The 142,964-nt window shown below is 48.9% G+C and overlaps 2 protein-coding genes across 3 annotated transcripts in view; one reads left to right on the top strand and one right to left on the bottom strand.

The window, feature by feature from the left end:
- Positions 1–6,579, bottom strand: part of LOC119950702 (ankyrin repeat domain-containing protein 65-like) — a 10,826-nt gene extending 4,247 nt beyond the window's left edge. The window contains exons 1-3 of one of the 2 annotated variants that reach the window (XM_038773361.1): positions 6,149–6,579; positions 4,168–4,387; positions 1,350–1,899 (exon numbers count right to left, since the gene is read on the bottom strand). In XM_038773361.1, the coding sequence (XP_038629289.1) occupies positions 1,350–1,899; positions 4,168–4,387; positions 6,149–6,182 (804 nt within the window). In that variant the 5' untranslated portion in view covers positions 6,183–6,579. Of the gene's footprint in view, positions 1–1,349; positions 1,900–4,167; positions 5,054–6,148 lie in introns of those variants that run through there. The other variant, XM_038773360.1, reaches the window with a different exon arrangement.
- Positions 6,580–32,276: 25,697 nt separating this feature from the next.
- Positions 32,277–88,750, top strand: LOC119950703 (transmembrane protein 88). The gene is made up of 2 exons (XM_038773362.1): positions 32,277–32,844; positions 88,365–88,750. The coding sequence occupies exons 1-2, from the start codon at positions 32,569–32,571 to the stop codon at positions 88,635–88,637; spliced, it is 549 nt and encodes a 182-aa protein (XP_038629290.1). The 5' UTR covers positions 32,277–32,568; the 3' UTR covers positions 88,638–88,750.
- The last annotated feature ends 54,214 nt before the right edge of the window (positions 88,751–142,964 follow it).

Below are 142,964 nucleotides of genomic sequence, written 5' to 3'. Positions count from 1 at the left end.
CACTCTCATCTCTCACTCACTGCCCCTTTTGCGGGCCCTGCTCTCTCCCCAACTGCAGACCCCACTCTCCACACCTTTCACAGGCCCCGCACTTCCCAACTTACACTGGCCCTGCACCCTCTTCCCCATGCAGACCACGCTCTCCACTCCCCTTCCTCTCACTGCAGGGCAGCATGGCGGCGGAGTGGTTAGCACTGCTGGCTCACAGCGCCGAGGACCCGGGTTCGATCCCAGCCCCAGGTCACTCTGTGTGGAGTTTGCATATTTTCCCTTTGTGTCTCATCTCCAGAAACAGGGTAGGTGAATTGGCCACACTAACTTGCTCCGTAATTGGGAAAAAATAATTGGACTCTAAATTTATATTTTAAAAAAATCTCACACACTCCCTCTCATCTCTCATTCACTCACTCACACATTTACATCACTCATTCTCATCTCTCACACATACTCACCTCTCTCTCCAAGGCATGACCTCTCTGCCCCTGGCCTGGGACCCAACTGCTCTGCCCTTCCCCACTCTTCCCGCCAGGCTTTCACAGGCCCAGCTTTCCCTTCCTCTCACAGGCCCCACTCTCCCCAACTTTCACAGGGTTCACTCTCACTACCCTGCAGGCCCAGCTCTCCCCTGCCCCCTTTTGCGGGCCCCTGCTCTCTCCCCAATTGCAGATCCCACTCTCCACACCTCTCATAGGCCCCGCACTTCTCAACTTCCACTGGCCCTGCACCCTCTTCCCCATGCAGGCCACGCTCTCCACTCCCCTTCCTCTCACAGGCCTCACTCCCCCCCCCCCCCCCCCCATCACAGGCCCCACTGCCCCCCCCCCCCCCGAAGGCCCTGCACTGCCTCCCACACGCAGACCTTGCTCTCCCCCCTCACAGGCCTCACTCACCCCCGCCCCATCACAGGCCCCACTGCCCCCCCCCCCCCCCCTGAAGGCCCTGCACTGCCTCCCGCGCGCAGACCTTGCTCTCCCCCCTCACAGGCCTCACTCACCCCCATATCTCGCAGGCCCCGCTTTCCCCCCTCTCACATGCCCCACTCCCTTTCACAGGCCCCGCTCTCCCCTGCCCGTCGTGGGCCCTGCTTCCTTCCCCCACTTGCATGTCCCTCTCACAGGCTCTGCTCTCCCCCCCCCCCCCCCCCCCCCATCCACCCCCTGCAGGTCCCTCTCTCTCACACAGATCCCACACTCTCCTCTCCCCCACACTCTGCGCTAATCCTGTATTCTGGAGAAGCCAGCAACTGATCTGATGAGCTGGAAATAGCACAATACCCATGTTGTCTCAATCAATCTGGTGTGGGGCAGAAAAGGAGGAACCCAGTTTGGGAACCCTTCATCTCGACATACCTCTTGATGGCCATTAGCAGCAGCTATTGATAATGCAGTCCTTCCCATATCATCTTCTGCATTGATCCAGGCTCCATTTTCCAAAAGCAATTGAATCACCTCTCTGTTTCCAACTTCCACTGCCAAGTGCAAGGGTGTCATGTTGCCACATGTCGTACAGTTCACTGATGCTCCTTTTGATAGTAAGAATTCTATTATATGTGGTTGGCCACTCACGACTGCCCAATGCAATGGAGTCCAGCATCTTGCATCGGACACATCTGTGCTCGCACCATAGCTGAGGATCTGCTGCGTAGTCAGCGTGTGCCCACATGCAGCTGCACAGTGCAACGGCGTCATCCCACACCTGGTGCACGCAGTAGTCAAAGCTCCGCGATGCAGCAAGAACTCAGCAACCTGAGTGTGCCCATTCCACGTGGCCCGGTGAAGAGCAGTCCAGCCATGTTGGTCTGCGGCATCGATTGGTGCCCCGCGGTGAACAAGGAGTTTAACGAGCATGAGGCAACCATTAAATGCGGCATGATGCAGTGGGGTCCAACCATATTCATCCCTGCAAATAATGGGATAACAGTGTAAGAATTACTAAAATGCCATGGACTATCTCCCTTTAGCTAGAATTCAATCGTCTCTATCAGTCTGTACCTTCACAATTCCCAGTCTCCATTCTAACCCTGATTCTGTTGGTCATTGTCTTTCTGTGCAACCAGGAATTACAAAAGTTTAACTGGTCAACTCCTGAAGTGGAGTGGGTAGCGTCCCTATCTCTGGGCCAGAAGCACTGGGTTTAAGTCGCACTCCAGGACTTAATGGCCAGGGAAGGTGTGTTCATAACGTGGCCAAACAGGTTGATTATCAATCCGTCCAACATGCCTGATGGAAGGCGATAAGAGCGGGAGAGTTTCCTGTTCAAATACACTGCAAAAGGCAAACTGCTGCAGCACTTTGCCGAGCATAATCATGGGCCAATCCAATGGTCCATAATCATGGGCCAACCCCATGGAAGACCATGGTTGCCAATGGCCTCTTAGGGTATGGGGACCAGGAGGAGGAGCAGGTCAACAAACTTTAGCATGATGTCTGTTCAGGTGATTTGATTTCTGAAATTGGCTCATATCACTCGCCCAATGTCATGACTTGTAAGTCAAGCTTGTGATACCAACAGTGGAATGTGCTGGTGCAGGACATTCCTGGGCACAGCCAGAAGAGGTAACCTGACACTTGGCCCCATAACAAACCAGAGTAGCTGATATAGCACCCTCTACTGCCCAGGCGTGAGACTTTCCACCTCCCACATTGACAATCCTCTTGCACCTTTTCCTAATAATTACCTGTTCAGGAATAAGATGTGCACGGTGTACAATTTTGCATCACACACCTCTGCCAGGTTCTGGGACCACAGAAGTAGAATCTGTCAGATACCACACAGAAGTAGAACCCTTAGGTTCAAACTAGTGCAAGAGTAAGTGGTTTTCTCCTCTGGGCCCACATCCAATACTAAATGGGTTGACACTGCCCAAACATGTTAATGTCAGATTGATTATAGCTAAGAGTTGGCACTCATCCCGTTAGATTGCCCTTGAATGGGACTCAAAGCTCAACATATTGGAATATCACATCACAGTAACCCCGCCCATTGTTTCTTAAATGGTTTAACTGAATATTTTTTGCTTATGTGATGGAACCACTTGAGGTGAGAAGATGAGGCAGTCAAATAGACAGTCTAAATTTTAGAGATGAGGAAATTCTCAAACGCCTCACATCTGCTATCAGCGAAGAAGACTGATGAAGGCAGTTAGTTGTTCCGAGCAGTGGCTTGGGGCTATGCTTGTGGCGTGAACTTGCCCGGAGACAAATTAGACAGCATTCAAAAGGGGCCTCTATTGGTATATTTCTCCCTGTAATGAGTTTAGAACAGCAGTTTAGATAATAATCAAGTATGAATAGCGTATGGAGGAAAAACATATTATAGACGATTGGGTAGGTCCCTGATTTATACATATATTAGTGTATAGTCAAGAGCATTGATAGGGATAGACAGCCGAATACACAGAAGGCATAATCAAAGAACAACAAAGGTATAATTGCCCAGACCTAAAAGTCAGGAGAGGCAGTTACCATCTAGTGGTCTCAGAAAGTGGACAAGCCAGTTTCCAGCCACTAAACCTGAAGGCCAAGTTTACAGCAAACAAGCTTCTAAGTCTTAGAGCCAAGGCAGTGCAGAAAACCTTTGTAACATCAGTTTTTAAATATCTTTGCTGGACCAGGCTCCCAGATTTGAGTATCATCCCTGTATTGCGTGGTAATTATAGCTGGTTATTTAATTTGGGTGTTGTTTGGGGGAACAGGGGAAGTCTCACAGAGTTCAGGTATTGTTTTGTAACAAGGGGCACGTTCTATAGAAATTGTGGGTGTTTAGAAATTCATAAAGTAGAGTAGTCCTCTTTATGTGTATTTGTCTTTTCTTTAATAAATAGTCATTAATAATTGTTACCCGGCGACTGGGCTATTTAGTCTCCCTGGGGTTTCACTTGACCCCTCACAGCAAAACTAAATAAAACAATAAACCCCCCACAAACCGGTGTTCCTCTTTGGGACAGCCTCACAAACATTAGTGTGCTTCGTGACACTTGCCATTCAGGAGGATCTTAAAGAAATGAGAGGATTTGAAGGAGAAATGGTGTTAGTTGCTGTGTTATCCTTGTGATCAAACAGCAGGCTGCAAATTCTTCTGTGCATAATCCGATTCCACTGGTTCCTATGGTTTGTTATTTCAGCCTTTCCAGCTGAATGCTTTTCATTGCCCATAACAGCTTCTTACCTGGTATCGATTGGAGCACCGTGCTGTAACAGAGTCTTTACGAGGTGTCCATTGCTGCTATAAGCAGCTTGATGGAGGTCAGTCCATTTGCCCTGTTTTATGCCTCCAGCTGAATCATGTTCCACCTCACTGACCTCGTCACCGTTATCCACCAACCTTCGAAACAATCCCGCTGACATCCCGAGGACTTCCTCAAGCGTCGAGTCTTTTCCATAAAATACTGGAACGTTCAAAAGACAATTTTTAAGTGTTTCATGGGCTAATGTTTCCATGTTTATGATTTTTTTAAATGTAAGACTGTCTGGGTGAGATCTTGTGGCTGTTCACGCCGGTGGGATGTTCCGGTGGGGTGGGTTCAATGGCAAATCCCATTGACAGCAGCGACACCAGAAGATCCCGTCGCCGGCCAACAGGGGTCGCCTCCCGCTACCGTGAAACACACCGCGGTGAGGCCGGAGAATCTCGCCCAGTGACACCACATTTCCACAGGGCTCGGACTATTAAAGGATCGGCATTTGGACGGGCAGAGATAGAAATTGGGGTGGGATCTGGTGTTTGCGCGTCGTCGCCCCTATCTTGCACCTCTTAAAATATTTGGCGGAATCTGGGACAGGTGCAGAATACGAAATGATTGCAGCTATTGGTACCCCAGAACACTGGGCTCAACGATGTCTGTAAGTCCCTGACCTCCAGTATTACGAAAGCTGTCAAGGGGATTTGCAAATGAAAAGGCCAAGAGTAAGAAATGTAGCAAATCTTTAAAAGTTTCACAAATCTTTTGGCTGCCCACCAGTGATGAGGCCAAATAGATGAACCTACAAATGGGATTCATCCCCTTCGCCTCGGGGACCTCGGGCGAGCACCATTCAGCAGTGGTCCCCCACAAATGGGCACCAGACGGAACGCCACTTGTGGGAGGTCTCCCAGGGGATTGGAGGCCCCTGGCTGCATGCCCTTTGGGCAGGCTGGTGCCCTGGAACTGCTGGTCACTGCCAGGTTGCCAGGTTGGAGCTGCCAAGATGCTCAGGTGGCACCGCCAGCTGGCATGGACACTGCCAGGTTGGCACTGCCAAGGTGCCAAGCTGGCATTGTTTGCCTGTGCGCGATCGGGCCTGCGTGGGTGTTGGGGAGTGGGGCAGGGACACCCCCATATTGTGTTCGGGCTGAGGTGTAGATCCTTATGAGTTTAAAAATACCTTCCTGATCTTCTTGTAGAAAACGGGGCTGTGTATGGCCTCGGCCGCACTGCGAGTGCTGGGAAACACGCGGCCAAATGCGCTCGCTAGGGGACTTTGTTCCCTTTTGGGACAATCGCGGCCAGAGAGAGAGAGCAGCACACACTAATTTGCGTCACGTTTACTCCATTAATGAACTAGACACAACCCAACCTGCTCACCTGCGAGTGAAAAATCACCCCCATATCTATAACTTGTGATGAAATGAAATGAAAATTGCTTATTGTCACGAGTAGGCTTCAAATGAAGTTACTGTGAAAAGCCCCTAGTCGCCACATTCCGGCGGCTGTTCGGGGAGGCTGTTACGGGAATCGAACCGTGCTGCTGGCCTGCTTGGTCTGCTTCCAAAGCCAGCGATTTAGCCCAGTGTGCTAAACAGCCCCTCCTGCCCCCTGCCACTGATTAGTGTTGATGTTTGCATTATCTCAGATATATTACCCTGTCCGGAACATTGGTCTGGACAATCTTTCTTTTAAAAGAGTGAAAGATGCAATAAATAATGAATGAGCTATTGAAATGTGCACCTTACTATCCATTGTTATCTCCACTGCAATGTGGGTGCAGTGAAGCCGAATTCTTTTGACAAATTACTTCCATTCTGGCCAATGCAAGGAAGCAAATTAAAAAAACAAACAAATCCTTTTTGTCAAATTATGAAGCAGTTTTTAAAAAATGAATGTTGTTTCAATTAAAAACACCGTTTTGGAATAAAATGTTGCAGTGCATTTAAAATGTGGGAACAGTACCTGGAGTAGATTTTTTAAAATGGCAGCAATTCATTCGGGTTCCATCAGCGTGAATCCTGAGGTGTGAGGATCAGCAGTCACTGGTGTGCACGCTGTACTCTTCTATCAGCCTGTGAGTAGTTCACTGCTGGTTTGGAGTGAGGTGTTTGGGGAACATTACCACTCATGCACAAAGAGCTATTGTGTCGTTCCTTAGCCGCATAATCCCAACAAGTGGAAACTTGTTAGGGGCATGTGTTAGACGATACCCTTCAATTAGTATGTGGGTCTCTGGTGGCTCATTATGAGTTTATTGGACTTTGCTAATCCCTTCAGCAGCTATTTGACTTTCGAATTGTGCACCTCAACTCATTCTCATGATACCTGTAAAACCACCGAAGAGGGAATTATAACCGAGAGCAATAAAGAAAATGTAATTTATAATTAGTCGACCTCCCGTGATGTTGCACACAGAGGGCGGAATTCTCCGCAATGGCCGATGCCGTCGTGAAACCCGGAGTGTTTCACGACGGCATCGGAGGCCACTCCTCGCCCCCTATTCTCCACCCCCTGGGGGGCTAGGAGCGGCGTTTCATGAAGCTCGGCCGCCGGGCCTTGAAGCTGGCGTCAAGGAGGCGCGTCAATAATGACGCGGCGGCGCCTTAGTGACGTCAGCCGCGCATGCGCAGGTTGGCCGGCTCCAACCCGCACATGCGCGGTTGCCGTCTTCCCCTCCGCTGCCCCGCACGACGTGGCGGCTTGATCTTGGGGGGCGGCGGAGGGGAAAGAGTGCGTCTCTTGGAAACGCCGGCTCGACGATCGGAGGGCACCGATCACGGGCCAGTCCCCTCGCGAGCACGGCCGTGGTGCTCAATCGCCTCTCCGCCCCCCACAGGCTCCAAACTCACCTTTCGCGTGATGTTCATGCCGGCAGCGACCAGGTGTGGTTGCCGCTGGCGTGAACCCGTCGGGGTCGTCAGGCCGCTCGGCCCATACGGGCCGAGCATCGATTCTCCGGACGGGGGTGGGAGAATCACGGGGGGGGGGGGGGGGGGGGGGGGGGGTGCCAGAGCGGCTCTCCCACCCGGCGTGGGGAGCGGAGAATCATTCCCAGAGAGTGAAGGCTCCGCCATGTCGTCTTTAGTTAAAGTGGGGTTTGACAGCACTGGACAATTCTGCACGGGCATAAGTCAGACCTTAATTTAAAACTAGGGGAGTGATGCTGGCCCCCAATTTTCTGGCTAAATGAAAAAGGGCAGCTGCAGCAACAAGTTTCAGGAAGTCGCACATGACCCCAGGAATCCAGGACAGAGGAGGGCTACAGGCATAAAAACATGCCAGCATATGTATTAGGAGCAGGAGATGACCATTCAGCCCCATGGGTCTACTCCGCTGTTTGATAAGATCATGGCAGATCTGATTGTGGCCTCAAATCTACTGTCCTGTCAACCCCTTGTACCCTCTGCCTTGTTAATCAAGAATTTATCTAATTCAATCTTAAAAATATTCATATAAACGAGGAGCAAGTGATAGGCTATTCAGCCCCCCGAATTGCACCGCCATTTAATAAGATCATGGCCGATCTGGTAGTAACCTCAAACCTACGTCTAGACCACCCCCAATACCTTATCAGACCCTTGCTGACCAAGATTCTGCTTGTACTACCTTTCCAGGAAGAGAATACTAAAGACTCATGGCCTTCTGAGCGAAATTTTTTTGACTTATCTCAGAAACCCCAGCACCACCCAGCCAGTGCAGCAACCCATCACGATGTTTAATGCTGCAAAACACATCAGCCCAAAAATGTCCCCGGTGTGCCCTGATCCCTGGGCCAGCATGTTTAAAGGTAAATGAAAAGCACAATACTGCGGATGCTGGAAATCTGAAACAAAAACAGAAAATGCTGGAAAGCCCCAGCAGCTCTCTCAGCGTCTGTGGAGAGAGAAACAGAATTAACGTCATTGATACCTATGTGGACCATGAAAACTAGATCCTCCCCCTTGAATTGCAAGTTCCTCTCCAGTGCCTGGCTGTTTACCCTATCCGGGGGATCTAAATGTCCTGACGGTGCTGTTTAAATCAAGGTGAGGAGCATTGTATTTTTTCTTCCTTTTTCAAAATAAAATTCCAGTTAGGGGGCAATTTAGCATGGCACATCTTTGGGTTGTGGGGGTGAGACCCATGCAGACACGGGGAGAATGTGCAAACTCCACACGGACAGTGACCCAGAGCCGGGATCAAATTCGGGTCCCGGCGCCGTGAGGAGGTGAAGAAAAATGCAGACAGAAGTTGGTCTTCATACAGTGAGCCACTGGAGGAGTGGGCAACCCCCCCAAACCCCACCCCTATGGCGTGTGTTCTGGAGATGGTGGTGGCTCGCCATCTGGTTCCGTCGATGTTTACGGCGTTTTGTGTGACTCGCCCGTCTTGCCACTGAGGAGTCCACCATGGGCGGGACTGGAAGCTCTCAGCAGCGAGAAGGGCCAGAAATCCCACCTGAGATGTGTGATGAGTGCTGCAGCCCACTACCATAGCTAACATGGCATTGCCTTTATCAATTGAAGTTTCCACAGCCTGAATTTCCATTGATTGGGGTCACTTTGGGCTGCACCTGGAGAAGGAGCTAACCTTGGCCTCTGTGAAGGAGAATACGGATTTGATGTATGTCGGGGCTAACCAATCGTATTCCTTCCTCCAGACAGCTATAGTGACGTCTACATCCCGCCGCAGCCCCAAATTGCTCCTCCCTTGGAAAAGGAGCAGCACATTCCCGGCTGGCTGCTAGGAGACAAGGCAGGGCTGCTTGTTAAAACTCACTTCAAAAGCACAAGGATGCCAACGGAGGGCAGGCAAAATCAACAGATGCAGCTGAAGAGGACATGTCATCGAGCAGTCCGTGAGGGAGCTAAACAAAACGGTTCCATTGCCAGGACTGCTCCGGGGGTTTCCAACTGCAATTAAAAAAAAGCCCTTGACCAACAACCTGAAGGGTCAAAGGAGTTATATAAATAAAACTGCTAATGTCCTAGAGCTTTGTTCCTAAAGGACTTTCAGAATCATGAGACACAGATCTCACACTGCTACAATGAGATAGATTAAGGAGAGTGGTGGGTGGGTGGGTGGGCAGGGGTGGTGGTGTGGAGGAGGATCAGTTGGAGCATAATCGCTGGCACAGGCCTGTTGGGCAGAATGGCCTGTGATCATACTGTTGTGGGGCATTAAATAGAGAGCTGAGCCATCCCAGCAGTAAGACAGTTCTGGCCCCCTGCCAGAAACTGCAGCTTTTCCCAGGAGTGATTGATTCAATCTTATCCCGGAAGGGACCTCTTGCTTTCAAATCTGTAACTACTTCAATAATAAGCCTTTGTAAAAAAAAATAGCATTTCCCACCGGGGCTTAACCTTGAACATCCTGTTTTTATTAAGATTTAAACAAACAAATAGAATAGGATAAGTGGTTACCTCTGAGTTGGATTAAGATCCCTGTCATTGTCTTTCTGACAGAGTTATAAATGGCCTCCTGTTCATCTCTCTATGCAAGACGTTATGCAGGAAACCTTTCCCCAATCTGGGGCCGCACCACCCAGGGGCATATTTCTGCGTCCAATAGTAAACTAACTGGCCACACTCTCCTCTGCCCAAAGTTCACATCTTTGTACACCATATTTTACAGAGCCATGAGCCACTGCCTGAACTCAATCATCCCTTTCTTGCACTGAGGCATCTATAGGTAAACACCGTAACTACCTGTAGACCCAAACAATAGCAAATGCAGATTCAGTAAATGTGAGGGGTGGCATTGTCAGCGATTCCAGAGGATACTCTGAGCACCGCTTCTTGTTTTAGCCAGAGGTCATGCCTGGGGAGATCTTGGGAGAATGAAACCCTTTTTTTGCAGTCTTCATTTCGTAGGCCAGGATTAAAGGCGTCAGTATGTAGTACAGCTGGCGCAGTTCTGCCGTGACCCCGCTCTCACCCTGATTAAAGTGAGCTCCTCATAACTGAGGACGCTTTTCCGCCAAAGTCTAACTTTCAATGTGAATACAATTGTTGAAGAATGTGGGCTGGAGGGGCGGGGCAACCACATTTTCCTGCAGTATGGCTAACTGGCAGCAGATGGCAGTACTGATTGTTTAGTGGTCTGTACTCAGCTGTGTAAATGGTGAAACATTGCTGTGCTGCTCTACGCGGATATAGGGTGGAGTTTTCCAGCCCCTCTTGCCGGTGGGATTTTCTGATCCCGTCAAAGTCAATGAACGTTTGACTGGCTCGCCGCATTTTCTGGCCCCACTCCCACCGAGACAGTGCCGTAACATTCCTCCCGATGTTCGTACGATGGATCTGCTAGTGTTATTTTTGCTGCAGAGGTAGTGAATTCTTCAGCGTTACTTTCCAAAGTCCCAGTCGCCATCTGTGTCCACCTTTCCCAGAGATCCATGGGCCAGCCTAGGATTGGGGGGCAAACCCCAAGGATGTGCTGGGGAATAACTCTCAGGGGTTTCCACATAAGGGTTTACCCGGTAATTGTCCAGAAGGGCTAACTTCCCCTGGACAATTAGGCTGGGCTGGGAACGATCCAACAAACCGATTTAAATCACTAACTTTGGATGGTTCTGCCAGTTTTTACCCTCATCATTACTCTGGAGAGTTGGAAGGAAAACAATCATTCTAAATTCAGCGTAACTATTATAAATACCCAGACCGAGCCCAACATGGAGCACCCCCCCCCCCCCCCCCCCCCACCTCTCAGGGGATCTCCCAGATGCCATGCCCCCCAACTAAACATCATGGTATTGCCCACCCGCACAGGATTCCCCACCTCCGACCTATTCCCCTGATCCAAATCCCCCACCTGAATGACAACCCCGATCACCCAATACCTCCCCGATCTTAGCCCCCCGACTTGAACTCCAAACCCCAACACCCTCAATCAGCACCCACATGCACCCCCCCCCCCCCCCCCCCCCCCCTCCGACCGACGTTCCCCCGACCTGGCCCCACGCCTCTGCCTCCACAACTCTAAAGTCCGGGGCCTCTGCTCCACCTGATGTCCAGACCCCCCATTCACCGCTGTGCTCGGACCCTCCCCAACGATGTCTGGACTCCCTATCCTGCCCTCCAAGATGTCCAGAACCCCCAATGTCAGGACCCTCAACCCCACTATGCCTGGATCCCAACCCCATGCCTGGATGTCCCCTTGCTGCCGAAGTCCGAACCCCCCACACTTACCTTAGAAACTTACCTCCTCCCTTTCAATGCGGCCTTTAAACTCACCTGCTTTATGGCAGCTAATGGCGTAAAAAGGGGGCGTGTCCTCCTTCGCTCCACGCTTTTTTACACTTCGTTGCCGGAGCCGGCGATGGGCTTTGCTTCTTCAGTCTTGCCCGGCCTGAGTTTGGAAGGCCAGGCAAGACAGGTGCTTTGGAATTCAAACACAGCTAATCTGCTGCTGACTTTCACTCTGGGGAAGTTACAGACCTGTTTTTGAACATCTCCAATTGGTTTCCTGCCCAATTTATCGTCTATTTTCCCGACATTCCGTACTCGATGATGAACAATTTCCTCCACCTAAATTTTGGGAAGACCAAAGCCATTGGGCACGATTTAACGGAAATGAAACTGAATCCCATGACGGGCACGTTTAGCCAGGTGTTTCCCGGCACTCCAGCGGCGAGAACGACCCCACTATTAAACAGACTCTGCTTCATTTTCGGGTCTCGGCGAGGAACGCCAATCCTGCTAAGGCAGCGCTTAATCCCAATTTTACAGAGTGTCCCGATCTCTCGACCCCCTCCCCCACCATTGCGGCTTCCAGACCTCCCCAAGCCTCAACTCACCAATTACGGGGTCATCGAAACCCCCCCTGCACACCACTTCATAATGGCAGTGCAACCATGGGCCCGATCCCCGGCATAGGCAAGATTTCACCTGGGCATCGCCAGCCTGGCACCTTTCAGTGCCCCTGACAGCATGGCAGTGCCCCCTGGCCACCCAGCACTGGGGTGCCAGGGTACCACCCTGCCATGAGCCCATCCACCCAGAGGCCCCCGACTGCCTGGATTGCCCCCCCCCACCCCAGTGCCGGTATGTCCGGTCGATGCTAAACGACACCTGCTCAGGGTCTCCGAGGCCGTTCGCAGGATTTATCAACCTCATCGAGTCCCCATTCAGGCACAGCGAGGCCGTTAGATCACGCCCATTGTCTTTGGTACCTGTCACAAACTCCATTCCCTCACCAGCGACGCCATCCCGCACGCTGGCAAGTGTCTGAGGCTGACTGAGCCAGACTGTTCGCAAACTGAGTGGTGCACTTGACTCCAAGCTGAGTTTCTGACTGCACCATCTGTAAGATCGTTTATCATCAACTCCGTAACGTCACCCAAATCCATCCCTGCTTCAATTCATCTGCTGCTAAAACCCTCATCCATAACTTGTGTTACCGCTAAACCTGACTGGTGTCGGTTTGCGTGTCAATGATAGCACTGTCATGTCTGAGCCAGGAGGGCGAGGGTTAATGTCCCAATCCAGGATTTGAGCACAAAAATCGAGGCTGACACTCCAAGGCCACACTGAGGGAGTGCTGCACTATCAGAGGTTAAATCAAGGCCCTGTCTGCCTGCTCGGGTGAGTATAAAAGATTCCATGGCACTATTTTAAAAAAGACCAAGGAGGTTATCCCTCGTGTCCTGGTTAATAATTACCACTCAAATAATCACAAAAACAGATTATCTGCTCATCGCCACATTACTATTTGTGGGGGCTTGCTCTGTGCAAATTGGTTGCCGTGTTTCCTACATTACAACAGTGACCACACTTCAAAAGGGGGCGTAGATTTAAGGTAAGGGGCAGGAGGTTTAGAGGGGATGTGAGGAAAAACCTATTCCAGCCAGAGAGTGGTGGCAATCTAGGGCTCAGATGCTATATAAATGCAAGTTATTGATAATTTCATGGCCACAGTTATCTCAGTAATCTGCCCCTCATCCGGAGTTGACCTTTTATCTGATGGAGCGAGCCTATGAAATGAAGACTGCAAAAAAAAACTGCATTCTCCCAACCCTAAATAATTTGGGAACTGTTGTTTACTCAAGGAACAGAAAGGTTCATATTGCCTGGGTTCTGTGCCTCTGAGCAACACCGCTGGTTGAAATGTGGTCTTGGGAAAGGGTACTGTTTTGCCCTGCCTCTGGGTTGCGCCAATTATTATCTTATCAACACATGGGCCTGTGCGTCAAAGTCTGACATCCAGCTGTAACAATATTCCTGCTGGGTGCTGTTCTTGTACTTTAACTGCTGTAGCTCCATCTCTCCCCTGCAGGGGGTGCTAGTTGTTCAACGGGTAGCTTGTAAAGAAGCCAACTTGCTGGGCTCAAGTGTTTGATTGTTTGATGCAATCCTCGATTCTTTAAAGGTGCACAGAAGCAAGAAACTGGTTCAGTTGCCCTGATGATTAGAATAATCTTTGCTTCATGAGGACTGAATGATAAGAACGACTCAGGCGAGCCCAAAGCCAGACTTAACCCCATGCAGCAGGAAGCTGCACCTCTGCTAGTTTCTCCTGTATGATCAGTGGCTCAACCTGTGTGCTTGAATCACTGCTGTTACATACTGATCAGTGGATTCTTTTTCACCTTGAGCCCTAATGTTGAACGTATCCCATTCATAGAAGTTACACTAACTTGGCATTCAACGCATTCTTTAAAGGCTTTCAAAATATCTGCAGTCTGTTGTTTCCATTCTTCGGCGAGCTTTCGGGTGGAATACAATTTGTAATCGAATCTGTCCCCAGCAATGTTTAAAGTGTTGCTACTTGTGCCGGCTCTGGCTCGTTAATTAAATCGATTGTAACCCTGTAGTTTTGCAACTGCAGGTAGAAAAATTGCCAGTTCCAATAATAATCTTTATTGTCACAAGTAGGCTTACATTAACACTGCAATGAAGTTACTGTGAAAAGCCCCTAGTCGCCACATTCAGCCTGTTTGGGTACACAGGGAGAATTCAGAATGTCCAATTCACCTAACAAGCACGTTGTTCGGGACTTGTGGGAGGAAATCGGAGCACACGGAGGAAACCCACGCAGACACAGGGCGAACGTGCAGACTTGCACAGACAGTGACCCAAGCTAGGAATCGAACCTGGGACCCTGGCACTGTGATGCAACAGTACTAACCACTGTGCTACCGTGCCTCTTTATATCTCCTCTCATTTCAACAGGAACCAAGAATTAGCTGCATTAGTGAGGAATGCAAATCAGCATCGACTTCGGTGTTATCGGATGATCCCATCTGCAGCCAATGGTGAGCTGTCTCCACTGTAGGGAAACCTGCTACGATGGAGCTGGAGAAGTCCAACCAATGTGACGAGCTCAAAGACTAACCTTTCCAGTGTTGTGTCTTTACTGAAATGCATGCAATGTGGCTGCCCATCAGGAGTCCCACATTAAATAAGGCAACGGTAAAGTCACCATAGTCCCTGATGACCATAGGCTACTGAGGGAGAGAGCTGACTGGTGGTGATTTAACCAGAGGATCTCCACAACTCAGGCGAGGGGCAAGGTTGAGAAGGCGGGGCCTTCATGAATAACCTCAGCCGGTACAGAAATTGAACCGTTGGCCTTGCCCTGCATCACGAACCAGCTGTCTAGCCCACTGAGCTAAACCAGCCCCCGTAGCACATGGCAGAGGTCACCTCTTGATTACATCTCATGACTACGATAAGCCAGATAGGACATGTTGTAATGATTGCATTTCAAAATCCAAATTCAAAATTGAAACAATAACACTATAGGCAATGCCTAACATCATACCTGATCTAACAGCACAGCACGAGAGAGAATGCACACAACAGTAGTTTATCTGTCTTCAGCTACCAGCTAACACCCAGTAAGATTTTGTACAAGAATGCGCTCTGCCTATTGTAACCTATTTAGACAATCCAAATGATAGGGGCAGCACGGTAGCATGGTGGTTAGCATAAATGCTTCACAGCTCAGGGTCCAGGTTCGATTCCCGGCTGGGTCACTGTCTGTGCGGAGTCTGCACGTCCTCCCCGTGTGTGCGTGGGTTTCCTCCGGGCGCTCCGGTTTCCTCCCACAGTCCAAAGATGTGCGGGTTAGGTGGTTTGGCCATGCTAAATTGCCCGTAGTGTCCTTAAAAGTAAGGTTAAGGGGGGTTGTTGGGTTACGGGAATAGGGTGGATACGTGGGTTTGAGTAGGGTGATCATTGCTCGGCACAACATCGAGGGCCGAAGGGCCTGTTCTGTGCTGTACTGTTCTATGTTCTATGTTCTATTACAGCTAGCTGCTCCCCCATCGACATCACACTCGCCACCCCCCAACACCATGCACCCTCCCAAATCAACGCCACAACCAGCTCCGCAGCCCTGATCTTGACATCAAACCAGACCTGTGATGAACCTACAGGCTTCACCTGCACTGTCCATCCAAGAAAACATTCCAAGTGGTGACTGTTCTTAGCCTGAAGAGGTTTGTCCCACTGTCACTCCTCGATTGTTTTCTCCATCCAGTGTCATGTTAACACTGTGTTTACCTTACGTTTCCATGTAAACACTTGTACTTCTCTCTTTGTGGGGTATTGGTGAGCTTTTCACTGCTTGGCTGGATGGGATCACCCCATGTGGTTACCATCAGTAAGCCAATCAGGCTAATTGATCGGCAACAAACCTGGCAAATTGTGACCTACCTGATTCAGATGCCGGATTGTTCAGTATACCCCAGATAAGTCACCTCCAGCAATAAAAGGTGTGATGAAAAGTGAGCTGGAAGTGACTCATTTCCTTTCTAAGATTGCCGAACCTTTTCTCTTGTATCGAAAGGTATCTGGGGTATACTGACGATACCATCCTTAATCTCACACCCACCTCTCCTTCCAGAATTCAGTATCTTGCTCTTGTCTGTAATCACTTTTATCTGATGTAGTTCTGCCTATTTCTGTTTCTTTCTCGTTGCCTGGTTGCCTTCTCAGACCAAACTGCTCCCAATTCATCATCATCTGAAAATGTAATTAATTTACATTGCGTTTCTGCATCCACGTTTTCCAAAATAGGAGGCAAAGATCCTTTCATTATTTGCTTTGCACCTTAACATTGCGCCCTCCCCCGCTTGCCCGCCCGCACCCTGCCCTCTCAGATGAACATTGATTTTTTCTCCTTCAACTAAATCTTTATGCTAATTTGAAGCTCTGGTAGTCTAATCATATTGCTTTCCAGTGTTAGGAATGAGTCAAGTGAGAATGTTATCACAATTGATAGAAGTAATTAACATATAAAACGGGATTACCCCCTCCCCCCCCACCCTGGCAAGTTTTCCAGCAGCAGAGGCGGCCATACACCAGGGATGTACTTCTGAGGCTGTATAAGGCTCTGGTCAGACCCCATTTGGAGTACTGTGAGCAATTTTGGGCTCCATATCTAAGGAAGGATGTGCTGGCCTTGGAAAGGATCCAGAGGAGGTTCACAAGAGTGATCCCTGGAATGAAGAACTTGTCGTATGAGGAACGGTTGAGGACTCTGAGTCTGTACTCGTTGGAGTTTAGAAGGATGAGGGGGGATCTTATTGAAACATACAAGATACTGCGAGGCCTGGATAGAGTGGACGTGGAGAGGATGTTTCCACTTGTAGGAAAAACTAGAACCAGGGGACACCATCTCAGACTAAAGGGACAATCCTTTAAAACAGAGATAAGGAGGAATTTCTTCAGCCAGAGGGTGGTGAATCTGTGGAACTCTTTGCCGCAGAAGGCTGTGGTGGCCAATTCACTGAGTGTCTTTAAGACAGAGATAGATAGGTTCTTGATTAATAAGGGGATCAGGGGTTATGGGGAGAAGGCAGGAGAATGGGGATGAGAAAATATCAGCCATGATTGAATGGCGGAGCAGACTCGATGGGCCGAGTGGCCTAATTCTGCTCCTATGTCTTATGGTCTTATGATTATTGGCAGCCGGCAGGTCCTGTCGGTGTTTAGGGTGCTTTGCGTGGCTGTCGACTGGGAACCCGCCGCAAGGAGGCCGTCTTCGAAGGGACCAGAAGGGTGGGAAGGGCCGCAAATCCCAAGCATAGAGAAAGCACCGAGTGTTAGTGTCTGCTCAAACCCAGGCCGTCGACCTGTCGCCTAATTACCTAGATTGTGACATCCACATTAAACGCTGAGGAGTATCACATTTCATAAACCCCCAGCAGCTGGTGCTTTCAACGCCACCTTTTCTTGTATGGAAGCAGAAATGGGGGAGAGAGACAAGTCATGGCCATCCAATCGTATATACAGCTGGGAGCAGCAATTTATGCAGTAATGGCTACACCATTGTGTATATACAAGTGGAATAAACAGTGTCAGCCACCCCACATTGCAAATACATTTTTACAGCGGACTAAATTACATTGCCCTCTGTATTTGTAGTTACCTGTGAATTACACAGTGAAATATTTTGCCAGTTATAAATTAATTCCTTGCAGATAATGATCAGCTCCTACTCCAAGTATTTCTGCTTTGGAACATGTGAAGACTTTATCATTTTCCTTGCTTTATTTATTAACGCTGCTCACTGCTTTGACTGGATGTCTGAGATGTGCACATAGAGAGGCACAGCCTCTCTCTCTTTCATAGGGACATAGTCTACTAAGAAGACTAAAGTGTGCGCAGTATCTTCAATACCTGCCTCTCGTGCTGAATCATGTTAGAGGATAAAGAGTGAAGTATCTTGTCAATACTGAACCTAATCATCAAGTCACAGATGACACCTTGAATTGCCACCAATCTCAGTTCAATTCCAATATGTGCAATATCTGTATATAGCTATCTAACATTGCAGATCAGCTGAGTATAAAATTATTGTCAGTCATCCTTCTTACATACTTTACAATTTTTCTTTAAATCAGACTGCATCCTTGTATCTTGCCAGTTCCTGCGGCTGCTCTTTGCTGATCTGCAATGTGCCCTCATTCTATCTTCCGCCCTCCATAAACTGCAGCTCATCCCAAAATGTCTGCCCACAACATTGTTAAAATTCATTTACAGGATGTGAATGCCACTGGCTCGGCCAATATTTGTTGTCCATCCCTAGTTGCCCTTCAGAAGGTGGTGGTGAGCTGCCTTCTTGAATCGCTGCAGTCCCTGAGGTGTAGGTACACCCACAGTGCTGCTAGGGAGGGAGTGCCAGGGTGTTGCCCCAGCAACAGTGAAGGTACAGCGATATATTTCCAAGTCAGGGTGGTGAGTGACTTGGAGGGAAACTTCCAGGTGGTGGGGTTCCCAGGTATCTGCTGTTCTTGTCCTTCTAGATGGCAGTGGCCATGGGCTTGGAAGATGCTGCCCAAGGAAACTTGGTGCGTTCCTGCATTGCATCTAGTAGCGGGTACACACGGCTGCCACTGTACATCGGCGGTGGAGGGAGTGAATGTTTATGGAAGTGGTAGTAATCAAGCAGATTGGATGGTGTTCAGCTTCTTCTTGAGTGTTATTGGAGCTACACTCATCCAGGCAAGTGGGAAGTATTCCATCATACTGCTGACTTGTGCCTTGTAGATGGTGTTCAGGCCTTGGGGATTCAGGAGGTGAATTACTCTCCACAGGATTCCTAGCCTCTGACGTGCTCTCGTAATCACAGTAGTTATATGGTTTGTCCAGTTCAGTGTCTGGTCAATAGTAACCCCCAGGAATATGGATAGTGGCCGATTCAGCGATGGTAATGCAAGTTAATGTCAAGGGGCGATGGTTAGATCTGTCCTGCACCAAATCCTGCCTGTCTATCATCCCTGTCCTCACTGACCCTCATTGGCGTCCCATCAACCTGTGCTACTTGAGTGTTTATTTCAAACAGCCGGGCACCACAATTTAAGTAGCTTCATGATAAACTAGTACAAAAATAAAGATCAGACCATGGTGTGAGTGTGCATGTCACAACCCCCGGGAGGACCACAGAGAAACCATTGTCAATCACCCCATGGAACCCATGGAGTACGAGCTTCTCAGGTAGTGGGTGGAGGTCACCTTGCTGGAGTTCGTTAAAGACTACACATAAAAGCTGGCCCAAGCAGAGGTTGTTGGTGTTCCTAACAAGGACTGGATTGGAAGAGAGTTACTGCCGTGGGAAGAGTATTGCACATAGTTCAATAAATCCTTGTTCCACGACCACTGGCTTCCTCAAATTACTAAAGTGCACCATATAGAAAACATGCTAAAGCCATGGAGAACTATAGTGTTGGGGTTTATTCACCAGAACGATGCCATGACTGAGAGGTACTGGGACTATAGCCACTTAATGGAGGAGATTTAATAGAGTTTCTGTTTTAATTCTAAAGAGTTTTGAAAGAAGGAGATGATTTCCTTTGGTTGGGAGGAGCAGTCAGTCACAAGCCAAATCAGAGTGGGAGGGCATTGGTTAAGAAACACTTCTTTACACAGCAGGTTGTATGTGGGAGGCTTTGCCTCAGGGAGTGGTTGAGGCCTAATAAAGTTGTTCTTGGGATGTGGGTGCTGCTGCCAATCGTGGGTATGGTGGCATACTCGTTACGAAACTGGGCTAGTATTGCAGAGGCTCGATCTGGAAATGAGTTCAAATAATATCATGGCAGCTGGGGAGTTTAGAATAAATCTGGAATAAGATGTTTATTTCAGTAGTGGTGATCATGAAACTGCTGAGTTGTCATAAAAGCCCCATCTGGTTCTGTAGTTGCCCTTTAGGGAAGGCAATCTGCCATCTTACTCAGTCTGGCTTTATATGTGACTCCGGTCCCACAGCAATATGGATGTTTAACTGCCTCCTGAAATGGTCTCGTAAGCCATCACTCAGATGTATATGGTTGGGCAATGTAGACAAATACGGCAATGTAGACAAAAGCATTCACACCCTGCAGGTGAATTGAAAATGCATTAATTGTCCATTTCTAATTGTGTTGAGAAGGTGGTGTTGTGATTTTAGGGTGCCCACATCAGGGTGTTTGGGATAGAATTCCAGGGTGCCCACATCAGGGTGTTTGGTACAGAATTCCAGGGTGCCCACATCAGGGTGTTTGGTACAGAATTCCAGGGTGCCCACATCAGGGTGTTTGGTACAGAATTCCAGGGTGCCCACATCAGGAGGTTTGGTACAGAATTCCATGGTGCCCACATCAGGATGTTTGGTACAGAATTCCAGGGTGCCCACATCAGGGTGTTTGGTACAGAATTCCAGGGTGCCCACATCAGGGTGTTTGGTACAGAATTCCAGGGTGCCCACATCAGGGTGTTTGGTACAGAATTCCAGGGTGCCCACATCAGGGTGTTTGGTATAGAATTCCAGGGTGCCCACATCAGGGTGTTTGGTATAGAATTCCAGGGTGCCCACATCAGGGTGTTTGGTACAGAATTCCAGGGTGCCCACATCAGGGTGTTTGGTACAGAATTCCAGGGTGCCCACATCAGGGTGTTTGGTATAGAATTCCAGGGTGCCCACATCAGGGTGTTTGGGATAGAATTCCGGGGTGCCCACATCAGGGTGTTTGGTATAGAATTCCAGGGTGCCCACATCAGGGTGTTTGGGATAGAATTCCAGGGTGCCCACATCAGGGTGTTTGGTACAGAATTCCAGGGTGCCCACATCAGGGTGTTTGGTACAGAATTCCAGGGTGCCCACATCAGGGTGTTTGGTACAGAATTCCAGGGTGCCCACATCAGGGTGTTTGGTATAGAATTCCAGGGTGCCCACATCAGGAGGTTTGGTATAGAATTCCAGGGTGCCCACATCAGGAGGTTTGGTATAGAATTCCAGAATAATGGCCCAGCAACGATGTGGGAATGGCAATCTACTTTGTGTGTGACTTTGAGGGGAACTTGGAAGTGAACATTGGAGGTGTTTTGTGCAGATTGTGCTTCTCTTATTATTCTTGGTGATAGACCTTGCAAGGTAGGGAGATGTCAAAGTGTCCTCGGTGCATTGTTACAGTGCATCCTGCAGATTGTACGTACTGCAACCGCCGTGCACTGGTGAAGGTAGGTGGGGTGGTTTTGAAATCAGTGGTGAAGCAACAAACAAATGAACTCCTCTATCCTGGGATGGTGTTTCGCTTCTTCAGGGTTTTAGCTTCAACCAGGTGAATATTTGAAGCAAAGGAAAATACGGGGCAAAATAATTCATATTGGGTTGCTCTTTTTTCAAATTAAGGAGCAATTTACCGCGTGTAGTTCACCTAACCTGCACATCTTGGGATTGTGGGGGTGAAACCCACGCAGCCAGAAAACTCCACAAGACGGTGACCTGGGGCCGGGATCGAACCCAGGTCCTCAGCGTCGTAGGCAGCCGTGCTAACCACTGCCGCCGCCGAGCCGCCCAAAATTAACTTCTTAAATGCAGAGTGAGCTGTCCAGTAACCGTGTCAGATCTATCTTAGTTGTATCTGCTATTTAATGTGTTTATATAGTTGATATTGACTGATACTTGCCTGTTAATTCTAATTTATGCTGATTTTGGTTTGATTGTTGAAGTAAAAGTTATAAGATGTGAAATCTCATCCATTGATTATTCCCGTAGGGGTCGTTCGGTAAATTTGTTTTTTTCGGCTGGTTGCTCTCCTCGGGAATCATAACTAATATTTATGGGTCTCAGCAGGTTTCGGCTACTTTCAACATACTTACATCATAACTCTACTTCAATTGGCGTTGCTGAGAAACTGTGTCAGAATGGTCATAAATGTTTCAGGTCAAGAAGTGCTTAAAAGAGCCAGAAGCTTCCAAAGTTAGGTCAAAAGGCTCAGGGATTATCCCTGAATTTGGAGATAGTAACCATAGGAACAGCTGGACAAGAGTGGTTTTTAATGGCACCCAACAACATGATAGATAAGAGCAAAAATAGAATGTAAAATTTCCAACCACTTTTATTGAGCACTGTGAAATTTATAGTAGTTAAACCTTATAAAAGGTTTATGAGCACTCTTCATAACTTCAGTTCATTACCTCAAGTGTCAACAAAAATGAAAAATGTGAATTGATATTTTACCAATTTAATGCAAAATCCCACAGAAAGAAGGTAAAAAACAAAAACAGTGTGGTGCCCAGAGCTGAGCGGTGCAGCTGGCTGGTTTCCCTCATGTTTGAGGCACTGTTCTTGCAGCCCACAGACTCCTGGGTCTAACTGCAATAAAATCACTTCTGATGGGATTTTCTGCCTTATCTTCTTGGATAATTTAGAACAGGCTGAAGTAATCATCTTATTGCAAGCTATGATACCACAGGGCAGAGAGTTGACTGGATACGGAAAGCAGAGAGTATTAGTAACAGGATGATTTTTGGATTGGCAGCGTCTGCGTGGGCAAGGTGCACCCCAGAGATGGTGGGTTGGTTCCTTTCTCATTTCCATGCATACTAGGGAGTGATCGCAAGGTTAGTTGATGGTACCAAATTAGGTGATGTGCACAGATGCCAGTCAAAAAAGAAAAGACTTGCATTTATATAGCTTTTCACAACCACTGGACCCCTGTGCGGCCAATTATGCACTTTTGCACTGTTGTAATACAGGAAAGGCAGCAGTTGGTTTTATGCACAGCAACCCCATAGAATCATAGAATTTACAGTGCAGAAGGAGGCCATTTGGCCCATTGGGTCTGCACCGGCCCTTGGAAAGAGCGCCTCCCACAAGCAGTGACAAGATGATGAGCAGGTCATTTGCTTGTCTGATTTTGATTGAAGGATAAACATTGGCCAGTACACCTGGAATAACGTCCCTGCTTGTCTTCAAAATGGTGTCATGGGATCTTTTATATTCACTAGAGCAGGCATAGTGTGCGATTTAATGGAAAAAACGAGTCCCGTTTTGGGCACGTCTAGAATCATAGAATCCCTACAGTGCAGAAGGAGGCCATTTGGCCCATCAGAAAAGCACTTTACCCATGTCCATTCCCCATCCACCACGCCCTATTCCCTCAACCTAACCCGCATTTCCCTGGATACTAAGGGGAAATTGATCGTGGCATAACCTGCACATCTTTGGACTTGATGTGGAGATGCCGGCGTTGGACTGGGGTGGGCACAGTAAGAATTCTTACAACACCAGGTTAAAGTCAATAGGTTTGTTTCGAATCACTAGCTTTTAGAGTACAGCTCCTCCCTCAGGTGAATTCACCTCAGGAAGGAGCTGCGCTCCAAAAGCTAGTGATTTCTAAACAGACCTGTTGAACTTTAATTTGGTGTTGTAAGACTTCTTGCTGTGCCCATCTTTGGACTATGGGGGGAAACCAGAGCACCCGGAGGAAGCACACGCTGACATGGGGAGGAAGTGCAAACTCCACACAGATTGTGACCCAAGGTCAGAATTGAACCCGGGTCCCTGGCTCTGTGAGGCAGCAGTGCTAACCAATGTGCCATCATGCCTGCAGCGGCGAGAACGACCCTGCGACTAAACGGGATCTCAGCTCGCCAGTGCAGAAAGAGATTGGAGTACCATTTAAAATGGCACCCCAATCCCTCGACCCCCCATCCACTGCAGATCTGGACCCCCCTAAGCCCCAAACTACCAATTAGAGGGTCCCAGGGTGGCACTGCCAGGGTGCCAGAGTGGCATCGGGAGTGCCGGGGTACCACTTTGCCCAGAATCCGACCACCCAGGGGCCTCCGATCTTCTGGGAGACCCCCACCAAGTGCTGTTACACCTGGTTCACATTTATGGAAACCAGTTCTAAAGGCGCCACAGCAATGTTTCCGAAGCGAGGCGTTTCGATCCCTCACCTTGGGTAACTCTGGCATAGACAGATTCAAGTGACGCTAACTGCCCACTTGAATATATCAATCTGGATCCCGTGCTCAATCAGAGTAAACGTATGGACCCCACCTCTTGAAGTTTTTTTCTTCTATGGAACTAAGGAGGTTGAGGGGCGACCTGATAGAGATCTACAGAATTATGAGGGGCATAGACAGAGTGGATAGTCAGAGGCTTTTTCCCAGGGTAGAGGGGTCAATTACTAGGGGGCATAGGTTTAAGGTGCGAGGGGCAAGGTTTAGAAGAGATGTACGAGGCAAGTTTTTTATACAGAGGGTAGTGGGTGCCTGGAACCCACTGCCTGAGGAGGTGGTGGAAGCAGGGACGATAGTGACGTTTGAGGGGCATCTTGACAAATACATGAATAGGATGGGAATAGAGGGATATGGACCCCGGTAGTGTAGAAGATTTTAGTTTAGACGGGCAGCAGGGTCAGCGCAAGCTTGGAGGGCCAAAGGGCCTGTTCCTGTGCTGTACGTTTCTTTGTTCTTTGTTCTTATGTTCCCAACGATATGGCGGAGAATGCAACCATTGGTGCTGGCACGCAAAGAGAACGTATGGGGCAAAGCCGCAGGGGACGGCTCCGAAGGCAAGCCAAAACCAAACCAAACTGTAAATAGACATCTGTAAATACGTGCCCTGGCCATATTGGGGACCGTAAAAGATGTCTGCCGACTGAAGGGGGGGTCACGGCCACAGTTATAGGGAAGTCACTTGCTTGTAAATGTATGTGTTGGTTTCTGTTTCTCTTTGTTTTCCTTTTTGGCAGGGTTTTGTAACTTGTAACTTTTGAATTGTGAAATATAAAATATGAAATTCCAATAAAAACATTTAAAAAAAAGAAACTGTGAGGCAGGAGGAAGGAACTAAATGTTAGGAGCAGTGGTGGGCAAAATGCATAGCTGTGGGGAATGGATGGGGAGCGGAGAGAAAGGGGAAAGGATGATAATGAAGGAAAGCAGGAAAATGAAGGGATGAAGGCAAGGGGAAGTCACTGGCAATGAACAGAAGGTAAATGGATGGCAAAAGAGGTAAGGTGGACATGAATGGTAATCAAGGGGAGAGGAAAAGCAACAATTTGTATTAATATAGCACCTTTCACATTCTCAGTATGTTCAAAAGCATGTAACACGAAGAAGGTACTACTGAAGTGTGTTCACTATCCTAATATAGGAAAATACATCAGTCAGTTTGCACACAGCAAAATTCCGCAAATAACAATGAGATAATTGTCAACCAAGATTATAATCAAAATAATGTCAAACCTTTCTTTCCATTATATTCACCTCAATGCCAGGGTTTGATGGTGTGCTGCGCTATAAGTGTTACTTGAGTAACAGGAATATGAGTGATAATTGGCTGCTGTGTTCCCCTGGCAATACTTTGAGATAGCCCTGGTCTCACAGCAGCTCAGGTCACAAATTGAGCTGCGAGAAGATGCGTCTCTTGTACCGACTGATGTGAAGGCGACCTGGCCCTGCCTTCTGCCATGAGTTCAGGCATCCCGAATGGTCTGGTTGCTCTGCTATCCTTGGAGACAGCAGGATCACATGAATGCATTCCTGCCATGCAGCTTATGCCAGGCTCTTGCTCTGTCTGGCCACTGATTTGTGGATGTATGGAGCGAAAGGTGCCAATCAGACCATTGGGGCTTAGAAAGACGGTTTCTGTAACTTGTCAAACCCTGTCCACTTTGGGAGTCAATCGGCCTCCATGCCAGTCTGAGCATCCACAACAGAAGCCATAATTATGCCTTGGGCCTGTGTGGTAGGTGGCTCCACACCCTGCAGTACACGTGAGAGAATGTTGCAAAGCCAGCCTTCATGTTGATAGAGATTCAGGTTGTGGCCTAGACAGCTGGTTCTTGATCCAGAGCGAGGCCATCAACGTGGGTCCAACTCCCGCACTGGCTGAGGTTATTCATGAAGGCCCCGACTTCTCAATCTTTCCCCCAGGCCTGAGGTGTGGTGATCCTCAGGTTAAATCACCACCAGTCAGCTTTCCCTCTTGATGCACTATCAATTACAACGAGATGAGAGTAGAGAGTAATCGAGGCTTTATTACGCTGAGATGTGAGGCCTCCTGAAGCTGCTGCCGAAATGGCTGCAGCTCAGTGAGCACACACATTTATACTCCTCCTACTGGGTGGTGAATACCACATTCACGCCCTGTCAAAAAAGAGTCGAGCAGGGGTGGTGGAAAACTATTTACATGCATTTTAAGGTAAACATTTTGGGGAAAGTTCACAAATTCAGGCAATCGGGTGCCTTGATCCTCTGTTGTGAGCGCCGCAGTCCCGGTGGCGATGCAGGCGTTGGCTCGGTCGCTGTGACTCCAGGAGCGTGTAGACCTCATCTTCATCCCCGGGTGGGACCAAGGGGAGGACAGATCGTCCTGGAGTGGGGGTTGTGGTGGGGTGCGCTGGGGGAGGATGGGTGGCGTCGGGGCGGAGGGGGGTTGGGGACCCAGCTGGTGCCAGGTCCCTGAAGGAGACTGCGCCTTGGCGGCTGTCGGGATACGCCACGTAGGTGTAATGCGGGTTTGCATGGAGTAAATGTACCCTCTCGACCAATGGGTCAGCCTTGTGGAACCACACATGCTTGCGGAGGAGGACGGGTCCTGGGGAAGGCAAGGAGACGTTCATGGGGGGTTGCATTAGTCGCAGTGCAAAGTAGCAACCGGATGGAGTGAAGGGCTTCGGGGAGGACCTCCTGCCAGCGGGAGACGGGGAGATGTTTGGACCGTAGGGCCAACTGGACAGCCTTCCTGACCGTCCTGTTCACCCTCTCTACCTGCCCGTTTCCCCGGGGGTCGTAGCTGGTCGTCCTGCTCGAGGCGATGCCCTTGCTGAGCAGGTACGACGCGGCTCATCGCTAATATATGAGGATCCCCAGTCGCTGTGGATGTAGGCGGGGAAACGGAACAGGGCGAAGATGGTGTTGAGGGCTTTGATGACGGTGGCAGACGTCATATCGGGGCATGGGACGGCGGAGGGGAATCTGGAGTATTCGTCGACCACGTTAAGGAAGTACGTGTTTCGGTCGGTGAATGGGAGGGGCCCTTTGAAATCCACGCTGAGGCGTTCAAAGGGGCGGGAGGCCTTCACTAGACGCGCGCGGTCTAGTCGGACCAAGTCGGTCGCTGCTGTTCCGCGCAGCGACCGTGGATCGCCCCTCCCCCCCACCCCGGGCCCCCCAGGGCCCCACGCCGCGCACCAACTTCTCCGGCCCGCCTCCCGGCTCCCGCAACGGCCCCACGGTCCTCCCGACCCGCGCCCCCAGCTGCCCCGACCGGCTCGCGGACGCCGCTGACTCTGCACCCAGCCGCCACGAGGCTCCCACGGGCGCCGCCATCTTGGGCCCCGGACGCCACGTGCGGGTCCTGGGCGCCGCCATCTTGGGACCCCGGGCATCGTTTCAGGGCCTTGGGGGAGGGGGAGCTCCATGGGGGGGCGCATGCGATCGGGGTCGGGCCCTAGAACTCCATTTTGCACCACATAGCCGAGGATGGCTAAGCGGTTGGTGCTGAACACGCACTTCTCCTTGTTTTTAAAAAAAATGTTTTTATTCTCCATTTTCACATTTTCCTCCAAAATTCCCACCCCACCCCCAAACAGGAAACGGTAACAAATACAAAGTCAATCCCCTTAACAATAACAACGATGCCATCCTCCCACCACACCAAACAACGGCCCACCTGCCAATATATGCACCCCTCCCACGGTGGAAACAAAAAACAAAGGAGAAAAAGAGAAAGGAGTCTGGGACCGCCCATGGTCACCCTGGAGTCCACCCCCCCCCCCCCCCACCCCCACCCCCACACACTCAACGCCATCCAACCTCTGAAAGAGTACCGTATGTGATACCCAAGAGTTGTAACCCCCCCCCACCAACTCCTCCTGCCCACTGCCTCTTATAAAACTCCTCCCCCCAACCTCAGTTCCTTCCCCCCAACTTTCCACTCCGGCTAGACCACCCGGACCCTGTTCTGCCAGGCTCCGATGGCCGCAGCCCCTCCCCCCACCTCACTCCCGTTCACTGGCCGATTTAAACCGGCCAGCGCGGAGGCCCCTGCCCGGGTCCCTTTCCCCCTTGCCCTGCCCCAGGAAAGCCCAGAAATCCCCTTTTAGCACACACACCCCGCATATCCACCTACACCCCAAAGAGCCGATTTCGAGTGCAAATCCCATCACTTCCCTTGTCCAAATATATACACCATTGGCTCCTCTAGCTCATACACCCGGACGCAGTGAAACAAAAAAGAGACAATAAAGAAGAAAATACAGTCCTGAGGTTACATCGGCACATGGCCATTTCTCAATTTCTCAGTTCTGCCACAGTCCTTCTGCCTTCGCAAACTCCTCTATTGCTTCCGCCGTTCCAAAATAAAAGTCCTTGAGCTTAAAAGTCACCCTCAGCTTCGCTGGATATACAATGCCGCACTGCACCTTGCTGATGTACAGTGCCCTCTTCACCCGGTTGAAAGCAGCCCGGCTCCTCGCCAGCTCCACCGTAAAGTCCTGGTATACACGTATACCAGCTCCAGCCCACTGCACCACCCGCTTCAGCTTGGCCCAGCACAGGGCCTTCTCCTTCACACAGTACCTACGGAAGCACAAAGTCACTACTCTTGGTGGCTCACCCGCCTTTGGTACAGGCCTCCCCGACCGATGAGCCCGATCCAGTTCATATCGGGAGGGATCCTCCCCCTGCCCCAATAGCTTCGCCACCTTAGCGGCAAAATACTCCGTCAATACTCCTTCAACTCTTTCGGGCAGCCCCACAATCCTCAAATTCTGTCGCCTGGACCTGTTTTCCAGGTCTTCCAATTTTCCTCGCAGATCCTTGTTCACCTCCATCGCCTTCCGCATCTCCTTCCCCATCGAGGTAAGTTGATCACTGTGCTGCGCCACCGACTCCTCCACTACCTTCAGCACCTCCCCTTGTACCCGCACCTCCGCCACTGCACTCGCCACCGCCGCCATCACCGAGGAAATCGCCTCCTCCACCAGCACACTCAAAACCTCCCTCATCTCCTTCCTCATCGCCTCCAGGTGTTTTGTAAACTACCTTTCGAATTCTGCAGCCATTACCTTAGTTATTTCTTCAGCCTTCAGCAGTGAGGCCTCTCCTGATGCTCTAGCCTCCTTTTTCCCTGGTGACCCCGTGGTGACCTCTCCTCTCCCCAAGGGGCCCTCAGCTGCTTTTTTAACGGCCGTTTTCTTACCGACCCTGGACATCTTCTTGTGCTGTGCCTCCTCTGCGCCTACTCTGTGCCTTTGACACTTCCGTGGACCCTGGGACCGGGCTTAACGCCCAGAAAATGCCGTCCCCGATCGGGAGCCCTCCATTGCGCAGCCGCCTCCCGCCCGCCATCACCGGAAGTCACGCACTTCTCCTTGTTGGACATTAGGTTGAGGAGTTTGGCAGTGTGGAGGAATTTGCAAAGGTTAGCGTCGTGGTCCTGCTGGTCGTGGCCGCAGATGGTGACGTTATCCAGGTACGGGAAGGTGACCCACAGTCCGTACCGGTCAACCATTCGGTCCATCTCCTGTTGGAAAACCGAGACCCCATTAGTGACGCCGAAGGGAACCCTAAGGAAGTGGTAAAGGCAGCCATCTGCTTCAAACGCGGTGTACAGGCAGTCCGCCTTGTGAATGGGGAGCTGTTGGTAGGCAGATTTCAGGTCCATGGTCGAGAAGACCCGGTACTGTGCAATCTGATTGACCATATCAGATGTGCATGGGAGGGGGTACGCGTCGAGCTGCGTGTACCGGTTGATGGTCTGACTGTAGTCAATGACCATCCTGTTTTTCTCCCCAGTTTGTCTCTCCAGGGGCTGTTGCTTGCCTCGATGATGCCTTCCCACAGCAGCCGTTGGACCTCAGACCTGATGAAGGTCCTATCCTGAGCGCTGTACCGTCTGCTCCTGGTCACGATGGGTTTTCAATCCGGGGTGAGGTTAGCAAACAGAGAAGGTAGGTCGACCTTAAGGGTTGTGAGACCGCATACAGTAAGGGGTGGTAGGGGCCCGCCAAATTTCAGGGTCAGACTTTGGAGGTTGCACTGGAAGTCTAGGCCGAGTAGCAAGGCAGCGCAGAGGTTGGGGAGGACGTAAAGCTGGAAGTCACTGAACTCTACGCCCTGGATGGTGAGGGTGGCGATGCAGTACCCCTGGATCTCCACTGAGTGGGATCCGGAGGCCAGGGAGATTCTCTGGTTAATGGGGTGTACTGCGAGGGAGCAGCGCCTTACCGTATCGGGGTGAATAAAGTTCTCTGTGCTCCCGGAGTCAAGAAGGCCTGATGTCTTGTGCCCATCGACTTTTACCTTTGTCGATGCGGTTGCGAGGTTGTGCGGCCGGGACTTGTCGATCGTGATGGTGGCGAGCTGTAGCTGGCGTTGGTGGGCCCCGGGCTGGTCAGCGGCGGTTGCAGGCGATGAGCGACCCGATGAGGTGCCCGACGAGCAGGGGTCCTGAGGCGGGGAAGATGGCGGCGCCCACGGGCTGCACATGGGGGGTGCAGGAACAATGGGCCTCGTTACAGCGGTGATCGAGCGGGCCTGGCACACAGCAGCGCAATGTCCTTTCTTCCTGCAGGCTTTGCAGAGTGCGCTCCGCGCCGGGCAGCGCTGCCAGGGGTGCTTTGTCTGGCCGCAGAAGTAGCACTTGGGTCCCCCGGGGTTGGCTGGCTGCCGCGCGGCGCAGGCTGGGGTTGGCTGGGGGCGGTCGCTGGTGGGGTCCAGGAGGGGTTGTTCACTGGTGGGGTCCACGATGTCCAGGAAGTGGGGGGGGGGGGGTACGCTTGTACATTACGAGAGGCGACCGTTAGTGAGATCGGGGGTTTCTTGGTCGCAGCGAGGTCGAGGGTCTAAGAGGCGCTGGAGGATATTTGCCAACCCTATACCCGTAACAAAGCGTCCCTAATTAAGAGTTGGGAATGTTCAACGTCCGAAACGGCCTGGCAATTGCAGTCCCTCGCCAGGGCGTGCAAGGCACACCAGAAATCTTCCACAGACTCACTGGGGAGTTGCTGCCGTGTGGACAGGAGGTGCCTGGCGTAGAGTTTGTTGGTCTGCTGGGTGTAGTTCTCCTTCAGTAGCGCCACGGCCTCAGCATAGGTAGGCACGTCCCGGATGAGGGGAAAGATGTCGGAGCTCAGCCGCGTGTACAGGATCTGGATCTTCTGTGCCTCTGAGGGTGGTTCAGTCGCAGATCTGATGTAGGCCTCAAAGCAAGCTAGCCAATGTGCGAAGGCCGACTTGGCGTTGTCTGCTTGAGGGTGCAGCTGCAGGCGATCTGGCTTGATGTGGAGGTCCATTGTTGTAAAATCTCAGCTTAATAAATTGATGCACTACCAATTACGACGAGATGAGAGTAGAGAGTAATCGAGGCTTTATTAAGCAGAGATGTGTAGCCTCCTGCAGCTGCTGCCAAAATGGCTGCAGCTCGGTGAGCACACACATTTATACTCCGCCTACTGGGCGGAGCCAGCAGGCAGGGATTTCACCCTGTACCTGTAGTACAGGAGCCTTACCGTATTGCATCTCGTATGTGATATATACAACAGTGGTGACTACCACACCCCTCACAGCCTATCGTCTTCCGGAACTATGGTGACTTTACCTTCACCTCTTAACACCAGCTGAGGGAAATTTTCTGTTGTGCTGAGTAGGAATTAGACTGTTACTGTTCAAACCCATTTATCAGAGGGTTAATGGTAGAATATGTGAAAGAGAATGAGAGCAGATTTAAGAATACATAAATCCTTTGTACGAATAATGAAAGGACTGATACAGCCCTTCAATAATGAAAATACTAAATGTGCTTTATTTTAAGTTCTGCAATTACCAAAGTGATTGCAAAGTTAGTTGTCTGAAAATAAATTGTTAATAATGGGATAGAGTTGCCAGAGTTCTGTTTAAATGTTGTTCCGGTTACCCACGGTTGATGCATTTTCAGCCGTGGTGAGCTTCAAAATATTGCAAAATAAAAGCATCGCCCTATTCTTAGAATCATGATTTATGGATCTTTAGATAATGCAGTACGAGAATAAATGAGAAATTTAAAACAATATGCTCCAGTATTGCAAAATGTCATTACAGTAACATTGTTCAGAATTACTACTAGTGTTAGATGCAAAAATGATTTATTTGATAATTTACTGAACACCACAATTTATCTGCTGCTAGTTCATTAGCACAGAATGCATTGGCTGTTTTAAGGTTTTGTATCGTGTGTGTATTTGTGTGCGAGTGTGTTGTTACCTGGTGATTGCTGCTTCGGTCTATGCTGATTGTTTGATACCCAGGTGATGAACTGGGTGGTGCTTGCTCGGTGGCTGGGGATACAGCACAAGGGGATTGGTTCGTGGCGGGAAGGACTGCATCCTCGGGCAGCTTGTTAATCGCGACTAACTGGCTTAGTGTCAAAGGCTGATAGAATCAGCTGCAGTTTGTGGATGCTGCTTATGCAAGGCTCAGACTCCTTCACCAGTCCTCTCAACGCTGAAAGTGATTCATATCTGTCGCAGGACAGGGCAACGTTAATGTGGGAATAGCAGGGTAACTGACAAGGAAACTATCTGCGGGGATCGGAACCGCAGCACAGTTACTCGTCGGATCGGAACCACAGCAAAAATCTAAAAAAAAATCAATCAACTGTGGAAGACAAATCAAAAAAGAAATATCTGCAGCGGTGAGATGGCAGAGCAAGAAATTGAGGACTTTGAGACGGACAGTGTGTCCGACACTGCGTGCATGCTCAATCATGTCCACCCCCCACCGTACAGCATCGACGACCAGCCATGGCCACTGGAGGCACGCAGCATGTGCGAGTTCTGGGGATGGGCTTTCCTGGTTACTGTCTTTAACTTTGTGCTGTTCCTCCTGAACTTTGTCCTCATGGCCACTGTGTTTTGCATTGTGCTGCTGCCCACTATTGTGGTGGTGTACTTTGGGTTTCAGTGTCACTCCAGGGTAAGTAAACTGCGGCGGGGAATGCTAATTCTCTACTTGCCTTGTCGTAGCTGTGAAATTATGAAAGTGGACTGCCCGACCAAAGATAACTACTGACTAAAGTTAAAAAGGTTGTAAAGAGTGCCTGAGTCTTTTGATAATTGATTGCGTTTTCTGTTAAAATAATTGCAGATTGAGTGCTCTGTTTGTCTGACCAATGCTATAGGGCAGAAATGCAGCAATCCCTGGTTAAATGCAGAGGGGCTGGTTTGGATCGATCCACATTTATAGCTCATCTGATTGGGAGAGTATTCCCGTTGATGGTGAGCTGCCCGGTGAGGAAGCAGCATTTTTATTTTAAACGCTTGCCTGATATAACTGTCAAAGGTTTCGAATGCAACTGAATGGTGCAACTCGAAAAATATTAAAATGGTCACGTTCTGCTTGTCAGCTATAGCCACGGCTCTTGCAGCTGTCGCCAGTGTGAATCATGCTGTAACAATATTGCCAGAAACCTTAATAAACGACAGCGTAGAGTTCTCTGCACCCTTCCAATGCTAAAACTAACTTCTGCTGTAAGGTACATTTTCAAGGCGGGGAAACAAAGGTTTAAATCTTTCACCCCCAGAAGGTCTATTCCTTAAGAAAATTCCCAGAGTTAGTGTGAATTTTCCTAACAGTACTTTAAAAAATATATATTCCATGTCTGAACATAAGGGAGGCCTGGCCCACCTTTATAAACCACAAACTCAGGCTCTTGTTCTAGATAGAAGAAAATGGGTCACGGGGATTATGCAGGCACATGTTTGGTACCTTTCATGCCTGAACCTTTAGTTGTGACACTGCCAAAATCCCAAAGTTAAACACTTTAGGGGCATCTAGTGACGGGTGGGCACACATGCCCGTTTATGAAGGGATGGGAAAGGGTCTGGCAAATCATTTGCTAAGCCATGCCCTTGTGTGTAACTTGAAGGAGACCTGGGAACACTTGCTCCGTGTCTGCATTCTCAGACGTTGATGTATCAGGACTTAAAACACGGAGGGCATAAACTGAAGCCATGAGCAATCTTTAAACTGTTTCATAGTCAAGGGACTTAAAAAGAGCAGCAGGTCAGTCAGCGTCTCTGCATTTTCCATGAACTGGCCTTTGGAAAATTTCCCTTTTTAAAAAAAAAGTCACCCTCCATTTCTGAAAATTCAATACAGTTCACAGTTTGAAAATATATTTTCAGGGTTGATCAGACCATGACTAGAAGGTCAAATGTGAAACTAGCGAGGAGGTTAACTCAGATTGAAAGGCACAAATGGAAATGAACAAGCTGTCGTGCGTTGCTGAGCCTAAAAGAAGCTCAGCTCAAATTCTATCAGCCCAGGAGAAGGAGGACATGACATGGAACTGAGATGATACCTCGCTACAGCAACAAATAAATGGACCAGTCTGAGGACCCCGGTTTTGTTTCACTTCTCTGGTTCCATAAAATCCCTACAGTATAGAAGGAGGCGTTTCGGACAACCGAGTCTGCACCCACCCTCCAAAAGAGCATCCGATCTAGGCCCAATCCCCCGCCCTATCCCTATAACCCCTCCCTAACCTACACAGCTTTGGACACTAAGGGTCAATTGATCATGGCCACTCCACCTTCAGCCGCACACCTTTGGACAGTGGGGCAGCATAGTAGCACAGTGGATAGCACAGTTGTTTCACAGCTCTGGGTCCCAGGTTCGATTCCCGGCTTGGGTTACTGTCTGCGCGGAGTCTGCACGTCCTCCCAGTGTTTGTGTGGGTTTCCTCCGTGTGCTCTGGTTTCCTCCCACAGTCCAAAGATCTGCGGGTTAGGCGGATTGGCCATGCTAAATTGCCCTTAGTGCCCAAAAAGGTCAAGTGGGGTCACTGGGTTACAGCGATAGGGTGGCGGTGTGGGCATGTGTAGGGTGCCCTTTCCAAGGGCTGGAGCACCTGGAGGAAACCCACGCAGACACAGTGAGAACGTGCAAACTCCACACAGTCGCCCAGGGCCGGAATTGAACCCAGGCTCCTGGCGCTGTGAGGCAGCAGTGCTAGCTACTGTGCTACCGTGCTGCCCAGATTATCAAAGAGTAACCCTAATTTGGGTGATCCGGCACGATTGGGGCATTTGGAGGAGACAGACACATTATCATGTTACCCCGTTGTGTGGAGGTGGAGACTTGGTCTGGTTTAAATATTACAGGATACACGTACTGTTGCGCCCCAGGCAGTTCCCATCATGTGGTAGCCGCTTACGGCACTTGTGTATTAAAGAATAATGTGAAGCAGGGTGGGAGTGGGATGGAGTGGGGGGTGGGTGGGGGCGGGGGGAGGCGAAGTGGATGGGATAGGAAAGAAGGAAATCCCACCTACTGAGCAAACTTGGGCTGAAAGAAGGGAAATCTGGCAGAAATTAATTCTGCCGCAAACACAAACATACAAAGAGCAGGTGGAGGCCATTTAACCCTTCGAACCTGCTCTGCCGTTCAATAACATCATGAATGATCAGGTAGTAACCTCAAAACTGCATCCCGCGTGCCCTGGATAACCTTTAACCCCCTTGCTTACCAAGAATCTACTCACCTCTACCTTCAAAATATTCAAAGACTCGTATCACCTTTGTACCACCTGTCCAGGAAGAGAATACTAAAGGCTCACAATCTTCTGAGTGAAAACATTTAGGCTTATCTTTGTTTGAAATGGGCTGGGTCCCGCTTTCCCCCTTTCTGAAGGTGCCTTGAATCTATTTCATGAAGACGAGCTGGGGGCAGCAGAGCTGGGACTGGCACGCCTTCCTGTAAGTGCCAATTCCATCTCCTTCCAATTATCAAAACCCCCCTCCCACTTAGAAACCCCAGCACCACCCAGCCAGTTGCAGCAACACATCACAACGTTTAATGCTGCGAAAAACATCAGCCCAAAAATGTCCCCCGATTGCCTTGATGCCCTGGGCCAGCATGTTTAAAGGTAAATGAAAAGCACAATACTGCGGATGCTGGAAATCTGAAACAAAACAGAAAATGCTGGAAAGGCTCAGCAGCTCTGGCAGCGTCTGTGGAGAGAGAAACAGAACTAACGTCATTGATACCTATGTTTCGAGTCCGCATGACTCTTCTTCAGAGTTAAAGAGAGGGCAGAAATGTGAAGGATTGCTTGCTGTAAAAGAGGGGGTGGAGCAAAATAGATCAGCGACAGCTGTGAGCCAGGAAAGATTGCACAATAATGTTTAGGACACAAGCGAAAAGAAGAGTTAACGGCAGTGTTAAGGACTAAAGAAGGTGCTAATCGTGGCATAAAGTTAAAATGGCAGATTATGTTAATCAGTGAATGAAGGTCAGCGATCAGTGAAAGCAAAACTTAAGAAGTGGCAGATGGCCCAGTGGAGGGTGCCGGGGGGGGGCATTGGTGGGATGCATTGAGACAATTGATTTTACATTCCACAATGTATTTAGTGGAATTACTTTGTTTTCAATGCTTAGGGCAGAATTCTCCGCTTCCGCGATAAATCGGGAAGGGCATCGTGAACTCGGCCGAATTTCACAACGGCCTTGGAGGCCGCTCCTCTCACCTTATTCACCCCCACCCAGGGGCTAGGAGCGGCGCTCCGTAACTCTCGGCCGCTGGGCCTTGACGCTTGCGTCAAGGCGGCGCGCCGAGAATGACGCGACGGCGGTGCCTAAGTGGCGTCAGTCGCGCATGCGCAGGTTGGCAGGCTCCAACCCGCGCATGCGCGGCTGACGTCACGACGGCTGACGGCTCAAACCCGCGCATGCGCGCTTGCCGTCTTCCCCTCCGTTGCCCCGCAAGATGTGGCGGCTTGATCTTGCGGGGCGGCGGAGGGGAATGAGTGCGTTGCTTTGAGATGCCGGCCCGACAATTGGTGGGCACCGATCGCGGGCCAGTCCCCTCCCGAGCACGGCCGTGGTGCTCACTCCCCTCCCCGCCCCCCACAAGCTTCAAACGGCACTTTGGCGCCCATGTTCACGACGGCAGCGACCAGGTGTGGTTGCTGCCATCGTGAACTGGTCGGGAACGGCAGACCGCTCGGCCCATCTGGGCCGGAGAATCGCCAGTCACCGTGAAAAACGGCGAGCGGCGATTCTTCCGAGCAGGGGGTGGGAGAATCGCGGGGGGCACCAGGGGGGCGTGTCGTTAGTCGCCCGGCCCTCACGCGATTCTCCCACCCAGCGTGGGGAGCGGAGAATCGCCCTTAGTGTTCACAAACAAAAATGTTGTTTGACTGAAACAGCCCAATTTGTTTCATTCCTGGGAATCTCGCCACCGTTGCAATTTCACTGATTCCTATTATCACTGCTGAGTTTAAAAACTGAGGTGGGGGCAGCACGGTGGTAGAACATAGAACATAGAACACTACAGCGCAGTACGGGCCCTTTGGCCCTCGATGTTGCGCCGACCTGTGAAACCATCTGAAGCCTATCTGACCTACACTATTCCATTTTCATCCATATGTCTATCCAGTGACCATTTAAATGCCCTTAAAGTTGGCAAGTCTACTACTGTTGCAGGCAGGGCGTTCCACACCCCTACTACTCTCTGAGTAAAGAAACTGCCTCTGACATCTGTCCTATATCTATCACCCCTCAATTTAAAGCTATGTCCCCTCGTGTTGGTCATCACCATCCGAGGAAAAAGACTCTCACTGTCCACCCTATCTAACCCTCTGACTATCTGTGCAGTGGGTTAGCCCTGTTGCCTCACGGCGCCGAGGTCCCAGGTTCGATCCCGGCTCTGGGTCACTGTCCGTGTGGAGTTTGCACATTCTCCCCATGTTTGCGTGGGTTTCGTCCCCACAACCCAAAGATGTGCAGGATAGGTGGATTGGCCATGCTAAATTGCCCTGTAATTGGAAAAAATGAATTGGACACTCTAAATTTATTTTTAAAAACTGAGGTGTAGGGATTAAAAAGAAGGTTACTTGGTATTCAGACATTGACCCTCTCTGGTCTGGTCAGAAGCCATGGAATCCACCTATTAATATTTCTGTATCAATCCTCCCTGAGCATCCATGATATTACGGCTCCAGCCATTTCGTCCATCTTCCCATCCCCAGTAATTGGTCCTGGCTGATTGGCCTGGAGAGATTCTGCACTTCTGGATGAGAACTGGGTTTTTATTGTTGTTGCATGATTCTGCTCCACATATTCAGAACTTGCAAGTCTTCACACGACATGGAGAATTTATTGATCGCATCTGCTCTTTCCCTATACTACCTACAGCCTTATCCTACCAGGAGCCATAAGATCTTGAATAATCTAGTCCCTTTGCTCGATCACGTTCTGCTGCACCATTTACCCGAACACTATCCTCTTATCCCCAGCTGCCAATTGTGCGACTCCTGTTCCTGTGCTTTTTATTTTTTGATCTTCCTGTTGCTGCCACTGTGCCCATGCCCCGGCTGATCCTCTTTCGGTACCTTTTGCACAGCCTTTAAACTTTATGAACTGCAAATGCAATAAATTGAAATCTTTACGTGAGACATCCTCCCAGCTGTTCCGTATGCTGCTGGAATGACAGCCTGGCCTTTGCAGTCAGCACCACAATATAAATGAGGCAGTAATTTCCTTCCAGAGGCTAGAAATACCACCTCGTTACAAGGTCGTAAATAAGAATGGTCGGTGCTGCTGCCACTTACCCGCAGGGTTTGCTATTTTCTGCTAGGTTGTCGGCAGAGGGGGGAGAATTGTGAAATGATCAGAAAGGCTAATGGAAAGCTGACCTTTAGATGGCGAGGACTAGCAGACTAGCAGACAAAAGGGTAGGAGTCATGCTTCAGCTATGTCAAGCCCCCACTCCGGATCACACCTGGAATAGGCAGATCTGGGCATTATACCTTGGGCAGCGCACTGGCTCAGTGGTTAGCACTGCTGCCTCACAATGCCAGGGTCCCGGGTTCCATTCCGGTTTTGGGTGACTGTCTGGGTTGACAGTTTACACATTCTCCACGTGTGTGCGTGGGTTTCCTCCGGGTGCTCCAGTTTCCTCCCGCAGTCCAAAAATGTGCAGGTTAGGTGGGTTGGCCATGCTAAATTGGCCCTTAAGTGTCCAAAAAGGTGAGGTGGGGTTACGGGGATGGAGTGGGCCTGGGTGGGATGCTCCTCATGGGGGCCAGTGCCAACTCAATGGGCCGAATGGCCTCCTTTTGCCCTGTAGACTATACCAGCTATACTGGCCTCAGAGGGAGTTGCAGCATAGGTTTACCAGGATGATACCTGAACTCCAAAGGCTGGGGTTTCTGCCCCCCCCCCCCTCCCCCCTCCAACTGGAGGCTGCTCGCTATTGACTGCCGGCAGGATCTTCTGGGCCCGGCGATGTGAATGGCGTCTCGTGCAAGGATCTCTCGTCCCACCGCTGGGGAACCCGCTGGTTACAATCATCATTGTAGCATCTGAATGGTTTTGCAAGACATGGTCCACAGCATGGAGCAAGCCAGCAGCGTTGAACATCCCAAATTTATCCGCAGCATTCTTAATAGACGGAAAGCCTCACCACAAGTGGTTATTGAGTCAAAGGCTTTAAAATCAATCAAACTGAGATTATTTAAAATCAAAAAAAGAAAAATATAAAAGATAATATGGGGAGAGTGTGGAGAAATGGAATTAATCGAGGCTGCTTCAGTTCAAGATCTAGCCCTGGCCAGTCTAAAGAGCCAAATAGCTTTCTGGTCTATGAATGCTATGATGCATCAGGAAATTTAACTCTGCAAAATAATTAGATTTGAAATTTTCTCGCTGAAAATAATTGAGGCATGATTTCGAAATGATGGCTTCCGTAATCTCGGTTCTGTCGCACTTTTGACAATTGCTTCCTAGTCACATTAATAACGTCCCTTTTTTAATTGTCCCACAAAAGAGCCGGAGCACGATTTTCTGCTCGACTGCCTGCAGATAGAATTAACTTTAGAAAATGTACGAAGAGGCTAGCGGAGGCCATTCGGCCCATCAGAGCTCAATTTTCCCACCAGGATCCATGAATACCTCACTGTCTCTTCTTTTCTGCGACTTCAAAATGATGAAACTTTTCCCAGCCGCTGTTCTATTTGTGGAGGAGGTGGGGAGGACTCCCGAAATGGAAGCCACTTTGACCTGTAATATTGAAGGACTCAAAGAGAACATTATAAATTACCTGCCTCACTGTCAGTCAGTCTTTAGTCAGTTCTGAGTGGATTTTTCAAAGAACGAACTTCTCTTACCAGCAGGATGAAGCACTTACTAGCTGAGTGAGTGACACTGAATGCTTCTAAATGATGGGCAGCTGAATAGTTCCCAGTGATCGGCAGCATCAATCAGCCCATAAGATAACACCCATCACAACCAATTTTCACAGAAACACTTTTGTTCCTGGAATGAACATCGATGACTGTTGATTTATTTCAACTGGAAGCAGCTGTTTCCCTTCATCCAGGGCTTGGAAAATCAGCGTTAAGCGTTCCCCTGGCAACCTCTTTCCCACCAAGCAACCCATGAAAGGTGGGGGTCTCAAGATAGTGAAAGCAGAATGTTTTGCGTAGTCACAATAAGGACAGCGCAGGCCAACCATGTCACTCTGCACCTGCAGTCAATCCAGTCCCTGACCACCACTACCCTCTTTGCTCTTCCAACAGCTACAGACATCCAGTCTGTTAGCAATGAGTGCTCTGGGATATACTGGATGGACTATCCAACCAAGGGCTGTCCTCACTGCTGATTAACATGCTTTGTCCTTGATGCACTATCAATTATCACAAAGACGAGAGTTGTTGAATAATCGAGGCTTTATTGAGCAAAGATGTTGTGCCTCCTGTAGCTGGAACCAGAATGGCTGCAACACCGGCGAGCAGACACATTTATACACCGCCTACTGGGCGGAGCCAGCAGGCAGGGATTTACCCATGTACCTCTAGTATATGTGTCTCACCGTAATACATATAATACAGCTAGTGGTGACTACCACATTCACCCCCTGTTAAAAAAAGAGTCCAGTAAGAAGTCTTACAACACCAGGTTAAAGTCCAACATGTTTGTTTCAAACACTAGCTTTCGGAGCACTGCTCCTTCCTCAGGTGAATCATTTAACCTGGTGTTGTAAGACTTCTTACTGTGCTCACCCCAGTCCAACGCCGGCATCTCCACATCAAAAAAAAAGAGTCCGGCGGGGGTGGTGGAAAAAAATTTACAAGTTCAGTCTGTTGGGGGTCTTGATCCTCCTCTGCGATCGCCTCAGTCCTGGTGGTGATGTGGGCGCCGCCTTGGTCACCTGTGACTCCGGGAGCGTGTTGTCCTCATCTTCGTCACCCCGAGTGGAAACAGTGGGAGGAAGGATCCTCCTGGGGTGGGGGCTGCGGTGAGGTTCGCTGGGTGGAGGGTGAGTGGCGTAGGGGTGAATGAGGCAACCGGAGGGGGGAGTGGTGGGGTTGTCAGGTCGGGGGCCGTGGGTAGGGATCCAGCGGGTGCCAGGTCCTGGAGGGAGACTGTGTATTGGCACCCGTCGGGGTGTGCCACGTAGGCGTACTGCGGGTTAGCATGTAAGAGGTGGAACCTTTCGACCAAAGGGTCCGACTTATGGGTCCGCACATGCTTGCGAAGGAGGACGGGTCCAGGAACTGTCAGCCATGTTAGGAGTGAAACCCCGGAGGTGGACTTCCTGGGGAAGGCAAAGAGACATTCATGGGGGGTTTCGTTAGTCGCGGTGCAGAGGAGCAATCGGATGGAATGGAGTGCGGCGGGGAGGACCTCCTGCCAGCGGGAGACCGGGAGATTTTTAGACCACAGGGCCAGCAGGACGGCCTTCCAGACCGTCCTGTTCTCCCTCTCCACCTGCCCGTTTCCCCGGGATTTGTAGCTGGTCGTCCTGCTCGAGGCAATGCCCTTGCTGAGCAGGAACTGATGCAGCTCATCACTCGTAAAGGAGGATCCCCGATCGCTGTGGACGTAGGTGGGGAAAATCAACAGAGTGAAGATACTGTGGAGGGCTTTAATGACCGTGCTGAGGCGCTCAAAGGGGCGGGAGGCCTTCACCAGGTGCACTCGCTCGATCTGGCCGGTAGAAGTGCGGCTTGCACTCTGCGCAGACCTGGCAGTCTCTGGTGACAGTCCTGACCTCCTCAATGGAGTAGGGCACGTTGCGGGCCTTGATGAAATGGAAGAACCGGGTGACCCCCGGGTGGCAGTAGCCATCGTGGAGAGCCCAGAGTTGGTCCACTTGTGCGCTGGCACATGTACCACGGGATAGGGCATCAGGGGGCTCGTTGAGCTTCCCGGGGCGACACAATATCTCGAAATTATAGGTGGAGACCTCGATCCTCCACCTCAAGAGCTTATCGTTTTTGATCTTGCCTCGCTGTGTATTATTGAACATGAAGGCAACCAACCGTTGGTCAGTGAGGAGAGTGAATCTCCTGCCGGCAAGGTAATGCCTCCAATGCCGCACAGCTTCCACAATGTCTTGGGCCTCCTTTTCGACAGAGGAATACCGAATTTCGGAGGCATGGAGGTTGCGGGAAAAGAAGGCCACGGGCCTGCCCGCCTGGTTGAGGGTGGCGGCCAGAGCTACGTCCGATGCATCGCTCTCGACCTGGAAGGGGAAGGACTCGTCGACCGCGTGCATCATGGCCTTGGCGATGTCTGCCTTGATGCGGTTGAAGGCCTGGTGGGCCTGAGCTGTCAGGGGAAAAACACTGTGGACTGAATGAGGGGGCGGGCCTTGGCCGCATAGTTAGGGACCCACTGGGCATAATAGAAGAAAAATCCCAGGCATTGTTTCAGGGCCTTGGGGCAGTGGGGGAGGGGGAGTTCCATGAGGGGGTGCATGCGGGCCCTAGAATTCCATTTTCCACAACATAGCCAAGGATGGCTAAGCAGTTCGTGCGGAACACGCATTTCTCTTTATTGTACGTGAGATTAAGGAGCTTGGCGGTTTGGAGAAATTTTAGGAGGTTAGCGTTGTGGTCCTGCTGATCATGGCCGCAGATGGTGACGTTGTCTAGGTACGGGAAGGTGGCCCGCAGTCCGTACCGGCCAACCATTCGGCCCATCTCACGTTGCAAGACCGAGACCCCATTAGTGACGCCAAAGGAACCCTAAGGAAGTGATAGAGGTGGCCATCTGCTTCGCACGCAGTGTATTGGCGGTCCTCAGGGCGGATGGGGAGCTGGTGGTAGGCGGACTTCAGATCCACTGTGGAAAAGACCCGATACTGTGCAATCTGATTGACCATGTCAGATATGCGTGGGAGGGGGTACATGTCAAGCTGCGTGTACCGATTGATGGTCTGACTGTAGTCAATGACCATCCTGTGTTTCTCCCCAGTCTTTACTACTACCACTTGGGCTCTCCAGGGGATGTTGCTGGCCTCAATGATGCCTTCTCGCAAAAGCCGTTGGACGTCCGACCTGATGAAAGTCCTGTCCTGGGCACTGTACCGTCTGCTCCTGGTTGAGACCGGTTTGCAATCCGGAGTGAGGTTCGCAAACAAGAAGGTAGATCGACCTTAAGGGTCATGAGGCTGCATATGGTGAGGGGAGTAGGGGCCCACTGAATTTTAAGGTTAAGCTTTGGAGGTGGCACGAAGTCCAGGCCGAGTAACAGGGCAGCGCAGAGGTGGGGGAGGACGTAGAGCCGGAAGTTGCTAAACACTACGCCTTGGACGGTGAGGGTCGCGACGCAGTACCCCCGGATTTACACGGAATGGGATCCGGAGGCCAGGTAGATTTTCTGGGTAACGGGGCGTACCGCGAGGGAGCAGCCTTACCGTCGTGGGGTGGATGAAGCTCTCTGTGCTCCCGGAGTCAAAAAGGCAGGACGTCTTGTGCCCATCGATTTTCACCGTTGTCGTTGCAGTCGCGAGGTTGCAGGGCCGGGATTGGTCCAGGGTGACCGAGGCGATCTGCGGCAGATGCTGGGAGGCCCCAGGCTCGTCAGCGGTGGTGGAGGTAGCGGCGGGCGATGAACGGCCAGACGAGCAGGGGTCCTGAGGTGCCGTCTAAAATGGCGCCGAAGATGGTGGCGTCCACAGGGCGCACATGGTGGGTGGCATTAAAGATGGCAGTGCCCACAGGCCACACGTGGCTTGCAAGGAGGAAAATGGCGGCGCCCCTGGGTCGCACTTGGTTGGGGGGGGGGGAAAGACCCCCCCCCCCGTAGGAATGCTGGGCCTGGAAACAGCAGCGACCGACCGGGCCTGGCAAACAGAAACAAAGTGTCCCTTCTTTCCACATCCATTGCAGGTTGCGCTCCGCGCCGGGCAGCGCTGCCGGAGGTGTTTGTTCTGCCCACAAAAATAGCATTTGGGCCCCCTGGGGTTGGCTGGCTGCCACGTGGCGCAGGCTTGCGGTGAGCTCGAGTCGGTAGCTGGTGGGGCCCACGATGAGGGTGCCGTGCGGTCGGGGGCGTACGACTGAACGTTACGGGAGGCCGCTGTTAACGAAGTCGCGAGCTGCCTGGTTCCCGCAAGATCAAGCGTACCCACGCAGACATCATGCCCGTAACGAAGGCGTCTCGGATTAAAAGTTCTGTGTGCTGGACTGCTGAAACTGCCTGGCAGTCACAGTTCCTCCCCAGGATGTGCAAGGCACGCCAGAAATCGTCTGGGGACACACTGGGGAGTTGCTGTCTCGTGGACAGAAGGTGCCTGGCGTATAGTTGGTTGACTGGCCGAATGTAATGTCCCTTCAGGAGCTCCATTGCTTCGGAGTAATCCCGGATGATAGGAAAAATGTCAGGGCTCACCCGTAAATAAAGGACTTGGAGCTTCTGCGCGTCTGAGTGTTCCTCAGCTGATGTTCGGAGGTAGCTTCCGAAGCAGACTAGCCAGTGGTCAAAAGCGGACGTAGCGTTGGCTGCTTGAGGGCTCAGCTGTAGGTGATCAGGCTTGATGCGAAGATCCATCGTTTAAAAAATCTTTGCTCAATAAATTGATGCACTATCAAATACCACAAAGACGAGAGTAGTGGAATAATCGAGGTTTTATTGAGCAAAGGTGTTGTGCCTCCTGCAGCTGGAACCAGAATGGCTGCAGCACCGGCGAGCACACACATTTATACGCCGCCTACTGGGTGGAACAGCAGGCAGGGATTTACCCATGTACCTCTAGTATATGTGTCTTACCGTAATACATATAATACAGCTAGTGGTGACTACCACAGTCCTTACCAGCTCCTGTGATGTATCCGCTGTTGAAATTCATATTCAGTCAAGGCCTCATGTTCAGGTTGCAAGTCATTGGAAATCCTTTCCCACTGAAATCAAACAGTCGGGAGAATATCCCGATTAAATTGGAATTTCAAGACTTCAGGGTGAAGGGGAGATGTACAGGGCCGTCCCCTCCCCTCAAAGTAATCAATCCCTTGCTAAAGCGAATCATCCCTCATGCCCAAATGATTAACCTGCTCCCCACACAGTTCAACAGGACCACACAAGATGGTAATAATATTAATAATCTTTATTATTGTCACAAGTAGCCTTACATTAACACTGCGATAAAGTTACTGTGAAAATTCCCTAGTCACCACATTCCGTTCGGGTACGCTGAAGGAGAATTCAGAATGTCCAATTCACCTAACAGCACATCTTTCGGGACTTCGGGGAGGAAACCGGAGCACCCGGAGGAAACCCACGCAGACACGGGGAGAACGTACAGACTCCACACAGGCAGTGACCCAGCAGGGAATCAAACCTGGGACCCTGGCACTGTGAAGCAACAGTGCTAACCACTGTGGTACCGTGCCGCGCTGGTGATTACATGGTCATAAATGATCAATGTTACCATTCCTGGATAGATTTTGCAACTCTGGAGAGATAACAGCCACTTCTCTCTTTCTCCACCTTTTTGAAATAAAATTCTTCCTAGAATGTGGGCATTGCCAACGGGTCTGGCATTTATTGTCCATCCCTAGTTGCCTTTGCAAAGGTAGTGGCGTTGAGGGCGCCCTTCCTAAACCACTGCAGTCCACTTGGTATAGGTACATCCAAATGCTTTTCCCTGTTGTGGATTTGAAACAAATGTCTTGCTCAAACAATTCAGGGAGCGGCTTAAGAGTCAACGACTGTGGGCCTGAAGTCACATGTGGGCAAGGCTGGCTAAGGATTGCAGATTTTCTCCCTTGAAGGAAACTGGTGAACCAGATGACTTCTTGCAGAAATCTTTATCAACGTGACGAGTATTTTATACCAGATTAAGTAATTGAATTTAAATGGTTGGATACTAGCCAACCAAATTTCCATGTTCAGGGATATGATGGAATAATTCTGCCGGGTGGGGGGCGAGTTTAATTGCGTCTGTTCCTGTTTCACACCCTGTCTGTGGAAGTCATTGCAGAGTAAGATTAGGTGGCAAGTAAAATCAGATCAGGACTGAAACAGGCAGTGGACCCACTCGTATGATTTCTTGGTGTAACTTTTATTTAACTGCCGCCTTTAGTTATAACTCTGAGTGTGCTATTTTTGTGCCGGTACAACATAAAGAATTCTGAGTTATTATTTTGCTGACATTTTCGATTGTGTTTTCGCTCTATGAGAGGTGAGAAAGAATTGTAGCTATTAATGGTTTCGGAGATGGAAAAGTTTATTGCCACTTTTATTAGTGTGAGCAGCATTGATAACTTTAGCCTAGCACTGGCTGAGTGAGGGTTTGGGAGCACATTCATGTTTAATCCCACTGAAATCATTTTTTATTTTAATAATCTTTATTTGTGCCACAAGCAGGCTCACATTAAAACTGCAATGAAGTTACTGTGAAAAGCCCCCGAGTCACCACATTCCGGCGCCTGTTCGGATACACGGAGGGAGAATTCAGAATGTCCGAATTACCTAACAGCACATCTTTTGGGACTTGTGGGAGGAAACCGGAGAACCCGGAGGAAACCCACGCAGACACGGGGAGAACGTGCAGACACCGCACAGACAGTGACCCAAGCCAGGAATCAAACCTGGGAGCCCGGCACTGTGAAGCAACAGTGCTAACCACCGTGCTACCATGCTGTCCACTGATAGATCAATCTCAGCTGGAAACCTGCACTATTAAACACAGTATGAAATCTGGGGTGGGATTTCCCCATCCCGTTACACCCAGCGCCAATCCCCTTGTGCCAGCTGCATGATGAGAAGGGCCCAGAACATTTTTTGTGCCAGGCGGTGAGCTGATCACGATGTACCTGACCCACTACACCCAGTGTGATCCACATAATCATATTTAATCGTTTAAATCCGCATCCTATTTGTGGCCGCAATCTCCCAGCTCCTGGTACACTAGTCACTGATCTCACCAGCAAGGCTTCGCTGAGACGCGGATTAGTACTGGTCGCCACAGAGACTAGGTGCGAAGGCCATGCCAGGGGACTCAGAGTCCATTTTTGGCCCCCGGGTGGTCAGGGACTGGGCAGGGCAGTGCCTTGGCAGTGCCTTGGAACCTGGCAGTGCCAACCTGCCATAATGGCACTGCCAGTTCCCGGGTGTTAGGTTGGCACTGCCAGAGTGCCAGGTGCACTGCAAAGGTGCGGAGCCTGAGGGGGACATGCCCATGAAAGGAGGGGTGAAAGAGGGGTATGAAGGGATGGGAGAATTCCGGCCCAGCAGTTTTGCATTATTTCAAATTTGAGGTTGAGGTGACTGAAGTCGACTTCCATGAAATGGGAACTGGGATGTCGAGAGGATCATCGAGGAACACATCAAAACTTTGGTAAAACCCAAGGTTATTTGGGTTCTCCACGAAGGTTCTTGCATCCCCTTCATAGACGGGGCAAATTCCGGACTGAGATCAAGGTTGAGATTTGACATTTAACTATTTGCCTCCAAATCTTATAAACAACGCGTTTCCTGGCAGCGGAAGGTGCGGTGCACACAGAAATCTCTCAGGCATCGACGGGGCCAAAGGCGGACCACCTCTGCCACTGTAAAACATATTGTGTGTGGGGGGGGGGGTGAAAAATCCTGCCCAAGACGGATCTGACAGAATAAAACCACAAGCATATTGGAGGCGATGACTGATGTGGTTTAGATTCAATACAAGTGAAGAGATTGCATGGAATTAATCTGTTGGATTGTTTGTCAAGGTACGATGGCAGGCTCGGCCAGATTCATTATTCGCTCTGTGCCTATAACCCACAATATAACCGTGAGGGGATTATTGACAGACACTTCCATGATCAGCCGAAGCTCAGGCAGCTCTGGCTGGATAACACAATTTGGTAGAGAGTTATAATTTGACTGTCATTTATTGTTAGTCTATTTCATGTTTCATAGACTCTAATTCAGTCTTTGAGGCACATCAATAAATTCAGATGCACAATGCAGAGTTTCATAAAACAACGCAAACTGAAAATCTGGCCCCGTGACAATAATGGAAAGGACAGTAATTGATAGGAAATGAAACGAGTGAAAGGGGAGGTGAGAAGCTGCAGGGCTTGGAGTGATGGATCAGTTTAATTTTGTGCCATTTCTTTGCAGCATATTAGCTATAAAATCTATTAGATCTTATATGTAGCAAATCACAATACAACGATCAGTGTGAAGGCATATACAGTGGGTTTAATCAGCAAGGCACATTGCGTGCCAAATGAGTTTGGGGATTTATCCGGATATTGCCGTTAAGTAGTCATTTGGTAGTACAGAACTTGAGAATATTGCTGGGAAAAGACACATGCTGCTGAAGCTTTTCACCTTGCACTCATCAGGCCAGGTGCAAGAATGCCAAATTTCATAGGGACCAACGATTTATACTGCATGAGAAACAAGGTGCTGATTGGTTGACAAGTCAGGACCAACTTGCTGATCAATGAGCACTCCTTTTCAGGTGCAGTATGAATTGTTGCTCCCTATGAAATTTGGCATTCTTCCATCTGTCCTGATGAATGCAAGGTGAAAAGCTTCGGCAGCATGTCTCGTTTTCCAGTAATTGGGGTTAAAGTGGGAGGTGAGGAATTGATTCCTGGAGCAGTTCATGCTTGGTTCACTGTGTGCTCTCTCGTATGGCGTCTTCATCTTCTCATTAAGTATCCAAATGCACTTCATGTTCTGTTTGACCTTACATCTTATAAGCATGTTCCAGACTTTGTACACGTCCTTTAGTCCTGGCTCTTCTACATCTGAATGACAGACAAATGCTCCCAGCTGAGTACTCTGCTACTGCCCCACAAACTCAGCCCAATGATACCCTCATACTGGCTCCATGCTCCCATCCCTGTGGATCCCTTTTAATCCCCCCAAATTTGCAAGCATATAATTCCTTATTAATGCCTGACACATCCAGAACAATAACTTCTTGTTGCGACCCCACGCTTCCATATCACTGATTCCCTATTGACGCTTCGTGCTCCTGATCAGTAAATCCCCACGAGCAAGGCCATAAAGCAGGTCAGCAATGCCAGGAAAATGCAAAGAAAACATTGGTATTAATTTCCTACGGGCCAGATATTAAAAAACCAGTTATGTTAAACTTGTATAGCACCTTGGGTACATCACGCTTAGAATATGGTGCACAGTTTTGCTCCTCATAGTAGAGAAAAGGATACAGATGGTGGGATTTTCCTGCCCTCTGTGGCATGTTTCCGGCAGCGCAGGCAGCTCGTCATTGGTCCTGGCAGGATCTTTTGGCCCCGCTGACATTTACGGTGCATTTAGAGTGGGGGGGGGGGGGGGGGGGGGGGGGGTGGTGGAATGACCTTTGATAGACCAAAAGGTCCCGCTGGCGAGAAGAGCTGGAAAATCCCACCCAGAGGGAGGAAGTGCAAACATAATATACAGGAATGATGCCAGAACTGAGAGATTCTAACTTACAGGAAGGAACGGACTGTGGCCCTTTTCGCTGGGGCGTGAACTAACAGAGGTCTTTAATGTTATGAAGGGGTTTGATAGTTTAGGAGCAGAGAAGATGTTAAACGTGGAGGTCTAAGTCTGGGACCATGGTTACAAATTATTCACTAATAAAACCCAATAAATAATTTATAACTAAGTTCCTTACAGAAAGTGGTCAAAGTGTGGAGTATTTGAGGTGAATAGCATTTGATGGGAAACTCGCTCAACACATAAGGAAGAAATAAATGGTAGGGTCTGCTGATAGGATTAGGTGATGTAGCACAGGAGGAAGCTCCTGGAAAGCATAAATACCACCACTCATCCATTGGGCCAAATGGCTTATTTATATAGATGTTCCAGGGATGAGAAACTTCAGTTATGAGGATACATTGCAGAGGTTGGGACTGTCCTCCTTGGAGTGAAGAAGACTAAGAGGAGATTTGATGGAGGTGTTCAAAATCATGAGGGGCCTGGACTAAGAAGTAGAAAGAAACAGGTCCCCTTAATAAAAAGATCAAGAATGAGAGGGCACAGATTTAAAGTAAGAAGTCTTACAACACCAGGTTAAAGTCCAACAGGTTTGATTCAAACACGAGCTTTCGGAGCGCAGCTCCTTCCTCAGGTGAATGGCGAGATTTAAAGTGATTTGCCAAGGAAGCAAATGCAATGTGAGAAAAAAATATTTTCACACGACTGGTTGGGGTCTGGAACGCACAGCCTGGACGTGTGATGGAGGCAGGTTCAATCAAGGCATTCAAGAGGGCATTGGATGAGTATTTGAATAGAAATAATGTGCAGGGGTACGGGGAAAAGGCAGGGGGATGACAATAAGTCACGATGCTCGTTTGGAGAATCTGTGCAGACAGAATGGGCCGAATGGCCTGCTTCTGCACTGGAACAATTCTGCGATTCTGTGATTAAAAGACGCGCTTTTGCATAATGCATTTCATGACCTAAGGACATTCTAAGGCACTTTAAAATCATGAAGTACTTTTGAAGTGTAGTCGCGGTTGTCATGTAGGAGGTGTGGTGGCCACTTTGCACTCAGGGAGCTTCCCAAAACAGCAAAACGATAGTGACCAGATATTCCTTCTTAGTGATGTTGATTGAAGGATAAATATTGACCAGGACAAGTGTTCAACTCCCAGGCCAACAATTTATTCAGTTAATGCAAGGACGTTTATCACTTTAGGTTTTTGTTTTTTTTTGCTCTGGCCTGCCCTATTGACATTGCGGTCAATAATATTAATGCACAGCCGGCCATGCTGTCTATCCTGCCAGTCTTGCTGTCACTCCTGCCAAGCAGCTGTCTCTTCTGCTAGGCTTTCTGTCATAGTTCCGCTGCTATCTCTTTCCACAGCAGCTTGGCCTCTGCAGGCACCGATTGCCTCCCTGTTGAGATAGCTGTCGTGTTGCTGATTATTGCTCTGTTAGATCCATCACAGAGTTGTTGATTCCATTTGGGCCATCCATAACAGAGCTGAAACCCTCCCTGTCATGTTGTCCATCTGCCTGATGCTTCCCCTCTCCCCGTTACAATCCCAGTGGTGAAAGCATAAACCAAATTTACTGAATGACCTCCCAAAAGAGAGATCGGCCATGATCTGATTAAATGGCGGAGCAGGCACGAAGGGCTGAATTGCCCACTTCTGCTCCTAATTCTTACGTTCCTACAACAAGATTCCACCTGTTAAGCTTTTATTTTAATGCGAATCAGAACCAGTGCAAATTAAACATGAATTAACAGGCAAATGATACTTCAAATAAAAAGGCAAATTTCACTTTAAGTAGCCAATATAACAAAGATGCCTCTGACACAATCACAAGCTTCAGTCCTCACAGACATGAGATGCTACGTGCAATCTCAAGTCTTTCCAACGTGGCATCCGGCACTCCGGTAGTTTCCCACTCAGTTGATTCAGCCCTCGGGTTCTGTTCACCAGAGATCCCTGTCCATCTGAGATCCCTGGGTATGGCTAACACTGACAAGGCGCCCACACACTCTCTCTCACGGACTCCTGATGGTGTGTCTTTCCAGAGTTCCTTTTCAACTGACCAGCCAACTATGCCTGGCTCACGATCTGGTTCTTGGGATTCAAGCTCTCGGCTCTTGCGCGTTCCTGAGCTAGTCCCACCGCTTTAGGAATTGATTCCCTTTTGGGTTGGTCAAACATCCTTCCCCCAAAAGCTTCTGCAATCACGGTAGCATGGTGGTTAGCATCAATGCTTCACAGCTCCAGGGTCCCAGGTTCGATTCCCGGCTGGGTCACTGTCTGTGTGGAGTCTGCACGTCCTCCCCGTGTGTGCGTGGGTTTCCTCCGGGTACTCCGGTTTCCTCCCACAGTCCAAAGATGTGCGGGTTAGGTGGATTGGCCATGCTAAATTGCCCGTAGTGTAAGGTTAATGGGGGGATTGTCGGGTATACGGGTTACGTGGGTTTAAGTAGGGTGATCATTGCTCGGCACAACATCGAGGGCCGAAGGGCCTGTTCTGTGCTGTACTGTTCTATGTTCTATGTCTATGTCTAATTAGGGTTAACTTTTCTTCACTTGGTGGCACCCAACTTGAATGTTGCTGAAAAGAGAGACATATTGTCGAAGCTTTTCATCTTGCACTCATCAGGGCAGATGCAAGAATGCCAAATTTCAAAGGGAGAAACCGTTTATACTGCATGAGAAAAGAGTGCTGATTGGTTGGCAGGTCAACTCTGATTGTGCAAGGCCTTGTCATGGGGAATGTACCAGAGAACTACTGCCCTTCCCCTCCCTTGGAGAAAGTTAATTTGGAAAAAGTTCCTTTAGATTCCAGAGGACAGGCCCTTGTATATGATTATACGCAGCTTCTAGCAAGTTTAAGTGAGCTACATTGGGAGGCTGACAGGTAATCCTAAATTGGTTGTTAGTGTAATCCTTAGCACACTCGGGATTGTTCACATGCTTCACATCTAACATCGGGCATTATATCCTGATTTTTGCAGGATAGCTTTGCTTTGCCCTAATTTTGGCATCAAACTTGCAATGAGCAAATAGATCGGCTCCTATTTACGAGATCCTTGATGCGACCTGTCTTACAACAAATCACAATGCATACATTCACCTGTAAAGTTAGGCTTGCGCGAGACAGTAGTAGATGGAGTGTGCGATGGAGCATGTGCCAAGAAATGTTAATATGTAATTGCATTTAGCAAATCTATCATCTACATATCAGAAATAGGCAAGGGGGAGATTAGGGATGATTCCATTGAAAATGTGTTTCACAAACCTCTTAGCAACACCACAACCAATTAGAGTTGACTTGCCAACCAATCAGTATCCTTTTCTCATGCAGTATACAATTTTTTGCTCCCTTTGATATTTGGTATTCTTGTACCTGTTCTGATAGGTGAAGGATGAAAACCTTTGACAGTATATCTCCTTTTCAGCAATATTTTATATTTCTCCTTACTGCCAAACAGAAAACGAAGCCTTTTGTCGAGAGCTCGGCTTACTCCTAAACACACCAGGAATTTAATAATCATGTCCTGCTATGTGTCTGTTTTGTGTGCTGATTACCTTAATTCACAGTGCCTTCCAGACTTTAGATCTTTTTAGCCTGCTCACACAGTGCCTCCAAGAGCTTTAGAATTGCTCACCTTCTCCCTCCAGCTCTCCGTTGTGCCTGCCAGCCACACAGCTTTTATCTGCTAACGCCCTTCCTGTTGGAATTGCTTCCAGGTTAAGGGTTGCCAGATCACTTAGACCAGTATTTATTATCCAAGAAAAGTTCAATTGATCCCTTAACAAAACCCTTAAAACTCCTTTGATGCGACCATCAATTCACGCAAAACAAGGAGTAGAAGTAAACTGTGGCTTTAATCGATTAGAACAGTGCCTGCCTGCGACTGCTCTGCTACTGAGAGCCGCCTACAGGGCTACTGCTCTTTATACCTCCCCTCAAGGGGTGGAGCCAGGGGCGGAGCATGTGCCAAGAAATGTTAATATGTAATTGTTTTTGGAATGATGTGAGGAGTCAAGTGAAACCCTAGTGAGGATAAGCAGCCCAGTGGCCATGTAACAATTAGTAAAGATTATTTATTAAATTAAAGAAAATACAAATATGCTAAAACCATATCATGCCCCAATTTGCAACATTTCAAGGAAGTATGCAGTATATACAGCCTAGTATTAAACTCTGCCACTGATTCCAAATACGTAGCTATCAATGAAACAGGCCCCAATTTTTAAGATGCTTATTCTCATCCTTTAAGTAGATGGGCCAGTGTTGTCAGCGTGTGAGGTCAATGTCTCTACTTGAATCGCATTTTGGTTTGGAGGCTGGAGAAATCTTCACAAGAAGTGAACATTGAGCTCAGTGAAAATGAACACATTCTAATTAAATGAACTGACCTGTTTTTAATGATTTGTTCACCTTCTCTTCCTCAAATATTGTCGCGGGATTTTTTTCTTACAGCCCCCTGAGCAGGCTGTTTTGTAAGCAAGTGCACAAACATCACAAGGCAATGGCTATTAACCGGTCCAGGCAGCGGGCGGTTGTTGGGGTTCATTTGGCCCCGTTCTGTGACTATGATCGTGCCTGGTGTCCCTGCAGAAGGGAGCACGGGGTGTTGACTGGCGTGTTTGAGGCTGGATGCTTCGTCAGTGCCAGAAACAACATTATAATTTGATTTATTAAGTTTCCTTTAAAGTTTGGTCTTTTGTAACACTGCCACTTTAATGGGCTGTCAATTTGTTAATTTGATCATTTGTTTGCTAAAAATTGATGTAGCACAAGAGGAAGGATTATTATCCCAGGTAAACTGTGCTGAATTCTGCACCAATTATGGATCAGGCTCCGGCGGGCTGCTGATCAGAATCCTCACAGTGACAGACAATTAGAAAGCCGCCTCCTGGAGCCCTGTCCAATTGAGGCAGAGCAGGGAACTTGCAGACCCGCCAGGAGGGCCTGGCAGCGATGACCATCCAGCCGCCCCAGCAGGAGAGACGACGGGCACTGCTGAGGCGGGTAGCAGACCCTAGGGGTGCCTCAAGATGGAGACACTCTGAAGCATCGTGAAAATAGGCGTGTCCATGCCATGGTTGCCATGACCACCACTGTGGAGGGGAGGGGGGAGAGCCTTTCCCAGGATGGCCTGCAGCTGTGGCCCACCCATCTCTACAAATCAGGGAGGAGAGATTTTAAAGGAGGCGTGGCCATCTGCAATCAATGGCCAGGTTTCAGCCTGAGCTGCAGGGCCTGTCGACATTGCGAAGATCCCAGCAGCATCATCACCTTAGCACCAAATGGAGTCTTGATTATACATAACTAGCTATTCAAAGCTGGTTGGGAGGCTGATGCCAGTCAGGTGCTGCCTCCAACAAGTGTACTTGAAGGAGACAACATCAAAGGGCACTGTCCACCTACAACCCACCCACCAGAATAGCCATCCCAGTCCCACCTCCAAACCCCTCACTGCAGGACCAGTGAAATCCAGCCCACTGAGTCACCTCTTGCGGGTTAATCATTCTTCCAGAATATCAAACTTACTTCATGCAATGACTTTTTAAATGCACTATGTTCCTGTCACAATCTTCAAAGGTCTTTTTAGATCTGCAGGTCTGGACGTGTTTTGTAGACCGGCTGCATGCTGAATTATAATGTGTTGGTGAGCACTCTTTTGAAAAGAAGACAAAATCAATGCTATTAGATGATGAACAATTGACAAGAGCCTCTTGAGGAGGAACAACTGTCAGCAATTTGCTCTTATTCTTTGCCAATTTTCCATAATAACTCAGGCTTTCAGGGGCTCATGGCCTATGCGACTGGCTCTCTATCCATTAATTGGGCTAATCGATCCCCCAGTTTCATCTCCATCAAGTTGCTGAACAGGCCCAGTCAAAAGGAGGCAGGTGTAAGTAAAAAGGTGATATGACAAATACTACCATGGCCTTAATTTTGTGGCTAGCAGTGACGGAGCAGCACTTGGTGCTGCCCAAAGACTTTCATCGACTTTTGAACGGCAACTTGCAGCTCCCAGAGATCATTTCCAATGTGGAGCTCTCAACAGGATATCTGTGACACCGGTAGGCAACAATATAGCTCCTCCGACAATTACATTGAAGAATCTTCACTGAGACTTGCAGAGGGTTAATCAGAAAATATGAATTAGGATAATTAATTCGCTGGAAAAAAACATGTACAGAAAGCAAAAGAAAGAGAGTGGAAGATGGAAGAGAAAGAGATAAAATATATCGCAAGGGTTTAAAAAAATGATTTTGTTCTGTAGGAATGAGACTGCACACTTTTAAAATGCAATTTTTAGTGCGGAGAGGCTGGTTGGCAGTGAGTAAGACTTGGCACATGGTTAAACATTTACTTACACGTGAATACACCAGCTCTAACTTTGGCTGATGTATTTGGCGGGTAAGTACAGCAGCTTCACGCACTCCCATGGATTTCAATGCCACGCTAGCAAAGTGTCTGGTGGAGCTGTACTTGTGGACCAGCAGGGTAAATAGGACAGTACTCCGGATGTGTGGTAGCAGGACGCTGCTGTCTATTTACTCTGTGGCACATTGGTTAGTACTGCTGCCTCACAGTGCTAGTGGCCCAGGTTCGATTCCGACCTTGGGTAACTGTGTGGAGTTTACACGTTCTCCCCTTGTCTGCGTGGGTTTCCTCCGGGTGCTCTGGTTTCCTCCCACAGTCCAAAGATGTGCAGGTTAGGTGGATTGGCCATGCTAAATTGCCCTTTAGTGTCCAAAAGGTTAGGTGGGGTTACGGGGAAATTGGGCGTATGTGGGGTGGTCTTTCGCAGGGTCGGTGCAGATTTGATGGGCCGAATGACCTTCTTATGCACTCTAGGAATCCTATAATAACTCTGAGCATGGTTAGTCTCATGTTGCATTTCCTTGCATTGCCCATTTGGCAATCCTGGAAATATGACTCAAACCTGGATACTGGAACGGGGATCTATGAGAGAGGGCTGGAAACCTATCCCTGATTTCAAAGTGAGCAGCCTATTGAAGTTGTTCCGGGCAACAAAGCCTCAGATTACAAAACAACCCTCCCCCCATCCTTCCCCACAACCCATGCTCCGAGGCAGAGGCATAAATTCTGCCAGGAGCTCAACAAAGCAGTTCAAATCAGGTTGAAAGATAAATCTATCAGGCCTCTATACACTCCTAGCCACATAATCAGCTCAGAGGAAAGTTGAGGCCCCTGTCAGAATATAATCAGAAAGCAGTAAAGTATAATGATTAGAAAAGAGAGCATAGCAGGCAAGGCAAACCAGAAACAACAACAGCAACACATTCAGTTCTCGACGGGGTGATGGGCGCAGGGGCACACTGTCAAAAAAGATCCCTCTGCCCACTTCTGATGGTGTTAATGATTCTGGATTTAATGGGAACACTGTTTTTCATTTTGTGTTTTCTCACCTTCTAGCCGATGTTCATTAGCACTATTGCAATAGGTCAAGTGACAATGCCCCATGGGGAGTTTGCAACATGAAAGCTCTTGAACAGCTAGTTGCAACCAGAGCCATCATGCAGAGTGTTTTAGGTGATCATCTGAGGAGTTTATCAAACCTCTGAACTTCTACAGTGATGGGGAAAATAGAGAAATATAGCCACTAAATCAAATGTCATGAAGTGTGCAGTAACCATCCATCACGTGTTCAATTTGAATTTCTGTTCACTTGGTGGCAACAGCGAACAAGTTTGATTTATATACCATGATTATTCATTATTATCTCTGCTCTTTTGTACATTGTTAACTCCGCAACACAATCAACAATTGACACAACCATAAATTCACAAACAGAAATGTTACAGAGTGTTATTATTATGCATCTTCTTATTTAAATCCATTGCTGATGTCATCAGTATGTGCTGTGACATCATTCGTTCTTGTTACCTGTGTATATTTGTACTTAACTGTCATTAGTACTGATTCTATCCTGTTACTGTTATTTCGCTATCATGCCAAGAGGAAGGTTTCTCTGACAACAAAGTGAACACGTGGGGGGGGGGGGGGGGGGGGGGGTGTATTATCTGCCCATCCCCCCCGTGTGGTGGCAGCAGAGATTGTTCACCATTAACCAGTGGCAGGATTGTCCGGTCCCACCGCTGTCAATAGGGTTTTCCATTCTTGGCACCTTCCGCTGCTGGGGAACCAGGATCGCCAGCGGAGGTACCAGAAGATCCCGACCGGTGGGAACAGCTGGAAAATCCCGTCGGAGCATTGACGTCACATCTACACCTGATCCCATTCCCATAAACACATCTTTGCACTGTTCAACTTGAATCTTTGGGTCACAAACCCAATTGATTTTCTCCTCTCCAGTCCAGGGTCCAAGGGCAAGGTTTGGGGTTTTGAGATGGGACCCTGATGTCAGGATCAAGTGGGAATCATCACCCCTCACTGTGTCAGGAGCAGTAACCCGGCAGTGATTTACCCTGAATTGGTCAATGAGTGGCCGCAGCTAACGGGCCACCATTGTGGACGGGGGTGGGGGCCTTCCGCTAGGCGGCCTGTGGCTGTAGCTGTGGATAGGTAGGTGAGGTGGAGGCCAATGTGGAGGCCAATCCTCAAGCCTGCCTTGAGTAGCTGTCCTCCAATCTGCTGCCAGGAGGCCGTCTCCATGCGGCTGACGTCTTTGTAACGCTGTGAGGGGCCTACAGGCTGGCTGGGAGACTCTGGGTAGCCTCTGATTATTGGCCTTTTACTGACCTTAATTTGCTACCTGCCCTTGCACCCCTACTGCAGGGAAAATGGCACTGGATGCAATGGTTAAATCAGCATGGCGACTAGCATCATGAAATTATGTCTGCCTCCATTCTTGCCCCCATAATTGAAAAAAATATTCTTCCCCAATTGTCACATCTCTAATGCTACACCAATGAGATCAAAACACAACTGCCCCTGGGAGCAGCTTCTGACTGCTCTAAAACACAGTGAATGTACGTTCCTGGATAGACTAAACAGCATAGCTTCTGCTGCCGAGTTGTTCCACTACAGCTACAGCACTGGCATCACCCGACAACGTGGAAAGTTGCCAAGGTTCATCCTGTCCACAAAACGCAGGACAAAATCCAAGCCAGCCGACAACTAACCTATCAGTCTACTCTTGAGCATCAGCAAACTGATGGAAGGTGTCATTGACAGTGCTATCAAGTGGCACTTACTCAGCAATAACCTGTTCACTGACACGCAGTTTCTATTCCACCAGGGTCACTCAGCTCCTGACCTCATTACAGCCTCAGTCCAAACATGGACAAAACAGCTGAACTCCAGAGGTGAGATGGGAGTGACTGCTCTTGATATCAAGGCAGCATTTGACCGAGTGTGACATCAAGCCTGAACAAAACTGGAGTCAATGGGAATCAGAGGGACAACTCTCCACTGGTTGAGGTCATACCCAGCACAAGGGGAGATTGTTGTAATTGTTAGAGGTTATTCTTCACAGTCCCAGGCCATCACTGCAGGATGCAGTGTATGGGGCAACACGGTAGCATGGTGGTTAGCATAAATGCTTCACAGCTCCAGGGTCCCAGGTTCGATTCCCGGCTGGGTCACTGTCTGTGCGGAGTCTGCACGTCCTCCCCGTGTGTGCGTGGGTTTCCTCCGGGTGCTCCGGTTTCCTCCCACAGTCCAAAGATGTGCGGGTTAGGTGGATTGGCCATGCTAAATTGCCCGTAGTGTCCTAAAAAGGTAAGGTTAAGGGGGGAGGGGGTTGTTGGGTTACGGGTATAGGGTGGATACGTGGGTTTGAGTAGGGTGATCATGGCTCGGCACAACATCGAGGGCCGAAGGGCCTGTTCTGTGCTGTACTGTTCTATGTTCTATGTTCTATGTTCTATGCAGGAGTTCCTCGAAGAGTGTCCAAGGCCCAAATACCTTCAGCTCCTTCATCAATGACCTTCCTTCCATCATAAGATCAGAAGTGGAGATGTTCACTGATGATTGCACAATATTCAGCACTATTTGCAACTGATACTGAAGCAGTCTGTGCCATATGCAGCAAGAAGTGGACAATGACCAGATTCAAGCTTAGCATTCAAAAGGGAATTGGACTGTTACATGGGGCGGCACGGTGGCACAGTGGTTAGCACTGCTGCCTCACAGCTCCTGGGGCCCGGGTTCAATTCCGACCTCGGGTGACTGTGTGGAGTTTGCACTTTCGCCCCGTGTCTTCATGGGTTTTCTCCGAGTGTTCCGGTTTCCTCCCACAGACCAAAGTTGGATTAGCCATGCTCATTTGCCCCTTAGTGTCCAAAAGGTTAGGTGGGGTTACTGGGTTACGGGGACATGGTGGAGGCTAAAGTAGGGTGCTCTGACCAAGGGCTGGTGCAAATTCGATGGGCCAAATGGTCTCCTTCAGCACTGTAGGGATTCTATGAGAGAAGGTGAGAGAGTGGCATTAAGTAAATTGCTCATTTGGAGAGCCAGTGAAGACATGATGGACAAATGGCCTCATGCACCATAAAAATTCTGTGCTTTTGTGATTCACACTTGGGCTGATAATTGGCAAGTAACATTCATTCCACACAAGTGCCAGGCATTGACCATCTCCAACAAGAGAATCAAACCATCTCTCCTTTACATTCGATGGCATTACCTTCGCTGAATCCCCACCTATCAATATCCTGGGGATTACCCTTGACCAGAAACTGAACTGAGCCATATAACTACTGTGGCAGGTCAGAGGTTGGAAATTCTGCAGAGAGTAACTCACCTACTGACTCCCCAAAGCCTGTGACCCGACGTGGTGCCTCATATTGCAATGGCCTAGAACTGGCAGGTGCTGCCTGACAGACCCCGCTTACCTACCCCCCCGCCCCCATTGTCGAATACCAATAATGCCCGGCCTTCAAAATTGAGCTTCTCCCTCAGGCCTCCAAGGACAATTGAGCAGTTAGATGGAGGTGCAGGTGTTGGGGTGAGGGTTGTGTGTTGGGGGGATGGCGAATCTACAATATTGGGCGGAATTTACCGGCTGTTCACGCCGGCGGGATATTCTGGTCCCACCGACGACGCACGGGTTTTCTGGCAACGAGGGGTGCAGTCAACGAGAAATCCCGTTGACAATGGCGGAACCAGAAGATCCTGCTGGTGGGCGGCCTCCACTGCCAAAAACCACGCGATGGGTTGGTCAGTAAATCCCGTCCATTGTGTCCAATTTTGGATGCCTTGCATTAGGAATGATGTGGAGGGTATTGAAGAGATTTGTGAGGATGATAACAGGATTGAGAGGCTTTAGTTATAAGGGGAAAATTGAACTGTTTCCAGTGATATAATGAAAAAAAAAATTTTTTAGAGTACCCAATTATTTTTTTTCCAATTAAAGGGCAATTTACCATGGCCAATCCACCTATATCATCTTTGGGTTGTGGGGGTGAAACCCACACAAACACGGGGAGAGTATGCAAACTCCGCAGAGACAGTGATCCAGGTCCGTGATCAAACCCGGGTCCTCAACACCGTGAGGCAGCAGTGCTAACCACTGCGTCATCATGCCGCCCTCCAGTGAAATAATTAAGGATAAAAGAAGTGATGCTAAACATGATAGTGGGTTTTGTTAAAGTCAATTAGGAAAAGTTATTTCCACTGGTTAATAGTCAGGAATTAGTGGGCATAAATGTAAAATTATTGGCTATAATAACAAAGGGAGCGGTTAGGAGATTACTTTTTAATGCAGAATTCTGACAGATCAGAACCCATTATGATTGCCTTTAAAAAAGTGGAGAAAATATTGAAACATAAACATTTCAAGAGGTACAAAGGAATGGAATGGAATGGATAACTCTCTTCGAGAACTAGCACTGGGGTAGTTGGGCCGAATGGCCTTCTCCAGCACGGTAGAATTCTGTAAGTCTTGACTGTACAAGTGTATTTTTTAATGACTACTCTTCCTCAAAAGGTCGGGCAGAATATTTACACTTTGATCGTTACCGAAACGTACTTTTGGACTTTTCAAGGGCCGGTGCAGACTCGATGGGCCGAATGACTGCCTTCTGCACTGTAAATCCTGTGATTCTGTGAACATCTCTTCAGCCAAATCATTCGTGACAGACTATAATTGGACACATGAGAGGCTAATCCACTAACTAACAAGGACAGAGAGAGTGCGTTACGTTACATGCATGGGAGCAGCTGGCAAACTGCTCTGCTGCACTAATATCGTGATCAGGTTTTGGGGCGGCGTGGGAGGCGCTGGAAAATGGATTGCAAAGAAAATAACCTGAAGAAGAAATTGGATGTCAGAACCTGAATGGTTTCTAATTTGTTGCCTGAATGGTTCCAGGAAACAGGGTGCTTTGGGCAGCTTTTCGAAGCTGGCTGCTGAGAAACTGACAGCGACAATCAACTAACACTGACATCCTCCTTATCAGTAATTACAATAAAAATAACTTTGTGCGGCCAGTCCACAGGAGATCAAATTAACATCCAATCATCACCATTCATTCGGCAATGAATAATTGGCGAAATTAACAGGATGTTCTCAGAAATCGGACTCTACATAACTCAATCTTGAAGTTTGTTCTCCATCCTCCATTGGCAAGAACTCAATTATATAAAATCTGCAGTCTATAACGTTATCAATCTATACAAAAGTATCAGATTAGTTGTAGAGAACATCCCTTCCATACGATTATAATGAATCCTGACCCAAACAGCGATGAAGGAACCGCGATATATGTTAAAATCGGGACAGTGTGTGATTTGGAGGTGATGCTGTTGAAATTGTCATGAATCCGCATAGAGACAGCAGTAGACAGTATTCAAAGGGTATCAGATAGTATGCGTCTCTCCCGGTAACGGGTTTAGAGCGGCAGTATGGATAATAATCAAGTGTGAATAGCTTATGGAAGAGGAGCAGATTATAGAGATTGGGAAGATCCATACGGTGTACATATGTTGATATAGCCAAGGAGGTTGATAGGGACAGATAGGGCAGCACGGTGGCCTAGTGGTTAGCACAACCGCCTCACGGCGCTGAGGTCCCAGGTTCGATCCCGGCTCTGGGTCACTGTCCGTGTGGAGTTTGCATATTCTCCCCGTGTCTGCGTGGGTTTCGCCCCCACAACCCAAAAATGTGCAGAGTAGGTGGATTGGCCACGCTAAATTGCCCCTTAATTAGAAAAAAAATAATTGGGTAATCTAAATTTATAGAAAAAAAAAATAAATAAAAAATAAAGATAGGGACAGATAACTGAATACACAGAAGGCATAATCAAAGAACAACAAAGGTATAATTGCCCAGAACCTGAGAAGGAAGAGCAGTTAACATCTAGCAGTCTCAAAAAGCAGACATGCCAGTTTCCAGCCACACAACCAGAAGCCCAAGTTTACAGTAAACAGGCCTCTAAGTCTTAGAACAGAGGCAGTGCAGAAAACCTTTGTAACACCTGTTTTAAAATATTTTGCTGGACCAGGAAACAGACAGTTCCCAGATTTGAGTATCGCACCTGCATTGTGTGGTAACTATAGCTGGTTATTCAATTTGGATGTTGTTTGGGGGACATGGGAAATCTTACCAAGTTCAGGTATTGCAGATATATTTTATAACAAGGGGTACACTCTATAGAAGTTGTGTGTGTTTAATAATTCATACAGTAGAGTGGTCCTGTTCATGTGTATTTGCCATTTCTTTGTTGTAAATAGTCTTTAATAATTGTGACATGACAATTGGGCTGTTTATTCTCACTCGGGTTTCACTTGTCTCCTCACAACAAAACTGAACAAAACTCGACACCCCCACGAACCAGTTTTCCAAGTTGGGATATTATCGCAGATAACATCAGCGGGCTTTGTGACAAAATACACTTCCTGACCGTCTCCGTCCAGGCGATGGGAGGTCACGGATTTGGGAGGTGCTGCCAGAAAAGCCTTGCCGGTTGCTGCTGAGCATCTCATGCATGATGCAGCCACATTGCACTGCCGGTGGAGCGAGTTGTTGCTTTAGTTGGTGGACCAGTTGCCAGTCAAGTGACTGCTTTGTCCTGGGTAATACTGAACTTCTTTAGCGTTGCTGCAGTTGCATCCATCTGGGTAAGTGCTCCACCACACTCCGGACTTATGCCTTGTAGGAGAGGCTTTGGGAAGTCAGGAGCTAAGCCACTCGCTGCAGCCCACTGAGCCTCAGGCCTACTTTGAGCTACAGTATGATGTGTTAGGCAGGTTGGTTTGACGTTGACTGCAACTGGATGCAGGGAAGCTAGAAACAAACGTCTGACACAGGAGATGATCCAACACTGTTTTATTTAACTAGTGGACTGCTGTACATGTTCAGCTGTGGGTTGACACTCTACTAATCCAACTGATGACCTCTTACTGGCTCAACCAGACTTACTAGCCACTGCATGGTAATAGTGCTCACTAACTTGTGCACTCTGCCTGTCTCAGTAGCTGGGTCCTGAGAGAGAGAGGGAGAGTCTGAATGCCCTGTGGCTTTATAGTGGTGGTGTCCTGTCTGGTGATTGGTTGTTCTGTGTTGTGTGTTCATTGGTCATCCTGTGTGTCAATCACTGCCTGTCTGCATCTCATTATATACATGAGTGGATATTATGACAGCTCCCCTTTCTTTTAAAAATACGTTTTGGAACGTGGAGGTATATACATGCCTGACTATGTACAAGTGGTGAGTTAACGAACATATGTACATGGGAAGGTGTCTATCGTGCAGATACAGAGCAAACTGAACAAAATTTACAAGAATGAAGTCTATAGATTCAGTCTTTGAGGCGGGCGACGAATTCTTGTCGATCGCCGCAGAGGTGGAGCAGGAGACGCCGGCACTTGGACAGGCGGGATTGCTGGCATTGCGGTGCTGTCGTGGACAGGCGGGATCGCTGGCAGATCGGTGGCCTCGTGGCAGGCGACGTCCGGAGGGGGCATGATAACCAGCGGAGCAATGCGGTTAGGTGGTGGGCGGGGAACTCTCTGCAGCGCCCTCCTGTTGCGCCGGAGAATGGAGCCGTCAGCCATTTGAACAATCAAAGACCTTGGGGCGACCTTCCTGACAACAACAGCTGGGGCTGATCAACCTCCCTCAGGCAACTGGACACGAACAACATCTGCTGGGGCCAGCGCAGGCAGATCCGTGGCATGAGCATCATACGTGATCTTCTGCTGGTCCCTGGATCGCTGCACTTTTTGCAGCACCGTGAGGTGGTCAAGGTCTGGAATATGGATGGCTGGAACAGTCGTCCTCAGGTTGCAGTTCATGAGCATCTGAGCCGGAGACAAACCAGTCGACAGTGGGGCTGCCCTGTAGTCCAGCAGCACCAAGTTGAAATCGGAGGCTGAGCCTGCAGCCTTGCACAACAACCGCTTGACGATATGGACCCCTTTCTCGGCCTTCCCGTTTGATTGTGGGTAATGGGGACTGGAGGTGATGAGTCTGAAGTTGTAGGATCGTGCAAAACCGGACCACTCCTGGCTGTAGAAACATGGACCGTTGTCACTCATTACTGTGAGTGGTATCCCGTGCCTGGCAAACGTCTCTTTGCAGGCTTTGATGACTGACCCGGATGTGAGGTCCGACAATTTCATCACTTCCGGGTAACTGGTGAAGTAATGGACCAAGAGCGCGTAGTCACGCCCATTGGCGTGAAAGAGGTTTACCCCCACTTCAGACCATGGAGAGGTCATAATCTCGTGCTGTTGCAGTGTTTCTTTGGGCTGAGCCGGTTGAAACTTCTGGCAGGTTGGGCAGTTGAGGACCGTGTCGGCAATGTCCTGGTTGATGCCCGGCCAATAAACCACCTCCCGAGCTCTGCATCGACATTTTTCGACCCCAAGGTGACCCTTATGGATCTGGCTGAGAACCATAGCTCACATGCTTTGAGGAATGACAATCCTATCCAGTTTAAGAAGGATTCCCTCAATGACCGTTAACTCGTCCTTAACGTTAAGGAACTGGGGACATTGCCCCTTTTGCCAGCCATGGGCGAGGTGTTGCATCACGCGCTGCAGTAGGGGATCCTTGGCAGTTTCTTCACGTATTTGGACCACTCGTTCATCAGTGGCTGGTAGGTTGCTGGCACACAACTGCACCTGTGCCTCTATGTGGCAGATGAAATCGCCCTGTTCACACGGCATGGTGATGGATCGGGATAGGGCATCTGCAATGATCAGCTCCTTACCCGGTGTGTAGACGAGCTCAAAGTCATATCGGCGGAGATGAAGAAGAATTCGCTGTAGCCGAGGTGTCATATCATTTAAATCCTTCTGGATTATGTGGACTAAAGGCCTGTGGTCTGTTTCCACCGTGTACTTTGGCAGGCCGTATACGTAGTCATGAAACTTGACTATTCCTGTCAGGAGACCCAAGCACTCCTTTTCGATCTGGGCATACCTTTGCTTGGTCGGTGGCATGGCCCTGGAGGCATATGCCGCTGGAGCCCAGGACGAGGAGTCATCTCGCTGGAGGAGCATCGCCCCAATGCCGTCCTGGCTAGCGCCAGTAGATATTTTGATGTCCCTGGTTGGGTCAAAGAACGCCAGTACTGGAGCTGTGGTGAGTTTCGCCTTTAGCTCGAGCCACTCCTTTTCATGTGTGGGCAGCCACTGGAACACTGTTGACTTCTTTACGAGATGCCGGAGGGCTGTGGTGTGGGCTGCCAAATTGGGAATGAATTTCCTGAGAAATTTTACCATCCCGAGGAAGTGGAGGACTGCCTTCTTGTCCTCCGGGGTCTTCATGGCGTTGATCACTAGCACCTTGTCGGCGTCAGGTTGCACACCCTGCTGTGAAATGTGGTCACCCAGAAACTTGATCGCGGATTGACCAAATGAGCATTTGGTCCTGTTGAGCTGGGGCCATTTTCATGAATCCGCTGGAAGACCTGGTTGAGGCGGGCAACGTGATCCTTGGGCGTCGTGGACCAGATGATCACGTCGTCCACATAGACTCGCACCCCCTCGATGGCCTCCATCATTTGCTCCATAATGCGATGAAATACTTCAGAAGCTGATATGATACCGAAGGTCATGCGGTTGTAGCAATAGCGGCCGAACGGAGTGTTAAACGTGCACAGCTTCCGACTGGACGCATCCAGCTGTATTTGCCAGAAGCCACAGGAGGCATCCAGATTGGTGAAGAATTTGGCATTAGCCATCTCACTGGTTAACTCTTCACGCTTCGGGATCGGGTAGTGCTCTCGCATGATGTTGCGGTTCAAGTCTTTGGGATCAATGCAAATGCGGAGTTCACCAGAGGATTTTTTTACGCAGACCATGGACCTGACCCAGTCTGTTGGTTCCGTGACCTTTGAGATGATGCCCTGGTCTTGGAGGTCCTGTAGCTGCTTTTTCAGACGATCCTTGAGAGGAACCGGCACCCGGCGTGGTGTATGGATCACTGGGGTGGCGTTAGGCTTGAGCAATATTTTGTAGCGATATGGGAGCGTGCCCATTCCATCAAACATGTTGTGGTATTGTGTGAGAATGTCGTCTATCTCGGCCTGGAGATTCACATTGGGCGAGGCAGTCGGCGGTGTCGAGGACATGGTATGGACTCGCTGGACCAGATTCAGGAGCTTACAGGCACGAGCATCGAGCAGGGACGCCCTGTCAGGCCGGATGATCTCGAATCGTAATGTTGCCTTGATTGCCTTGTGAGATATCCCTAGCTGACACGATCCACTGGCAGCTATGGCATTGCCATTGAAGTCAAGGAGTTGGCATGCTGGTGGAAGAATGCTTGGTTGGTCTTGGATGCTGTTGAGATCTGACTGTGATATGAGGTTCGCAGACGCGCCGGTGTCCAGTTTAAATCTGATGCGAGCCTGGTTGACTGTGAGAATAGCACACCACTCGTCGTCGGGATCCACACTGAGGATCGAAAGGCGGGTTGCAGGTGCAGTGGAGACCAGCCCGCGTGTGGTTATGATGCCCACCCGATATGGAGACTCGAGGCAGTCAGCATCGGGGTCCTTTGGGCTGTCGGGATCAGCATCCTGCATGTCTTGTTGTACTGAGCGGACACTTCTGCGCCGTATCTGGGATCGCTGGCTGATAATCGGTGGAGCAGACCTGCAGAAGGCTGCGTAATGGCCAGGCTTCCCACACTGTTGACATCGCCGTCCTTTGGCTGGACATTGCCACTTTAAATGGGCGGTGCCACAATTCGGACATGCCATGACGCTGACTTCAGCGCGTTCCGTGCGCCATTGCGCATGCGCAGTGCGGTTGGCCGACATACGCACCTGCACATTAGGTTTTTCGGCCCTGTCGTCCACCCGGTCGTGGCGCGCATGCATAGGGACCCGGGGAAAGCACGCGAAACGGCCACTCTCCTCGATGCTCAGGCCTTGCATTTGTGCAATGGCCTGTACCCGTTCTGCCTCGTGGGAGGCCAGTTTTGCAGTTTCTGTCGCCCTGATGTGGGAGTAACGATTCTTAGCATGCTCATGGACTACGCACGTCTCGATAGCGACGGAGAAGGTTAGCTGTTAGATTTTGAGGAGCTGCTGCCACAGGGAGTCGGAGTGGACCCCGAAAACGATCTGATCCCGGATCATGGAATCAGACGTTGAGCCATAATTACATGACTGCGCCAGGATGCGGAGATGGGTCAGGAAGGACTGAAAAGGTTCATCCTTACCCTGAAGTCTCTGTTGGAAGATGTACCATTCAAAGCTCTCATTCACCTCAATGTCGCAGTGGCTGTCGAATTTCGTCTTGTCTTGGCAAACGTAAGCAAGTTGTAGATATGGATGGCGTGATCTCCCGCAGTCGAGAAGAATAGTGCAATCTTCCTGGCATCCGATGCTGCCTCGTTGTCGGAAGCCTCAATATACAGGAGGAACTTTTGTTTGAAGATTTTCCAATTGGTGGCGAGGTTGCCGGAGATGCGGAGCTGCGGAGGAGGCTGGATATTTCCATTTCGCTGGATGGCCGCTTGCTGGTCATTGCAGATTCACTCAAGGTAGGTTCGGCAGGATTAATAGCACTCTGGTACCATGATGTGTTAGGCAGGTTGGTTCGACATTGACTGCAATTGGATGCAGGGAAGCTAGAAACAAACGTCTGACACAGGAGATGATCCAACACTGTTTTATTTAACTAGTGGACTGCTGTACATGTTCAGCTGTGGGTTGACACTCTACTAATCCAACTGATGACCTCTTACTGGCTTGATCAGACTTACTAGCTACCGCGTGGTGATAGTGCTCACTAGCTTGTGCACTCTGACTGTCTCAGTAGCTGGGTCCTGAGAGAGAAAGAGTCTTAATGCCCTGTGGGCTTTATAGTGGTGGTGTCCTGTCTGGTGATTGGTTGTTCTGTGTTGTGTGTTCATTGGTCATCCTGTGTGTCAATCACTGCCTGTCTGCATCTCATTATATACAAGAGTGGATATTATGACACAGTATTTACGTCACTAATCCAGTCTGGGTTTCTGGTGACTAATGACTCCCACAATGGGGATTGGATGGTGGTATTAGATTGTCTCATGTTGGCGATGGTCATTGCCTGGCAATTATATGGCATGAAGGTTACTTGTCACTTACCATCCCAATGCTGAATGTTTCCTAGGTCTTATTGCATATCGATATGGATTGCTTCAATGTTATTGAAAATGGAGCTGAAAATTGAGATCATCAATGAACAGTCTCCTTCTGACCTTATGTTGCAGAGAAGGTCATTAGTGAAGCCGTTGAAGATGATTGGGCCCAGGGCACTGCCCTGAGTAGCTTCTGCAGGCAATGCCCACAGACTGTGATGAATGGCTTACAAACCCTCAGCCTTATTGGTATTAGATCAGACTCCAGCCAATTTGTTTCTGCTCGCTCCCTCCCATCATAATCCCCTCTGACTTCATATTATTCGGGCTCCTTGATGCCACATTCAGTCGAATTCTGTTTTGAATGCAATGGCAGCCACTCTCACCTCACCCCTCTTTTATCCAGTTGCATGAAGGTAAGTGCTGACGACTGGAGCTGAGTGGTCCATGAGGAACTCAAGCTGAACATCAGTGAGCTGGTTATTGGTAAGTGTGGTTCATAACATCGAGTTACTGAATCAATAATTCACCAAGCTACGCATTCAGAGAGTTGCTTGTTCTGGTTTACTTTCAGCATCACTTTTCTGGTCGCATGCAATTTTAATGTAAGACTCTTGGAAGCAATGGAAAAAATATATAAAACTTCAGTAACCAAAGCCCTTTGCCTTTGGCAGTCTGGCTCTGATTTCGGAGTAAGGGCAGAGTTTCCACCTGAATTTGAGGGAGGGGACGATTCTATGTGCTGCTGCCTGGTGTTCTGGTTTGATGTAACATCCTGTCCCCAAGTGCTTTTACTAAAGGCTGGAATAGGGCACCAGCGGTGGGTAACTTATTAAACCACTTAATAGGCCAATTAAGGCCATGGATTAGAATCATAGAATTCCTACAGTGCAGAAGGAGACCATCAAGTCTGCACCCACTCTCTGAAAGAGCACCCTACCTAGGCCCACTCCCTCGCCCTGTCCCCGTGACCCCACCAAATCTTTGAACACTAAGGGGTAATTTAGCATGGGGACTCCCGTAATCTGGCAAATCATAATTAAAGGTTCTTTAATTTCTGCCTCTGTATATAGTTCACGCAGTGCCCCATTGGCCCTCCCCTCCATCAACACCCTGACTCCCTCCCTCCCCACCACCCTCCTTTCCCCTCTCTCCCCACCACCCCCCTTCCTTTCCCTTCCGTTGGTACAGAGGCGAGGGTATGGGGTCTCCCCAGCGCAAAGTTTAGTGCTTGTACCATTTGTTTTTTGTAGAAACGTGTTGTGAACTGTTTTAATAATCAGAGTATATCCCCCCCCCCCCCCACCTCCCCGTATGTTGGTATTGAGGGGAGGATATCCTGTTTCTCCAACACAAAATGAGTGTTTGTACCGTTTGGCCTTGTCTATATTTTTTACTGTTTTAATAAAACATTATGGCCAATCCATCTAACCTGCACATCTTTGGACTGCAGGAGGAAACTGGAGCATTCAGGGGAAACCCACACGGACACAGGAAAAACACACAAACTGCACACAGCCACCCAAGGCCAGAATTGAACCTGGGTGCCTGCTGCTGTCCACAGAGCTATCCACTGTGCCACCGTGCCACCCTCCCTCGGGGGCTGAGAGGCTGACTGGAGGAGACAATTGCTCCAGGCAGATTGTGAGGGTCTCCTATTGGTCCTCCAGCTTCAAGAGCCCACCTGCCGTCCTTAATGGGGCAGTGAATGCGGCCTCTGGTCACTAATTGACCAATTAAGGCAAAGTCACTGTTGGGTCACAGTGCAAATCCCAGCCCAAAAAACAAAATCCTGCTCACTTATATCAATGAGGACGAAGGCTTCATGGTTTTTTCTTTGTTACTGATTAACTTGAGTTGCAGTGTAACAATCAGAATTCACATTTGAATTATTTATTTAAGAGATCATTGTCCGCTAAAGAACGTTTAATTTCAACAAAAACATTATTAATTAGGGCATTGGTTGGAAAATGTCCTTGCTGCCCAGGGATAGAGAGAAGTTGTGCCCTTGGCAGCAGAACATGGTAGGAGCAAAGAAACTCCTACAGATACAAAGCAACAGAGGGGTGGGCTTTAAAACTGCCTGAGATGCCATTTTACTGAGATTCGTCCAGTGCCGGGAATTTCCTTCGAGTTTCACTAGCTTCTCCACTGTAGCCAGAAGGGGGGCAATGAGAATATGAGAATAGAATAGTCGTTACCGTAAAAGGGAACACAACAGTGGAAAGGCAGTCAAAGAAAGGGTGAAGCTGTATCGGGAGCAAAGCAGAGATGTTCTTCTGGAGGGACAGGGACATGGATGAGGTGCTAAGTGAGTATTTTGCATCTGTCTTCGCTCTAGAGAAGGATGATGCTTGTGTAGCATTAATGGAGGAGGCGATAACAATTTTGGACAGGATAAAGACTACTTGAAAGCTTGGCAGTGTTCAAAGTGGAAGGGTCATCAGTCCAGATGCGATGCATCCTAGGTTATTCAGGGAAGAAAGGATGAAAATTGCAGAGGCGCTGACCACAATCTTACAATCCTCTTTGGATATGGGGATAGTGCCAGAGAAGTGGAGAATTGCAAATATTACACAATGGTTTAAAAAAGGGAAGACAGATATATCCTGCAAACACCGACCAGACAGTCCTAACATCAGTGATGTGGAAACTTTAATGATCCAAGTCAAAATGAAGTGGCATTTGGAAAAATATGAGCTGACAAATGAAAGTCAGCATGGGTTTATTAAAGCAAATTGTGTTTGACTAACTTAATCAAGTACTTTAATGAAGTAACGGAGAGCGTTGGTGAGGGTACTGTGGTTGATGTTTTGTACAGAAACTTCTAAAAAGTGGTTGGACAAAGTTCAATATTACAGACTTTGTAGAGAAATTTAAGTCCATGGGATCAAAGAGACAGTGGCAGTATAGATTTTAAAAAACTGACCAAGGTCTGGAAAACAGAGAAGCCCGTATGGAAAGTGGAAGATAATGCCCTTGACATTAAGTCAGCATTTGGCTCAGCGTGGCATGAAAGAGCGCCAGCAAAATTTGAAGTCCATGGGAATCAGGGGAAATTCCTCCACTGCTAAAGTCATACTGATGGAACCATCAATTCACCAGACATGTGTTTCCGATGTGAATCTAGGCTTTAATCGACTTACTTCAGAGCCAGCCTGTTACCTGTCGATGAACTCGTAGTGAACTCAGGCTGACTCTGGACACGGGTATTTATACAGCTGCACTCGTGGACGGAGACAAGGGTGGAGCCCAGTACAAGTTCCTGAGTGCTCCCAGCTCTACGCCCCCTAGTGGTAGGATAGCGCTACTGCACTTACAAAGACAGTGTGAATTAACATATATACATCTATATTATATTCACCACATTCACCCCCTGCAAAAAAAATCAAGTCCGGCGGGGGTGGTAGTCTATAAAGTCAGTCTGTCCGGCGGTCGAATTGTCCGCTGAGATCTGCGGAGCACCAGGGATTCAGCCTCTTGCGTGGCTGGATGGGTGTAGTGTGCTGGGGTACGATGGGGGACTTCAGGGAGGGTTGTATCCGAGCTTCATACTCTCCTGGTTCGATTGGGGGCGCTGGGGGCTGGCCAGTGCAGGGGCACGGAACTGGTGGAGCGGGCTCGTGGGCTCGGGAGCGCCAGGGGGCGGCAGCATGGGCTGTAGGGTGAGAGGTCCTTCTGTGGGGGTAGAGGGGGCGCTGGATCCGGCGGGTGCCAGATCCTGGAGGGATACTGTGTAATGGCGGCTGTCAGGGAACTCGACGAAGGCGTACTGGGGGTTGGAGTGGAGCAGGCGCACCTTCTCAACAAGGGGGTCGGTTTTGTGCGCCCTGACGTGTTTCCTCAGAAGTACGGGGCCCGGCATCCTCAGCCATGCCGGAATTGAGTCCCCCGTGGTAGTGCCCCTGGAAAAAATGAAGAGCCTCTCGTGAGGGGTCTGATTGGTCGCCGTACACAAGAGGGACCTAATAGCGTGGAGCGCGTCTGGGAGGACTTCCTGCCACTGGGAGACTTGGAGCTTTCTATACCGGAGAGTCAGTAGGACGGTCTTCTAGACCGTCGCGTTCTCCCTTTCCACCTGCCCGTTCCCCCTGGGGTTGTAGCTGGTAGTCCTGCTCGAGGCGATGCCCTTTTCGAGCAGGTACTGATGCAGCGCGTCGCTCATGAAGGACGAACCCCGGTCGCTGTGTACGTAGCTGGGGAAACCAAACGGGGTGAAGATGCTATGCAGGGCCCTAATGACTGTGTGGGAGGTCATGTCGGGGCACGGGATAGCGAATCGGAAACGGGAGAACCCGTCTACGACGTTTAAGAAGTAAACGTTCTTGTTAGTTGAGGGAAGTGGCCCTTTGAAATCAATCGTGAGGCGTTCAAAGGGCCTAGAAGCCTTGACCAGGTGGGTCCTGTCTGGTCTATAGAAGTGCGGTTTGCACTCCGCACAGATCGGGCAGTCCCTGGTGACGGCTTTTACCTCCTCGTTGGAGAAAGGCAGGTTTCGGGCCCTGATGTAGTGGGCGAGCTGGGTGACCCCCGGGTGGCAGAGGTCATTGTGGATGACTTTTAATCGATCGATCTGCGCGCTGGCGCATGTCCCGCGGGATAGGGCATCCGGAGGCTCTTTGAGCTTCCCGGGTTGATATTTGATATCGTAATTGTAGGTGGAGAGTTCGATCCTCCACCTCAGGATTTTATCGTTTTTTTATTTTGCCCCTTTGCGAGTTGTCGAACATGAAGGCAATCGATCTTTGGTCGGTGATTAGGGTGAACCTACTACCTGCGAGGTAGTGCCTCCAGTGACGGATAGCCTCCACAATGGCTTGTGCTTCTTTCTCGACTGAAGAGTGTCGGAGTTCTGAAGCGGAGAGGGTACGGGAGAAAAATGCAACTGGTCTCCCCTGCCTGATTTAACGTGGCTGCAAGAGCTACCTCGGAGGCGTCGCTCTCTACCTGGAATGGGGTGGATTCATCCACCGCCCGCATGGCCGCTTTGGCGATGTCCTCCTTGATGCCGTCGAAGGCCTGGCGAGCCTCAGCTGACAGGGGTAATCGTGTGGTCCTAAAGAGTGGGCAGGCTTTGTCCGCATATTGAGGGACCCACTGGGCGTAGTAGGAAAAAAATCCTAAGCACCATTTGAGGGCCTTGGGACAATGAAGGGGAGGGAGTTCTAAGAGGGGGCACATACGGTCCGGGTCGGGGCCCAGGACTCCGTTTTCCATGACATAGCCGAGGATGGCTAGTCTGGATGTGCGGAAAACGCATTTCTCCTTGTTGTACGTGAGGTTCAGTTTCTGTGCCGTCTGGAGAAAACGGTGGAGGTTGGCGTTGTGGTCCTGCTGGTCATAGCCGCAGATGGTGACATTGTCCAAGTACGGAAACGTGGCCCGTACTGGTCCACCATTCGGTCTATTGCTCGTTGGAACACCCCATTAGTGACGCCGAAAGGGACCCGGAGGAAATGGAAGAGGCGGCCATCGACCTCAAATTCCGTGTAGTGGCGGTCCTCCGTGCGGATTGGGAGCTGGTGGTATGCAGACTGCAGATCCACCGTGGAAAAGAGCCGGTACTGGGCGATCTGGTTTACCATGTCTGCAATCCTGGGGAGGGGATACACATCAAGGAGCGTAAATCGACTTTTAGTCTGACTGTAGTCGACAACCATGCGGAATTTTTCCCGGTCTTAACGACCACCACCTGAGCTCTCCAGGGACTATTGCTGGCCTCTATAACCCCCTCACTGAGTAGCCTTCGGACCTCTGCTCTGACAAATACCCTATCCTGCAGGCTATACCGCCTGCTACGAGTGGCTACGGGTTTACAGTCCTTAGTGAGACTGGCAAAGAGAGGAGGGGGGGGGGGGGAATTTGCAGCGTAGCGAGGCTGCAGATAGTGAGTGGGGGCAGGGGCCCTCCGAAGCTGAGGGTGAGGTTCTTGAGGTTGCATTGGAAGTCTAGGCCTAATAAGAGTGGCGCGCAGAGTTCGGGCAAAACGTAGAGTTTGAATTTCGAGTAACTAGCGCCTTGGATTGTGAGTGTCGTGGCGGTGCGCCCTGGATCTGGACCGAATGGGAGCCTGAAGCGAGCGCGATATTTTGCTGCGCGGGGAAAAACGGGGAGCGAACAGCGTCTTACCAGGTCTGGATGTATGAAGCTCTCCGTGCTCCCGGAGTCGAAGAGGCATGGCGTTTTGTACCCGTTGATATGGACCTCTGCCATCGGGTTTCGTAGATTCTTTGGTCGTGATTGGTCCAGGGTGACCGCGCTGAGTTGCGGGTAGTCGGCGGCTCGATCTGCTGTGCTGGATGGGCCCCGTGATGACTGTCCTCTGAGTTCATAGTCTAATTTGAATTCCTCCGCTGAGTTGTCCGAGTGCGGAGATGCCGATCGGGCCCGTGGATCGCACGTGGCGGGCGGCGAGGAAGATGGCATCCAAGATGGCGACCCCCAAGAGTCGCACGTGGCGGGCGGCGAGGAAGATAGCATCCAAGATGGCAGCCCCCATGAGTCGCACGTGGCCGGCCACGTGGTGGAGGTTTTCCAAGATGGCCACCCCCATGGATCGCATGTGGTGGAGGGGGCGGAGTTGGGGCATAGGCCGCAGCATTTCGGGACCCGCGGGGCTGCGAGTGAGGGGAGCGGTTACTGCGAGTCACTGGGGAGTTGGAAGCTGGGGCCCTTTTTGCGAGGCACACTCTTGCGTAATGCCCTTTTCGCCCGCAGCTGCTGCAGGTCGCGCTGCGGGCCGGGCAGTGCTGCCGCGGGTGCTGATTCTGGCCGCAGAAATGGCTGGCTGGAGCAGCATAGTGGCTGGGCGGCCGCGTAGCACAGGCCTGGGGGAGTCGCTGGTCGGGGGCCCATGATTGGGTCGTGGGGTCCGCGGGGAATGAGTTAAGGCTGCGGAAGGAGATCTCCATCGTGGTAGCAGTTTCCACAGTGGTTTCTAAGTCCTGGGCCCCCTTTTCCAGCAGTCGTTGGCGCACATAGTTAGACCTGAGGCCCGCTACAAAAACATCGCGTACCGTCAATTCCCTGTGTACAGCCGCGGTAACCGCTTGGTAATTCCAGTCATTGGACAAATTATTAAGTTCTCTTAGGAATTCGGCGAGTGATTCCGTAGGCCGCTGACGGCGAGTCGTGAACACATGGCGAGCGTAAACTTCATTAATGGGCCTTACATACATTTTTTCGAGAACTGCTAGCGCCGCAGTATATGAACTGGCCGAGTTTAGTTGCGTAGAGATTCTGTGGCTCACCCTCGCGTGCAGTAGACTTAGCTTCTGATCCTCTGTAGTTTCGGCTGTGCTCGCTTCGGCCAGGTAGGCCTTGAAGCACCGGATCCAGTGGGAGAAGATTTTTTTAGCCTCTGTATCCTGCGGGTTGCATTCCAGGCGTCCAGGCTTGAGGGCCGATACCATAATCGATCTTTACTGTTCTTAAGTCGATTAAATTGATGGAACCATCAATTCACCAGACACGTGTTTCCGATGTGAATCTAGGCTTTAATCGACTTACTTCAGAGCCAGCCTGTTACCTGTCGATGAACTCGTAGTGAACTCAGGCTGACTCTGGACACGGGTATTTATACAGCTGCACTAGGGGGAGGAGTTGTGGGCGGAGCCAAGGGTGGAGCCCAGTACAAGTTCCTGAGTGCTCCCAGCGCTACTCCCCCTAGTGATAGGATAGTGCTACTGCGCTTACAAAGACAGTGTGAATTAACATATATACATCTATATTACATTCACCACACATACCTAGTGCAAATGAAGATGGCTGGTGCTGTTAGAGGCCAATCATTACTAGCCCAGGCATTATTGCTGCAGGGGTTGCTCAGGGTAAGGCTTAACCATCTTCAGCTGCTTTATCAGTTGGGTCAGACGTGGGGAATGTTTGCTGGTGATTACACAGTGTTGAGTATAATTTGTAACTCCCAGATTCTGAAGCACTCTGTGCCCATATGCAGTAAGATCTGGACAATTCAGGCTTGGGCTGATCACCACATAATGATTATCTCCAACAAGCGTGAATCTAGCAATCACCCCTTGACATTCAATGGCATTACAATTGCTGAATCTCCCACTATCAACATCCTGTGGGGTCAGCATTGACCGGAAACTGAACTGGCCTGGCCATATAAAAACTGTCATTGACGAGGCACAAGACAGGAGTGTGTGGAATACACTCTACTTACCTGGATGAGTCCAGCTCTAACAACAACACTCAAGAAGCTCAATACCATCCAGGACAAAGCAGCCGCTTGATCAGCATCCCATCCACCACCCTTAAGTATTCACTCCCTCCATCACTGATGCACAGTTGCAGCAGTGTCTATTATCTACAAGATGCAATGAAGCTTAGGCTCCTTCAACAGAACCATGGGTGGGATTCTCTGATCCTGAGGCTAAGTGTTGACGCCGGCGTAAACGGCGCCGGGTTTTACGACGGCGTCAACAGGCCCCCAGGACAGCGATCGTGCGCCCTATAGGGGGCAGCACGGCACTGGAGCTACTCACGCAACTCCAGCTGTCGATACTAGCATCAAGCGGGTACTGTGGGTCTGCGCATGCACGCTGCAGCCAGTGCGAATTCGTGCATGCATGTTACAACCTGCGTGAACTTGCGCACGCGCGCTAATTGCCTTCTACACGCCGGCCCCGACGCAACAGTTGTCCGGCGCAGAGAAGCCACTCCCACCATGAGAAGCTGGCCCGCCGATCGACCTGATCGTGGGCCAGGCCGCGGTGGAGGCTCCCCCCCCGGGGTCGGACCCCCCCCCCCCCCACCAGACCGCCCTCCTCAAGATGCATGCCGAGGTCCCGCCGGGTAGGACCATATGTGAACAGCGCCAGCCCAATGGCCCAATGCGCGCAGTGAATTGGCAGACCGGCGTCGGAGCGGCGTCGGGTGAATTGCGCCTCCCCCCCCACGCCGGCGATTCTCCCCCGCCCCATGACTTCCACAACCTTGAAAGACAAGGGCAGTAAATGCATGAGAACACCACCACCTGCAAGTCGCCCTCCAAGCCACTCACCAGCCTGATTTGGAAATATATCGCCATTCCTTCACTGTCTCTGGATCAAAAACCTAGAACTCTCTTCCTAACATCACTATGGGTGCACCAACACTTTATGGACTACAGTTGTAGAAGAAGCTCACTACCACCTTCTCAAGGGCAATTAAGGATGGGCAATCAATGAATGCTGGCCTTGCCAGTGATGCTCACATCCCCTCAAAGAATAATAATGTCTAGTCAGGGTTTGTGAACGAGATACCCACTTAACCCCATTACACCAATCATATGCTTTTCCCTCTTTCAAAGATGATGTGAAGATGCCAGCATTGGATTGGGGTGAGCACAGTAAGAAGTCTCACAACACCAGGTTAAAGTCCAACAGGTTTATTTTGAATCACAAGCTTTCGGAGGGCAGCTCCTTCATCAGGTGACGCTCCGAAAGCTCACGATTCCAAGTAAACCTGTTGGACTTTAACCTCCTGTAAGACTTTCTACTCTTTCAAATATTTATCCACTTCTCTTTCAAGTGATCATCAACTGTGCTTCTATCATTGTTTCTGGTCAAATATTGTGGTTTGGATTCTCCGGCCCCCAGCCATGTGTTTCTCGGCAGCCTGCCATTCACTGGCGGTGGGATTCTACATTCGCGCCGCTTGTCAATGGGATTTCCCATCGAAGCCACCCAACACCGCCAGGAAACCCGTGGGCGGGGACACACTGCCTGCGGGAAGAGTGAATCCCAATAGCCAGAGGTTTCCGGCCTCCGTGTTGTAACAATTCTCTTAGTAGAAACATTCTTCCTGACCGTTCTCGTTACCAGGGCTGGTGCAAGAGTATTAGGTGCCCTTGACAAACCTTCAGCCTTGCAAACCCCCAACAATTAGCTTTCGAAAATGAATATTGTACATTATGAATCAAAATTCTGCATTTATAATTGCAGATTTATTTTCCATGAAAAGGTAGAATATTACGAGACTGATTGTGCATTCTCATTCTTCTACACTTTCCACAGGACATGGACTTTGAGACATGCACATTATAATGTGTAATATGGTTCATGTGATGTAACGTGTTCCTGAAACAGTTACTAGAAGATTTTATGTGCAATTTGCAGAAATGATACTCAGTGCTATAGAGTGAGGCAGATTACATTATGCTCTTTAATATCATTTACTGGTTCGCGGCTTTGGAATAGCTTTGTGGATGTACAAATTTGTAAAACTGTCACATAAACAGAAGGAGGAATATAATATGAAACTTTGGAAAAGACTGTAATGTGAATACGTGGAAATCTATATATGTCTGTCGGTTTATGTGGATGCATATCAGTGGATTTAGACCAGTCCTGGGCAACCTGCGGTCCAGGGCCACGTGCAGCCCACCTGGATTCTGAATGTGGCCCACGAGATGTTTTGTTAACCATTGCCCACGCACAGGGGCTGCGATTCTCCCCTACCCGGCGGGGCGGGGGGTCCTGGCGTAGCGCAGTGGCACCAACCACTCCAGCGTCGGGCCTCCCCAAAGGTGCGGAATTCTCTGCACCTTTAGGGGCTAGGCCCGCACCGGAGTGGTTTCCACTCCGCCAATGGCGCCAAAGCCGGCGCCAATGGCCTTTGGCGCTACGCCACCCGGCGTCGGGGCTGACCAAAAGGCTTTCGCTGGTCTGCGCATGCGCCGGTGTGTCAGCAGCCGCTGACGTCACCACCGGCGCATGCGTGGTAGGGGGTCTCTTCCGCCTCCGCCATGGTGGAGGCCGTGGCGGCCGCGGAAGAAAAAGAGTGCCCACATGGCACTGACCCGCCCGCCGATCGGTGGGCCCCGATCGCGGGCCAGGCCACCGTGGGGGCACCCCCCAGATCCGATCACCCCACGTCCCCCTGCCCTCCGGACCCCGGGGGCCCGCTCACGCCGCCAATCCCGCCGGCACCAGAGGTGGTTTAAACCACGTCATTGGGTTTTGGCCTGTCAGCGGCGGGACTTCGGCCCATCGCGGGCCGGAGAATTGCCGCGGGGAGACGCCGACCGGCGGGGCATGATTCCCGCTCCCGCCAATTCCCAGGTGGCGGAGAATTCCGGCCACGGTGGGGGCGGGATTTACGCCGGCCCCGGGCGATTCCCCGACCCTGCGGGGGATCGGAGAATTCCGCCCAGGGTCACCACAACCCGCTGATTTCCGTCCACAAAGTTTTTTTCCCTGCCGGTATAACTGAAGTGATTCCCACGTAAAGCAAGGGCGAGTGAAGTGAGGTGCGTGCTGATTGCTCACAACATTGACTGTGAGAGCCGTGCGCTCCCTCTGTGTCCAAAGTATAAATATTTATTTTGTTTTACCATTTGAAGTTGATGACAGTTCTGTTAATACATAAATGATTAAGTGTTTTCACTAACTTGTTACGAAATATTTGGCCCACTCACCAGCCTAGGCTGCCCATCACTGATCAAACTTTCATTCTCACCGCTGAAGTCTGTTTGTTAACTTGGGTAGCTTCATGAATGGTTCATTGAGTTTTCTGTCACTCTGCTCAACAGACTTTGCTGCCCCAGGTGACCGCCTACTTTGCCTAGTGGTTGCACCAGCCCGGCTACATTTGGTGATTTACTTTTAATTTATTCTGTCCCGTGGCTGGCTCAGCGGCTTGGAACCTGAAGCTTGTCGTCCATCTTTGCATGAACTATTTCAACTGCAATTGCAAAGGATTTTCAAATACACAGACCCCTGAAAGGAATAGCCTTTCATGGTCTAATACTGGGGTGGCCGCTCTGTAAAACAAAGCAAGTGAGGCCTGAAGATTTTCTGCAAGTTCTCTAGTCACCATTTCTTCTAAACTAACCAGACACCATTTCAATCAATTTCCTAACTGTGTGCATGCTGGTTTGTAATGTTGGTTCTTTGCTGACGTGTCAGATTTGGGAGGATTCAGCTTTTACAACTGGTATGACTTGAATTGCTGCATCCCTGTTGTTTTTGACTATCTATTGAGCCACGGTTGACAACTAGCCCCTGTGCCTTGAGAGCTATTTGTTACAGTTCAAGTGTGTTAAATGTGTAGTGATCTCTGTCTGTGTTAATACATGTTCAGTTAATGTAAAGTACAGACAGATGATCACTAGATGGCAACACTAACAAGACCTATAAGAGGAGTTTCCCGCTCTTTCTTTAGTTTGTGTGTGTGGAGGACAGATAGAGGGAAGGGGTGATCAGATCAGAGTGTAGTGTATTATTATAATTGTTAATTTAATACAAACTTACTTACTTGTTTACTAGTTTAGTATTGAAGTGAAAGAACTCACTAGTTTATTATATATTACTCAATAAACATTTTTGTCATCATTTGGAAGACTGCGACTATTTCTCATCAGAATTCAATACAACTTGGCAAGACAAAAGAGCAATATTTATATTACAATTTAGTAATATAACAAAATGCAGATTTACGGATGGGATTGTCTCTCAGCACTTTGGAAGCTTCATTCAGGGTGTCCAACCATTCAGCTCTGAGATACCTGGATGGGCATTTCAAACGTGGAAATGTGATCTGGTGAACGTCTTTTCTCATTCGGGAAGATTCAACGTGTCGCGAAGAGGGACTCGCTGTAACTGTGAGAGACACAGGTACAAATAATGGATTTGTTTGTCCTCTCCTCTCCTGCTTTGAAACGCTATTCAATGCTCTGTGAGAAACATTATTATTCACTAAAGAGCCACAGGGTATTTCTTTTTCCTCTCTCTGAGTGACGTGAAGTAATGTTGCTGGATGCTGGGGACCGAGGTTGTTGCCAGTTTAAGGAGAGCAAGGCATCTTTTCAGCAGAAGATCGTGCCGCAGTTAGCAGCACAATAAAAGTTCCACTGTCACCATCATTCTTTCTGTGTCACCAGTATAATAACTCTATTTTGTCAGCAGAGTTTAACTACTTCTGAAGCACCACATCACACAAATGAGAACAGGCAGCAAAGGCGAACAAAGCAATTCTGTTACTTCATCTATAAAAAATGCATTGCCTCATGTTGATGGAAATGTAACCTTTCTTCTGATGAAGTGGAAGCCTTGCCAATTCGGTATGTTCTTTGTAATGGTGTATTTTCCATTCTTAGAATATTAGCAAAATGTTTGGCATCATGTAGAGGAGATATCACTGCAGGCACAACACACACACTGAATACAAACATGTGCATTGTCAGGCTCAGCCAGCAAGGCAAGGAAAAGTCAAGTGGAAAGCAAGTAAAATGAAAGCCACTTGTATTTTAAATGGACCCACTATTTCGCCTCTGCAAGATTTGCATTAGATATGGGATCAAGAATCAATGCAACAAGGTAACAGCAATGTCACCGGGCTACAATCGATCTGCAATAATGTAACTATCAGTTTGTTTGTAGAGTTTGGCAGCTAAATCACTGTTGCCACAGCTTGCAATCTTTTTCCCGAGTGAATTAAACAAGCCATTAATAAATTAATACACAATGAATAACGTATGATTAGACCAATTATTGTGCATCAGGCAATTAAGCTAAGTCAGCCTCTCATTTCCTGTAATTAATTTCGTTCCTGCCTAAAACTCCATTCCCTGTCCCTAACACTATCCCTCCCTCCAACAACTGGCTGAGGTGGAACCAGACTGTTTGCAACATTCATATTTGATGCTGAGATGAGCTTCTAGATACAGACCCACGCCATCACCGAGCCCACCTTTTCCCACCTCTGTAACATGCTCCAATTCCGCCCTCGCCTCAGCTCATCGGCTGCTGAAACCCTCAGCCATATCGTTGTTATTCCTAGACTTGACTATTCCAATCCACGCCTGGCCTCCATGTCGATCTGTGGCCTCTGGATAGGTGTCATCAACCATGACCGCAGCAGATAATAACCCCTGTCACCCAGGACATCAACATCACGTTGGCACGGTTTACAACATGTTTTTAAAAATGTGAACCAGGCAAGGGGAATCCACCGGGGTGGGGGGGGGGGGGGGGGGGGGGCACAGGTAAGCATAGCCCCTTGGAGGGGGGAGGATATGCCTGGGTAGTTTCTTGGCAGTGCTCCTTGGGGGGCCCAAATTGGCCCCTTCCTCTGCTTTTAGGGATATGGGGGCATTTTTTGGAGTAGAGGGAGAGGGAAGAAATTTCCTGAATTGGCCGCAGATGTTCCTCAGTGCTTTATTTTTGCTTTCCCCACCGACCCCCATCTCCAGGAGGTGAGGGGGGGATGGGAGATGCGGTGGTGCGTGAAATTGCAGAGATCGGAGAGGGCATGGAGGACATTTTGAAACTTTGCACGGTATTCTCCGTTGGCCGACGCCGGAATGGGGAAACGCGATCGGTGGCGGGCACCGATGGGGGGACCAGGGGTGCAGTGCGGAAGGCAGAGTGCATGGGGGAATAGCTGTGTGTGGGTGGGAGAGGAGGGGGGGGGGAGGGGGACATGCGGTGGCAGGGGCTGCAGTGCAGCCGGAGCCACTGTGTAGCCTGTTGCTCCTGGTTGGGCACGAGTGTACGCACCAGGCTAACATGTCTGCCTTTCACCCCTTTCAGACAATGGATTTTGGAATCCAACCAGGAATGGCTGCCACCATTCTAACCGCTTCAGCCCTGGGGGATGCACTGAGACTGGATGAGCCGGAGCTTCTCGGGGAGGATCCTGCAGCTGTGAAGCCTCACCCAGAGGAACAGGAGCCAGCACGTCAGGGTGGCGAGCAGGCCACCCAACAGGCCGAGGAGGAGGTGGGAATGAGGTTCCGCATGAGGCTTCATTTCTACCAGCAGCGCCTGTCATTCGAGGACCTGGTGGACCGGGCATGTCATGAAAGACTCCGGTTGAGCAGGGGGACCATCCGGCACATCTGCTGGATTATGGCGCACCTGGAACCACGGTGGTATGGGGGAGGACGTCTGCTCCCGGTGGTCGTCAAGGTGAAGGTTGCCCTGAACATTTCGCCAGGCATCGAGTGGGGACCTGTTGGATCACTCAGACCTCGATGCGCAGTTGCATCCATGCCATCATGTCTGTCCTGTACGCCCGCTTGGCACAATATAACAGGTTCAATGTGGACCGAGCCCTCCAGTATGCACGGGCAACAGGGTTCACCATCATCACCAGGACACCCCAAGTTCAGGGGGTAATTGATGGGATGCATGTCCCCCTGTGTGCACCGGCACATGAGGTGGTGGTCTTCCCAAACCGACAGGGGTTCCACTCCATGAATGTGCAGCTGGTGTGCGACCATGAGGTGCACATCATGCACACTGCGCCCAATACCCAGAGCGTGCATGACCCCTTCGTCCTGGCACATTCAATCATTTCCAACACCTTTTTGAGGTGCTCCCCCAAATGAGGGGGCTGGCTCCTGGGTGACAGGGGTTATCCGCTGCGGTCATGGCTGATGACGCCTATCCGGAGGCCACTGACTGGCGTGGGGACCAGCTAAAATAAAACCCATGTCGCGACCAGGGCAGTGATCAAGTGGTGCATCAGTGTCCTGAAGATGAGGTTCAGGTGCCTTGACCGCTCTGGAGGGGCCCTCCAGTATAGCACAAGGTGGCCTGCTGTGTCTTCCACAACATCTCACAGCAGAGGGGCAAAATGGTGGAAGAGGTGGATGAACGGCAGTCCTCTCGTCGGAGAAGGATGTGGGGAGAGCCAGGATGGGCAGGGCAGGGACCTACTGCCATCCAGATGGGTCTCGGGCTTCTGGAAATGGCGGTCCCATCGATGCTGAAGATGTAGGTCCCTGGGGTCAGGCTGCTGTCCAACCATTCGCCCCTTCAGGGGTTCCTACCTCCACCTGATGTACCACTGCATGTGTGTGGTGTGCGCCAGATAGTGCCCCAGGAGCCTCTTCACTAATGTGCCCAACCAAGGTGAGTGTCTCTGGGATGGTGGAGGGCATTGGAGACAGCTGTGATGGGAAGTTGGTGTCGTCCCCGGACTGGCGCTCTGGGTGTCTCGCGCTGGCATTTGGAGACTTGTGTCACTGTCCAGTGCCGCCTCATTGCTGGACATGTCCTGAAGTCGTGGCCGGAGGCAGGGACACCAGAAGGGTCCGCCTCATCACCAGGTGTTCCTGAAAGACTCAAGACATGCATGGTTGGATCACAGGTTAGAGTGGGGGGTGGGGGATGTGGGGTGGTGAGGTGCTGGTGGTGGTGTGGTGTGGAGGAGTTGAGGTGGTGTGGGGGGGGGGGCTGGAATTGGGGTGGTGTGGGGGAGTTGGGGTGTTGAGGTGCTGGAGTTGGAGTGGTGCTGTAATGTGGTGTGGGGGAGTTGGGATGGTGTGGGGGAGTTGGGGTGGTGAGGTGCTGGAGTTGGAGTGGTGCTGTAATGTGGTGTGGGGGAGTTGGGATGGTGTGGGGGAGTTGGGGTGGTGAGGTGCTGGAGTTGGAGTGGTGCTGTAATGTGGTGTGGGGGAGTTGGGATGGTGTGGGGGAGTTGGGGTGGTGAGGTGCTGGAGTTGGAGTGGTGCTGTAATGTGGTGTGGGGGTGTTGGGATGGTGTGGGGGAGTTGGGGTGGTGAGGTGCTGGAGTTGGAGTGGTGCTGTAATGTGGTGTGGGGGTGTTGGGATGGTGTGAGGGTGGTGTGTGGGTGGTGTGGGTAGTGTGGGGGTTGTGGCACGTGTACCGACCAGGTCCAGTCCCCGCTGCTCCGTGACGGTGAGGGGCCGCAGGTCCGGCGGGCCCCATCCAGACTTCTCTCTCTCTCTCACTCCCTGAAGTTGTGCGCCGCCTTCTCCTGGGCCAGGGGAGACAGAAAATGCACAGCAGTCGGGCACGAGCAGCACAGGGGGTGGGCAGCTGGTGGATTTTGTGAACAGGGCACCCGGCCATGGCAGGCGGTATGGGTGTTGGCATGTGGTGCAGGCTGGGGTGTGAGCAGACTGCCTGTTGTGGGGTTCGGTCACCTTCCAGGTGGGGATGGGGTTACGTGTGTGTGGGACGGGGGTCGATACCAGGGGCATGGTGTTGGCTACTCACCCTGGCCACCCTGAGGCCATGGGCCTAATGGCCTCCCTCCGCACTGTAGGGATTCTATGATTCTAAACCTTTGGCTGTCAGAAAGGCCCCAAAATAAATGAAACTCTAAAATCTACTGCATCAATTCAGTGGTTCATATGGACTAATATATGGTATTGAATACAAATGAACATTTACAAGTGGTGTATGATCAGAGTGAAGGTGGAACGCAGAGTCAGGGAGACAGACGGCCAGGTCTCCGCTCTATCTAGTTATGGTGATGGAGTCTGTCCTGAGATTGATATTGAACTGTCAAGCATGGCCTCTGAGTCAGAATGGAGTTCGAACCGGACTGCAGCAGGATCTCTCGGTCAACTGGATCCTCAGAAAAACGTCATGTACTCCGCCCAACAGAATAGCTTTAATCCGGCCTTGAGGGAGGGCATTTAATTTCACAAATCTGCACATTCTCTCAGCCTCTCTGAATGACTGAACAACTATATATCCCTTTATATTCCCCCCTCGACATTTCTCTCTCGATTCCTCTCCTGCTGTTACTTGCACGTTGACTGCTCTCTGGTGTCCCACTCGGTTGGCTGATTTTGAGGTGTGAGTGTGAGTCTGTGGGGTGTTAACAATAGGGGGCATCACAGTCGTGCCTGACCCTGTTCCCGATGAATGCCCACACATGTTCATTTTCAGCAAGAATAATTGGATTGTGATTGAAAGCTGGAACCCTGGAGCTTCGCATCCTAATTTTGTTGTCTTCGTGGAGCCCCTGAGCTGATAAATGCGCTTCACACTCATTATTAATGTGTGAACTTTTTGCTTGTTGGCACTATATTGAAGAAGCTTTATTTGTTGTCAGCGTGGCCTCCCCTAACCCAAATATCATGCCAGCACTCAATCCCTTTTCAGTCTCTGCTAGCACATTCCAACTTCACATTCCGGGACTGCAAGATTTTCGTTGCCCTGTGTCCAACTTCCATTCAGATAAATCTACCCGTCCTTTTGTGCGCATCGTATGAATGTCGATGCTAAAAATTGAAGTCATTTTGAGATCCGCAAATGCCATTTTGCATCTGTTCCGCAAACTGTGCAGAACAGTCAACCTCCAATACAGCCAGACGTGGGGACATAAAATTCAGGACCTATTCAGGTTGGTAGTCACATTTCTCCATTGTTAAGCACCAGAAATCCACACTCATCAGAGGGGTGGAAGTTGGAACAAAAGTCAACTTAAAGACCGGTCTGAGAATCACACGGGGAGCTAAAACCAATCTATGGAACTACACCGATTGGTAAAATAAAAACAACACAAAGAGGTGGGAGATTCTCTGGTCGTTCTTGCTCGTGAGATCTTCCAGACCTGCCAATGGCAACCCCCCATTGATTTGGAAGATAGTTACAACCTTGTCCAAGTTCAAGGGAAAGGACACACCAATTAACAGCAGGCCACTAAGTTTGATATCAGAAATGGGAAAATTGCTATAGGATGGGATTTCCCAGACCTGCTGAAGGTGACTCCCTGTGGCGGGTTATCCAGTGGCGGGACAGGCCAGTCACGTAAAATGCTGTAGACATCGGCGGAACCGGAAGATCCCGCCGGGGGCCAATGGCGAGTCAGGAAATCCGGCCCATGTCGTCAAGGACAAAGTACATGAACACTTGTAAAGTAAAGAGATTAAAGACAGACCCACCCACGTAACACAGTTAAAATCAGGCCCAGATGTTAAAAAGATAAAATTGACATTATTAACAACAAACTGGCAGTGCAGACACAATGGGCTGGCTGGTAATTCCTATCTCACAAAATCTATTAAAAATATTTAACAACAGGGCAGCACGGTGGCACAGTGGTTAGCACTGCTGCATCACGGCATCGAGGACCCGGGTTGGATCCCGGCCCCGGGTCACTGTCCGTGTGGATTTTTGCACATTCTCCCCGTGTCTGCCTGGGTCTCACCTCCACAACCCAAAGATGTGCAGGGTAGGTGGATTGGCCATGCTAAATTGCCCCTTAATTGGAAAAAAAGTTTTTTTTAAATGTAACCAAAACTTAAAGTATCAATTAACAATATTAATTGTGATTTAACACCATCTACGATCTCTGCCATAATAAAATGTATAGAAACCTTGGGCGGGATTCTCCCATACCCGGCGGAGCGAGGGGGGGGGGGGGGGGGGGGGGGGGGGGTCGGAGAATCCCGCCCCTTATTTGTAGAATTTCCAATGAGCAAATAGCAAACCATAATCATTGTCTCAGTGAGTTCAAGAGTAACATTTCTTTTTACTATTCAATCTGCAGGTTATTCATTCCGATGCCTATTACTGTAAAACTATCCTTGATGATAACAGCTCCTCCGCCCTCATCATTCTCGGCTTCGTCCTGATGTCCCCCCTTATTGTGATCGCCATGGTGACCTACTGCAGTGTGGCACGTCGTCTGCGCCTCTTCCTTTGCTTCGTACCCTACTCCCGAGCCGTCTACAAAGGCATGAAGTGGACTAGGCATGACCACTCCAGCGGCTGCTGCTGCTGTGGAAAAGAATGGGACAGCAATTTGAAGGCTTGGGTCTGAGTGTCTTTTAGATGACCTGACTGCGCTGCACTTGTATAATAATCTTGCTTTCCATCTTCTGCATTGTGAAATTATTGACGTTTTACAATTAAAATCAAAACAGGTCCCCTCAGCATTTGGACAGGTGAATGGATGTCCTGGTTTGAGGAGAGATGTATCCGAATTAGATGATTGCGTGAATGGAAACAATATGCAGGGGTATATGGGGGGGGGGGGGGGGGGGGGGGGTGCGGTTGGAGGCAGGGGAGTGGCACTAAACCACACTGCTCGTTTGGCGAGTCAGTGCAAACATGATGGGACAAATGGCCTCTTTCTGCGCGATAACGATTTTGTGACATTATCATTCTTAAATATTGTGTTTTTCCAGTAATTCCAGCCGTTCCCCCCTTTTTAATATTATCATTTTGAGTAGGAATATATTTATTGCAGTCTCGTTGAGAGGGACCAACAATCTCATGCATTTTCAACTACATTTCATAGCTTTGCCAGTCTCTAAGCTATTGAATAGATTCTGCTTCTCCATGCCTATGTTATACACATCTAACTGCAATAATATGTTAATAATCTCACACCTTAATTTTCTTATGTAAATTTGTCACACTGTATTTTCTTTATTCTTTCATAGGATGTGGGTGTTACTGGCCATCCCTAATTGCCCGTGAACTGAATGGCTTGCTCGGCCATTTCAGACGACAGTTAAGAGCCAACCACATTTCTGTGGACCTGGAGTCAGATAGAGGCCAGACCGAGAATTGGTGGCAGATTTCCTGAAAGGACCTAGCTGGGCATTTGCAACGATCAGTGATAGCTTGCCCACCATTACTGAAAATATCTTTATATTCCAGATTGATTCATGGAATTTAAGTTCCACTTCTGACATGGTGGGTGGAACCCATGTCCCCTGAACATTAGGCAGGGCCTCTGGATAACTAGCGCAGTGACATTGTCACGGCCCCACCATTGCCCCTGAGGTGTGGTGGAGGAGGGTGCGGGGAGGGGGGACCCTTCAGCAGGCCAATGCAGCGAGAACACTGGAAGGTTCCATTGCAGGTTTGAGCACGGGGGTGCCAGTGATCACAACAAGGGTTCCATTCTTTTAAAAAATTCATTCATGGGATGTGAGTGTCGCTTATGCGGCATGACTTTAAGGTGAAAGGCAGGAGGTTTCAGAAGGGATTTGAGGAAATTACTTTCATCCAAAAGATGGTGGGAATCTGGAATGCACTTCCTGGGGGGATGGTTGAGGCAGGAAACCTCACAACCTTTAAAAAGTACTTGGGTGAGCATTTGGAATGTCATAACATTCAAGGCTATGGGCCAAGTGCTGAGAAGTGAGAGTAGTGTAGATTAGAGCAAGGGCAGCGTTGATGGGCCAGAGGGCCTCTTCTGTACTGTATGATTCTGTGCTGGGCCAGCATTTGTTGCCCATCCCTGACTGTCCTTGAGCTAAATGGCTTGCTCGGCCATTTCAGCGGGCTGTTAAGGGTCAGCTTCACTGCTGTGGGTCTGGAGTCACATGTAAGTCATGCTTGGGTAAGAGAATCAGGTTGGGTTGCTGGGGAGTGCAGAAAGAGAGCATAGCCGCTTCTCCTGGCCCACTCAGCAACCCTTGCCTCCCTGACAGGATAAATTTAAAATGGAGATAAAAGTCCGCGTTATAAAGCCTCATTAACAATTCATGCAATGGAGCCCCACTAGCTGGGGAAGATTGATTGCCCGGCTCTGTCAGAACCAACAGGCGGCATGTTCAAGGATGGTTGGGTTCAGATTTAAGAATTTAAATCAATTATTCCATCCCACCCGACCCAAAAACGCCCATCTCTTTGAGGTTGCAAACCCCCCTCATCAGGAGTAACGTGACCGTCCACAGTTAGATGAGCTAGCAAATCACAAATCAACATCTGGGACCTCAGAGCTGTGGCGTTTCCAGTCGTTTCCTGCATTCTGTTGCCACATTTCCATCAACGTGTACCGAAAGTCACGTTTAGCAAGCTGAAGGTAGCAACCCCAGTTTCCCATTAGCTGCCGTCATCTAAATATCTCTTTCTGCCAGAGCTGCTAATGGGTCATTACAGCACAGCCCATCGTTCATAATCCGTGACAGAGCAGCCACATTCAGCGCTTGCAAAAAACTGCCTGAAGGAAAAATCCGTAGGATTCAAAGTCCGTGGACGTGTTTATGGCATTTCTTTTAAAATAAGCGATTGGGATTTGCAGAAAATAAATTCACCCCTCACAGTGCGCGCTCATCTAGACTGATTATCCCAGAACCAGCATTGCATCACCAAATCCAGTCACTTGATCATCCTTTCAAACAGCATTTGAAACTTTTTTTTAAACTCAATTCTCAAAGTTACAAAACCAATGTGCTGAGTGAACGGGACAAGCCCTTAATTCATCTCATGGCTTGCTCCAAAAAGCAATTCAAATTCAAATTGAAGCCAATTCATGGTCTCTATAAGAGAGACATACAAGATCTAAGCTGACAAGAAAAGGGATCGGCATCATCTTGGGCTTGACCTGACACTTGACTTTAGCCATATGGCCAAGAAGGGACAAAAATAGGCACTTGCTGTGCAGGTTAATACACAGCAATTTACAGGATGGCTTGGCAAAGGGAGAAAGATACGCATTTCTGTCACATAGAACCATAGAATCCCTGCAATGCAGAAGGAGGACCATTCGGCCCATCGAGTCGGCACTGACCCTCTGAAAGAGCACCCTACCTAGGCCCACTCCCCCACCTTATCCCCGTAATTCCACCTTACCTACACATCCATGGACACTAAGGGGCTATTTAGAATGGCCAATCCAACTAACCTGTACATCTTTGGACTGGGGGAGGAAACTGCAGGAAACCCTCGCAGATACGGGGAGAAAATGCAAACTCCACACCCAGGCCGAGGTTGGAATTGAACCCGGGTCCCTGGCGCTGTGAGGCAGCAATGCTGACCACTGTGCCGCAGTAGATATGGGAAGGATTTCTAGTGCCAAGTTAGCAGCATCCCGCACTTTTTGTTGCAGGTTCTTTTGAGAAATATTCTATATAACTCAAAACCGCGACAACCTTTACGTGTTGATCAGTATTCATAATGTGTGTTTATGTGTGAAGGTATTACATGAGGAGAGGTGGAGATTTTATTTAGCTTTATGTTCCAATTAATACTGGAATAAAGAGGCACGGAGCATGTTTTCCAATGAGGGATAATCACAGATTCATTCTCTGTGCTGTTGAACCCATGGTGATGTTAGTTGCTGGTGCCCTTGAATATCGGTTTCTGGTTTGTATGTTTGCTAATGTTCTGACAGGATTGGGAGAACCCACTGCACCAATCCACAGTGAATTCTCAAGCGTAAACCACAGTTAATGTACACTGCTTGTTTGTTCAAATATCCTCTGAAATGCTAGATGTGACGCTCAACCAGAATCATTTTGCTATCAATGCCTAATGTTTCTAATGGCATGATCGTTTTAACCCTTTGCTCACGTCAAAGTGATCTGCTTCCAGTCTGGCAACACGTCAGCACCAACATAGCAAAATGCAAACCGTGAAAAATAATCAGCTTGTGAAAACTGCAAATGGAATAAATGTGGCTGTGTGGCTGAAACGTGGAGAATTATGCATCCTTACTTGAGATTTCATAAACATCAAAAGGGAATCTTTTCAGTGACTCCCCATCATGCACAAGTGCAGTGACAGCACGGAACCAGCCCTTGCCATAGGACTTCCTATTCAACGACAGTACGGATGCTCTCTTACAGGAAAGGTTTTGAATCCGTTCCATCTGCCAATACTGACAGAATGTCACATTCTCCCCGTGTCTCCGTGGGTATCACCCCCACAACCCAAAGATGTGCAATGCAGGTGGATTAGCCACACTAAATTGCCCCTTAATTGGGAAAAAATGATCGGGTACTTTAAATGTACTTCAAAAAAGAATGTAATTCCAACTGGCTTTTCTCAATGTTAATACTACCTCAATAGTCATCAATGCTGGAGATATACAACACCAACATCTTTCATTGCAGGCACAATCATATTACACTACTGACATCTTTCCATGCCAGAATGAAATAGTGTCAGCTACGAACACTGGCACCATATCGCCTCAATACTGACCATTTCTTAGTGCTACTTTATCCTTACAATCTGGACATTTATTAGTGTTCCAACACTGATTAGATGCCGCACTGCAATATTTCATTACACTGTTTCAAAGCTGCACCACAGAATCAAATGGGCCAATACAAGGCTTTAGCATTCCATCGGTAGATATAGGGCTGTAGTATCTTGCCAGCTAGGGGGTCAGCTAGCTCAGTTGGCAGGACGGCTGCTCCGTGATGCAGAGAGACGCCAACAGCATTGGGTTCAATTCCCTTATCAACTGAGGTTATTGATGAAGATCCCACCTGAGGTTTGGTGATCATCAGGTTAAATCACCACCAGTCAGCTCTCCCTCCTCAAAGGGGAAAGGAGCCTCTGGGGCTGTGGTGACATTGTATTCTGTCAGTGCGTGCATAGATAAAGAGTTACAGTATCCCTCCAGAGGGTAGATGGAGAACGATGTTAATTAATCACAGATAAATAGAAGGTGAGTGTATTTTTCCATCTCAGGTTAGATTCTGTCATTGGATGGAAGCTAGGGGTAGGGCTTCTTGTCATTGGGAAACAGTGATGTACTGGTAACGCCACCTAGAGGCATTCGTTCAGGGCAGCAGGTGGAATTCAAATTCAAATTACTCATTTTTTATGATCCCGGGTCAGACCCCAACAGTGGCTAGGATACTCGACAGAAAACCCAATATTTTATTTTAATTTATTAAGATTGTGAGGAAAGGATACTTCGCTCCAGGAGTGATTACACGAGGAAATAGGGATGTGGCATATTAAAACAAACTTTATTGCTGACACAGTATTAAAATATATTTAACATCACACCAGAAAATAACTTACAGTTACTCCTTAAACAATGCTACTCAAAGGCGTGAATACAATACCCTTAACTGCTATCTTTATTCCCAGTTAAACAACAAGATAAAGCCCCATCTCAGCTCTCAATCCATTATTAAACCATTGGCACTCGGGAATACTTGCTTTAAAGAGACGTTGAAAATGAAATGAAATGAAAATCGCTTATTGTCACGAGTAGGCTTCAATTAAGTTACTGTGAAAAGCCCCTAGTCGCCACACTGCGGCGCCTGTCCGGGGAGGCTGGTACGGGAATCGAACCGTGCTGCTGGCCTGCTCGGTCTGCTTTAAAAGCCAGCGATTTAGCCCAGTGAGCTATGTTCTTTGAGAAAGAAAGATCTTTTGAGACTGCTGAAAGGATAAGATCTGACTCCTGTCAGACCCATGCAGAAACCCTGGCTTTATCTCTTCAAAAGCTGTTTCAGCTGTTTTTTTCACCTTTTCAACCATACTGCTCTTCTGCCTGCAGACATATCTTTTAACTGAGCTGCAGAGATAAAACTGCTTGACTTGTGGTAACAGCTCCATCCAGCTCAGAATTGAACTGCTTTTTTGCAAAACGCCTGATGCCTTAGCTCCACTCAGCAACAACATCAGCGTACCAAGCTGAAATCTAATTAACTCCACAGGGAATCCCCTTAACCAAAACAACATTCTATTAGCCCAAGCCTTTTATTATTGTTTAAATGCACCCCTGGCACCCAAAATATTCTTGCCTTTCAAACTAGGAGTTCTTATAAAACACGATTGCAACAATCGCACATATACTAACCCAGATTTTAACCCTTACCGCACCAAATGCTATAATATAGTACACCTGAAATTTCTACATTCATCACAAGATATCTGGAATTGAAAGCTAGTCTCAGTAATGGTGACCATGAAACCATTGTCCACTGTTGTAAAAAAAAAATTGGTTCACTAATGTGCTTCAGGGAAGGAGATCTACCATCCTTACCCACTCTGACCTACATGTGACTCCAGACCCACAGCAATGTAGCTGATTCTTAACTGCTCTCTGAAATGGCCTAGCAAGCTACTCAGTTCTAGGGCAATAAGCGATAGGCCAGCAAATGCTGGCCTTGCCAGCGAGACTCATATCCTTAACAGAACTAGAGATTCAGAACATTTGCATTCCTTCCCCATGTACATGCAGGCTGATGGTATCCTATCATTGAGTTGATGCATGACTACACAAATCGATGTTAAGGAGTCAGAAAGCTACATGGTTTCATTCCTGGATAGGTACACCTACTGTTTTCCAACATCCGTACCAGATCAAAGTGTTTGATCATTGGGTGGATATAGGACCACAATATAGCCACTTATAGAGACCACTAATTAAATCGGGGAAATGTTGGTGATGTAAAGCATCTTTCACAAAGTATTGCTAAAGCAGCACTGAGTTTAGATACCACATAATTTGTTCACCAGCAGCCTATTACTGTCCTTTTATGTCAGATGGATAATGTTTGGACTCAAAATGGCTTCTTTCTCGACCACTGCGTGGATATTGAAATGAATCGAAAGCAGGTTTGCAGGGGTAATTCACCAATGTCATTCTGCCAGGAAGAAGCCACACTGGAAAGTAACAGATGTTGGTTAATGAAGCTTTCTGGTGTTAGCTACAATCCACAGCCCGGGATTTCCCCCGATATCGGCAAAGGCTGATTTTGGGTGGGGAAAGCGGAGTTGAAGCTGCCGACAGCAATGGCAGGTTTCTCCGCCAGACAACACAGGACTTCGAAAAAAACAACTGAACTCCCGAGTTGCCCGACGTATCACTGGCAGGGCGGCCTCCGATTCGCTTGCCCTGCCATCAAATCAGACAACCGATGATCTGGGACATCATCTTTAAAGGCTGCCCCAGTGCACAGCGAGCAAACCCCTTCACCCAGGTGCAGCTCCCCGGTTCCCCACTGGCACTACCCTGGCATCAAGCTGGAAGTACCTGGACACAACCCTGACACTATCCTGGCATCAAGCTGGCACTACCTGGGCACTGCCATGACACTGCCCTAGCACTACCACCATGCCACCATGCCGCAGAGGATGGATGTTTTGACATGGGGGGTGGGGGCACGATTCCTGTGTATGGGCCGGATAATTATATGTTAATTTATTATAATGGAGTTACAGACATTCAATGTCGAGAAACGCAGCCCGCCACTGACGTGGGCAGAGGACAATAACGTCATGCTTTCATGAAGCGTGAATTTAGTCTTGTCACAATATTTTCTGCTCCCATTGCCGAACCTGCCGGACTCACACGGGAGTCAAAAGCTCCAGCCATGCCCCGTCCAGTGCAGCTCCTGCTTAGAAGTGTAGGGTCAATATATTTAATCGATGAGGTTCCCAGGCGGCGCAATGGTTATTTCAGTGCTTCACCATCCAAAACATTAGCTCGATATCACCATGGCAATTGGGCAGGTGACTGTTACAATGATACAGACATGAAAATGGGATCCTTGATTGTATGAAACTCCGGTGTATTCTCATTTACTTCTTACACTGGACTCCAATCTTAAAATCAAAAACGAATAGATATCTGGAGATTTCATTATGGTTTGACTGCTGGTATGCCCAATAGATAATAGAGAGACAGCTATCATCATTAAAAATAAAATGAAACTTTGAGCTTGAGTGCAGATTTAATTGGGTGCAAACCCAGCAGATCCTGCTGGCACGCCAGACTGTGGTGCCCACATCCATAAGCCCTCCATGCCCCCTTGCCCCGGACTCTGATCAGGTTTACGGATAAAAAGCAAGTATCAATTCCATGCAACCTACATCTGAGGCCCAGATGTTCACCACCGCAGAGAGTCTCTCCTTCCCGGAAAATCCCGGACGTGGCTGGAAAATCCAAGCCCTGCTCCCAAACACGCATGTTCCATTTTAGATAGCTCGATAGATTCTTGATTAACAAATGTGTGTGTGTGTGTGTGTGTGGGGGGGGGGGGGGGGGGGGGGGGGGGTAGGCAGGAACATGGGGTTAAGGTTACAATCAGATCAGCCATGATCGTATTGAATGGCGATGGACCAGGCTCGAGGGGCTGAGTGGCCTACTCCCGTTCCTAATTTTTATGTTCATTTTCTAGGGGGCAGGGGACTGGAGATGGGCTAGGTGTAAAATTCTCAGAGGTATCTGGCTATTTAACTCACCAGCTGCCTCCACTGACATCCCAGCCACAGGAACATTGAATAGTAAGAAGTCTTACAACACCAGGTTAAAGTACAACAGGTTCCTTTGGAAGCACTAGCTTTCGGAGCGTAGCTCCTTCATCAGGTGAGTATGATAAAAAGCAAGTATCAATGTGCCCACCCCAGTACAACGCCGGCATCTCCACATCATGAATATTGAAGTTCACAGAGCAGGGCAAGACAAAGGAGGCCCATTTTCAACGTGTTTGCTTTCAGAGCCAGGTACTCTCTTGGAGAGGTGAGGTATCCCAGTAAAGTTATATTGAAGCTTGCATTTAGTGCCCCAGAATTTCCAGGAACCGAATTCCGATTGTCCTCTTGTGGCCCAAAGGAGTAGGAGGCTGGGACTGCTGGTCTTTCTGGGTTATTTTTCTTTGCCCCCACTGAGACTTGCATGTAGATACAAGGATGAAATTAGCACTTTGGATGTTTAGTCCAAGGAAGCACGGGTGGTGGTCATGGCACCCTCTCACATGGAGGAACGCAAAAACAGAGTCGAAGGTCAAGAAGAAGAGAAGGTTGCAGGAGCACAAGGAAGGAGGAGAGGAAGGACAACTAGGTTCTACCTTGTGGGCAAGGTGTACAGACTGAGGCCTCATACCTCAACATGAAGGAAAACCCGTGCTGAAGGAGGTTCAGACTGAGCCGTGACATTGTGACAAACATTTTTCACATGGTGCAGCAGCAGATGGAGCCACAATCCATTCACTTCCACGCCCTGCCGGTAGCTGTGAAGGTAAGCACCACATGGAACTGCTATGCCACAGGCTCTTTCCAGGACTCAGCAGAAGACCTGCCTGATATATCCCAGACAGCAACTCACAAATGCATTATGAAAGTGACTAATGCCCTGTTCGTTCATCCGGGGAAGTATATTCGCTTCCCCATGGATCTTCAATTTCAGAGTCAGAGAGCCAATGACTAAGTTAGCGAAATTGCAGGCTTCCCTCAGATGTAGGCATCATTGAATGCACACATGTTGCAATAAAACACCCAACTCAGCATGTGGACACCTTAATCAACCACAAGTCATTTCATCCATCAATGTGCAGGCCATTTGCAACCTCAATAAGGTGTTTTCGGAAGTGTGTGCAGGATTCCCAGGATCCTTCATACTCAGGAATTTTCAGCTCTCCAATCTATTTCATCCACCCGTGCAGATCCAGGGATGGTTCCAAGGGGACAAGAGCTACCTCCTAAGAACATGGCACAATGATCCCCTTTAGGCACTCACAATCCGAGGCAGCGTGAAACTACAATTGCAGCCATGTATACTATCTGCTCACAAGGAATACTATTAAGCAGGCCCTTGGCATTTTTAAAATGAGATTCCGATCCCTCGATTGCTCAGGTGGAGCTCTCCAATGTGCTCCAGCAAGGGTTGCAAGAATAGTTATTGCTATGCATTGCTGCACAGCCAGGAGCCTCTATCTTCATGACGATGAAGCCATGGGCAGAGCCTCAACCTCTGAGGAGAAAGAGGATGCGGAAGAGAAGGAAGCCCATGTTCATTCAGGTCATTCCGAAATAGATGAGGATGATAAGTCCGCCAATGGCAGAGCAGCAAGGAGGCAAAAACATGCATCCCAGGCTCACGCCATCCAGGATGGGGTCCTTGCCATAGGGGTCCTTGACCAGAATAGATTTTCATAAGCTTCTCTAAAATAACAAACAGTCCCTGGTCACCCCATAAATATCCTTGTATCTTCATGCCACAGTCTCTCAAGGGGATGCCTATTGCTCAGAATGGAAGCAATTTCATTGATTCAGATTCTAAAACATTCAAATTGCTGCTATCCTTTCCATCATAAACATGGTCAAGAGCATCTTTCAGACACACATGGTAATCGATACCTTTCATCCTTGTCCCCTCACATGAATGCCATTGGTAATTAACTATACACCCCATGCTTCCAAATGGGCCATGCCCACAATGCAGATAATGACATGAATGAAGCTGTTAAAGACTAAACATGAAGATACGAGTTTATGCTGCATCACACATGCAGGTATAACATCTCATGCCCGATGATAAGTTAATTGTGCAATGACAGACCATTGAAATAACATTTGCAAAATCCATTCTGGCAAATGGTCCTGGTTGGAATTCCGAACGTTGAATTCCTCCAGTGCCGAAGGAGGCCATTTGGCCCATCGAGTCTGCACCAACCCTCTGAAAGAGCATCCTACCTTGGCCCACTCCCCCGCTCTATCCCCGTAACCCCACCTAACCTGCACATCTTTGGAAACTGAGGGACAATTTAGCACGGCCAATCCACCTAATCTCCACTTCTTTGGACTGTGGGAGGAAACTAGAGCACCCGGAGGAAACCCACGCAGACACGGGGAGAACGTGCAGACTCCACACGGACAGTCACCCAAGATTGGAATGGAACCCGGGTCCCTGGCGTTGTGAGGCAGCAGTGCTAACCACCATGTCATTGTGCAGCCCGTTAAGGCGCTACATGCAGCAGTCCTGCCTTAAATATAATGCATCCTGTGACATCGGAAATGACAATGCAGGCACTGAAGTGACACTAGCACACAACCTATATTAACTGCACAATACATGATCTACTAGGCTGCAATCCTCAACCACAACCAAAGTGCAGCATCACAGTGTGATGAATGTACAGCGGCCAGCACTCATGCTGGTCATGGAGTCTGTTAAGCTTCCGTTAAAGTCACGCTGAGATGGAAATGGGAGGATACAAGGAGCATCTTAGCATTTGAGCCTTTGACCTCTGGACTCTCATGCAACAGAGAAGGAAGAAGCTCTCATATGGCTCACCAATCAGGCCACATCGTTTCTCCTGATGCAACTACGTTGAGATACAACTCAGAATTCCACGCCCAATATTACTGGTGAGGAGCTCACTCACATTTTTATCATTCATTTTGAGCTGTATCTTGCAGACGCACATACAAAGTCATGTGGAAATGCAACAAAATATACTGACCAAAGATTCATATGTGCCATGTGCAAGGTGAATACAATAATTACAGTGAACCCATTAGTGCTTGAGGTGAAACAAGGCCCTGCACTAACACAAACTCCGACAAAAGACTCGCACATTGAAAAACCCTGCACTAGAGCATCATGGTGACTTTCCCCCTCCTCCAGGGGACAATGTGTGCAGACGTCTCTGACTCCAGCACTCTGGTGCGGTGACCTTCACCCTGTGCCACAGACTCTAAATGCCAGCTACATGCATTTGAAGTGCCTGTATGTGAGTTTGCAGCTTATGGACGTGTACGATGTGTTGCTGCCTGCTCGGACATCTCTTCCTCATCCAGATGCCTGAGGGATGATATGGACCCAGAAGGAGAACCAGCAGAGTTGGAAGGTATGAGAGGCACCTCATAATGAATGCATGCTCAGATGTACACTGCTGCCTTAATCGTGCCACCGCTGCTCCCAGGACTTAACCCCATCATTGCACTCCCTCTCATGCCAACATCCCATTGTCCTCAGTGGAGTGACAGCATGACCTCCACCATTGCTACCATGCGCCAAGGCAATCTCAACACCTTCTTTATTATCTGCTACTGGAGATTTGCCATCACCAACATCCAGCAGCTCTGGTTCCACAGCGATATCCAGGGCCATCTGCCCCATGGGGTGCACAGACCTCACGTAGGGCCCAGGCATTTGCTGTTTTTTTTGTTCTACAAGTACAACATGCATTTCTATCGCCTCATATGCAACACATGCAGAGACAATGCTTTCCAATGCTTTTGTGCACCATACTGCCTCTTCATATCTGTTTTGTGTGCAGATAAATTACCTGCTCACTCAATCCTCTGCTTCAGTATTGAGGATTGAATGTGCCATGTTCTGCGTGTTATCTGCAGCATGCAGGTGTGACCTTCTCTTGGATCTCTGTGTCTATAAGCCAAGTAACTCACCTTGTCAGAATGTGAAAGGTCACGGAAGCTCTTGCGGCACTGGGTCCACAGCATTCTGAGGTTGCTGGTGACACACACTGTTGCTGCAATCTGAAGCCATGACTTCTTGGTCAGGGCAGGTGATTATCAATGGCCAGCTGGGTAAATGAAGTTCCTTCACCTTTGCACCTCCTGTACCAGGATCTCCAGGCCCCAGTCGGAAGAAAGTGGGGCAGCTGGCCCCATCCCTTCATTTGTGACTGATCTGAGCGCCATGCTATCAAGTAATAGATCAATTAATTAATTAATTAATTTAAATGTAAGGCGAGAAGAGTCATGTGTAATTTGGAATACATTACCACAATTCACTTTTGCGCGCTTACATGCACCAACCATGCATATCATCTCACCCATGAGTACTCTTAATGGTGTGGTTGAGAGGAGGGCTCCGCACATACACTTGGTGCCATGTATGCTGTGGCTGCCATTTTAAGGTGACATGCTGTGCTCAAGGTCAACTGGCAACCCTACTGGTTTACTCCATCACATTCAGGCACTCAGACTGCAAATGTGAAGAACCTGGTCAATGGTCCACAGTGCGGGTGGTGCGTCCAGAAAGACAAGTGGCAGTAGGCCGAGTGGATGGGATAATGAGCGTGGCAAAGATGTTCATCCAACCACTGAGTCGAGCCAGCTTACTAAACCCCTGTATATTATCTGCATCAAGTTGTGGCGACAAGACAATGCGATCTCCAAGGCTGTGGCTTCAGCAGATTACATTTGGAAACATCGATGATAGTTCCACCACAGGAAAAGCCCATGATTGGCCATCCATTCTAGGATAATCCAACAGTTGGAGAATATGTACAGCTTTGATACTCACCTGACCCCCCCCCCCCCTCCCCCAACCCCCCCCCCCCCCCCCCCAACAATGGCTGGGATTTTCTCAGCCCTGCATGGTGGGATCCGCCAGAGGGGATATGACAGTTCATTGACATTCAGCAGGACAAGAAGATCGCAGTGCCGGGCAGGGCCAAACGATCCCAGCCAATATCTCCTCCAAAGCTACATTCATCGGATGCCACTCGGACCAACTACTCTTAGGAACCACTTTTTATATGACTCCAGGTCAGCCGACCCACACCGGCCCCGCCTCCGACCCCTCACCACTTCGGGGGCTGCCAACTCCAATTTTAGCCCACACCGCCTTCCCTACCTCCTCCCTCCCCCCCACCCCCTTCCTTCTCTCCACCCTCTACCCTCCCCCACACACTCCCCTCCACCTCTATCCAGGTCCCTCACATTCTGTACATCGAATCCAATCTCGCCTCAGCTTCCTCTGTTCCAAGCAGAACAAACCTAGCTTATCCAATCCTTCCCCACAGATGCAACTTTCCGTTCCAAGAAACATCCCCACAAATCTCCTCTGTACCCTCTTTAATGTAATTACACTCTTTCTATAATGAGGTGATCAGAACTGTACACAGTACTCAAATTGGAGCCCAACTAATGTTTTGTACAGTCCCAGTATAACTTCTCTGCACTTAGAGTCTATCTCTCGGCAAATAATAGAAAGGATTCCAAAGGCCTCCTGTTATATTTCTTTGTTGCCGCAAAGGGGAAAGGTTTGGAGGTGCCCACACATTGGATTCTTGTAAACACAGTAAAAGGTTTTTTGAGGGTGTTTCTCATACAATCTGCCCAAGGCCTGCACGACTCTGCTGCCATGCAAACCAGTGACATATAGCCAGCAAGAATGTATTCTCATGTACATAACACCTTCCCTCTTCATTCGTGCAACAACAACAATTAACATTTACACAAAAGATCCTCTGATATGTTATTTCCACACGTACATACAGTTCAATAATACAGTCTCTGTGGTGGACGTCAATTCCCTTTTGGTAGCATTCGGTGTTCTTGAACTCGGCTACTTGTGACCTCAGACGTGCCCTCGTTCCTTTCTGTAGATGGTACTTGTTGAGTAGCTATTCCAGTATCTGTCACTAAGGACATTGAAAAGTCCTCAGAAGCAGAATGTGAACTCGTCACTGTCTCTGGTCTCCATTCCAAAGTATAGCTCTCCAGATCTTCTAAAGGTCAAAGCTCTTGAGAGGTTTCTGCAAACTCACTTTGTGCAGCAAGTAGCTGATCAGCATGACGCCGCCAAACGTTTTCATCATCCATCTGTACAGTGTATGACATTGGGCCTGTCTTTGCTAGGATCATAGCTGGTACCCATTTATCATCGGTGGTGTACTTCCTTGCTAACAATCTCTCTCCCTGGTTAAATACTCGCTTTTTAGAGATTATCTCCCACCTTGTAATTTGTGCTTGTTGTTGTTTGACCATCTCAGAAGTATCAGGCGGAATTGACAAATCAAACTGTGGGGCGGCACGGTGGCACAGTGGTTATCACTGCTGCCTACGTTGCTGAGGACTCTGGTTCGATCCCGGCCCCGGATCACTGTCTGGTGTGGTGTTTGCACATTCTCCCCGTGGGTTTCACTCCTACAACCCCAAGATGTGCATGTTAGGCCATACTAAATTGCCCCTTCATTGGAGAAAAAAATAATTGGGTAATCTAAATTTAAAAAAGAAAACGAATCAAACTGCTAAACAACAACGTTGCCAGTGAACTTTGCGTGGCAGTATGCCGCTGATTTGTGATGGTGTATACCTTTCCCATGCTCGTTACCAGTTTTCTCTCCTATTATATTTCTTTATAGCCACACGGGGAACAGGTTTAGATGTGCCCACACTCTAGATCTTTGTAAAACACGTTGAGAGGTTTATTAAGGGTTTTGCTCATACAATCAGGATGGTGATCTGCCGAAAGCCCGGGCTTCATTATAACGCAGAACCAGCAAGAATGTATTCCCAGATACATAACAACTTTGTGACCACCTTATTGACATGTCCTTTAGGAATCTGTGGACATTCACTCCAAGGTCCCTCACTTCCTCTACACCTCTCAGTATCCTCCCATAATTGCATAATTATTTGCCTTGTTTGACCTCCCCAAATGCATCACCTCACACTTCTCTGAGATTAATTCCATTTCCCCCTGAGCAGTCCATTGATTTCTTCCTGCAGCCTACAGCAACCTTCCTCGTTATCAATTGTGCGGCCAATTTCTAGCTGTCTGCAAATTTCGTGATCATTCCCCCTACATTTATTTCTAAATCATTAATATACAGCACAAAAAGCAGGGGGCCTAGTTATTGTATTCCGAGGCAAGTGACGAGGTAGTGTTAATCACAACGGTGAGTTGATTAACTAAGAAGAGCTTTATATACAGAACAGTACAATAATTTTTTCTTTTTTTTTTAAATTTAGAGTACCCAATTCCTTTTTTCCAATTAAGGGGCAATTTAGTATGGCCAATCACCCAGTCTGCACATCTTTTGGGTTGCGGGGCAAAACCCACGGAGAATGTGCAAACTCCACACGGACAGTGACCCAGAGCCAGGATCGAACCTGGGACCTCGGCACCGTGAGGCTGCAGGGCTAACCACTGCACCACCGTGCTGCCCGTAGAACAATACAATAATGTACAGGTCTAGTCCCCTCAACTCCCAAGCACGGTAGCATTGTGGATAGCACAATGGCTTCACAGTTCCAGGGTCCCAGGTTCGTTTCCGGCTTGGGTCACTGTCTGTGCGGAGTCTGCACGTCCTCCCCGTGTGTGCGTGGGTTTCCTCCGGGTTCTCCGGTTTCCTCCCACAGTCCAAAGATGTGCAGGTTAGGTGGATTGGCCATGATAAATTGCCCTTAGTGTCCAAAATTGCCCTTAGTGTTGGGTGGGGTTACTGGGTTATGGGGATAGGGTGGAGGTGTTGACCTTGGGTAGGGTGCTCTTTCCAAGAGCCGGTGCAGACTCGATGGGCCGAATGGCCTCCTTCTGCACTGTAAATTCTATGATACTATGATAAACCCCAACAGCCAGATCCGCACCTAAACACCTGATTGGCTAATGTCCTCACGTTCCGTCCCAATAGGCTTCGGGTCGGTCACGTGGCCTGCAAAGGATTGCCCCTTAAAGGGGCCATGCTACCACATTCCTCCCCCCCCCCCCCCCCTTAAGTTCTCTTACAGACCCATGAAATACAGAAACAGAAAAACTCTTATTTACAATCACATACAGTCGAAGAGAGTTACAGTAAGGTAGCTTACAATCACCTTGGGTATGCCGTGAATGGTAAAGATTTGTTGTAGATTGCCCAGGGTGGCTGCTACAGTGGTCACATGTGTAAGCTGAACATCCAGCCACTTCGAGTGGGCGTCTGCCACAATTCAAAAAATCCTACCCAAAAGTGGACCTGAAAAGTCAATGTGGAGCCTCGTCCAGTAACGCCTCAGCCACTCCCAAGGGTGCAAACTTGCTGTCGGTGGAAAGTTTTTATTTAAACTTGTTTTTATTCAAAATTGCAGCTGCATTCTGTACCTACGCTGCTGGGGGAAACACCTAGTCCAATAAAGCCTTCAATTGTCATCCAACCTCGCTTCGAGAGTTATTGATCGAGCATGAACTACCATTTACAAGAAATATCTATCCACAACCCATACAGTTAACCCCCCTCTCCGGTTTGCTGCTACTGCTGACCTCCTCACTTAACGTTCCGTGAGAAAGTCAAGGACTGGTTGCCACCACATGGAGAACCCCAGCAAGGACCCTGTCAAGGCAAAATTTATCCTCTCCAAACCTAGAAACCCAACCATGTCACTGACCCAAGTCTCCACACTTGCGGGTTTTGCATCCCTCCACATTAAAAAGAGCTGTCTTTGGGCTACCAAGGAGGCAAAAGCCAGGACCCCTGCCTCTTTCGGCTCCTGCACTCCTGGATCTTCTGACACCCCAAATATCACTATCCCCAGACTCTGCTTTACCCGAGTGTCCAAGACCTTGGACATAGCCTTTGCAAAACCTCGCCAGAATTCTTTAAGTGCCGGGCATGCCCAAAACATATGGACGTGGTTTGCTGGGCTCCCTGAACACCTCACACATCTGTCCTCCACCCCAAAGAACTTGCTCATTCTTGCCGCTGTCATGTGCTCCCGTTAGACCACCTTAAACTGAATCAAGCTAAGCCTGGCACAAGGTGAGGAGGAATTGACCCTGCCCAGGGCGTCCGCCCACAAGCCCTCATCCAGCTCCTCACCCAGCTCCTCCTGCCACTTGCCCTTCAGCTCCTCCGCCGAGGCCTCCTCCGCCTCCTGCAGCTCCTGATATATGTCTGATACCTTTCCGTCTCCTACCCACATGCCCGAGACCACCCTGTCCTGTAACCTGCGGGAAGGTAGCAGCGGAAATTCCACCACCTGCTTCTTCAAGAAAGCGCGGACTTCCAGGTACCGAAAGGTATTCCCCGGGGGCAACCTGAATTTCTCCTCCAGCGCCTTCAGGTTAGCAAAAGTCCCATCTATAAACAAGTCCCCCATTCTTTTGGTACCCACTCTGTGCCAGCTTAGAAACCCTCCGTCTATTCTACCCGGGACGAACCTGTGGTTGTTTGGTATCGGGGTCCAGACTGAGGCCCCTACCTCCCCCCTGTGCCTTCTCCACTGACCCCAGATCCTCAGTGCCGCCATCACCACCTGGCTCGTGGTGTACCATGCCGGTGAGAGTGGCAGCGGTGCCGTTATCAGTGCCCCCAAGCTAGAATCCCTGCAAGACGCCACCTCCAGCCGCTTAGAATAGTCTTTTAACTCGCAGGGTCTTGTTTGCCCACACAAATCCCGTGATAATCCTTTTCACCCGCTTGAAGAAGGACTTGGGGATGAGGATGGGAAGGCACTGGAAGACAAATAAGAACCTGGGAAGGACCGTCATCTACACAGACTACACCCTGCCCACCAAGGAAAGCGGGAGCATGTCCCACCTCTTAATGTCCCCCTCCATCTGATCCACAAGCCGTGTTAGGTTGAGCTTGTGCAGGGCATCCAAACTCTTTGCCACCCGTATGCCCAAGTAGCGAAAGCTCCTCTCCACCATCCTGAGCAGGAGCTCGCCCAGTCTCTTTTCCTAGCCCCTCATATGGATCACAAAAAGCTCGCTTTTCCCGACTTTCAACTTGTACCCCAAGAAATCCCCGAAATCTTTTTGGATCTGCATGACCTCCCCATCCCCTCCATAGAATCTGAAATATACAGGAGCAGGTCATCCGCGTACAGTGAAACACAATGCTCCTCCCCTCCCCGAACCAGCCCCCTCCAGTTTCTGGACATCCTCAGTACCCTGGCCAACAGCTCGATTGCCATGGCGAATAGCAGGGGGGACAGGGGGCACTCCTGCCTTGTTCCTCGATGCAGCCTAAAGTACTCTGACCGCAGTCAGTTCGTGGACACACTCGCTACGGGGGCCTGATACAGTAATTTGACCCACCCTATGAATTCCTCGCTAAATCCAAATCTGCCCAACACTTCCCACAGGTACTCCCACTCCATCCGATCGAAGGCTTTTTCCACATCCATTGCAGCCACCACCTCTGTATCCCCTCCTTCCGAGAGCATCATGATCACATTCAGGAGCCTACGCACATTCGTGTTCAGCTGCCTGCCCTTGACAAACCCCGTCTGGTCCTCATTAATCACCCCACGGGACACAGTCCTGAATTCTAGTGGCCGGGATCTTGGCCAACAGTTTGGCGTCTACATTAAGGAGCGATATCGGCCTGTAGGAGCCACATTGCAATGGGTCCTTATCTCGTTTAAGGATGATTAGCCTCATTGAAGGTTCTCAACAATAGCGGGCTCAACAGCTCTGAGAATTTCCTATAGAATTCGACAGGATATCCATCCGGTCCCGGGGCCTTGCCCGACTGCATACCCTCCAAACCTTTAACCAATTCCTCCAACTCAATCGGGGCATCTAATCCCTCTACTAGCTCCTCCTCAACCATCGAAAACCTCAGTTGGTCCAAGAATTGCTTCATCCCTTCCCTCCCCTCCGGAGGTTCTGACTCATACAATTTACCGTAAAAATCCTTGAAGACCTCATTGACCCTTTCCGAGCTCAGGACCGTGTTACCCCCCCATCCCTAATTCTCCCAATTTCCCTGGCCGCCTCTCTCTTCCGTAGTTGGTGCACCAGCATCCTACTTGCCTTCTCCCCATACTCGTACACGGCTCCTTGTAACTTCCTCAACTGAGCCTCTGCCTTCCCTGTGGTAAGCAAGTCAAACTCCGCCTGCAGGCTCCGCGTCCTTTAGCAGCCCCTCCTCGGGGGGACTGCGCATACCTCCTGTCCACCCTGAGTATCTCCCCCACCAACCTCTCCCTCTCCATTCTATCCCTCTTCTCTCTGTGGGCCCTGATAGGAATTATCTCCCCCCTGATAACTGCCTTCAGCACCTCCCAGACCGTACTCACTGAAACCTCCCCTGTATGATTGGCCGGCACATAGTTTTGGATACTCCTCCTAATCCGCCCACAGATCTCCTCATTCACCAATAGTCCTACGTCCAGTCTCCATGGAGGGCATTGGCCTCTCTCCGCCCTCAGCCTCAACTCCACCCAGTGCGGAGCATGGTCCGAGACCGCAATGGCTGAGTACTCTACCCCCTCCACTCTCGGGATTAGCGCCCTGCTCACCACGAAAAAATCAATCCGCGAGTTCACTTTGTGGACATGGGAGAAGAAAGAAAACACCTTCGCCCTTGGCCGAGCGAATCTCCACGGGTCCACTCCCCCCGTCTGGTCCATGTAGGTGGAAAGTTGTGTCGAGTCAGACACTGTTTACATCGGTTGACCATAGCTTCAATGCCGTTGTTCATCCATGGCCACCAAATGTGAGTCCAGGCCAGCATCTTCATCCTGGACTGACCATGATGACCGTTGTGCAATTCTTGGAGAAAAGCACCACCGCCCACCTCCAGGAGTGGCACTATCCACTCTGCAACCCCACAGGGGAACCCTATCCTCACAAGTGATTTCACCCCCGCATTGCATACAGGGCCTGATCTGTTCTGACTTCTCAAAATTCCAGCACGTGAGAACCATCCTTTTTACACTTGACAACACAGGGCCACTCTCGGGCCATGTCTTAATGGGGCCGGATTAAATAGGTAGAGTGTCAAGAAAATATAGAGCCAGGACGATCTCCGGTGCAGTGGGAGACTCGGAGATTGTTTGTGACAGTGGAAGCCTGCTCAAAGCATCAGCATTTACTATCTGGGTTCCCGGCCTATGCTGAAAGGCTTACGAATATGCGGACAAGAGCAGAGCCCATCTTTGCACTCGATACAATGCAATTGGGGGGATGGGTTTATCTTCACAAAAATGCCAAGTAATGGTTTATGGTCCGAAACGATGGCAAAGTGCTGGCCGTAAACATACTCATGAAATTTACTTACGGCATAAATTTTTTTTTTATAAATGTTTTTATTCAGTTTTCGTATTTTATATTGAACAAATTACAAATTGTTAGGAGAGAGAGAAAAAAAAAAAAAAAACAAACAAAAACAAACACGCAAAAATTAACATACATATTTACAGGTAAGCATCTTCGTAGTAGTAACTGCGCCCCCCCCCCCCCCCCCCTCAACATGTTTATTTAGCTTGGTTTTGGGCCTTAGCTAGCCATCGAACCCCCGTAACGAACCTGTAGCCCCCCCCCCCCCCTCCCGCTACCTTCCCCCGACTATTCTTCCTCTTGTACATTGGCCACAAATAGGTCCCGGAACAGTTGCATGAATGGCTCCCACGTTCTGTGGAAGCCGTCGTCCGACCCTCGGATGGCAAATTTGATTTTCTCCATTTGGAGAGATTCCGAGAGGTCGGACAGCCAGTCCGCAGCTCTGGGCGGTGCTGCTGACCGCCAGCCAAACAGGATTCTACGGCGGGCGATCAGGGAGGCAAAGGCAAGGGCATCCGCCCTCCTCCCCAGGAATAGATCTGGCTGTTCTGAAACCCCGAAGACCGCCACTATCGGGCATGGCTCCACCCTCACTCCCACCACTTTGGACATTACCTCGAAGAAGGCTGTCCAGTACTCCACGAGTCTGGGGCAGGACCAGAACATGTGGGCGTGGTTGCACTTACGGCATAAATGTCTGCCAGACTTTTATGTCAATCTGGGAATATTTCTTCTCAGCATGCGATCATGTTCTGGACGTGAAGGCGACATGCGTTTCCACACTATCTTCCATTTTGTACGAAAGTACCGCACCGATGCTGTAAGGTGCTGGAGCGCACGTGACTATGATGGGTTTATCTGGGTTGAAATGGACCAGCATGCCCGGCGATTGCAGGGCATGTTTGACCTGATCAAAAAACTTCCTCTGGGAATCTTCCCACTTCAAACGCTCCATGCTTCTTCATGCAGGGGTACCAAAATGGTGGACAGATTGGGTAAAAAGCGGGTATAATGATTGGCCATCCCTAAAAAGGACTTCAATTCCAACATGTTCCGTGGTTCAAGTACCCCTTTTATTGTCGTTATCTTATCTTCAAGTGGGTGCAATCCCTTGACATTGCTATGACACCCCAGGCAAATACGTGGCTAATTTCAGCCCCACTCGTCCCGGAGTCACAAGACAAGTGAATTCATCAATAATTCACATAAAAATACCCAAAGTCTTTTTGCCCTTGGCTGCCCAATAATCACAGTCACCAGATTTGTAAATGTAAACACTATTACTGTTTATTTATACCAAGAACAATCATGAGATATACAACAGGATAACAACAAACTAATACCTACTACCCATCTTAACTGTGCCAACCTCTACCCACACAGACAAGACAGACAAGCACAGAGGGGGTGGAAAGGGGTAAACAAAATGATAAGGATGAAGGTCAAAAGATAAGAGTGTTTGTTTTAGATGTTGGCACTTTAGCACACCTTCACCACAGTAGGCTTGCAGATTAGAGTCTCTGGTTTGCAGCCAGTAATGGTCTTCTTTGTAGAGTCATTCATTCAGGGACCCACAGTTTAGAAAATGCAGTACTCACAGTTTCTGGAGAGACATCTTATTTCTCATCAAACTGGGCCTTCAGCTCAAGGTTCACATTCAGACCTCTATCTTTCTGAAGAGAGAGTTTGTTGGTTCTTCCTTTTGCCTTTCAGGAGAGAGAGTTGGTCAGTTCTGGACTTTGCCTGTTCATAGATCCATCCCGGTTCTCTTCCAGTTCAGAAACACAGCCTTCTGGGGAAAAACAGAGAGGAGAGGATAGCAGGTCCTTTCTTGGGGATGTCAGGATCAGAATTGAAACCAAACTCAACCCTCAGAGCTTTGAAAAACATTGCAGTGGGATCAGATCCAATCACCGCCCATTACTGGGCACAGCACAGCCCTTTGGGTCAATTCATTGGCCACCAGCCAAATCATCAAACCGAGTCCCAGTCAATCTCTGTCATTGGTGTCGGTCAGTCTACAACTCCAGTATGAACTGCACAGACTAGCACAGCGGTCTCTCCTGCTCATTAAATCTTCTGCTTGAATTATAGGCACAGGCATTTTGCCTTAAAGGCGCATGTACATTGATCATCTATGGATTAAAAATGTATCGGCAATGTAAAAGAAAGAGAAAATAAGGGAGTAGAGAGCATCAACTCTGAAAGCTAAATATGCGACTTCATCAGCCTGAAACATGCACTTCTATTGCTTGAGCCGAATACCAGCTTCTTTAAACCTGTTGAGGACTTCTTCCAAATTTGCCTTGTGTTCTCTGGTGTTGCTCCCATCACTAGGACATCATCCAAATACAAGACAACCTTTGGAAATCCCTGAAAATGGTTCTCCATTGTGCACTGAAATATAGCTCAGGCAGATGGAATACCAAAAGGTGGCCCCGTATATTGGAACAGGTCTTTGTAGGGATTAATTGTGACAAACCTGGACCCATCTTCCAGATCAAGCTGCTGGTATGTACGGTTTAATCCAATTTGGTGGATTTGAGGCCCCTGCCAAGTTGACGAATAAATCTTCTATCCCGGGGATAGAATATTTATCTACTTTAGCAGCCTTATTCACCATCATCTTGTAATCACCGCAGAGTCGCACTGTGCTGTCACTTCAACACTGGGATGATTGCTGCTGTCCATTCTGAAAACTGGATTGGGGTACTTACCCCCAGGTCTTCCACGTGCTTCAACTTCACCTCCACTTTTTGGTGTGGAGCATAAAACACCGACCTGGCATGAAAAGATTTTTCCGTTGCTTCTGGCCCAACATAGATCTTTGTTTTCACTGCTATAATGCACCCTAACCCTCTCTGGAAGACTTTATGGTATTTCCACAGAAACTCCTGGACAACAACCCTGTCAGTGATGCTGAAGATTTCTAACCAATTTAACTTCATTTTCTTCAGCCAATCCCACCCTATGAGGCTTGGCCTTTGTACCGTCACTACGATTAAAGGCAGTTGGGCTGACTAACATTGGTACAACACTGGTATTGATGCCGTCCCCAATTCCTCAGTGCCTCCCAGTATAGATGGCTAAGGTGGCCGAGGTACTACTGAGATCATAGAATCATAGAATCATAGAATTTACAATGTAGAAGGAGGCCACTCAGCCCATCAATTCTGCACCAGCCCTTGGAAAGAGCCCCCCACGTAAGCCCACACCTCCATCCTATCCCCTTAACCCAGTAACCCCACCTACCCTTTTTGGACATTATGGGCAATTTAGCATGGCCAATCTACCTAACCTGCACATCTTTGGACTATGGAAGGAAACCGAAGCACCCGGAGGAAACCCACACCGACACAGGGAGAATGTGGAGACTCGACACAGACAGTGACCGAAGCAGGGAACTGAACCCATGTCCCTGGCGCTGTGAAGCAACAGTGCTAACCACTGTTCTGCCCTGCACTAAAGGCTATAGCACTCCCTGCAGATACCTCAACTTTTTCACACCCACTACTGTGGCAGCCTCCCCTGTATCAACCTCCATTTTAAGCAGATGGCTGTTGACGACAAGAACTATCTCAATGGAGGATGTTTATTGAGTTTATTTGCTTTCGACTTTTCTTCAAGGTCTTCTTCAAGCTTGTGTACTTACTTTGCTGATGTTTTTTTATTGGGTACTTGGAGTAGGCTGTCTGACTCTGGCTTGTATATGGCCTTTTTTATTACATCTAAAACAGATGAATTCCTTGCACTTGCATCTGCCTTGGTTACAACGGTAACAAGCCTTTAACCCTTGTGACTGCTGGTCACTTTTCTTCATCTCTGGCTCTGCTGCTCCCTTGCTTCAGGAACCTCGAGCGGCCGCTGCCTCCCGCCATAACTGGTTCATCTCGGTCAGCACGCTTTGTAATTCAAAAGCGCTTTGTACAGCGCTTTCAGTCACTTAAGCGAACTCATCCACTTTATCCAAGCATATCTTGGTTTCTCCCAGTGCAGAAGGAGGCCTTTTGGCCCATCAAGACTGAAAGAGCACCCTTCCCAGGCCCACACCCCCATCCTATCCCCATAACCCCACCTAACCTGCACATCTTTGGACACTGAGTGGCAATTTAGCATGGCCAATCCACCTAGCCTGCATATTTGTGGACTGAATATATAGGTTGTTGATCCCACAGACCAACCGGTCACGCAGCATGTCACTGAGAAAAGTACCAAATTCACAATGTTCCCACATTTGTTGAAGTCTGGCTACAAAAGCGAACACCGTTTTTCCACGACCTCTAATAACTGTATGAAATTTATAGCACTGCATAATAATGGAGATTCGAGGATTGTAATACACAAATACCTTGTGTATTTCACGACGGTGGGACCGGCTGAAAACGGGCGGCCGCTCGTCCCATTGGGGCCCGGAGAATCGCCGGGGGGGGGCACTGCCAACGGCCCCCGACCAGCGCGATGTGATCCCCACCAAAAAAACGGCGAATTCGGCAGCCGGCGTCGGAGCGGCGGGGTGGGATTCACCCCCCCACCCCAGCGATTCTCCGACCCGGCGGAGGGTCAGAGAATCCCGCCCAAAGAGTTTGAGAGGAGAAATTGTAGTGCTGAAGCAAGTTCCAGAGATAGGGAGGAGCAGAGCCGTGAAGGAATTTCAACATGCTGATGAGAAATTTAAATTTGAGACATGAGAGATTTGGGAGACAGGTTGAGGTCAGTGAGCGCGTGAGTGAATGTGCAGAATATGATACGGGTGGTAGCTTTGGACCAGCTGAAGTTTATGAAGGGTGGAGGATTGGAGTTTAGCCAAGGAAACATCAGGATAATGAAATCGAGGCTTCAAAAAGGCATGAATGAGGATTTCCACAGCCTAACACGAACTGAGTCCCCTGTACCCCTTTGCTCACTGACCTATTGGAAAACCAAAACCTCCACATGTTGAAACTCCATGACCTATTTCTATAGCCTCCTCCAGCCCTACAGTTTTTTTTAAAATTTAAAGTACCCAAGTAATTTTTCCAATTAAGGGACAATTTAGCGTAGCCAATCCACCTACCCTGCACATCTTTGGGTTGTGGGGGGTGAAACCCACGCAAACATGGGGAGAATGTGCAAACTCCACACAGACAGTGACCCAGAGCCGACATCGAACCTGGGACCTCGGGGCCGTGAGGCTGCAGCACTACCCACTGTGCCACCGTGCTGTCCTCCAGCCCTACAGTTGTCAGAAAACCCTACAACGCACCAAGTCTGGCCTCACTGCACCTTCAGCTATCTAGACATTAAGCTATCGAACGCTCTCCTCAAACCTCTCCAACTCTCTCTCTCCTCCTTTAAGACTCTCCTTCAAGCGAACCGCTTTGACCACGCTTTTGCTCACTTGTTTTAACGTCTCCTCTGTGGGCTCTGTGTCAATTCCTGCCTGATTACACACTCATGGTGAAACACCTTGAAACGATTTAATATGTTTACGGGCACAGCAAGAATGCAGCTTTTAGTTGCTAAGTTCTTTATTGTGCAGTAAGGTATGGGATGCTGCATGGTTTGTTTTTATTGTGCGGTAACGTGTGGGTTATATTAATGCTGTTCACTGGTTCTATCTCCCGTTGGTACAGTTACAGTTAGCGTCTTACCTGGGACCAGAGACACTAAAGGCGGGTGATTCCCAGTTGGACTGTTCACTGATTATAACATTTTTTTTGAACAAAGCTCATTTTACAAATTCTGCCAATTGAATCTGAAGGAAGTGAAAACATTACCACCACTTTGAAGCTGAACACACAAGACGTCACTTGCCTGTTAATGAGGCTGATTTGCAATTCCTTGTTGAGTGCCTAGCCATCGCTCTGCAAATTGGCAAAGGTAATGACTAATATTCAAGTTATGGAAGCCCAAGATTCTACCACCTGCTGCTTTTTGATCTTGTTGCTTTCAATTTGATTTAATAGATGCATCCGAATGTTTTTCATGAATTATAATTATGAAAACTGCAACTGCAAACAGTGAAAAAGTATTAAACTTTAATTATCAGAAACTGGTTGCCAGCCCTGCAGAACACAGGCCCACAGGAAGTGATTCGGAATCCCTGATAATAAACTTACAACAAGAATGAGTGATTCTGTGTCACTGTTCAATTCCTAATAATCTCTCCATTAGTAATTGAAAAGGGGACGTTGAATTTTAATGCTGCCTTAGGTCTGCTGACGCTGTACCTTTGCTTAAAAAGGGAGTGAGGGAAGGGTCAAATTATTCCAGGCCAGTCACCTCGGGAGTGGGCAACTTATTGCAATCAATTCTGAGGGGCAATTTTCATTTCGAAAGGCATGGATTAATCAAGGACAGTCAGTATTTGTTAATGGAACATACAAACACACGGAATAGGAGCAGAAGTAGGCCATTTGGCACCTCTGGCCTGTTCCGCCATTAAGTAAGATCATGGCGGATCTGTTTGTGTTTCGAGTTCCACATTCCCATCTACTCCCGATAACCTTTGATTCCCTTGCCTAACCACCTTAGCCAGAAAGGTCATGGAAGGGCTGGAAGGAAGGTTGATGAGGATGGTGCAGTTGATGTGGTCTGCATGATTTTAGCAAGGCTTTTGACAAGGTCCCACATGGAAGACTAGTTAAAAAATACAAGCCCATGGGATTCAAGGGAATGCAGAAAGCTGGATACAAAGTTTGGCTTGGTGGCAGGAAACAAAAAGTAATTATTGTCTGAATTCTTTGTGTCTGAAAGACAGTGGGGATCCGCATCATTCAGTACCAGTGTGGCAGCGTGTTCCCTTGAAGGGCCAATCCTTCATGGGCCACGTGACCGGCCGCAGCCTATGGGGACGGAGCGCGTGAACATTAACCTATCAGGTGTTCAGGCACAAACATGGCTGTTGGGGTTTGGTCAATGTACACTTGGGAGTCAAGGGGACTAGACCTGTGTAGTACTTCTGTATATAAAGTTCTACTTAGTTAAATAAATAACCCTTGTGATTTAACATGCCTCGTCATTTGCCTCGCAATACAACATTGGAGACGAGAATAAATCAACCCAGAAGAAGGAAACACCTCAACAATTGGAAAGGGTGGAAGAGTGGCCTCTCAGAGTCCTGAAAAGGTAAAAGACTGTCAGACTGTCAGCAGTCGAATAGCTATGCTACTATTCGGGAGAATTGATCCCTTTGATCTGGAGGTTGAACGTTGGGGCCAATATGGCGAAAGACTTCGAAAATTCTTTGCAGTCAATGAAGCTAAACAGAAAGTAATATTACTTACAGTTTGTGGTCCACAAATATATACCCTCGTGCAAAGCCTAACATCTCCGGAGGCTCTGGACTCCAGGTCCTTGGATCAATTGATGCAACTAGTGAGGAATCATTACACAAGGAGGGGATCTGGCCCCTGGAAGGGGGGGGGGGGGGGGGGGGGGGGGGGATGCACGGTGGCCTGGCCCCCGATCGGAGCCCACCGATCTCGGTAAGGCCTGTGCCGTGGGGGCACCCTTTCCCTCCGCGCCAGCCTCTGTAAAGCTCCGCGATGGCTGGCGCGGTGAAGAAACACCCTGTGCATGTGCAGGGATCACGGCAGCGGTTCTGCGCATGCGCCAGAACCAGCTGGCGCTCCTGTGCATGCGCCAACTCGCGCCGGCCGGCGGAGGCCCTTTGGTGCCAGTTGCCCCTGCACCAACCACTCCAGCGCCGGCCTAGCCCCCGGAAGTGCGGAGGATTCCGCAACTTCCGGGTGGCCCGACGCCAGAGTGGTTCACGCCAATCTTTGGCACCGGTATGGCCCGCCCACCAATTGGGGGAGAATCCCGGCCTTTGTTTCTCTCTTTCCGATTTGTGTAACAGCTCCTCGGTTTAGTCCACCATTGGCAGCTGTGCTTCAGAGGATCCGCTGTGACTGACTAGCAGCGCAATTGCCTCTAGGTCAGAGGTTTGTGGGTTCATAGGTCAGCTCTTGGTCAATGATACATGCTGTAGCCATGCTGCACTGGCAGGTGAGATATAAGGCATATTGCAGAATCTTTACAGCGCGGATGGAGACCATTTGGCCCATCGAGGTTTACACTGACTTGCTGAAAGTGCATTCTTCCTCATCCCACTTCCCTGTCACCTTATACATTCTTTCTTTTCAGCTAGAAATCCAATTCCCAAAGGAAGTTCATTCCAGACTCCAAAATGTTTTGTCCTCACATCACTTTTACTCCTTTTTTCCCATTATTTTGAATCTGTGCCCTCTAGTTCTTGATTCTCGCCTGAGTGGGAAGTTTCTCACTATTTACCCTGCCCATACCCCTCAGGATCTTGAATACCACCCTCAAATCTTCTCTTTCCTCCAAGGAAAACAGACCCAACCTCACCAGCCGACCCTCATAGCTACTGGTGGTTCTCCCTGGAATCATTCTCATGTATCTCCTCTGTTCTCTTTCCAATGCCTTCACATCCTTCCTCAAGTATGGCGCCAGGGTTAATGAGGGCCTGGGGAAACAGTACTGTCCACATTGTGACATAGAGAGCCACATGATGGTTGACTGTAGGGAGAGAAAGTCTGAAAGAAGTTGGCATGAAGACAACACCTTGTTAGGACTATACTGTGGAGATATGTGTGAAATTGTGTTTTATCAATCAATAGTTTATGTTCAACCACCCAAGGTTGCAGACCTTTTAGTGAGACATCAAACAACCTTACAGCATGGTGGTATCTAATAAAGAAACCCAATAGCCTAGAGAAGCTGGTGAAGTATCCTTGAATCTGGAAAACTAAAGGACCAGTATAGTCATCTTACTCAAGTGCATCTGAACCAAAGCTTGTGGGTGCAGCATGGTAGCACAAGTGGCTAGCACTGTGGCTTCACTGCACCAGGGTCCCAGGCTCGATTCCCCGCTGGGTCACTGTCTGTGCGAAGTCTGCACGTCCTTCCCGTGTCTGCGTAGGTTTCCTCCGGGTGCTCCGGTTTCCTCCCACAGTCCCAATCAGGGCCGGCTCAAGGCACCGGCAACTCGGGCAGTCGCCCGGGGCGCCATGTGCTAGGGGGCGCCAGAGACTCGGGTCCCGCGCATGCGCAGTTGGGCCGGTGCCAACCAGCGCATGCGCGGTGGCCGCCCTCCCCCAGGCCGCCCCCCCCCCTGGTCCGCCCCCCCCCGGGTCCATCCCCCCCTCGGGTCCCCCCCCCCGGGTCCGAACCCCCCTCTCGGCCCCGCCCCCCCCTCTCGGCCCCCCCCTCTCGGCCCCGCCCCCCTCCCTCTCGGCCCCGCGCCCCCCTCTCGGCCCCGCCCCCCCCTCGCCCCCCCCTCGGCCCCGCCCCCCCCCCTCTCGGCCCCCCCTCGGCCCCACCCCCCCTCTCGCCCCCCCCTCCTCGGCCCGCCCCCCTCTCGGCCCCACCCCCCCCCTCGGCCCCCCCTCTCGCCCCCCCCCCCTCGGCCCCGCCCCCCCCTCTCGGCCCCCCCCTCTCGGCCCCGCCCCCCTCCCTCTCGGCCCCGCGCCCCCCTCTCGGCCCCGCCCCCCCCTCGCCCCCCCTCGGCCCCGCCCCCCCCTCTCGGCCCCCCCTCGGCCCCACCCCCCCTCTCGCCCCCCCCCCCTCTCGGCCCGCCCCCCTCTCGGCCCCACCCCCCCCTCTTGGCCCCCCTCGGCCCCGCCCCCCCCTCGGCCCCCTCCCCTCGCCCACCCCCCTTTGTCCCCCCACCCCCCCCTCGGCCCCGCCCCCCTCCCTCTCGCCCCCCCCCCCCCCCCAAGAGCGCCGAAGTTCAGCTTGCCTGGGGCGCCAGCAACCCTAGGGCCGGCGCTGGTCCCAATTCAGAGTTGGCACCATACCATGTGGCAACCAAGTTCCAGTGAAAAAGGAAAAGCTCAGTTTGAAAACCTCAGCCAGAGTCAGGAATCGCCGTTTAATGGGTCTAGAATACTCCAAAAACTTTCTAAAGAGCCCAAATCTTCCATTTATATAGAACAACTCCAACTGTCCAGCTCATAAAGCAACAAAAGGGCAGGGAGACTCCAGACCAAGAGCAAGCATTCAGTCACATCAAAAACATGATGCTCTCACCTGACATCCTGGTTCACTGTCACCCTCCTTGTCCAGTACTAGAGCAGTGGTGCCTCTTCCAGCACCAACTGGATGGTTGTTGCCCACCAGTGTATTATGCATCAGACACAGAAGCCTGAATTTTCCAGATGCCGAGTGCTCGACACCCGCCATCTGACACGCCACTGCCATTTCATGCTCCAATCACCATTGATTGGGAGCAGGTGGGACCTCCGTCCTTACTTGGAAAGAAATTTCACCCTGGAATTCCGCCCTGCTTTAGGGCAGCATGGTAGCACAAATGGCTAGCACTGTGGCTTCTCAGCGCCAGGGTCCCAGGTTCGATTCCCCGCTGGGTCACTGTCTGTGTGGAGTCTGCACGTTCTTCCCGTGTGTGCGTAGGTTTCCTCCGGGTGCTCCCGTTTCCTCCCACAGTCCAAAGACGTGCAGGTTAGGTGGATTAGCCATGATAAATTGTCCTTAATAACCAAAAAGTTTAGGAGGGGTTATTGGGTTATGGGGATAGGGTGGAAGTGAGGACTTAAATGGGTTGGTGCAGACTCGATGTGCCGTATGTCCTCCTTCTGCACAGTATGTTCTATGTTCTATAAGAGTTGCCGTCCAATCTGATTGGCCAACGGTTCTCCAGCCCATCCAGGCACAGTGCTGCAGTGGCCAGCAGAGGTACTGCAGCACCGTGTCTAAGACTAAGCCCCAGAAACTTGGGGCATGTGTGGGCTTCCTGTCCGTCCCATGGTAAAACTGTGCCTGAGTCGGGGCAGGTGGGATCCAGAAGGGAATTCCATCCATGCTATTTCACGCACCCCCACCCCGGGTTGGTGCAGACTCAATGGGCCAAACGGCCTTCTTCTGTATTGTATGTATTCTATGATTCTATGAGAGATGGGGGTGCCATTTCAAAATGGCGTCCTTATCTCCTCTTGCAGTGAGGTGTTCTGGCAAGTGAAGCTCCGCAGTACAGGAAACGGGACAAAGTGCGGCTTCAGCGGGGCGTTCCCTGCTGAGACCCCAGATTGCAATAGAGTCCCGCTTGATAGCGCGATCTTTCTCGGTGGTGGAAGCTAAACACGGCTGACATGGAACTCTGTTGCAATTTTGTTAGATCATGCCCATGGTCTCCACTGGACACATTCCCCTCATTATATATTCCCTCACCATTGAGAGGATGGCTTTTCTGATCTGTAAGGCTTCTCTACCCCCTCTGCCACATCTCTTGTCCCTTCTGTAGACTTTATAACCAGGTATATTTAGTCCCCAGTCCTGACCATCCTGCAGCCATGTCTCTGTAATAGCAATTACACCATAAGCTTCAATTTGAATTTGTGCCCGCAGCTCATCTAGTTTATTCCTTACACTGCGTGGATTAATATATGGAACTCTTAATTGGGCTCTACCCCCTAATCTGTCCCTCAGCGCTGATGCTTTATTTGCTTGTTTATTATTTTTCTCTTCTGATTTAACCAGTATACTTATTGTTTTTCTCCATTAGGTTTTGGGGAATAATAGCTCCAAGAAGAGGCTCAATTAAGTAAATAAACAAACAAAATATGCCAGAGGTTGGACGAGGTGGGAAGGTTTACCCTAGGTTTCCCATCTGTAATATTGGGCAGGATTTACCGAGCGACCCGCTGCATGTTTCTCAGCTGGAGGTGGCCCGCCGTAGGCGGTGACGGGATCTTCTGGTCACGCCATTGTCAACGGAGCTTCCCGTTGAATTCGCCCCTCACCATTGGGAAACTGGGGTGCATTGTTAGCGGGATCTTACAAACAGAAACCCCCGCCCATTGCGTTGGAGAGTAAAGTTCCTCCAGGCCTCATGAATGAGACAAAAAGGCAATTACTGTGCAAAATTGAATGGGTGGTGCAAAGTTACACCACCAACTGGAATTAATTTTTCCTTTGATGAATTGGGATCATTCCAAAGGGGAAAAGATGAGTGATTTCACTCATGAGTACCATAAATCAGCTGGGCACCATTCCCCAAACAATATCCAATATCAATGCACAGTCCAATGGAAAACCAGCAAAGGAGAGTTAAGAATAGCTTTTCTTTATAATAATCTTTATTAGTGTCACAAGTAGGATTACATGTGCAGACTCCTCACAGACAGTGACCCAAGGGAATCAAACCCAGGACCCAGGCTCTGTGAAGTAGCAGCGCTACCCGCTGTGCTACTGTGCCATCCATGTATCTCTTTGAGATATTTGTGCCCCTTCCTATACTGAACAATAAGAAAACTGAATGTGATAGCCTGCCCATTAAGCAATGACATTGGGACCATGCAGGGGTGAATGAGCAAAGGTCTCCAGGCTGAACACCCTTCCCACCCCCAACCATCTGTTGATGACATAGCTTGAAGGCCCAATCTGTTCGACGTTACCCATGGCAAAATATTGGGATATGTGTTGCAAATGTGATTTACTTAAACACAGCAAGACATGAAATGGGTAATGTAGCTCAGGAGTGTGAGAAACCTTTTGTTTAATTCTTTCCTGAGATGTGGGCGTCACTGGCTGGTCCAGAATTTGTTGCCCATTCCTAACTGCTCTTGATTTGAGTAGTTTTCTAAGCCATTTCAGAGGGCAGTTAAGACTCAACATGGAGTCACATGTAGGCCAGATCAAATAAGGATGCCAGATTTCCTTCCCTAAAGGATGTTGTTCGCCAGGTGGGTTTTTATGACAATTGACAATGGTTTCATGGTCACCATTGCTGAGACTAGCTGTTAATTCCAGATTTTATTAATTGAATTTAAATTGCACCGGTGCCGTGGTGGGATTTGAACCTGCGTCTCCATGGCATTCTGCCTGGGACACTGGACTATTAGTCCAGTAACGTTACCTCTACACCACTCCAAAATCAAGGCACGGACCCAAATTCCATGGAGAAACCAATTCTTTATGAAACAATTGGGATTGAATTAAACACGCTGAGAGGGATTGAAATTAAATTAATGAGGAAAATAAGTGTCTGGGCTAGCAAAATTCAGGTTTGGTTAACAGTCAAATTGGGACAATTGAGAAATGGTGAGCAATAATACGTAACAGGGATTAACCATGAGGTGGGTAAAGGTAAAGGGAGAGCAGAAGAACCTTTTAAATCCAGTATTTTTTGGTAATGGCTTTCTGCACAGTGCATTTTGATTTTCTCTATCTGAGTCACAATATGACATATTGGCCAAATTAAATTTAGACTGGTTATCATGGAAGTGTTGCGTGTCAAATTAAAGAGCAACCCAGGGAATCTCACAGGCGCAGAGTGGAGGGGATCACAGCGGTGATTATCAACAAAGGGACTGCTGGATTAATCTGTATGTGTTATGTGTGAATCTGTGAAGATAATATTAGCCAAGAATAGTAAAAAAAAGTAGAGTCGCCAAAGTCCCAGATGACTATCGGCTGCTTTCCCGTTTGAGGTGGTTTAACCTGAGGATCACCACGCCTCAGGCGAGGTTGAAAAGGTGGGGCCTTCATTAATAACCTCAGCCGGTGTATGGCAATTGAACCGTACTGTTGGCCCCACTCTGCATCCAGCCAACAGTGGGGCCAACAGTCAAATAATTAAAACTGCTTGGGGCAATATCAAATAATCATAGAATTACAGTGCAGAAGGAGGCCATTCTGCCCATCGAGTCTGCACCGGCTCTTGGAAAGAGCACCATACCCAAGGTCAACACCTCCCCCTATCCCAATAACCCAGTAACCCCACCCAACACTAAGGGCAATTTTGGACAAAGGGCAATTTATCATGGCCGCTCCACCTAACCTGCACATCTTTGGACTGTGGGAGGAAACCGGAGCACCCGGAGGAAACCCACGCACACACGGGGAGGATGTGCCGACTCCGCACAGACAGTGACCCAAGCCGGAATCGAACCCGGGACCCTGGAGCTGTGAAGCCATTGCGCTATCCACAATGCTACCGTGCTGCCTAAATAAGATTGGTTTTAGTTGAAAAAGAGCACATTTATTAACCATGAGACCCGAGAGAGAAAATGAATGTGACATACCACTCACAAGTATCAGAAATAGGGAGGTGAGGGTCCAATAAAAAAGCTTAAAGCATTGGGGCGGCATGGTGGCACAGTGGTTAGCACTGCTGCCTCACAGCACCAGGGATGCAGATTCAATTCCGGCCTTGGGTGACTGTGTGGAGTTTGCAGTTTGTCCCCATCTCTGGTGTGGGTTTTCTACGGGTGCCCTGGTTTCCTCCCACAGTCCAAAAATGTGCAGGATTGGTCATGCTAAATTGCCCTGTAGTGTCCAGAGATGTGAAAGTTAGATGGGGTTACGGAGATAGGGTAGGGGTGTGGGCCTAGGTAAGGTACTCTTTCAGAGAGTTGGTGTAGACTCGACAGGCCAAATGGTCTCCTTCTGCACTGTAGAGATTTTATGATTTATATACATAGTCATCGAGGTTTACAGCATGAAAACAGGCCCTTGGGCCCAACTTATCCATGCTGCCCAGTTTTTACCACTAAGCTAGTTCCAATTGCCTGCATTTGGCCCATATCCCTCTCTACCCATCTTACCCATATAACTGTCTAAATGCTTTCTCGAAGTCAAAATTGTACACGCCTCTCCTCATGCCTCTGGCAGCTCATTCCAGACACACCACCCTCTGTGTGGAAAATTTGCTGCTCTGGACCAACCCTTTGATTGTTTTTGAGGCATGGATTTCTGTACATTGCAACCGATTTGGGTCAGCGGGCTTCGTGGATGTGGTCAGATGTAGAGGAACGTTGCCCTCATTAAGAGATCTCAGTTCGCTGTGTAGCCACCTGGGGTGGCCACGTCCCGATTTCAAAATGGACACTTGCAAAGAGTAAAGCGAAAATTGGACAATGCTAAGAAAACAAGCAGGTGCAAGGTTTGTCTGTGGATTGGAGTTTGCAACTCACAAACAAAACCGATACTACAAGCCATTAGCATAGTAATGAGCTATCTCCGGGGACAAAAGAGGAACATTTAAGCAATCGGTGCCAGAGCAGACTCCCCGGCGCCAGTGGGGGCTAAAACAAAGGCAGACCAACGGTCACCTAGGGCCCGCCCAGCGATCAAGCAACGACCCCTTTATTGGAGAAAATCAATACAAATAATTAGGACATGGTCCAATTAATTGGGGCCAAGTTCAAGGCCCGCCCAAAAGAGCACGAAGCCCCTTTGGGGTATAAAGAGGAGTCCCCAAGACAGATCGCTCTCTTCTTCTTCACCTTCATCTTGGCCTTGGCTCTCAGCGACGAGAGACCCGCCAAGCACCAGCCAAGTAAGTCTAAAGTCAACGCACGCTACGAGATAGGCGCTCCTAGCTACTATTCTATACCAGTTCGATGCCAGCAGCCTCAGAACCGGATAACGGCCATTGTTCCTCTGACTGAGTGGGCACCCGAAGCTAAGTATAGGCTTTTAGTAGTAGTTATAGTTTCGTGAGTAGAGTTTGTGCATAAGTATAATTGACTGTGTGTATAAATAAATGTGCATTGATTTCAAACTTACTAACTGGTGTATCGAGTCTTTGATCAGTATTCAGTTTTGAACCTTGTGGTGGTATCGAAAAGGTACCTGGCGACTCTTGAGCAAACGTAATTAAAACAGAGCAAATTAAGGAGAGCATAACGAGCAAAAGCTGATAGATGGTTTGTGCAGTTGGGCTTCCAAACAGAGTAATTTACACTTGTTCCAAAATAGAGAGAGGGAGAACTTTCAGTTTTGAAATATTTCTCACAAATCTCTCTGCAGGAGCTGCAACGTGTCCTGTTATACTTCACCCTGTGTGTATTTCCAAGGGGTTTTGGGTGGGTCTTGTCTGTGGAAGTCATTGTTTCAATTCCCAGCATTTCGCAATGTCTTTTCCTTCGACAGTGACGTGTTTTGATGGATCTCTGAATGATAGGAAATGTCTTTCGCTTCACACTCCCCTGAGGGTAACATGTTTGCTTTTTCACCTTCACCTTGGCTCACCAATAAGTTTGTTGAATTTCACTTTAAATTGCAAAATTTCCAGTCAGTTGAAAGTTTCAAACCACATTTCCAAAAATAACGCGACATAGCCTCATGACAGTGATCAAGGCCAGAAGGATGTGAAGGGGAATAGTGAAAATACCCTTGAGAAAATTTCACCTGAATGGAACCATTCAACCTCAAAAGGAGGGAATATTAGAATATTCTATGAACAGAGTCAATACAGCATGGAAGGAGGTCATTTAGCCGATCAGGTTTAAAACTAAATTGTCATTCCTTAGCTCCAGACATTTTACCAAGCGGGTAAGTGTCAGTGGTAGGAGAGTTTGAAAGACCAGGATAACACCCAAGTTAAGAGTATTAGGCACCTAAAGAAGTGCGGTTGCTAAGATTTTCACATATCACAATAACTGTAGCACTGAAAGACTAGCTAAGGCAACTAACACTCAATGCTATTCAAAATACAGTTTTGTTAAACAAAGGTATTGAGGGCTACGGGCCAAAGGCATATGGAGGTAGGCCACAGATCAGCCATGATCTCACTGAGTGACGGAGCACGCTCGAGGGGCTGAATGGCCTGCTCCTGTTCCTATGCTCCTATTCAGCGCAAGGCAGCTGCATAGTAAACAGATGGAGCATTGTTCTTCCAGAAATTAGAATTCTTGGACAGAGGGAACTACACAACCAGGCAGATAGCCTAGAGAGCCGGAACTAATCCCTCAGCTTCCAGATACCAGGTTATATTCCAGGTTTGTTAGCTAATGCACTGTAAAGATAGTTAAATAATAACATTGTTGTGTTATTATTGTGTTATTATTGAAAAACTAACAACAATCTCTTGCCACAGTAACGGCAGTAGAACTCCTCTGTCATTGGCTATCATTCGCTTTGGAATCAGACAAATCTCCTTTAGATATATAACTTGGCTCCTCTTGAAATGCTGAAATGGATATATCACCAAATAATATAGTTTTTCAGTGATTTCCTTGCGAACTAGTATCCATGAGGAATCCATATTAAAGTTTGTTAATGAGTGTAGGTGGGCCAGAATTTTCCGGACATTGGGATTTTCTGCTCCTGCCGGCAGCGTGTCAGTGCTAGTGCATTTCTCGGTGCCGTGGATGTCTTCCATGGGCATTCCCATTGACAAGTAGCGGGGGTAGAGAATCCCACCGCCAGTGAAGGGCGCAACACTGAGAAACACGCAGTGGGGGATCGGAGAAATCCGCCTGTAGTCACCTTTTTAAAAATGTTTCCTTTCTGGCTGGGTGATTTGATGGAATTCTGGTACCTCAAAAAGATCAAGTCCGCAGTGAGGGGGTCGATCGTTGGGTTCTATCATCGATGGCGGCCATTTATTCTACACCTTAAAGATTTGGGGCAGAATTTTCCGTTAGCCGACACTGAAATCGGGAAAGGCGATTGGGCGGAAAAACAGTTCCAACACCGAAATTGGAGCAGGCGCCGATTTGCCGCCAAATCACAATTCTCCAGTACCGCAACAGCGGCTCAAATGCGTTCCAGAACACACGTACAGTAGACACCGTTTGCATATCATTAGCGGGTCCGATCCGGTATTCTCCGGGGCCTCCGCGGTTATCTGCCTCCGATGGGCCGAGTTCCCGATGGCATGGTTCACTTGTGCTTTTAAAAATCATGAAAACGGCGTGGCGGCTGCTGAGGGAGAGTGAGGGGATATCACCATGGTTTGCTGACAGTTGTGCTGCTGGCCGGAGGCTTCTGCCAGGGCTGAGAGCAGCAGTGGGGGGTGGCCAGGAGGTGGGCTGTGGGGTCAGGGTGGATGGGCACGGAACACCATTGTCGCACCTGTGGTGAAATGCATCACTGTAAATACACAAGGGGTTAATGTAAGTATACGTAGACTAGCTAGACACTAGAGGGAGCACCAGAGACATGACACACAGACATTCAACCAATAGGTCAGTAAGATAGGACACGGCCAATGGGCATTCACGATACACACAGAGGTGACACTACCACAGGGGGGCATTACACCAACCCATATAAAAGGACACAGCACACATGATCTTCCTCTTTCCAGTGGAGACACTCAGTGAGTACAGACACAGGGTTGATTGAACATCATACCCACCACGTGGATTGTAGCAGACTGGTTCGTCAGTCTGAGTAGCTATAGCAGGATTAACAGTAGAGTCGAATCCAAGTAGGAGAATTGTTCATAGTTTAATAAACATGTTGAAGCTATCTCCACGTCTGAACCTTCCTTTGTCAGAATGCACATCAAGGAAGCAGCTTATGCTAAGTCAAGAGCATAACAAAACAGCAACCAGCAAGGCAGCCATGCAGCTGCACACACCGCTAACAGCCCACTTTGAACTTAGAGCCATGGGTCGTATAGGTGTCCCCCAGGGCACCCCCCTCTGTGTGCCCTCTGGCCCCAGCCGACCCATCAGCTGTATCGGCACATTCCAGTGCAACCAGTGTCATCTTTTTGGCTGGGATAAGTGTGTGTGGGGATTGTAACTTGTCAGCCTTCCAAGTATCAATCACGGACTCAGCGAATCCCGCACCGTTTTTCATTGGAATCGATTGTGTTCCCGCCGGCACCGGTGCCAGACCCTCGAAATCGGAAATCGGACAACGAAATCGGTCCAGCTGCGGTGTCGGTTTTTCTGTTGTAAAAATCCACAGATTCTGTGTTGGCATCAGCAGTTTGTCTCAGAAACAGTGAACTACATCCCTGGTCACTGTTTAATCCCTGGTTAGTGTGGGGGAGGGGATTGTTCTGGGTTACATATCTGTTATTTTTGTTACTGTTGTTTGTTGCGTATACTTTCTGATATACGTGTTGGTTCTGTTGTGCTTTGTAAACCTTTTGATATAAAATGTTAAAAGTTCAATAAAAATATTGTTTAAAAAATGTATCCTTTCATTAGATGTGGGTGTCACTGGCAATGCTACCCAAGCCTAATTGCCCTTGTACTGAAGGGCTTGCTGGGCTGTTTCAAAGGGTAGTTAAGAGCCAACCAGATTACAGTGGGTCTGGAGTCACATGTAAGCCAGACCGGGTATGGATGGCAGATTCCCCTCCCTAAAGGGCATTAGAATACCAGATGAATTTTTACGATGATCAATTATAGTTTCATGATTGCCATTCCTGAGAGTAGCTTTATATTCCAGATTTATTTGAACCCATTTTCCCTGTCATTTCATTGTATAATACAATTACTTATTCATTGCTTTCAGTCTTCTGTTATCCGGGGCATTATGCATGCATGAAGGGGCTGATTAAAATGTCATCTTACATGCAAATCATCATGTTGCTTTAATACCGGCACTTGCTATTTGTAACACATGGAGCCAGCAGCAACTAGACTTAAAGATAGCATAAAGCCACCAGTAACCCAGCTGAAATTTGCCACTGAGCCAACAGTTTGTTTGTTATATCCGTTTGTGGCATGTGGGCATTACTGGCATTTGTTTCCCAGCCCGAATTGCCCTAGGGAAGCTGGGGGTGAGCCGACTTCTTGAATCACTCTGGTGCAGCTACACCCACGGTGCTGCTGGGTAGTGAGCTCCAAGGTCGTGACCCTGCGACATTGAAGAAACAGCAATATATTTCCAAGTCAGGGTGGTGTGTGGTTCGGAGGGGGAATTTGAAGGTGGTGGTGTGCCCATGTGTCTGCTGCCTTTGTCCCCCCAGAGTGTAAAGGTTGCAGGTAGGAAATTGCTGTTGAAGGATTTGCCGATCAAGGGGGTCTGGATGGTATTGAGCCTCCTGGGTGTTGTTGGGGCTGCACTCACCCAGGGGCTGCACTCATCCAGGCAAGTGGAGAGTATTCTATCACAGCGTTCTTCAAACTTTTTTTTTGGGGACCCATTTTTACCAACCAGCCGACCTTCACGACCTACGCCGGCCGACCTTCACGACCCACGCCGGCCGAACTGCGCGACCCACCATTTTCTCTTACCTTGTTTGCTGCTGACAAAAATGGAGGAAAGGGTTTTGGGTCCCTTTGGCCCTCGTACACGCTCCTCCAATGGAACCTGTTGAAAAATGAAAATCGCTTATTGTCACGAGTAGGTTTCAATGAAGTTACTGTGAAAAGCCCCTAGTTGCCACATTCCGGCGCGGCTGGTACAGGAATCGAACTGTGTTGCTGGCCTGCTTGGTCTGCTTTAAAAGCCAGCGATTTAGCCAAGTGAGCTAAACCAGCCCATTGGTTTGAAGAAGGTGGATGAAGGTGAAGCCTTCCGGTGTCGGAAAGTACGGAGTCTCCATCTCTCCAAGGTTCTGCATTTTTTTCCTGTAAACTCTTATCAAATACAACCCATCCGAACTTGTAAAAAAAAATGAATAAAATAAATGAAAAAAAATTTAATGAATGAAATAAATGAATAAAATGAATTAACCCCCCCCCCCCGAACTTGTAAAACATAAAGCTGCAACCGTTTTTTTTAAAAGCGGCCCCACTGCGCATGCGTGCCCGATGATCAGCACGCATATGCATAGTTTTGCGCATGCGCGCCGATGATCTGGCACACATGCGCAGTGCAGCCGCATTTATTTCACATGTTCATGGTCATTTTGAAGGCCGCTTGCAGCCAGCGTTATTAACAGCCGGCTGCTGCGGCTGTTGCGCGCAGATTTGCGCGATTGGGAGCACCGTGACGGACGGCTCCACGACCCTCCCGACACCCGCTGGGGACCCACCCGCGGGTCGCGTCCCCAAGTTTTACAATGCCTGTTCTATCACACTCCTGATTTGATGGTTGACAGGCTTTGGAGAGCTTTGACAGGGGGTGATTTGCTTGCCTCAGAATTGCCAGCCTCTGATCTGGCCTTGTAGCCACAGTATTTATATGGCTAGTCCAGTTCATTTTCTCGTCATTCTTAACCCCCAGGATGTTGTTAGTGGGTGGATTCAGCGATGGTAATGCCATTGAATACCAAGGAGAGATGGTTAGATTCTCATCTTGTTGGAGATGGTCATTGCCAGGCACTTATGTAATGCAAATGTAATCCCAATATTAATACATCACAGATCCGGAAACAACTTTAACCTAAACCTTTTGCAGAGATGTGATATTCCTCATCTTAACCAGTCAGTGGTAATCCCTACCGAAACATACTAAACTTGTTCATGTTGTCATCAAAAAGACACAATTTTACAAGGTGCTCCTCACTGCCGCTTGTCGCTCTGCCTATTAAACATACAGCTCCAGTTGCAACGTTTGTGATGTTATTATGTTGCAATTTCCTCATGTTAATAGATAAATGCATCCTCACTGACTGACATTGTAACACTGAGAATTCATGTGGACACAATGGCAAAACAGCTGTTCTGCACATGTCACATATTCAAACATAGAATCATGGATTGATTACAACATAGAATGGGGCCATTCAGCCAGGATTGCCTGTGCTAGAACAATTCAAAGGACCAGAAAAGATCATAAAATCATAGGAACGTTACAGCAGTGAAGGGGGCCATTCAGCCCATCTTGTCCTTGCCAGCCCTAGGACACCCAGGTGCCCTTTCGAATCCCACCTTTCTGCACCCAGTCCATAGCCCTGTTGCTTAGAGCACGTAAGGTACAGATCCAGGTACCTTTTAAAAAAGTTTAGGGTCTCTGCCTCCACCACCAACTCGGACAGTGAATTCCAGACTCCCATCAGCTACTCCAACTAGCCCATCCAATATAGCGCAGTCATGTACACCAGTTACCTACCCACTCCTTAAGACCCTATCCTATCGCTTGTCAGTTTTTAATTAATGAATTAACTCTGATTCTAGTCATTTGGTGGCTGTCCCTGCGTGGTACACACCAGTCTTGACTTCCCCCATGCCCAAACGCAGGACACTATCCCACATTTGCCAAACCTGCGCTCACTTTCCCAATGCGTCCGAATCGATTTAAGTGCTCAAAATTCCTCAACTCCTGTATACATTTTTGTGTGAGCTGCAAACGTGTGGATTGTTCCATCAGAGCCCTCCTCCAGATCTAGACTGCAGCCAGTTTACTTCGGAGACCAGCTGCACTATTCAACCATTGCATTCTGCTCACTCCACCGAATCATGATGAGCAAGATAAAGCGGATGATTTTAAGAGCTGGATGAGGGGAATTCTAAGGACTGCAGAGACATTTTTAGTCAATCAGCACAGTTGGTAGGCAATGCAAGTTTAATTACTGTATTGTGCAGAGTCTGCCTTCCTCTATATATCATCCTATCTGCGAATAGATCTGGACAGTTGTTTGCCTGAGTGCAGAGCCTGCCATTGTGGTACTTTCCACTCTCTGAGATTATAGGAAAAATGTGGCTGCTGTGCAAAATATTCTCCAGTAATTGAAAGGTTAGATCCAGACTACACACACATCACCCATTAGGGGCAGATGTTAGTTTATAAGAGGCATCTGCTGATGGAAACTGTGGTCAAACCATAAACAGCCGACTCAGATTCGGGAAGAGAATGGTGTATCAACCATGTAATTCCTCCACATTTTCTTCTCTATTTATTGATTTTATCTTAATACATATATTATAAAAAATACCGTGTCTGCACGCAACTCCTGCCAAATTTAACTCCTTGTTGACATTTTTTGGGACTGCGCAGATACCATCCCAGGCTCAGATTCACCACCAAGGCCCTTACTGAGCTCCGCAATATCTGCAGGATAATCCACAGCCCGGGAACAGGACAACAGAACAATGAGAGCAATCGCAGAGTTTTATTTACGTGGCAGTTTCTGGGAATTGTTGGTGGAATGTATACAGCTCAATGTATTCCAACAAGCAATAGGGTGCACAAAGCTCCTCTTCATCAATGTTCAAGTTATATCACTGCTGATTATTGTGCATGAATGCCCACTGCCCTGGCTGGAGGTATTAAGACCACGGGTTACGCCGCTAGCTGATACCCAAAGGTTCAGAGGGCGGCTGCCAGATGTTCAGGATTACTTGCTACCACCCTGGTTTACAACCTCTCTGGAATTCAGTGACGATTGCAGGCGGAAGATATAACAAAGTACACCGGATGCTCTGAAGGGTACTGCGCAGGACGTAATGTCTGATTTTTCTCCAGGGTTGGGGGTGGGGTACATTGGTGGGTGTCCCTTGGTACAGTAGAAGCAGAGCTTCAAGAATCATTGGGGCCTGCTGCATTCTGCTCAAGTTGCCATCCACAGACGAGCAAGAATTAGAAAAAGTGAGCAGAAAGCTCGGTGAAGGTGCTCTGCAATAGCCTTCAGCCTCTACAAGCACCATCCGTCACACTTGACAGAGGAACTTACCCTTAAGTAGGCCCTAAATGTCTCCCACATATTTCAACATCAATTCCTGCCAAAAGCAGCAAACATACAACAAACCACAATATTCTTCTGAAATATCAATGCTGTTTCCCAAACATAAAATAAACTCAACCACGGCAGGTAAATCACAAGAAATGTATACTCAGTATTGTGGCAAATATCTGCCAACACAATGTTTGGTCCTCTTGCTCCTGTGTGATTTTAGTGACTAATCTATTAGTTTTTCTAAACGATGTTTTAACTCTTTTAGAGGGGATTTGAGGAAAATAATCTGGAACTCGCTGCCTTAAAGGATAGCCGAGGCAGGAACCCTCACAACATTTAAGAAGTACTGAGGTGAACCCTTGAAAATGAGATTCGAAAAGATAGGTGCTTGATGGCTGGCTCAGAAACGATGGGCCGGAGGGCTTCTTTCTGTGCTGCAAAACTCTATGACTCCATAACTATGACCAAAGGCCCTGACCTGAACAGCAGCTGCAACAGTCTCCTGGGTGGTTCTTCACCTCTGCGGTTGCTCCCAGTGGACACGGCACTGTGGGAGCAGCCTCTCTGTGTTCTCCCATGTGAGAATTCATTAGGGTGAGGGCCATCGTGTGAGAGATACATTATCCTCTGTTACTTCATTTTAACCCTGCTGTGACCTCCAAGTCACCAAGCTCTGTAGATAAACAGACACCATTGGAGCAATAATATTGCTGATTTTCCCGGTCATATCTTTGTTACTGGCCTGAAAGCCAGTTGGTGAAGGATGATACCGGAATCAATCTTTGCTCAGTCTGATATTTATTCACAGAGGGACACCCTGCAATTATATACCTCCTATCCCAACCAACCGTAGTGTCTGGACGTCTCTTTATACTCTGTAGAGTATATTAAAACCTAGTTAACTAATTAGCAACCTCCCAAATGGGCCAGGCTCTATTTATACTTTTCTTGAGTGTTGGTCTCCTTACGAAGGAATCCACCAAACACCTCGGGCTGGATTCTCCGCCGGCGGGATGCTCCATTTTGCCGGTAGCCCGGGGGTTTCCTGACGGCGTGGGGCTGCCCCACAATGGGAAACCCCATTGACCAGCCGGCGTAATGGAGCGTCCCGCCGGCAGGGTGAAACGGAAATGTGGTGCGGCATGACAGATAATCCAGCCCCTCGACTTGTCCAAACCAGGATACTTATTGATTCTCGTGCGGTAAGATAGCGATCTGTTCCGGATCACGTTATCATGGAGTCTGCTTATTACTCCTCTGGAATCTGCATGTAGCACCGACCATTCGCTTGTATGTCTCAATACCCTCTCAATCTTCTTCTGAAGACGGCCGGATGTGTCTCCCTTATATGGGAGTCACTGGTCACATGACCTTAGTCTTGAGACCACATAGTGTGCCTGCACCACCACCTGCTGGATGGAGGTCACACACCATCCATCTATGATATAGCCCATAGGCATATCACCACATTGAGTATTCCTAGCAGGCCTTGTGACGTGGTGGTAGTGCCCCTACCACAGGTTCCAGGTTTGAGTCGAATGCCAGGACATGTTGACCACGGAAGGATGTTCATAATGGGGTTCAACGGGATGATCATCAGCTGGAGAATTCCTTCCCCCACTATTCCCCAAAGGGAGAGAAACGTTGTGTGTTAAACTAATGATCAAATTCATTAATTAACAGCCCGCTAAAAGGCTGTCTCTCTCTATCTGGGCTCGAATAGAAACCCAATTGACACCCTCCACCTGCATATGATTTACCAAAATTGATACACAATTAACAACCCCGCTCCATTCAACTAATGTGATCAGTGAAGGCGGCGATGAGGGCGAGTGTCCGAGGGGTGAGAGACTGGAGGCTGAGGGTCCTGGCTCCAGCCGCCCTGCTGCTGACTTCATCTGAAAACTCTTCAGGAACACAGACCAGAATGTGTTGGTTTGAAAGTTGGAGTCCGCACTCGTGGCTGCAATGGTCTCGCTTATGTGGTAAGGCCGCAACAGAGGAGGGGAAGCTTGTTGGAGAGGTTAACCAGGATGGTGTACATGTGTTCATTGGTCAGAAAGCACAGTTAACCCTATTAGGAACAGGGATGGATTTTATTGAAACAAAACTTTCCAGTGAACTTGTTTTCAACAATATTAAAGGAACACGTTGATGTGGTGAAAGCTCTACTTTGTAAATATTTGAAGAAAATTAACTTTGACAGCATCAGTCACCTCCTGTCAAGCTCTCTGGCCCACAACCTTTGCAACGCTATGATTAGGTGTCTGGTTGCATTTCTAAAATCATAACATCCCGTCAGTGCAGAAGGAGGCCATTCAGCCCATCAGGTTTGCACTGACCCTCTGAAAGAGCATCCTATCTAGGCCCACTCTCCTGCCCTATCCTCATAACTCCACCTAAATGTTGGACAGTGCGGCATGGTGGTGCAGTGATTAGCACTGTTGCCTCATAGCGCCAGGGACCCGGGTTCGATTCCGACCTTGGGTAACTGTCTGTGTGGAGTTTGCACTTTCTCCCTGTGTCTGCATGGGTTTCCTCCGGGTGCTCCGGTTTCCTCCCACAGTCAAACGATGTGAAGGTCAGATGGATTGGCTATGATAAATTGCCGCTTTGTGTCCAAAAAAGGTTAGGTGGGATTATGGGGATAAGGTGGGGTAATGGGCCTAGGCCCTAGGATGCTATTTCGGGGGATGGGAGGGCGGGTCTGTGCTGACACGATGGGCCAAATGGCCTCCTTCCGCACTGTAGGGATTCTATGAGGCACTAAGGGACAATTTAGAATGGCCAATCCACCTGACTTGCACATCTTTGGATTGCATTTCCCAGCCTATTACTTCTGTCAAAAAAAAGTAAAACTGGAGTCAATGGGAATCAAGGGAAAACTCTCCCCTGGTTGGGGTCATATCTAGCACAAAGGAAGATGGTTGTAGTGGTTGGAAGTCAATCATCTCAGTTCCAGAACATCACTGCAGAAGTCCCTCAGAGCAGTGTCCTAGGCCCAACCATCTTCAGCTGCTTCATCAATGACCTCATAAGGTCAGAAGTGGGAATGTTCACTGATGATTGCACAATGCTCAGCACCATTCGTGACTCCTCAGATACTGAAGCAGTCAGCGTCCAAATGCAGCAAACCTGGACAATATCCGGGTTTGGGCTGACAAGCGGCCAGTTACATGTCTGATCATTTCCAAGAAGAGCGGATCGAACCATCACTATGGTGTTTGTCCCCTTTAAGGGGTGATCGGCCGAGAGGGTCATGTGGTCCGGGTAACCAATCAGGGACAAGGGTGGGTGATCATCCTAGCAAGCGTGGGTTTCTGTATCAGTTCGATCCTGGAAGTTGACTTGCAGTCACAAAGGCAAAGCTGCAATTGTAGTTCTATGTAAATAAACATTGCAGTTGCTATTTACCTAACTGGAGAACAGGAAATATTACATTGGCAATGATGATAAAAAAAAGTGTTCCCAAAATCGTGAGTATTAAGTCACGTAGAAGTTCAGTTCGAGTTGAGAAACAGATGCGTGTTTACAGAAATGCCCTTATTCAGATAGATTGATCCTTTGGATGCTTCTGTGGAGGATTAGGCACAATACATTGAATGCTTGGCTAGAGGAGGAAGGGTAGAGAAAGGCAATCTTTCTGAGCACCAGGCCTATAATTTAATACACAACCTCAAATCCCCAAAGCACAACTCCAAGTCATTCACTGAGTTAGTTGAATAGGGCAGCACGGTAGCATTGTGGATAGCACAATCGCTTCACAGCTGCAGGGTCCCAGGTTCGATTCCCGGCTGGGTCACTGTCTGTGTGGAGTCTGCACATCCTTCCCGTGTGTGCGTGGGTTTCCTCCGGGTGCTCCGGTTTCCTCCCACAGTCCAAAGATGTGCAGGTTAGGTGGATTGGCCATGATAAATTGCACTTAGTGACCAAAAGTGTCCTTAGTGTTGGGTTGGGTTATGGGGATAGGATGGAGGTGTTGACCTTGGGTAGGGTGCTCTTTACAGGAGCCGGTGCAGACTCGATGGGCCGAATGGCCTCCTTCTGCACTGTAAATTCTATGATCTAGTGAAAATACACTGCCACCCAAAGCCATCGGTAACATTGCAGCAATTTAAGTTTAATCTAACTATTGAAATTTATATTACCAAGTTTAGACAGATCGCAGAGCACGACATCTTCAGAGCCACTCTCAATGAAATGCTGCGGGACCGTGTAGTCTGCGAGGTGAATAATGAGGCCATCCAAAGGAAGCTATTAGCAGAGGCAGGTATAAATTGAAAGAAAGCACTGAAGATAGCACTGGCGATGGAGAGTGGTGAGAAGTGTGCAGAGGAGCTTCAGAGCGTGCTAAACGGCTTGGCCCAGCAGTCAGCACAGGAAGCTGCACTCAGCAGTGGTGTGAAATCTGAAGATGTAAGTTTAAAATGGGAAGCAAATGCAGCCACGAATACAGCAAGAACATTTAAAAGAGCTAATCAATCGCTTAGGATTGAAGTAAAGTGTTAACGGCATGGGAGTAATCACTCCCCTAAGGCCTGCTGGTATATGAGGCTGAATGTTTTTTTTCTGGCACAGGAAAGGTCAGTTAAGGCACCGATGTTAAAGGAAAGTCTACCCAGTAACAGAGTTAGTAATACATTTGCAAGGGCATAATATGTCCAGCATTACAGATTTCAATTTCATTCAATGTTCAACGTGAAAACGGGCAAAATAGCCCCCATCACTGTGATGTTTTTGGTAAATGATAGGCCCTTAAAGATGGAGGTTTGCACAGGAGCCTCTGCCACCGTAATAGAAGAACACAAATTTTGATATTTGCAAAAAGGAATGCAGCAATTTAGATTGAGGGGTACCACAGCAAAACTAATAATTTGCACAGGAGAAGCCATCAAGATAAAGGGTACTACCACAGTAGCTTATAGGTACCACCACAGTAGCTTACGGGTACTACCACATTCGTTTACGGGTACTAATACAGTCGTTTACGGGTACTACCACAGTCGTTTACGGGTACTACCACAGTCGTTTACGGGTACTACCACAGTCGTTTACGGGTACTACCACATTCGTTTATGGGTACTACCACATTCGTTTACGGGTACTACCACAGTAGCGTACGGGTACTACCACAGTACCTGTAAGCTATCAGCAGCCATGCACTCAGCTTCCAATACAAAGTGTCAGGCCAAGGGCCAGGTCTATTGGACCATGATTGGCCCAAAGTAATCAAGTTAAACTAGATGGAGATCTTTCAAGTGAGGGAAAAGGGCATGCTTGAGTGAATGAAGAAGTATGAGAATGTTTTTCACGACAAATTAGGTAAAATGAAGGGCCTCCAGGCAAAGCTCTATGTAGACCCTTGTTTTTTTTTTAGAGTAAAACCAGTACCAGACATATTGTGAGAAAGGTTAGACATGGAATTAAAGAGATTGGAAGAACTGGGTATTATCCAGCCAGTTCAATTCACGGAGTGGGCAGCATCCTGTGGTAAAGCCTGACAAGACTGTCCACATCTGTGGAGACTACAAATTAACAGTTCATCAGCCTGCCAAGTTAGATAAGTATCCAATCCCCAAGATTGAAGACTTGTACGCAAAGCTGGCTGGAACTCAGTTTTATACAAAGCTAGATAAGAGCCACGCCTATCAGCAAGTTGAGTTAGACAAGGCTGCCAATGTTAAGTTATGATAAATATGCATAAACGTTTGTTTCAGTCTATGCACCTATCCTTTGATGTGCTATTTCCCAGAGAACAATGGAAAGTCTATGGCAAGGTCTGCCACGAGTCGCCGTATACCTGGATGATGTTTTGATAACTGGATCATCAGAAGCTGAGCACCTAGCTAATTTAGAGGAGGTGCTAAAGAAATTTTAAAAGGCTGGAGGACGCCTCAAGAAGGAAAATTGGATTTGGAAGATGCCGCAGCAAAAAGCTTTTAACAGAGTAATCCAATTATTATTCACCGAGTTTATTGATGCATTTTCGACCGTCTAAGGATTTGGTGTTAACCTGTGATTGGTGTTAACAATCACTCCTTGGTGTTCAATGACATTATCACCACTGAATCCCCCACTATCAACATCCTGCGGATTGCCAGTGATCAAAAATTGAACTGTATTAGTTATATAAATACTATGGCTACAAGAGCAGGTCAGAGGTTAGCAATCATGTGGAGAGTAACTCACCTCCTGACTCCCAAAAGCCTGTCCACCATCTACAAGGCACCACCAGTAAGGAATGTAATGGAATACTCTCCATTTCCCTGGATGAGTGCAGTTCCAGTAACACTCAAGAAGCCCAACACCATCCAGGACAAAGCAACACTACATTGCTAACTCTTCCACAAACATTCATTCTCTCCACCACGGGCGCACAGTAGCAGCAGTGTGTACCATGTACAAAGTGCACTGCAGGAACTCTGCAAGGTCCCTTAGGCAGCATCTTGCAAACCCAAGGCCACTACCATCTGGAAGGACAAGGGCAGCAGATACCTGGGGACACCACCACCTGGAGGCTCCCCTCCACATCACTCACCATCCTGACTCGGAAATATATCGCCGTTCCTTCACTGTCGCTGAGTCAAAGTCCTGGAACTCCTCCCTAACAGCACAGTGGGTGTACCTCCACCACAGAGACGGCAGTGGTCAAGATCGCAGCTCACTACCACCTCCTCAAGGGCAAATAGGGATGGCAACAAATGCTGGCCTAACTAGCGATACATGCATCCTGCAAATTAATTAAATAACAGACAAAAAAAATTAAGTTCAACAAAGCAAAGAGCTCTCCTGCTGTTTATTGTTTCAAACGCTGTAAATCGAAGCTCTTCAGATGGAGAGGCTGCTGTGCATCTTGAAGGCCTGCAGGGAGTGAAGCGACTTCCTGCTCTCCATTGAATGAAGGCCAACATGTACATGGATGTTCCACCTGGGACAATTGGCATCATGCTACTTGGCTGAACCCGTGATCGGGCAATGAACATGACCAGGGTATCAAGGCCATTAACTGGAGTGAAATTTCCTCATTGACTTCCCCCCCTGATCTTTTAAATGATGTGAGTGACTCAGCTTCAATAGGCACTTGTGGTAAGAGATTCCATAGTCTAATAATTCCCTGTGTGAAAAATCCTTGAATCTCCCCCTTTAAGCTCCTTGTGCTAATCGTGTGGACCTCGCCCGCCCCCAGTTCTTAATTCACCAATCCAACAGAAATAATCTTCAACTATCTCGTCCCGCAAGGACTAACAAAACTTTCAACACGCCATTAAATTTCACTCAACCTGCCCAACAAACTTGTGATATTATTATTTTATCTTTTAATTGCTGGTAATAAACCAATGAATCTAAACTGCAGTGTTTATTTAGCTCCGATATCCACCCCATGATGGTAATTGTAGCTCAGTACCAAGAAATAGAATGGATGACTTTAATAGCATTGAATTTTATCTGCCATGAGTACCCATCAATAAGTGGTTTCTTTAAACTAATATCTGGGAAAATAAGGTCCAGCTCTGTGAAGCAGATATATAACAAGGGATAGCAAAATGTTTAATCTTCTTAAGTTTGGTAAACACAGTGATGAATCCTCGAATCACAGCCAGCTAGCCAGTAGATATGAGACTACTGCAGTAATCATTCTGCATTTAGCCACTTCTCACCCATCTGTTCTCTCTACATGTTTGAGTGTTTTCTTTCCTCTCCTCCACTGGCACTCCACTCAGCTTGAATAGCCTGTTCGGCCACCACAATATCCTGTTCAACCTAGAAACAGGCTTCGATCCCACACCCACCTTCCTCCACACTCTTACCCTCACTCTCCCTGAGGCTGAGAACCGTATCCCCATTTTCACCACTTCAAAGTTTGATTTTTTTTTAGTATTTTCCTTGCTGGCCCCAAAGCCCCTCCCCACAGGAACTACTGCCGGTACCATGCCCTCATTAAGCCACGCTCACCCGTCACCCCGTGTTTGCCCATCACCCCCTGTTTATCCATCACCCCCTGCTCACCCATCACCCCATGTTTACTCATCACCCCCTGCTCACCCATCACCCCCTGTTTACCCATCACACCCTGTTTACCCATCACCCCCTGCTCACCCGTCATCCCCTGTTTACCCATCACACCCTGTTTACCCATCACCCCCTGCTCACCCGTCATCCCCTGTTTACCCATCACACCCTGCTCACCCATCACCCCCACTTTACCCATCACACCCTGCTCACCCACCACTCCCTGATTACCCATCACCCCCTGCTCACCCATCATCCCCTGTTTACCCATCACCCCCTGTTCACCTGTCATCCCCTGTTTGCCCATCACCCCCCTGTTTACCCATCACCCCCTGTTTACCCATTACCCCCTGTTCACCCATCACCCCCTGTTTATCTATTGCCCCCATATCACCCGTCACCCCCTGCTCACCCATTTCCTCCTGCTCACCCATTAGCTGGTTTTGCACAGTGGGTTAAATAGCTGGCTTGTAAAGCAGACCAAGGCCAGCAGTGCGGGTTCAATTCCCGTACCAGCCTCCCGGAACAGGTGCCGGAATGTGGCGACTAGGGGCTTTTCACACTAATTTACTTTGAAGCCTACTTGTGACAATAAGTGATTTGCATTTCATTTCATTTTCATTAGCACTGCTCAATCCCGCTCACCCATCACCCCCATTTACCCATGACCCCGTGTTTACCCATTATCCACTGCTCAGCCATCACCCCTGCTCACCATCTCCTGCTACTGATCCTCCGCTCACCTGCCATGTCTGCTCAACCAGCCACCCATCGCCCGCTGCTCACATCTCACTTATCCATTACCCCCCTCATCCATCACCCACTGTTCATTCCCCACTCACCCATCATCCACAGCTCACCCCCACTCACATATCACCCCCTCCGGTTTACCCATCACCCCCTGTTTACCCATCATCCCTCTGTTTACCCATCAACCCCCGTTTCCCCATCAACCCCTTTGACCCATCACCCGCTGCTGATGCCAATGGCACTAAATTTCGAATCCTGTTATCCCTCTCACCCCGCCCTACATTTGTAACCCCTTCAGCCCCTACTCTATGTCTTTGGCCTTTTATCTTTTCACCTGCCAATCATCTTACTCAGTGGCAGAGATTTGAGCCATCAGAGTTCCACCATCTCAAACTCCTTCCTTCATCTCAAAACTTACCATTTCGTCACCTTGGGCAACTCTCCTGAATATTCTGCCCAGATCGAGTCTGTGATTTCTTCAGCCTCCCAGTTCTCCGTGACCTGTTCCCTCCTTCACCTCCCACCATCCCTTAACACATATCTCCTCACCGTCCCTCAATCTGGCCTCTTTCACTCCTCGCTGTTCTTTTCCCTTCCACTTGAAGAGCTGCCAAATATTTTATTTTGTTAAAGGCCTGACACAAACCCAGATTATTTCTGTCCTCTTGTTGGTTCATTATGAAGCCACCGCAAATCCACTCTGATCATGTGCCAGGATTTGTGAGAGAGATTCTCATTTCCCAGTTTATGGTGAATTAAGCTTCCTCTCACTTGGCTTGGTCCTTTCATTTTGGAGCCTGGATCCTCCGATAGTTTGCTGCTGACAAGTCATCCACCTGAAACAAAAGGTTTACTGACTCGGTGCTCATCTCCTGTATTTGAACCGCTCTTTGATGTGTGAAATGAGTGGAGCTCTAGTTCCAGATGCAACGGAGCATCTCACAATTGAAAATGCCTTGTTTGCATGACAGCAGCTACAAACCCCAGTTGAAAAAGATGAAGATATTTACTTTGTGAACAATGGTGGTGGGAGGGGAGGGGGGGGGGGGGGGGGGGGGGGGGGGCATGATGCCAAATGCTCCATCCTCAGTGAGTTTGAACTACATTCTGTACAGGATTAAGGGATGACTACCACAGATAGTATCAGCAGGCCGCTGTTTAGTGTTTTCTCAGCAATACCCACAGAGGGGAGATGGTGGAGTGGTGGTAATGCCACTGGACTAGTAATCTAGAGGCCCAGGCTAATGGTCTAGGGGACGTGGGTTCAAATCCCACCGTGGCACTTGATAGAATTGAAATTCATTTAATAAATCTGGAATACAAGGCGACAGTTTACCAAACATTTGTTCATCAAATCCAAAAGTACGAATGTTGCGTGTGGGATCTTCAGCTGGTGAGGAATAAAAATAAGGTTGAAGCAAACCAAGAGTGTGCTACATGAATCTGCATGAGAAATATACCACGTCATCCCCTCCTGACACACTGCTCCGTTGCTCTGTCGATGGCAATGACACCACTCAGTGCACGATGACAATATAAAAACAGAACTTGCGATGTGAATCGGAGAAACAGGCCCTAATGAATAAACAACTTGAAAACAAAACAATATTAAGTGGGGTGATTTGAAATATGGACTTACTATGAGGTCTTTTACATTCACCTGAGGAGGCAGATGGAACTTAAATTTAACATATCACCCGAAAGGTGACATCTCTGACAGGACAGTACTCCCCCAGTACTGCACTGGAGTATCTTTCTGCTCAAGCCCTTGAACCCAGAATCTTGGTGACTCTTGGTGACTTGGTGAGAGTGTTACCAACTGAACCACAGCTGATGCTAATAATTTAAATATCCAGGGAGCTGCACAGTGGGCTAAA

The sequence above is a fragment of the Scyliorhinus canicula genome, chromosome 16, assembly GCF_902713615.1.
Source record: "Scyliorhinus canicula chromosome 16, sScyCan1.1, whole genome shotgun sequence".
In the NCBI taxonomy this organism is placed as follows: domain Eukaryota; kingdom Metazoa; phylum Chordata; class Chondrichthyes; order Carcharhiniformes; family Scyliorhinidae; genus Scyliorhinus; species Scyliorhinus canicula.
This window is presented reverse-complemented; position numbering and strand designations above follow the sequence as displayed.

Coding starts and splice junctions, on each gene's coding strand:
- LOC119950703 (XM_038773362.1), top strand. CDS start 32,569: ATGGCAGAGCAAGAAATTGAGGACTTTGAGACGGACAGTGTGTCCGAC. Junction 32,845..88,364: donor GGTTTCAGTGTCACTCCAGG/GTAAGTAAACTG, acceptor TTCAATCTGCAG/GTTATTCATTCCGATGCCTA.